The 144,179-nt window shown below is 43.6% G+C and overlaps 1 long non-coding RNA gene across 1 annotated transcript; it reads right to left on the reverse strand.

Moving 5' to 3' along the window:
• Positions 1 to 23,852: 23,852 nt before the first annotated feature.
• LOC129702235 (uncharacterized) lies at positions 23,853 to 70,537 on the reverse strand. The gene is made up of 3 exons (XR_008724347.1): positions 70,491 to 70,537; positions 31,163 to 31,226; positions 23,853 to 24,337 (listed from the first exon to the last, which is right to left on the reverse strand). It is a non-coding gene; the product is annotated as an uncharacterized LOC129702235 (long non-coding RNA).
• Between the last annotated feature and the right edge of the window lie 73,642 nt (positions 70,538 to 144,179).

Consider the following 144,179-nt stretch of genomic DNA (forward strand, 5'->3'; position numbering starts at 1 on the left):
AAAAAATAGAAAGAGAGAAGATACAGAATAATCAGGAAATACAGAATGATTAAACAAAGGGGGACGGAGGGACCAGAGAAATCTATCGTCGGGACTCCGAGTTCAGCAGTGTGATTGTGTTGTTATAGAAGCTTTTCCTCATCCTGCTGGTACGTGACCCGAGGCTCCTGTACCGCCTCCCTGATGGGAGGAGGGCAAACAGTCCATGGTTGGGGTGTGAGGGGTCCTTGATGATCTTCCCAGCCCGTCTCAGACACCGTTTTCGGTGGAGGGCATCCATGGCAGGGAGCGGGGCACCGATGATGTGCTGCGCGGTTTTCACCACCCGTTGTAGTGCTTTCCTGTCCGCAGCAGTGCAGCTACTGTACCATACCGTGAAGCAGGTGGTCAGGATACTCTCTATGGTACAGCGGTAAAAGTTGGTCAGGATCTGGGGGGACAGGTGGGCTTTCTTGAGCCTCCTAAGGAAGTAAAGGCGCTGCTGTGCCTTTTTGATCAGCTTGGAGGTGTTGAGGGACCAGGACAAGTCCTCCGAGATATGCACTCCGAGGAATTTATAGCTGGAGACGCGCTCGACCTCAGTCCCGTTGATATGGATGGCGGTATGACTGCCTCCTCTGGTCTGCCTGAAGTCGACAATAATCTCCTTCATCTTTTTGGAGTTGAGGATGAGGTTATTGTCGGCACACCAGGTGGTCAGGTGCTGGATCTCATCCCTGTAGGCTGACTCATCGTTGTCGCTGATCAGTCCTACTACCGTGGTATCGTCAGCAAACTTAATAATGGCGTTGGATCCGTACTTTGGGATGCAGTCGTGGGTGAAGAGGGAGTAGAGGAGAGGGCTGAGCACACAGCCCTGTGGCACTCCGGTGTTCAGTGTTATAGTGGAGGAGGTGAGGTTATTGACCCAAACAGACTGTGGTCTGTTAGTGAGGAAGTCCAATGTCCAGTTGCAGAGGGAGGTGGAGATGCCAAGTCCACTGAGTTTGGTGATCAAGCTGGCTGGGATGACTGTGTTAAAGGCAGAGCTGAAATCAATGAACAGCAGCCTGATGTAGGAGTTGTTGTAGTCCAGGTGGGTCAGGGCAGAGTGTAGGGCCGCCGATATGGCGTCCTCTGTAGACCTGTTGGTCCGGTAGGCAAACTGATGGGGGTCCAGTGTGGGGGGGAGGCAGGCTTTGAGGTGAGCCAAGATCAGCCGCTCAAAGCACTTTGCAATGACAGGGGTGAGTGCCACTGGGCGGAAATCGTTGAGACTCCCTGTAGCTGACTGTTTGGGCACTGGCACGATGGTTGATGTCTTGAGGCAAGTGGGGACAACACCCTGGGCCAGTGAGAGATTGAAAATGTCGGCGAGGACTAGGGATAGTTGTGCAGCACATGCCCTAAGCACCCGGCCAGGGATGCCATCGGGGCCGGCAGCTTTGCGCTCATTCACCTTGCTCAGTGCATCTTGTACAGCAGAGGTGGAGAGGCTGAGAGGTTGTTCATTCGGGGGTGGAGCAACTTTAATGGCTGGGGTTTTGTTGTCTCGGTCAAAGCGAGCATAGAAGTGGTTTAGCTCATCAGGCAGGGTGTCGTTGTCTGGGGGAGGGGTGTTAACTTTCTGATAATTGGCAAGGGATTTGATTCCTTGCCACATGCGCCTTTAGTCACCAGTCTCCCGTGTGGGACCTTATTAAAGGCTTTCTGAAAATCTAGATTCACTACATCCACTGGCTCCCCTACATCCATTTTACTTGTCACATCCTCATCCATGCCACAACATTTTTAAAACATTAATAAGTCTTTTATTTTTCATTGATGGGAAAAATCCTCTGACTCTGACAGCTGGAGGGGGACTCTGAATATGATGGCCAAAAATCACAGCTGTAAGTGGTAGCGATTATTCTAAAATCAATATACAGCGCAAACAGGAAGTGGTCAAGAATTTACTTTTAATTATATAGATTTTCAAACTTCCTTTTCAAACCGACCACATTTTCCTTTTGAAACCAACCATATTTTCCTTTTCAAAACAACCACACCTTGCTTGCTTTTCAAACCAACCACACCTTGCTTGCTTTTCAAACCAATCACATTTTACTTGCTTTTCAAACCAACCACATTTTGCTTGCTTTTCAAACCAACCACATTTTCATTTTCAAACTACATTTTCAAACCACATTTTCATTTTCAAACTTCATTTTCAAACCACATTAAGGGTACTCACAGGTCAGTAAAACCACACTCACAGTTTAGTAAACATGTGTTCAGTTTTCAGTTGATTCACAGCTCAGAGATCTGTGACCTCTCAGTCCTCAATCTTGCAGCGACTGAGGCACGTCCACATCTCCAGGTTTTATAGTCCCTCCCCCTCTCACCAAAAGGGGCATGGCCTTCATGGTGTGATTGGCAGGAGAATCTCAACATTTTTAAAACATTAATAAGTCTTTTATTTTTCATCAATGGGAAAAATCCTCTTGCCCTGACAGCTGGAGGGGTAAGATGGCCAAAAATCACAGCCGGAAATAGTAGCTTTGTTTCTAAAATCAATATAGAGTGCAAACAGGAAGTGGCTAAGTTTAAGATTTTTAGTTATATAGATAACACTCTCCCAGGGCCCTGTCATTCATTGTCAAGGTCCTTACTTGGTTTGACTTCCCAAAATGTAACACCTCGCACTTATCAGCATTAACCTCCTTTAACCATTCCTCAATCCATTTCCCCTTCTGATCAACGTACTAATCATGCCTTCTACATTCTTATCCAAATCGTTAATATAAACTACAAATAATAGTGGGCCCAACACCAATCCCTAAGGCAATCCAATAGTCACAGTTCATCAGCCCAAAAAACAATCTTCCACCATGAAGGCAATTTTACTTCGGAGTCACGTGAGTGACTTCGTGAAGAACCCCGCTACGGCGCATGCGTGTCATATCGCATACACGCATTGAACGCGTCGCACCTGGGGAGGACGTCCCCTTGAACGGGAGAATTGGAAAAGCCGAGGGACGGCAGGTAAGTGACTCTGCATTTTCACCCTGTATAGGAAATGGACAGAGCAACACGCAGGAAGGCTGTGAAGAAGCTGCAGGACGTCAGCGGCGAAGGTGCCGGGGACCCGCAGCAGCAGCCGCCGGCACAGACAGCTTGTACTGAGACAGCTGTGCCAGATTTAAACCCCGCGCCGGGAAAAACAAATTTCTAGACCGGGCGGGAAGGCAAAACGGAAAACCTATCACTGCGAAAGTGAGCTGGAAAAGTCGCTGGATAATACTTATCTATACCGCAATAATGATGACCAGCTGCAGGGTATAGAGCAGCCAGCAGCGACCACATCTGCAGAGCTCGGAAACCAGTACGAGTGGCTGCAGCATGTGGGGCCGTCATCAACATGTTCCGACGAGTACCGGGACGGCGAACAACGGCACTTGGAGCGGCCGGGAGCAACCAGAGCCGATAGGCATGGGGACCGGCTGCGACAAAAACCGCGTGCGACTAGTGCCCGAGGGCACGAAAGTCGGCAGGAGCGGTGGGATAAAAATAAACACCCGCGATCGACCAGTGCGGGAGAGCACGTAAGTCGGCTGGAGCGGTTGTGGGAGGAATTTCTCCACAGTGCCAGGCTCCAGAATATGGATAAAAGCCACACAGGCAAAGGTGTAAGTCCCTCAGCACATTGCCAGAAAAGGCTGCTGGACATTTCATCCTCCTCTGAAGAGGGTGTTCAAGGGCTGCCTGAGTCAGACTCTGAACAAGAGTCAGAGCCACGTTCCCATATGGAGGATGAGGGAACACAGTTGCTGGACATGGTGGGCAAATATTTCCAGCAAGAACAGACTGGCAAAGACCTAGAGGCCAGGATGAAAAAAAAAAAAAAAAAAAAAATAAATAGCCACAGTGGGCAAAAAATATGTCCCACAGCAGTTTCCCATAAGGGCTGCATGAAATATCAGACGCCTCTGAGGAGGGTATGGAAGGTCTGACGGGGTAAAATCTGAGCAGGTGATGGAGCCACCTTCCCCTATTGAAGGGTGGGATAAAACAACCTGCTGAACATGATGAGCCAGTACTGCCAGCAGGAACACACTGAGAATGATCTCGAGAAGGATGGCTGTGAGTATTGAATATATGTCCACCCATCAACTTCAAGCTAATACTTTTGCTGAAGTGTTGGCAAGGCATTTATACCCCGGGATATTGTGGTGCTCTTAATGTAGCCAGTGTTACAGGTGCACTTGCAGACATGTTGGGAAGGCCGTTAGGAGTCGGGATATTAAAATCCAAAATACTCTGAAAGGTCTCATGGCGGGCATAACAGCTTTGGCCCGCACGTTAGAAAAGGTGGACATAATTAGTGACCACAAGGATGCTATTGCACTATTTTTGCAATGTGCAGTTTTGAACTAAATATATTAGAAAGAGGGCCATTCAGCCAGCTCTAGACCCTAAGTTCGCTATACTATGTAAGCAAAGGGCTATTGACCCTGTTATTTGGGGGAGGCCTGTCCAAACAGGTTAAAGAATTGGATAAGGAGGCTCGACTTTGGGGCTGATTAGAGCATCCAAAGGATATCTGGGGAAGACATTAACCTTATGTGCATCCTAAGAGAGGTAGTGTTTGTAATTATACTACAAAGAATGGGGCAGAGGTACCCAGCAGCAGCGTCCTGTTTAGGGTTTTTGGCCCGGGACGACCACTGTGGAAGATGCAAAAGCCTCTATGTCAGCATCTACCCTAACCTAAACCTTTAGGCCCTCCACAACCGCGAATGAAACCAAGAAAATAACTTGGTTACCACCGATAACCATGGAGGTAGGTGAATTTGGGGCTCCAGCATTAATAGGGAGCGCGGAAGTTGGAGGGACATTGCAACTTCATGTTGAAGATTGGTGTAATATATCTATGGACAGATATACCCTTAGCAGTTTTAAGGGATATCTGATAGAGTTTCTACACAAACAAAACCCTCCAGTACAACATAAACCGGATAGATATACATGCTTACTAAAAGGGTAATGGAATAAACAAAACCTGAACAACAGGATTTGTCTCAAACATCTTTATTAGAAATAAGAAAGATGGGGGTTGCCGTATTATTATGGATTATCAACGCTTCACAATGTTGTGCAATATATTCATTTTAAAAATGGATACTTTTAGCAGTACTAAAGAGTTAGTTTTCAGCAGGCTACTTTATGGCAAGTATTAATCTTTAAGATCCTTACTATTCAATATCCAACAGGAGAAAAATTTTAAACCAGCTTTGGGACTGCTGCAACACCAAAATCATAGAGTAATGGCATAGTTGGATGATATCCTTATTGTGGGAATAACTTATGAATTGGCAGGTTAGGCAGTGGTTGCCACTAAACAATTGTTTGAACAGCTGGAATTCATTGTCCATCCACTTAAGTCAAAATTGACACCATTAACACATTTAATATGTTAATGACTTTACTAATAGGGAAAGCCACAGAGTTCAATGGGCTCAAAATTATAGAGGCCATTTATTTTGGCCAATGGAGCTAACGATAGAAGCTATAAAAGAATTACAATGTTGGGAACACAATGTTAAGTATTGCTCCAACCCAATAGTTATTCACAACCCGTCTGTGCTATTACAAACAGATGCCAGTGCAATTGGTTACGGTACAACTGATACCATCTCGAGCTATGGGGGAGATGGAATATACAAGAAGCTAACCTACTTAACACTAAGGGTATAAGTACTTAGAAATGTTAAGTGCATTTCATGGGCTAAAAATCTTATTGCTCAGGAATGAAACTGCAGCATGTTAGATGGTAGATAGATAATACCTCGGTGGTGGCATATATAAGTCATATGGGTGGAAATATATCAACATCTTGTGATGAATTGGCAAATTCAATTTGGCAATGGTGTATCCAAAGGAATATTTGGTTATGGGCTACGTATCTACCAGGGATACTTAATTCAGTGGCAGACGCCAGGTCACGAAAATTTAATGAAAATACGGAATGGATGTTAGACAGAACGATATTTGCTGAAATCACAGCAAAGTACGCAATGCCGGATATTGATCTTTTTTTGCATCCAGGTTAAATCATCAGTTACCAAGGTATATATCATGGGAACCAGATCCTGGGGCAGAAGCTACAGATGCATTCTCACTGCACTGGGGGAAATGGTTCATTTATGCATTTCCTCCTTTCTGCCTCATCAATCGGGTACTACGGAAAATTCAACTAGACTCGGCATCTGGGATTCTCATAGTACCTGATTGGCCTACCCAACCATGGTTCTCGGTGCTTCAGGATTTGGTGCTAACACCATATATTACTTTAAGACATAGTCCTCAGTTGCTGGTGCATCCGGTGACTGGGGACAGCCATCCTTGCCATAATTATCTGAATTTATTGGTTTGTAGACTCTGAAAGAACCACTTCGGCATATGGGTCTATCTGATAGAACTGTGGACATGATCACAGCAGCACAGAGAACTTCGACTCAAAAACAGTATTTATGTCATATTAAGAAATGGACTAAGTACTGCCTGGATAACAATCTAGAGCACAGAAAGATGGATGTTCCAGCTGTGCTAGAATTTCTCACAAGCCTGCACTATGAAGGACTCAGTTACAGCACGGTCAATAGTGCTAGGAGTGCCTTGTCGAGTTATTTATGGGAAGGCACAGAAAGACAGGCTGTGGGCTCACATCCTCTAGTAGTAAAACTGTTACGAGGCATCTTTAACACAAACCCAACAAGGGCTAGATATAGCCAAATCTGGGATGTGAGTGTAGTCCTAACCATGTTACGGAATTGGTCACCGGCTACAGCATTAACGCTGAACAAACTCACTATGAAAATGGTAATGCTAATGGCGCTGGTCACAGCGTAAAGGGTCCAGTCATTGCAGAAATTAAGATTGGATAACTTCACTGAGGCGACAGGAAGTTTGATTTTCGTGATCCAGGACCTTATTAAGCAAAATAGACCAGGATCAGCGGGTCAGGTCATAGAGTTCATAGCCTATCCACAGGACGAACGCCTCTGTGTAGTGAAACACATTGTGTTATATATTAACAGAACAAGGGCTATCAGAGGCAATGGAAAGGCTTTTTTGATTAGCCATAAGTAGCCGTACCATAAAGTCTCGACTCAGACCATTTCACGGTGGCTGAGATATTGCTTAATTCAGGCAGGAGTGGACACTAATGTATTCAAATCTCACTCCACCAGGGCTGCAGTTACATCAGCAGCTAATCGCCTTGAGGTACCGATGGACAAAATCCTCAGAACTGCAGGATGGTCATCAGAGAAAACGTTTCACAGATTTTACAACAAACCAGTTAGTAAAGAAGAAACGTTTTCGGGCAAAATTTTAAGTTCTATATAATTTATACCTGAAGCTTACAAGGTTTATGAATTGATTTAATAAATATTATTTACCATTTTTGTTTAAAATGTTGGTATGAATGTATTTCTTGAATACCAGTAACAATTTCTCCCAAACTACCAAGGCAGTTGTGAAGCTTGGACTTGTCCACGGCATGAGGTCACAGAGCTTTGAAATCTTCACGAAGTCACTCACGTGACTCCGAAGTAAAATAGTAAGATTAAATGAGAACTTACCAGTTTGAAGTTTGATCTTTATTTTATGAGGAGGAATGTTGAGGGAATACGTGCCCTCCGCTCCCACCCTCATATGGTCATATCTTAAACTGGTATCTCTTTAATAATCTTACTATCTTAGGTCATTATAGTGTATCTGTGACCTCACACCGCTGCTTTGAAGAATGACACGCATGCGCCGTAGCGGGGTTCTTCACGTATTCCCTCAACGTTCCTCCTCATAAAATAAAGATCAAACTTCAAACTGGTAAGTTCTCGTTTAATCTTACTGTTTTTTATCCTTTCAGCTTTAATCTTCCAGACCAACCTACCATATGGAACCTTATCAAGTTCCTCACTGAATTAATGTAGACATCATCTACTGCTTTGCCCACATTAACCTTTTTGGTTACTTCTTCAAAAAACGAATCAGCCCCAATGTACCCAATTGCATATATCTTATCCTTCAGAATTCTCTTCAGTAACTTGCTTTCCACAATGCTAGGCTCACTCACGAAGTAGTGGTGCCAGGGTTGAGCTGATGGGCATGGGAGATATAAAGAATCGTGTTAGCGCAGATGGCTAATGTGTTTCAGTACTGATGCATCTGTCTCTAAATTTCCAATATTCAGAAATTCAAAGACATTCCCAACTATAAGATTGCATTTGATAAATTCCTGGAAATTTAAATAAAACATCATTAGACGTTTCAATATACCCAATAACATTAAAAAAAACAAAAAAACCTTGATCCATTGCCGCTGCTCTCCTCCGTTGACATTTCAGAAGAGAATGCTTGGGTAAGAATAGACCTGGGTTATTCTCCTTCTCGATAAGATGTCCAACGTGGGAGCAGAGTAGGGAAATTTCCAGCAAAGAATTACCTGTTGGTTCTGGATTCCCATGTTTATTCAATTATTCAGTCAAGGTAGAAATGCTCCAATTTTTGCTCGCTCACACACTGAAATGCCAACATTTTTTCTGCAAAATACAGCTTTCCATTTTCAGTTAAGGGCCCTTCAGCTTTCATTATTTCATATTCTATCAATCCCAGTCACAACCTTCATCAATAATTGTCCAAGAAGTATGGGTGCAAACCAAAATATGAATCCAGTATTTTTTCTCAACGAGAAAGCAGTGAAATGTCAGGACATATTGAATCTTTAATGAAAAACTAGAGTTGACAATGTCAAATACCATACCTTCATTTTACATTGCTTAACTTTGAACCAAAATATGTTAGGCAACCGTCTTACCTTAATGCCTTTTCCATTCCCTTTCATTTCAGGCACATCTTTAAAGATCAAGTCATATTTTTACTACAGTCTGAATTTTGGATTTGTGTTTTTTTCATTTTTTTCTCCTAATTAACATTCTCTAAGGAAGCAGCAGCCAATTTTTATCCATTTGAAATGTATTTCTTATTGCATCATGCATAGTTAAACTACTTCAAAGTAATCTACTCATTGGAAAAATGAGAAAATTGGGAGAAGATTGCGGAAAATGTGGTATTGGCATTAGTTTATTATTATAATTAACCCAACAAACGCATGTTTTTAATGTGCTATCCAAGGTAATCATATCATACATTCTGCACACTGAGTCTGCACAGGCAGTATATAGAGCAATCCAATCATTACATTCCTTTGCTCTTTACCAGAAGCCCTGAAAATTATTTTACATTTTTAAAGCCCTGTTTCCATTATCCTAAATCATTCTGTATGGGAGGTTGCTCTCACAAATCTGTTTCCTTTGCATTTCACTTTAAATATGTGTTTCCCAGTCTTTCAAACATTAGTTAATCGGCACAGCCTCGCTTCATTGAATGCCTTCTAATGTATGTCTCCGAACAATCTCCTTCCAATCCTCCTCCCCTGTCAAACCAAGATCGGCATATTATCTGAACATGAATAATGCTTTTAATCCACCAGTTTGGAGACTGATGGAAGAAAGCTAAAGCTTTGTATGTTGCAGATTCCTTTCTGCAAGGACCAGTTTCAATCAAAATATACAATGGCATGAGTAAAATGTATCAGCTCGATTTAGTTTGTATCTCCATGTAACTGTAAGTTTAAATTATAAGGCCACCTCTCATCATGAAGTTTAGATTTGCAATCTAAACTTATTTTCCACTGCACACCATGTGTATAGTGAATTGTTGGAGGTATATTTCTCTTAATGAGGAGGAAAGCAATAGTCTCAATATAATTTGTAGAAGAGCAGAGCGTTTTCTCAATGTCCTAACCAATATTCCTGGCTCAAACAATATTAAAGCAAACTAATGGGTCAGTTTATCTAATTCAGTAGCCTCTAACTATAACTGATGTTCAAGTGATTTTGCTTATATATATAGATATATATATACACATATATACTAGACCAAGTGGGACCCACTGGGTCCCGTCCCCTCAACGAGTGGTTGCGGGGGAGGGCAGCCTGCAGCATCACACGCACACTAAACACCCTCCCTCACACACACACATTAACCACCATCCCCCCCCCCCCCCCCCACACACACACACACACACACACACACACACACACTAATCACCCCTCTTGATATTATATTAATATTATTACCCCATCCCCGTCCTATCCACTCATAACCCCAACTCGCAGGCACATCTAGAAGGAGAGAGGGGGGGGTAGAGAGAGAGGGCAGAGAGGGGGAAGAGAAAGAGAGAGAGAGTGAGGCAGAGACAGAGAGAAGGGCAGACACAGCAAGAGAGGTGGGAAGAGAGAAGGGGGGAGAGAGGGGGGAGAGAGGGGGGGAGAGAGGAGAGGGGGGGGAGAGAGGGGGGGGAGAGAGGGGGGGGAGAGGGGGGGGGAGAGAGGGGGGGAGGAGAGAGGGGGGAGAGAGGGGGGAAGAGAGAGGGAGACAGGGGGGGGGAGAGAGAGAGGGGAGGAGGGGGGGAGAGAGGGAGGGGAGGGGGGAGGGAGGGAGAGAGGGGGGGGAGAGGGGGGGGGGGGGGGGGGGGGAGAGGGGGGGAGGAGGGGGGGGAAAGTGGGGGGGAGAGGGGGGGGGAGTGAAGAAGCGAGGAGGGGGGAGAGGAAGTGGGAGTGAGGAAGAGGGGGGAGAGGAGGAGGGGGAGAGGAGGAGGGGGAGAGGAGGAGGAGGGGAGAGGAGAGGGCAGGAGAGGAGAGGGAGAGGAAGAGGGGGAGAGGGGGATGGGGGGAGGGAGAGGAGGAGGGAGGGGGACCGGAGGAGGGAGGGGGAGAGAGGAGGGAGGGATAGGTGGAGGAGGGGGGGGAGAGGAGGAGGGGGAGGAGGAGGAGGAGGAGGGGGGGGAGGGGGGGAGCGGGTTGGGTGGCAGCAGGGAGAGCAATGGGTGGAGCAGCGGGGAGAGCAGCGGATCCCAGCCGAGGCAGCCGCTCGCAGCGCGATGAAGAATGGCGCAAGGAGCAGACCCATTGTGACGTCATCAGCGAAAGACAGCGGTTTTTTTAATTCAAAGCTTTGAACATTTTCATTAATAACTTGAGAAATAAAGGATGATTTTTTAGATAAGGCATAACAATGAAGCCAATTTTCCTTTCACAATCTCAATTTCTCCAATCACATTACAATACACACTAACTGCATGTTGTCAGATTATCAGTTGCTAAACCTCTAGTCATTTTCACCCATAAATTTTTACTTCAAGATGTGATTATTTTTGGTTGCCTTATATTCTCCTTAAGCATAAAGTAATTCAAACCTCTAGTGTCCATCTCTTAACCTACACAAGTGCTGTTTACCCATCACACCTACACTGTGGCTTTGAGTAGAGTAATCACTCGATCCAAAAATTCTAATCTTTGTTTTCATATCTTAGGGCTCATATCATAGGTTTCATATATTAGACTCTCTACTATCTGAAAGCTCCTCCAGCTCCATAGTTACACAAGATATCTAAACTCAGCAAATTGAAGCCCCTAGGTTAACTTTGATTTTAATTGCTCCAACATTTAATGGCTGGGTTTTAGATGCCTTGGCCTTAAGCTCTAAAATTCACTTCTTAAAATCCTCTACAAAACCTACTTCTGTGAATCAGCTTGCTCGAATATCCTTTTTTGAATAATAATACATTTGTAGGTGTCTTGGGGTGGTTTAAAGTGGATTATTGATGCTGTGGAAATGTATTTTCCTGTTGCTTTTAAACAACAGGCCATAAGTTGGAGCGAGCAAACAGCTTCTGGAAAGCAGCAGTTACCCATAACATTTCTTGAAGTGTAAATTTTAACTAAAGGTTATTTAACGATTATCCATGAACATCAAAAACAGCGGCCTAGGTATTTTAATGCATGACATCATGTCTTATATATCACATGGTATCATTGTATCTAAAATGTGAACATTAAATATGATTGGGTGCTCTCAACATCCTTTAAGGGCCTGTCCCATTTAGGCGATTTTTTAGGCAACTTCCAGTGACCAGGCAATCGCCACACGGTCGCCGGGGTGTCGCCAGTATGGTTGTGAGTCGTCTCCTCAGTCGCACAAAGAGTCATAGCGTTTTTCTGGTCGCCGCTAGATTTTGAAATGTTCAAAACTTTTGGGTGACAGTTGGTGACTGTGGGCTTGTCGTAACTTGTCTTCTCCTGAGGTAGGTGCTGTCATAGGCGTCGCCAGGTTGTCGTCAAGAGAAGTCAAGAGAAGTCAAGTAGCGACTTTGGAAAAACACGTGATCATGTAAAAATAAAGTGCATGGAGTTCCTGAATTTTTTTGTTGGAGACCTTGAGCATTGTAAAATGGCTCCAAGGAGAAGGAAGGGACAGCACAGGGGCAAGACCAATACCCCATCCCGACCCACCAGGCAGGTGGAGGTCCTGGAGAAGGAGACCCTGGAGGAGGAGGAGGTCCAGGAGGAGACCAGGGAGGTGGCCCGAGTCTCCACCACCTACCCCAACCCGGCGGACTGGCTGCCCTGTCATGACTACAGGTACTGTTGCTCCTGCTGCCGACCCAGACTCTGCTTCAGATTATGGTCAGGACACTGATGCCTCAATTGAGGTGAAGAAGGGCAGGAAGGTACTTACCTATGAGTTCAGCAGGGAACAAGAATTTGGTTCTGGTGACGCTGCCTCGCCTGCAACGGGTTCGTTGTTTCAACTTTTCTTTTTTCTTAAGCAAGTCCAAAAGTATGTTTTAGTGTTTCTCTGTATGTCTTGTGTGGGGGGTGGTGGGGGAGCAATAGGGGGAAACCATTTTCAGGCACCTACCTCGAAGGAGCTGCAACTTTTGGACTTACAGCTGGTTTGCTGCGGCCTTTCCCGGAGTCGGGCCCAGAGCTTCAGCAGCGGCACAGTGGGGACTTTAACATCACGTGCCCAGAGCATCAGCAGCGGCGCAGCGGGGACTTTAACATCACGCGCCCAGAGCATCAGCAGCGGCTCAGCGGGGACTTTAACATCGCAGACCGCCTTGCCAGGGGTTGCCAGAGAAGCGATCCAACCGCCGGCCTGTGGCCTACAACATCTGGAAGCTACAATCTCCGGAAAGGAGGTGGTCGACTTGGGAGATCTGGGCCACGGGGTGTGCTCGACCTGTCTCGACATCGGCGTTCCGATCATCCTGACCAGAGGACTTGAACATCAGGCAGTCCATAGCGGCAACTACAGAACTACGGAGGGTCAGGGGCCCTACCACGGGTGAACAAGGGAGGAGGAGGAGGAGGAGGACTGTCTGAACTGTATTGCCTTCCAGTGAAGAATGCTGTGGTGGATGTCTGTGTTGAATTATATTGTTTATTGTGTCGTCTTTTAATTGTAACGCTGCATGATAAATTACATTTCCAGCGTGCATGTGACAAATACATTTTGAACTTGAACTTGAACTTGAAGACTGAGCTCGTTGAGTGGTATCAGGCAAACCAAGAAATTGAAACAGGAACAGTCATGTCAGGAATAGTCCTCTAGTCTGTTGTGCTATTCAAGATTATGGCCAATGCAGTAACAAATCCTTTTTCCCATCCCTCTCCCACATCAATTCCCTAAGATTACATTGTTATGCAAGAATCTAACCTTTCCTACCTTGGATATACGCCATGATAAACAACTGCCCATTTTTCTCCACAGATGTTGGCTGACCCACTGTGTTTTTTCAATACTCTGCTTTTTTTGTTCAAGTTTCCAGCATCTGCAGTCTCTTGTATCTCCATAGAAAGTCATACCAGAGAAGAGGCAGCATTGAATCTAAACTTTATGAATTTAGCAAACTAAGTTATTGAAGTGTTAGCGGGAAAACATCTTGGACATAGCGGCTAGAACACTGTTTCAAAATAGCTATGGAAAGGGATAACAAACATCTGGAAATTAGGATCTTGAACTGGGAGAAGGTCACTTTTCATATCATGGGAGCTGGCAAAAATAAGCTGGAAGCAGCTACTCCCATGCCACAAATGCAAGGGATTCAACTGTGCAATATTGAGAGTTCAGAGCAGAGTGAAATGTATGGATATCGTGTCCCAGGAAACCTTGATTTCGAGGGATACTGAGGAATAAAAAAAATTAAACACAAGACAAAAAAGGGCTGAAATACAGCTGTCTTTTGGGGAGTATAGAAAGTAACAGGTAAGCATATCAGCAAATTAGGGGAGTGGGGGGGAGGACCATTTTGTAAGTTAGAGGAGATGAGGAGGGCCAGGAAACGGGAGGGAAAAGGAGGGAGGGGGATGAGAGGGAAATTGAGAGTTGGAGGGGGGAGGGGGAGGGGGAGAGAGGGGGGGAGAGGGAGAGGAGAGGGGGGGGGAGGAGAGCGAGGGAGGGGAGAGGAGGAGAGGAGAGGGGGGGGGGAGAGGGGAGAGAGGGAGAGGGAGGAGGGGGGGGGAGAGGAGGAGGGGGAGGGGGAGAGGGGGGGAGAGGGGGGAGAGAGGGGGGAGAGAGAGGGGAGAGAGGGAGAGGAGAGAAAGTGAGAACGATGGAGAGAGGAGGATAGGGAGAGAGAGAGGAAGAGAGGAGGGAGCAGAGAGAGGAGAGAGGGAGAGGATGAGATTAGGGAGGAGAGGGGAGGGGGGGGGAGTGGGGGGCGGGAGGGGGGAGAGGCGAGGGAGAGGGGAGGAGGGGAGGGGAGGAGAGAGAGGAGGAAATCCCCAGGAGGTGGGGGAGGGGGGAAGAAGAGGTGAAAGGGAGGGGGGGAGTAGACGAGGGGAGAGGGACGAGAGGGGAGAAGAGGGGAGGAGAGGGGGGGGAGGGAGAGGGAGGAGGGGAGGAGGGGAGGAGAGGGCTGAGAGACCTCATGAGAGGGAGGCGAGAGGGGGAAGAGGGGGTAGGGAGGAGGAGGGGGGGAGAGGGGAGGAGGGCGGGGGGGGGGAGAGAGAGAGGGGGGGAGGAGAGGAGAGGGGAGGGGAAAATTAGGAGGGAGGGGGAGAGAGAGGGGAGGAGAGGGAGAGAGGAGGGGGGAGGGGGAGGGCGGGAGAGGAGAGGAGGAGAGGATTTTGGAGGAGAGGAGGGGGGAGGGAGGGGGGAGAGAGGGGGACTCGGAGGAGGAGAGAGAGGAGGGAGGGGAGAGGAGGGGAGAGAGAGAGGAGAGGGAGAGAGGGAGGAGGGAGTGCAGGGGAGAGGGGAGGGGGGGGAGAGGGAGGAGAGGGGAGAGGAGAGGGGAGAGGAATGGGGAGGGGAGGGGAGGGGATGTGAGGAGAGGAGAGCAGAGGGGAGGAGAGGAGAGGGGAGGAGAGAGGGGAGGAGAGAGGAGGAGAGGAGAGGAGAGGAGAGGGGAGGGAGGAGAAGGGAGGAGGGAGAGGCAGAGGAGAGAGAGGGAAGAGAGGGGAGGGAGGGAGAGAGAGGGGGGAGGGGGAGAGAGGAGAGGGAGGAGGAGGAGGAGACAGAGAGGAGGGGAGAGAGGGGAGGGGGGAGAGCTGAGGGAGGGAGAGGGAGGGGAAGGGGTAGGGGGGGAGAGGAGGGGGAGGGGGGGGAGGGTGAGGAGAGGATGGAGGGAAGAGGGAGAAGAGGAAGTGGAAGGGGGGACTGGGGGAGGGAGGGAGGGGAGGGGGAGGAGAGGGAGGAGGGGGAGGAGAGGGGAGGACGGGGGGGGGGAGGAGGGGGGGAGAGGAGAGAGGGGAGAGAGGAGGGAGCGGAGGGAGGCGGAGAGAGAGGGAGGGGGGAGGGGGGGGGAGGAGAAGGGAGCGATGGGAGGGGGAGAGAGGAGAGAGGGGAGTCGGAGGGAGGGAGGAGGAGAGGGGGGGGGAGAGAGGGGGAGAGAGGTGGAGGGAGGGGAGAGCGAGAGAGGGGGGGAGGGGAGAGGAGGAGAGGGGGAGAGAGGGGGAGAGAGGAGGAGGGAGGAGGGAGGGGGGAGGAGAGGGGAGGGGAGAGTGGGGAGGAGATCAGGGAGAGAGGGAGGTGGAGGGGGGAGGGGAGGAGGGGGGAGGGAGGAGGGAGGGAGGAGAGGGGGACTGGGGGGGAGAGAGGAGAGCGGGGAGAGGAGGGGAAGGAGAGGGAGAGGAGAGGAGAGGGGGGAGGGGAGAGGGAGAGAGGAGGAGGGGGAGGGGAGAGGGAGGGGGGGGAGGGAGAGAGGAGGGGGGGAGGGGGAATGGGAGAGGAGAGGGGGGGAGGGGAGGGGGGGGGAGGAAAGGAGATGAGAGGGGGGAGAGGGGAGGAAGGAGAGGAGAGGAGGGGAGAGGGGAGGAGAGGAGAGGAGTAGGGGAGGAGGGGAGGGGAGGAGGGGGAGGGGGGGGGGGGGAGGGGGAGGAGGGGGCGAGAAGGAGAGAGGAGAGGAGAGGAGAAGGGGAGGGGGGGGGGAGGGAGAGAGGGAGAGAGGGGGGGAGAGGGAGAGGAAGAGAGAGGAGAGGAGAGGGGAGAGAAAGGGAAGGGAGAGGGAGGGGAGAGAGGAGGAGGAGGTGGAGTGGAGGGGAGGGAGGGGAGAGAGGAGATAGAGATTCTGAGGGGGGGAGAGAGAGAGGAGAGGGAGGGGGGAGAGGAGAGAGAGAGAGAGAGAGGGAGGGAGGGAGGAGGAGAGGGAGGGGGAGGGGGAGGAGGGGGGGAGAGAGAGAGGAGAGGAGAGAGGGGGGAGAGAGGGAGGAGAGGGGAGGGGAGAGGAGGAGGAGAGAGAGAGAGGAGAGGAGGAGAAGAGAGAGAGGAGAGAGGGGAGAGGAGAGGAGAGAGAGGGGGGAGAGAGGAGAGGAGAGGAGGGGGGGGAGAGAGAGGGAGAGGAGAGGGGGAGGAGGAGGGAGAGGGAGAGAGAGAGAGAGGGAGAGAGAGGGAGAGGAGAGGGTTAAGTCAATCAGACCTGTTTGTATGTAGATAAATAATCCAATGTTCAGCGCAAGGAATCTTAAATGTATCAGGTAGTGCGTTTGTCTAGACTCCAGCTTCATCCCCTCTCCTCCTCTACTCCCCTCCTCCCTCCTTTCAGAGAGAGAGGGGAGAGGGGGAGAGGGGAGAGGGAGGAGGAGAGGCGGGGAGGAGAGAGGGGAGGAGAGGGGGGGAAAGGGGAGGAGGGGGAGGAGGAGAGGAGAGGAGAGGGGAGGAGAGGAGAGGAGAGGAGGACGGCAATTGGGGGAGGGCGGAGAGGAGAGGGGAGGGAGAGGAGAGGAGGGGGGAGGAGGAGAGCAGGAGGAAAGGAGAGAGGAGAGGAGGAGAGGGAGGAGAGAGGGAGGGGAGGAGGGGGAGAGGAGAGGGGGGAGGAGAGGAGAGGGGAGAGAGGGGAGAGGGGAGAGAGAGGAGTGAGGAGGGGAGAGAGGAGAGGGAGGAGGAGGGGAGGGAGGAGGGAGGGAAGGAGAGAGAGGAGGAGGGGAGGGGGGAGAGAGGGAGAGGAGAGATAAATAAATATGGGAGATAGGGGGTAGAAAATCCTTTCACTTACCAGAGGTATTTAGAATCTGGAGCAGAGAAGGTATAGCAGGGGAATAGGAGGTTTAAAGGGGATCTGAGAGAGGGGAGAGGTTCACCAAAGAGAGTATGAGAAAGGGGAAGGGGGAGACAGTCTGAGTAGGAGGGGAGCGAGGAGGGGGGAGGAGGGAGAGAGGTTTTAGGAGAGGGTTATGAGATCGCTTCCAAATGGGGGGGGAGAGGGAGAGGGGAGGACAAAGAGTGGCCAAATTACACTACCCCCCTGCCCTGGTTATGTCTCCCCTCCACTAGACATCTCCCCCTCCCCTTCCACCCCACACCCCCCTCCCCAACGTGGGGACGATTGATTGCCTCCATAAATTCCATAATTTTCCTTGTGGGGGTTAATGGGGGTGCCTGTCTCCGGGGTGAGTGCCAATGCTGCACCTACCTCATGACAGCATGACTTTGTTAGAGAGTGATCCTGTAAGATCATTTTCCGTGAGTTTTTCAAAACAACAGTGTACTGACTGAACAGCACGATCTGACAAGGTCGCACATGGAAAACTGGTCCTTTTGGAGAGCCCATGAAATCCAAGCACTTGAAATCCCATGAAATTGACATGGTAATATGAGGTAGGGGATGATGTTGATGGCTGTTTTTGTGGCTGGAAGCCTGTGAGCACAATTAGTTAATGATTTGGATGAGAGGATTGAAGGCTTTGTGGCCACATTTGCGGATAATATGAAAATAGGTGGAGAGGCATATAGTGTAGGGAAAGCAGGTACTCTGCAGAAGGGCGGACATTTTGGGAGAATGGGCAGAGAAGTGGCAGATGGAATATAGTGCAGCAAAGAGTGGAGTCGTGCATTTTGGTAGTAGGAATAAAGGCGTAGACTATTTTCTAAATCGGGAGATAAACCAGAAATCGGAAATGCAAAGGGACTTGGAAGTGCTGGTGCAGGATTCCCCAAAAGTTAATCTGCAAGTCAATCAGTGGTAAAGAAAGCAAACTCAATTAGCATTTACTCGCATTTATTTCAAGAGAGCCTGTATACAAAAAACAGGGATGTAATGCTGAGACTATAAGGTGCTGGTAAGGCCACATTTGTAATATAGTGAACAATTTTGGGCACTATATCTGAGGAAGGATGTTTTGGCTAGTTAGTCTAAAGTTTTCTGTTGGGGGAAACTTTAACTTTTCTATGTGGGGGAGGGGGGCAGTCTCTTCCTGGCGGGGACGCGACTATTTCTCCGAGTCGCGTCCTCGCCCCCCACTTCGCGGCCTACCAGCTGGATCGGAGCGGCCTTTCCTGCCGGGGACCGGGAACCGGACCGGGGCTGCTACAGCGGCGGCGCAGCGCTGGAGTCACCGCGGAGCGGGCGATGCCTACCTGGATCACCGTTTGGAGCTCCGGAACGTTGGGCCGCTGCTTCAACATCGTGGAGCTCTGGTGCGGAGAGCTTCCAATGCGGGCGGCGCTGACCGTCATCGTGGAGTCCTGGGGCGCCTTGCAGAGGGCCGCCACTTTGATTCTGCTGTGTGGGGGATGTTTTATGTCAAATTCTATAGTGTGTGTTCTTTATTTTTTTTATTGTATAGCTGTATGGGAATTTCAATTCACTGTGCCATCTGGCACATGTGACAATTAAATGCATCTTGAATCTTGAATCTTGAATCTTGGCTCCGCAGAGAGTCCAGAGGAGGTTTACAAGAATGATCCCTGGAATGAGTAGATTAACCTATGATGAGCATTTGTCGGCATTGGGCTTGTACTTGCTGGAATTTAGAAGAATGAGGGGGGGGGGGGGGGGGGTGGACCTCATTGAAACATACAAAATAGTGAAAGGCTTGGATAGAGTGGATGTGGAGGGGATGTTTCCACTAATAGGAGAGTCTAGGACTAGAGGTCATTGCCTCAGAATTAAAGGACGTTCTTTTGGAAAGGAGATTAGGAGAAATGTCTTTAATCAGAAGGGTGGTGAATCTGTGCAATTCTTGGACACCGAAGGCTGTGGAGGCCATGTCTGTGGATATTTTAAAGGCAAAGATATATAGATTCTTGATTAGTACAGGTGTCGGAGGTTATGGGGAGAAGGCCAGAGAATGGGATTAGGATGGAGAGATAGATCAGCCATGATTAAATGGCAGAGTAGATTTGATGGGCTGAATGGCCTAATTCTACTCCTATCACTATGACAAGAGGGATTGGTTTCGAGCCCTTACAGGTTATTATATATACAGTATTAATTACTTGAACACATAGAGGTTTGATCAGTAAGTTTGCAGATGACTTGAACAATCTTGCTGTAGCTGCTGTAACAGTGATGAGGATACTTTCAGGTTACTATACAAGGTTGATCTATTGGTAAAACAGATGGGATTTAATCTATGTAAATGGTTAATTATGTATTTGGGAAGGACTAATTAGGCTTGCATGCAATGAATGGTAAGGTCCTAAGGAGTATTAAGGAGCAATACTGAGAGGCTTCAGAGGGTAACTAGGACAGCGCAGAGGATCATTGGCTGCCCTCTCCCCTCCCTGATGGACATCTACACCTCCCGCTGCCTTAGCAGGGCAAAGAAGATCATCAAAGACAGCTCCCATCCTGCGTTTGGACTGTTCGACCTGCCGCCCTATAGGTGCATCAAATCCAGGACAAATAGACTCAGGAATAGTTGCTTTCCGAGAATTATAACTACTATTAATTCTAAATTCACACATGCACTGATTTCACTGCCCAACACCACGGACTTCCATCTGTATATATGTATATATGTATGTAGCGCCGCAGAAATTGTGCACCTATTCCCGTCACTTTCTATGATACCCCATACACTACCCCCCCCCCCTTCTCCCTTCTGCTTTTTTGATTTTTTTCTGTTTCTTGTTTTTTTGTGCTAAATTGTATGTATGCACTGAGTACGAGCAGCTTTCACTTTCACTGTACATGTATAGTGACAATAAATGGCATATCTATATCTATCTGCATATCAAAGGAGCCTTACTATACAAGTCCAAAGATCACTGAGAGAGGTATCATGAGTAGAAAATATAATGAAGGAAGTGTACAAGAAATTTGCCTTTATTATTTGGAGCATTGAATATAAAAGAAGGGAGGCAATGGTAACAATTTGCAAAATAATAGTCAGGCTCCACATGAAGTTTATTTCTGGTCACTGCACAACAGGCAGGCCATGATTGCACTGGATAGGCTGTAGCGGAGATTCACATGGATGAGGCTTGTGATAGTATATTTGTGTTACAACGAGAAACTGGATATGAACATTTGTTTCTCTTGGCGTGGAGCAGGCTGAGGGGATGCCTGATGGAAGAATGCAAAGTTATGAGATAAATAAATATGCTAGATAGTAGAAAATCCTTTCACTTACCAGAGGTATCTAAATCTGGAGGACAAGTTTAGCACAACAGTAGGAGGTTTAAAGGGGATCTGAGGTAGAACTGGTTCACCAAAGTGTAGTTGAAATCTGAAGTGTACAGTCTGAGTAGGAGGTAGAAGTAAATACTCTCACATATTTATGTTTCTAGGTGAGGCTTGAATCGCTAAGGCATTGGAGCCCATGGTCCAAGCAGTTATTAAATGGGAATTGTACAAATGGGTGCTTATTAGTTAGGATGGACAAGGTTGACTTGGAGCCTGTTTCTGTGCTGTACGATTCCATGATTATTTGTCACTTTCTATGATACTCATTGCTCTGATGGAATTTACACTACATAATGCACCATTTCAAAAAAGGTAATGTCTTTCCTTTAGTACAGTGGCTAAAACTGCACACAGTATACCAAATGTAGTTTCAGTCATAGGGTTTATTTAAAGCTGAAATTGATTCATTTCTGGATGCAAAATTAATCAAAGGATTGAGGGATCAGATAGTAACTTGAGGAATACTCTCAACTGTGACCCTATTGCATTGCAGTGATCCTATGTGATATGTCACGCAACCAACTCCTGTTTCATTTCTATGTACTTATGTTCATCAATGTGGAGGTCATCATTTATTTTTAAACTTATCCACTCCTCAGGCTTAATGATCTTATTTGAAACGATATAAACCTTTCAATTGACCATGATCTTTAGCTTCCTAGATATAGCTGAATCACACTTTCCACATTGTTTTAAGTTAGCAGAAGATTGTATATTTATTTTGGTTAACATCTCTCCTGTCTTAGTCCCTGTGCCTCACTGCCTCACAATCCATTTCCGTGCTTCTGCCTTCAAGCAGCAGCTCTAAGTCCCATTCATCTTATTCACACTCTCTTTTAAAGCTTAACAGCATATTTATATCGCAGCTACTCAAACATTACACAATCCTGTCCATTGTGGTTGATTTTAAAAGTTCATCAGCTTCACTTTAATTTTAATCTGTTTGAGGATTAGAAATTAATAGAATCAATCAGTCTTCCGTGTTGTTTAAAGTGGAAAAGAAATAAGCTAGTTTTAACTGAAAACATCTTAAAATATTGGATTTGTTATCCGTCACAAAATCTTCCTGGAAACATATTACTTTATTAAGCTTTTATAATTCTTCAAAATGTCTTTTTTAGCAGCATATGCTAATTTCTATGGTAACATACACAAACTAAATGAGTTTACAGAGCATTTGTAGAATTTGTGATACAATACTGAGCCCAATATCCATCATTTACAAATATACTATTAAGTCCTTCTAAAAATAGTTACCATTGACAAGATACCACATGGTCTGGAAAGTTAGATATTTCGGGATCCAGGGTAAGCAGGACAACTGAATACAAAATTGGCTTGAAAATAGGAGACAGAGGGTGGTCTGGGAGAATTGTTTTTCAGGCCGGAAGCCTATAACAAATAATGTGCCATAGGATTACTGTTAGTTCTACTAGTTGTTTGTAATTTATAGGAACTATTTGAATGTGAATGTAGATGGCATAGTTAGTAAGTTTGCAGATAACACAAAAAACTGTAGCAAAATGGACAATTAAGCATCTTATCTAAGATCACAATGCAATCTTGATCAACAAGTAATATTTTTGCCCAGGTTCCCCCTTTTTTTTTAAATGCATGTATAAAAGACTCGGCATTTTCCTTAATCCATCAAAGACACCTCATGATCCCATTTGGTTCTTCTAATTGCCCACTCGAGTTCATTCCTGATTGCTTTATATTCCATAAAGGCTCTGATTTCATCTTTCTAAAGCTTACATGTGCTTCGTTTTTCTTTTTGACCAAATTTACAATCACTTTGATTTTTTGCTTTTTTTTTTGCATGTATAAAAAAATTTTTTTTGCTTTTATAACTTTAACTGGCTAGAAATACCATTAGACCATTTGTTCTATCTACAAGTGTAAACAACAAAAATTTAGAACGTATATAAATCTGCTAATGTGGAATTTCTACCTCAGCTCCATTTTCCTGAAGTATCCCATGTCCTTTGATTTTCTTACCATACATCACTATTTTGAGATATCTCCATCAAATTAAAAATTAATCGCTATTTGTTAATCTCTATTTTGATAGAATTCAGTAACCAAGACATTGCTGCAGTGAGGTCAATTCTAAATATTCCAGACTTTCTCTGTGAAAAACCCCTGAAACCTAAATGTTCACAATCTGAGTGTTATTGACTCCTCGGCCAGGGGAATCAACAGTTTTGCATGAACACCATTGAGCCCTGCAAGAATATTATAATTTCAACAAATTTTATTCTCCACAGCTCTGAGGAACAAAGACCACCACTTAGTCTCTCCTCAGGGAGAAACCTGCATTGCCTGGAACAAATGAGATGAGTCTGCTACATTCTTTCCATGATAAGTTCTTCATGCAAGAAGATCAAAATTGTACACTGTACATCAGATAATGCCTCATCAAGGCATGATCCAATTCCTTAATTCCTGTTCAGAGTCTCAGTGGTTACTCTAATCATTAATGCCTATATCACCAGCTGTGGAGGCCATCAGCTACTGTAAGCCAAGGAAGATTTTGCAAGGGCTAAGCTCTATGGGGAACTCAGTGTCACAACAGAGGACCCCTAAGTGTCCGCAGTTCCAGAAGTAATTACTAGCAGACATTTGGTAGATTTAATCCATTGCTTGCATGATTCCCAGCTGAACAAATAGTGTCAGAAGAGAACAGAGTGAAAATAAAATTGGCTTGATTCCAAACGTTCTGGGTTTGGAATTTTGTAGAAGTGCAGAACCACATTGTCAGACAGACCAATTGACAAAGGAAAGAAAATGTTTCAGCCAACAAATTAAACTGCTGACATAATTCAAAGAATCTGCCGTGAAGCAACAAATTCCACACACTTGACTGAAATGAGTTACACAGTGAAGTAACTATATATGACAGGAGGCCATTTAGATCTTGCAGTTAATTGATAGAAGATCAACTAATTTAAAGAGTCATGTACATTCTGTTATGCAAATGAAATTATTACGATATAAAACAATTGAATGTCACATCTGTCGCATTAGTTGTGACTGCAAACATAGCAATTCCATTTAAATCATGCACAAACATCTCCCTATCATGAACTCATTATGCCATTCACAATTAATAGGTTTCATAATTGTGCAAAACCATCAATTTTATTACTTGTGTAAACTGCAGGCAATTAACAGAACCCCCGACAACTTTTTCTCAGTTACAGCAATTAATCTAATTGCTTAAACCATTGAAATAATCAAATCACTGTGATCCTAACTAGGATCCAGTGGCTTATTACTGATCCACACAAGTGAAGCCTTTTAAAAAAAAATCATTTTACTATTGCCTTGTTATCTTTTGTCATTCTAATTTGTTTGATTGAGACAATGTAGGTTGTGGTGAATATTCACAGCAGTTTTACTGGAAGTTGTAATTCAGCAGGAAATGCTTTTGTGCAAAATGCATTTTATAACAGAAGGGAAGAAATAAATGAAGTTTATTTTAAAATCATGAGCTTTGTTCCAAATAATCCAACTAAAACGTAATATACTACTTGTCAGCATACACCTGATGAAAGAAACCTGATATAATGTGACAAGAGGTGAAACATTGATTATGTTTTTAGCTCCATGAATGAATATAAACACTTGAGTTAAACACTTTTTTAAATTAGTGAAGTAAAATTGACATTCCACGGTTCATCGTACTTAATTTGGATTCTGCATAACGTTGCAAATAGTGTAACATCGAATTTCTGTTGGAGAAAAAAATATCTTAAAGCTAAATACAGACTTGTTTACATGGCACAGGAATTATGTTCCCAAGCACTCCCAAAATTAGTTCAGCTATTCTTGCAACCAAAATAATAGGGCATTTATTGGCCACCTGCTTCATAATTTTCATTTGCGGAGGGCAGTTCCTGAACCTGAAACCTTTGGTTTTAGCTCTGCCGGGAACAAGTTTCAAAGAAGCTTGTAAACACTCTATTAGCCTCCCCCCACCCCCTTGAAACAAAGGGCAGACTGCTGATGGCTGGAGGATTACCGTCAGATACAAATAGGTGAAGTATACGTTAAACTTGTGCCATTTTGGCTTTGCAGCCACCACTTAATTTGGAATACTTGGTTTCCAATAGTTTTGCCATTGACTCTTCAGGCTCGGTGTCCTCAGTTTATCGCTCCAGTTTTTGCTCTGTACTGCACCAAATTAATGCATTTCGCCTATCCTGATGGATTTATGAAATTTCACTTCTTGAAAGGTTTTCCAGAAATCCAGACCTATCGTACCCTGCAGTAGACATTCAGTAGACGAGCAGTCAGTTGTCCAATTATTGCTGGAAGGTGACCGGCCGACAGCCCAGATGGTGATGCAAGGAGCAGATCAAGGATCAAGCAGTAAATGACAAAGGCTCGTGGATAAAAGGAGAGAAAAGAGTATCAAATAAGGAAAGAAGAGACAAAGTGAAATGTCAAATCAGAGAAAGAGATATGGGTGCAAGGCGACATGAGGAGGGAAAGAGAGGGGATTAAAGGGAAATTCCAGATGGAAAATGAGCGACAGAAGAGGGTACAGAAACAGGGTGACTAGGGGTGGTGGGAGATGAGAGGAGGTATTATTTGAAATCGGAAAATTCATTGTTCATACTGTTGGTTTGTAGGCTACCCATGTGGAATGCAAGATGCTGTTCTTCCAATTTTAAGGAATACCAGGCTCCCACTCCTCCACTCTTCCCCCTGTGCCCCCAAACACCTGCATACACATTTCTCCCATTATCTCCTACCACCATAGTCACCCTGAGCTTTTCCCTTCCTCCTTCTTTCCTTATCCGGCACCCTTTTGTTTACTTTTCACATCTAGCCTTTGACACTCCACCCATCTGCCAATCACACCCCTCACCTGTAAGCAGCTATCACTTGCCCCCACACCCAGCTCTCATTTTCAGCTTTCTCTCCCCCTCTGTGTGTGCCACAATGCAGTGCATGTAGTTAACTTGGCCAAGGATATGGTGGCCTAAGGCCTTCATGTAGGAATGCATATATCCATTGCTGTACAGTAAAATTCAACTAACCGAGTAAAATCATTTAAATGCGTATGGTTTCACTTGGCTCAGAAAATTTGAAGAAGCCATCCTTTTACAATTGGTGAATTCAATAACACTTTGCACCATTTACATTTTTCAGATTAATTGGTAGAATAAAGTACCCAGTTCATCTGATCCATCTTTACGCTGATTTATGAAAACATTTAATAAAAGTTCACTTCTTTATCTCACTCAACCATTCAGAAAATAATATTAATGGCCTTGGAAATAAAGAAAAAAGAGTAGGCACGCTTTCTATTTTTTCTAATGAATGAGAAACATGTACTACTGGAGTTCTACTGCATTTCTGCATAATAATATAAAGTAAGCACATCTTAAGTCTGAGAGGCCCAGGATCGTTGGAGCGAGTGGAGGGGGTCAGGGCTGTGAGTATATAAATCGAGCGCGGGGCTTGCTTTTACAGAGGCCCGGGATCGTTGGAGCGAGTGGAGGAGGGTCAGGGCTTACAGAAATCTGTAACGTTCCACACTTCATAGGGAGGGTTCTGGTGGAAGCCGCTGATTGGTGGAAGCAGACTAGAGGAAGCAGCTGATTGGGTGCAACCTCAGGTTAGCATTTCTGCTTTCTGGTTAAAGGTACAGTGAGCTAAGGGTACAGTGAGCTAAAGGTACAGTGCTTTTTGTTTATATAATAAAGGTGCAGTTTAAAGGTCAAGAGGGAGCAGCTGTTGTGAGTCAGATACCTGCTGATTTCTCCCAGCAGTTTCTATTGTATTATACTTGTATCGGATCCAGGGTAAGGCGGGAGAATGACAGCCAGAGCAGTGTACTTTTCGGGATGTCAGATGTGGGAGGTCATGGTGTCGGATGGCCCTACAGACGTCCAGGTGCTGCGAGATGGGGCTCCTAAGGGACCGTATTAGGATCCTGGAGCAGCAGCTCGATGACCTCTGTCTGGTCAGGGAGAGTGAGGAGGTCATAGAGGGGAGTTATAGGGAGGTGGTCACTCCAAAACCACGGGAGAGAGACATGTGGGTCACACTAAGGAAGGGCAAGGGGCAGAGGCAGGGACGAGTGAGTACTCCAATGTCGGTACACCTTGCAAATAAGTACTCCTGTTTGAGTACGGATGGGGGTGACAGCCTGCCCGGGGGCAGTAACGACCGCGGACGGGCCTCCAGCACAGAGACCGGCCCTGTTGCTCCTGAAGGTAGGGACAAAAAGAAGAGGGCAATAGTAATTGGGGACTCTATTGTTAGGGGGTCAGATAGGCGATTCTGTGGATGCAGTCGGGAGACCAGGATGGTGGTCTGCCTCCCTGGTGCCAAGGTCTCGGACGTGTCTCAACGCGTCCAAGATATCCTGAAATCAGAGGGAGAGGAGCCTGAGGTCGTGGTACATATAGGTACAAATGACATAGGTAAAAAAAGGGAAGAGGTCCTGAAGGGAGGATTTAGGGAGTTGGGAGGAGAGTTAAGGAAAAGGACCAAAAAGGTAACAATCTGAGGATTACTGCCTGTGCCACACGACAATGAGAGTAGGAATGGAGCGAGGTGGAGGATAAATGCGTGGCTGAAAGACTGGTGCAGAGGGCAGGGATTCAAGTTTCTGGATCATTAGGACTTATTTTGGGGAAGGTGGGACCTGTACAGATAGGATGGGTTGCACTTGAACCCGAGGGGGACCAATATCCTGGCGGGGAAATTTGCAAAGGCTGCTGGGGAGACTTTAAACTAGAATGGTTGGGGCGAGGGACTCAAATAGAGAAAGCTAGTAGACAGAATGGGAGGCAGGAAGCAGAAAAGGGAAGCACTTGGGCACAAGAGGAGAAAGAAAAAAAAAGAAATAAACAGAGAATAAGAGGCGGGGGGTTTCTTAAATGTGCATATTTTAATGCTAGGAGCATTGTAAGAAAGGTGGATGAGCTTAGAGTCTGGATAGACACCTGGAAGTATGATGTTGTGGCGATCAGTGAAACATGGTTGCAGGAGGGCTGTGATTGCAAACTAAATATTCCAGGATTTCGATGCTTCAGGTGTGATAGAAAAGGAGGGGCAAGAGGTGGAGGTGTAGCATTACTAGTCAGGGAAGATATTACAGCAGTGCTTTGGCAGGATAGATTGGGCTCATCTAGGGAGGCTATTTAGGTGGAACTGAGAAGTGGGAAAGGGGTAGCAACACTTATAGGGGTGTATTATAGACCGCCAAATGGGGATCGAGAATTTGAAGAGCAAATATGTAAGGAGATAGCAGATATTAGTAGTAAGCACAAAGTAGTGATTGTGGGAGATTTCAACTTTCCACACATAGACTGGGAAACACATTCGGTAAATGGGATGGATGGTTTGGAGTTTGTACAATGTGTGCAGGATAGTTTTTTGCAGCAATACATAGAGGTACCTACTAGAGGAGGGGCAATGTTGGACCTCCTGTTAGGAAAAGAGACGGGACAGGTGGCAGAGGTATGCGTTGGGGAACACTTCGGGTCCAGTGATCACAATACCATTAGTTTCAATATAATTATGGAGAGGGTCAGAATTGGACCTAGGGTTGAGATTTTTGATTGGAGAAAGGCTAACTTTGATGAGATGCGAAATGATTTAAAACGAGTGAACTGGGACATTTTGTTTTATGGGAAGGATGTAGAAAAGAAATGGAGGACATTTAAAGGGGAAATTTTAAGAGCACAGAATCTTTATGTTCCTGTTCGGTTGAAAGGAAACAGTAAAAAAATGGAAGGAGCCCTGGTTTTCAAGGGAAATTGGACATCTTGTTCGGAAAAAGAGGGAGATCTACAATAATTATAGGCAGCATGAAGTAAATGAGGTGCTTGAGGAATATAAGGAATGTAAAAAGAATCTTAAGATAGAAATTAGAAAAGATAAAAGAAGACATGAGGTTGCTTTGGCAAGTAAGGTGAAAGTAAATCCAAAGGGTTTCTACAGCTATATTAATAGCAAAAGGATAATAAGGGATAAAATTGGTCCATTGGAGAGACAGAGTGGACAGCTATCTGCAGAGCCAAAAGAGATGGGGGAGATATTGAACAATTTATTTTCTTCGGTATTCACCAAGGAGAAGGATATTGAATTATGTGAGGTAAGGGAAACTAGTAGAGTAGCTATGGATGCTATGAGTTTCAAAGTAAAAGAAGTACTGACACTTTTGAAAAATATAAAAGTGGATAAGTCTCCAGGTCCTGACAGGATATTCCCTAGGACATTGAGGGAAGTTAGTGTAGAAATAGCCGGGGCTATGACAGAAATATTTCAAATGTCATTAGAAACGGGAATAGTCCCCGAGGATTGGCGTACTGCGCATGTTGTTCCATTGTTTAAAAGGGGTTCTAAGAGTAAACCTAGCAATTATAGGCCTGTTAGTTTGACTTCAGTGGTGGGCAAATTAATGGAAAAGATACTTAGAGATAATATATATAAGCATCTGGATAAACAGGGTCTGATTAGGAACAGTCAGCATGGATTTGTGCCTGGAAGGTCATGTTTGACTAATCTTCTTGAATTTTTTGAAGAGGGTACTAGGGAAATTGACGAGGGTAAAGCAGTGGATGTTGTCTATATGGACTTTAGTAAGGCCTTTGACAAGGTTCCTCATGGAAGGTTGGTTAAGAAGGTTCAACTGTTGGGTATAAATGCAGGAGTAGCAAGATGGATTCAACAGTGGCTGAATGGGAGAAGCCAGAGGATAATGGTGGATGGTTGTTTGTCGGGTTGGAGGCAGGTGATTAGTGGGGTGCCTCAGAGATCGGTGTTGGAGCCTTTGTTGTTTGTCATGTACATCAATGATCTGGATGAAGGTGTGGTAAATTGGATTAGTAAGTATGCAGATGATACCAAGATAGGGGGTGTTGTGGATAATGAAGAGGATTTCCAAAGTCTACAGAGTGATTTAGGCCATTTGGAAGAATGGGCTGAAAGATGGCAGATGGGGTTTAATGCTGATAAATGTGAGATGCTACACCTTGGCAGGACAAATCAAAATAGGACGTACATAATAAATGGTAGGGAATTGAAGAATACAGTTGAACAGAGGGATCTGGGAATAACCGTGCATAGTTCCTTGAAGGTGGAATCTCATATAGATAGGGTGGTAAAGAAAGCTTTTGGTATGCTAGCCTTTATAAATCAGAGCATTGAGTATAGAAGCTGGGATGTAATGTTAAAATTGTACAAGGCATTGGTGAGACCAAATCTGGAGTATGGTGTACAATTTTTGTCGCCCAATTATAGGAAGGATGTCAACAAAATAGAGAGAGTACAGAGGAGATTTACTAGAATGTTGCCTGGGTTTCAACAACTAAGTTACAGAGAAAGGTTGAATAAGTTAGGTCTTTATTCTCTGGAGCGCAGAAGGTTAAGGGGGGACGATAGAGGTCTTTAAAATGATGAGAGGGTTAGACAGAGTTGATGTGGATCAGCTTTTCCCTTTGAGAATAGGGAAGATTCAAACAAGAGGACATGACTTCAGAATTAAGGGACAGAAGTTTAGGGGTAACATGAGGGGGAACTTCTTTACTCAGAGAGTGGTAGCGGTGTGGAATGAGCTTCCAGTGGAAGTGGTGGAGGCAGGTTCGTTGGTATCATTTAAAAATAAGTTGGATAGGCATATGGATGAGAAGGGAATGGAGGTTTACGGTATGAGTGCGGGCAGGTGGGACGAAGGGAAAAAAAGTTGTTCGGCACGGACTTGTAGGGCCGAGATGGCCTGTTTCCGTGCTGTAATTGTTATATGGTTATATGGTTATATGGTTAAGTCAATGTTCACCTGTACCTTTATTAATGGTTCAACACTGCCATCTTCAGTTGGATACAGTGCATAACAGAATTTCCTCTTTAACCATCTGATGCCAGGAGAAGGTCACACAAATTCACATGACCACACCATATTAGACAAATATATCTGCACTGATATCTCTACACTCAATATGATCATGGGTGATCATCTAAAATCATTACCCCGTTCCTGCTTTTTCCCAATATCCCTTGATTCCTTTATCCCTAAGAGTTAAATCTAACTTTCTCTTGAAAACATCCAGTGAATTGGCCTCCACTGTCTTCTGTGGCAGAGAATTCCACAGATTTATAACTTTTGATTAAAAAAAAATCCTCATCTCAGGACTAAATGGCCTATCCCTTATTCTTAAAATGTGACCCCTGGTTCTGGATTCCCCCAACATGGAGAACAATTTTTCCTGCATCTAGCCTGTCCAATTTCTCAAGAATGTTATCTCTCCTAAGAATTCAATCGTGTTACTTCAGCCTAGAATATCTTTTGATTTTAAGAAAATCCATAAAGAAGGATGAAGGAGGGAGAGAGTCACACCAATAGGTCACAGATTTCCATCTTACCATGACTTCATCCAGACTGCGTCAAATATAACATTTTGGAGGAACTCAGCGGGTCAGGCAGCATCTGTGGAGGAAATGGACAGGTGACATTTTGGGACATTTCGGTCCTTTCATTTCAGACATTTTAAATAAGTAAATTACAAGAATGTCACCCAAACAATATTTTTTTAATCGTTATCTTGCTTGATTCTTACAACAGGAGAAAACAGAACCATCCACAAACAATATGATGGAGATAACTAGTTTGAAATACAATAAAAAAAATAGTGTAGCAAGAGACCAGCTTCATTTTTTAAAGAATGAATGATCTGTATAACATCAAAATCAGAATCAGAATCAGATTTTATATCAAAGTCACGTGAGTGACTAAGTGAAGAGCCCACCAGCCCACATGCACATCAATACGTCGACACATGGCGCGAGGTTTGGCTGGGGGGAACGTTAGTCTCCCCAGTGGTAAGTTTAAAAACCATACAGGTGAGTATAAATGTTTACAGGAAGTATTTGGAGTGAACTAATTCCGACGTTGACCTAGGTTTTTGTTATGGAGATGCCTAAGGCGAAAGGAAAATGGGCTGAGAAACCAGCAGCAGAGGACCGCGGCAGTGGGAAAAGTCAACGGCCATCCGTTTCCACTTCGGAGTCGATGGCAGCTACGATTTGCACAGCTAGTTCCGATTCGGCTCCTAGAGGGAGCAACTTGGCAACCCCGAGTCGGGGCAAAGCCAAAACTAATTCTGTGAGACAAGTCCTGTCGGACGATTCTGGACAGGAGGATTCTGTCCCAACATCTATGGCAGCTGTGATTGGCCGTTTGTCTAAACTGGAACATCTTATGGAACAAATAGTGGCACAAAATATGATTCGTTTTACGGAGGCATTCACAGGCAGTTCGAGCCATATGTCTGTGGGAACACCTGGTTCAGGGTTGCAATATTCCTCCCACTCGGATGAGGGGAGTGTCGGGGATTTGTATAGAGCTGACTCCGATTATGAGGATGTGCCTGAATCCCATGATTTAATACATGATATGCGGGAGGCGCATAAGGAAGAACTACCTGCTCTTGCCTCTAAATTTGCTGTTCCCTCTGGGACGGGCAAGCCACTACAAGAGGAAATGGCCAGCAGCATCAGCTATCTAACATCACACCAGCTGAAGGAAGAAGTTATGCTGGAAACGGCTGGGAGATATCTCAGCCCGGGAAATTGCAAAACCTTGGATGTCCCCATAGTCAATGCTACCATTTAGGAAAACATCGGGAGCAGAACGGTCCAGAGAGATGAAATTACAGCGAATCCTGAGACTATTGTCAGCAGGTAATACAGCCTTTGCTAGGTCAGTGGATGGGGCTCAGCTGTCGGAAGCACAGCAGGATGCGATGGCACTGCTGTGCAATACTCATTTTGAGATAAAATGCTTCCGTAAAGATGGCATTAGGCCAGAATTAAACCCCAAGTTTGCACATTTATGCAGGTCCAGCAATGTTCAGCCTGCTAAATACCTCTTTGGAGAAGATTTGGGTAAGCAATTCAAGGACTTGCAGGAGGAATTAAAGGCTGCTGCTGGCATGGTCAAGACACCCTATATGGGTAAGACTCGTCTATTCCGGCAATATCACCCCTATATCACAACCAGCAGGAATTGGTTCTCTGAAGCTGGTGGGAATATCAGATCTGCTCAATCTTGACCCAGTCACAGGTCTTTTTTAGGCCAAGGCCCATCCTGTCTGCCTTTGAAGATGCGGCACCCTCAGTTCCCGGCTCAAGTTATCAGAGCAAAGGGAAGGAGACCGAACAGAACTTAGGGTCTGTTGGCCCTGGTGTTAAACCGCCTATAACCTTTGAGGTAGCTGGATGTGCACCTATCAGTCACAGGGGGTGTGCGGAGGAATTACAAGTCGGTGGCAGGTTAAGTAAATTTTTGCACGAATGGCGACAGATAACCTCTGACCTGTTTATACTGCATAGTATAATGGGTTAAAAAATTGAGTTCTTAGCCAACTGATTTCCACCTAGATAAGATATGCCGAGTCCGGTGTATATTCGTTCCAAAAAGGAAGCTTTGGATATGCAAGCAGAGATAGAGGCATTGCATAAAAAAGGAGTGATTGAGTGGTCAGTCCATGAGAAAGAGGAATATATCTCTAACATATTCTCAAGGGAGAAGAAAAATGGTGGATGCCTTATCATTCTTGATTTGGCAAACGTCAACTCAAATGTGCAGTATAAACATTTAAAAAGGGAAAATCTCCACACCACTAAACAGCTAATTACTGAGCGTTGTTTTATGGCATCCATCGATCATAAGGATGCATATTATTCAGTTCCTATTCATAGGAATCACAGGAAATATCTGAAGTTTAGCTGGCTGGGGCAGTTGTGGCAAGTTAAGGTGTTACCTTATGGTTTAAGCTCAGCCCCTCAACTATTTACCAAACTGCTTAAACCAGTGCTTGCACTACTTAGAGCTGAAGGGCATATTGTTGTGGGGTATATAGATGACATTCTGATAATCGGGAGAACACTGCATCTTGCATCTGCCAAGCTTATCTTTGAGAAATTGGGATTTCTCATCCATCCAGCCAAATCAAGGCTGATACCAACCAGATCTATTTCTTATTTAGGGTTTATTATCAATTCAGCGGAGATGTCTGTGACCCTGCCTATGGAGAAAAAACTAAATTTGGTAGAGGCTTGTTCTAATCTACTGATTAATGAGAAACCATCTATCCGCCAGATTGCTAGGGTAATTGGCAAGATAGTAGCTGCCTTCCCAGCCGCATGTTACGGGCTTATGCATTATCGGAATCCGGAGAGTGAAAAGGATCAGGTATTAAGACTCCACAAAAGTCATTTCGACAGACCTATGCAGTTGTTGTCAGAGTCTAAAGCTGAATTACAATGGTGGATTGCCAATATTCATCATTGTTCAGGCGGCTTTCTGCCTAGTAAACCTACAACAACACTGCAGAGTGATGCTAGTGAACTAGGATGGGGTGCAACTAACACCGTCTATAGTTGTGGTGGTAGATGGAACAAGGAGGAGTTACGCATTGGTTGAAAATATGGCATCAATTATTTGGAAATGTTGGCAGCATTTCATGCCTTGAAAGCAAACAGTGGGAAGCTATATGGTGTGCATATTAGATTTCAATTGGATAACTCGACGGCAGTATGGCATATGTAAATCACATGGGTGGATATAGATCGTTATCCTGTGATGCTTTGGCAAAACCTATTTGGGTTTGGTGCATAGATAGGACCATTTAGATTTCAGCTGCTCATTTGCCAGGCAGATTTAATAGGGTAGCGGATGCTAGATCACGAAGGTTCAATTATTTTTTGAATTGAATTCTGTCTTTACTTTGTGTACAAGTCATGTCTCTACTATTTATTACATTCCCCTTACATGTTTTTCATCTAACTGCTAAATTTTTGTAAGGTGTCCTTGAGACTCTTGAAAGGCGCCCATAAATAAAATGCATTATTATTATTATTAAGGGCACAGAGGAGATTTACTAGAATGTTGCCTGGGTTTGATGTATTGGCCTTTATTAATCAGAGCATTGAGTATAGAAGTTGGGATGTAATGTTAAAATTGTACAAACCATTGGTGAGACCAATTCTGGAGTATGGTGTACAATTTTGGTCGTCTAATTATAGGAAAGATGTCAATAAAATAGAGAGAGTACAGAGGAGATTTACTAGAATGTTGCCTGGGTTTCAGCAACTAAGTTACAGAGAAAGGTTGAAAGGTTGGGTCTTTATTCTTTGGAGCGCAGAAGGTTAGGTGGGGACTTGATAGAGGTTTTTGGAATGATGAGAGGGATAGACAGAGTTGACGTGGACAAGCTTTTCCCATTGAGAGTGGGGAAGATTCAAGCAGGGGGACATGACCTGAGAGTTAAGGGACAGAAGTTTGGGGTTAACATGAGGGGGAACTTCTTTACTCGGAGAGTGGTGGCTGTGTGGAATGGGCTTCCAGAGGAGGTGGTGGAGGCAGGTTCGATTTTATAATTTAAAAATAAATTGGATAGGTATATGGATGGGAAAGGAATGGAGGGTTATGGTCTGAGTGCAGGTAGATGGGACTAGAAGAGAATAAGTGTTCGCACGGACTAGAAGGGCCAAGATGGCCTGTTTCCGTGCTGTCATTGTAATATGGTAATATGGTTAATTATCAAACTGAGTGGATGTTGAATCAGGTAGTATTCAACAACATAATAGCTCGTTATGGAACACCTGACATTGATTGTAGTTGGAGCCTTCATTATTTAACTGGTAGGAGTACGGCTTAGTACATTATCTGTGAATCCAGCCCTAATGATCAGAAGGCTCAAACTTTGGTCAGCAACTGGAGTTGAGTAGTCTGAATTCTGTAGCAGTGGGACCCCAGCAATTAGCTTTAATGTCTTTGGACTAGGAAGCTTTGAAAACAGGAAAAGAGAAGCAAAGACAGTCAAACCAACAAAAAGAGATTTGAAGATAACGGCAGGACCTTAATTATAATTTTGCTAGGAAGATTTACTATTGATACATCACAGTCATGGGGTGGTAGATTGTCTAGACTTCACTGTTTGACATGGGATTGAAGAAAAGTTAATCTTCAATTTATTCCCAGTCTGGTTGAACTTTTGGGGATTGACAGGGTTGGCATTTTTGAGGTATTGTATTAAACACTGAACATTACTTACAGTTATAGCTTTGAGAAAACTAATGGATCAATTAATTTAGACTAGGCAGTTATTAGCAATTTAATTTAAGTTCTTGTTCTATATTGTGCCCCTGGTTCAAAGTCAGGAATATGTGCAATTATAAATTGTGCCACTTTACTATTTTTGTGAGAAAATAATACAATTATACAATTAACCTTCCTGACGGATTTCAGAACATAGCAATTACCGTGGACAGCAAAATTCATTTGATTAGTACCCAAGAATAATTAAAAGTTACATTTTGACAACTCCGCCTTTTAAAAACGTTATGCCAAAATATAATCTGAATATTTGTGAAAAGATCATTGTAATGGTTGCATTTTTAATCACTCGATATAAATTCTAGTATATATCACTCAATGTCAACACCAAGCATTTTTCTGACAGGTTTGCTGCCACTGTCAGATTAAGAACAATGGTTGTACTAAACTGTGACAAAGAAACAAAGTAACACTTAAAAAACTTTTTTTCATTAGCATTTTAACATTACCATATTCATTTTTTTCACAGCCTCAGCCATTCTAACTTGCGTAAACAATAGACAATAGACAATAGATAATAGGTGCAGTAGTAGGCCATTCAGCCCTTCGAGCCAGTCAGCTTCGACCACATTCAATGTGATCATGGCTGATCATTCCCATTCAGTACCCCATTCCTGCCTTCTCCCCACATCCCCTGACTCCGCTATTTTTAAGAGCCCTATCTAGCTCTCTCTTGAAAGCATCCAGAGAGCCTGCCTCCACTGCCCTCTGAGGCATAGAATTCCACAGACTCACCACTCCCTGTTCAAAAAAAGTGTTTTTTCTCATCTCCTTTCTAATTCAATGGGCTTACTCCTTTATTCTTGAAACTAATGATCAGAAGGTGGCCCTGGGTTCTCTGGACTTCCCCAACATCAGGGAACATGCTTTCCTGCCTCAAAAGCATTTGAAGTAACCCAGGAACCCTTAACAATCATGGGGTGGTAGATTGTCTATACTGTTTCAATGAGATCTCAATTTATTCCCAGTCTGGTTCTAAACAGGGTTGGCAGAGTGTACAAGCCCAGCTTTGCTCCATTCTCTCAGCAGTTATATGACAGTTCTTGTTCGCCCCCATCCCGGGAATTAAACCTATTTTTGTAAACCTAATGCTGCACTAACCCTTGATGGCAAGAAATGTCCGTTCCTCAAATTAGGAATAATTAAAATCTGACATCCGCCTTTTAAAAATGTTATGCCTAATCAAGTGTAATGGTCTAATCACTATAGCTCCGTACAACTGTCAACAGAAGGACCTCTTTGCTCCTATATTCGATTCCTCTTGTTATAAAGGCCAACATGCCATTCGCTTTTTCTTCACTGCCTGCTGTACTTGCATGCTTACTTTCATAGACTGATGTACAAGGACTGTACTTTCCCTTTTTCCAACTTGACGCCATTTAGATAGTAATTTGCCTTCCTGTTTTTGCTACCAAACTGGATAACCTCACATTTATCCGCATTAAACTTCATCTGTCATGCATCTGCCCACTCCCCCAACCTGTCCAAGTCACCCTGCATTCTCATTGCATCCTCCTTACAGTTCACACTGCCACCCAACTTTGTGTCATCTGCAAATTTGCTAATGTTACTTTGAATCCCTTCATCCAAATCATTGATGTATATTGTAAATAGCTGCAGTCCCAGCACTGAGCCTTGCAGTACCCCACTAGTCACTGCCTGCATTCTGAAAGGGACCCATTAATCCCTACTCTTTGTTTCCTGTCTGCCAACCACTTCTCTATCCGTCAGCACTCTGCCCCCAATACCATGTGCCCTAATTTTGCCCACTAATCTCCTATGTGGGAGCTTAAATGCTTTCTGAAAGTCCAGGTACACTACATACACCGGCTCTTCCTTGTACATTTTCCTAGTTACATCTTCAAAAAATTCCAGAAGATTAATCAAGCATGATTGTTAATCACACGTAGCATTTATGGTCAACAAGTTAGTCAATTTGCTCAAGATTATTTTCTTTTCACGATAGACTTTAAAAAATAAGATTGCTTTAGATCTTTTGCTATTGATTGAATTTCATTTACCCTCTAGATCATGATTCAGATTTGAGTCAGCAACATAATATTTGATTATTAATGCTAAGGAGCAATGAATCCACTGAAGTAAAATAAAATGTTGTAAATGTACAGTTTATTTGAAATTAATGGTTGTACAAAATAAATTTCCAGCCCTTCAGACATCAACCTCAGTTTATTAATAGTAACATTGTCACCAGTACAATTCCCCAAGTGAATGCGGTTGTATTTGCAGATTACTAATATACTGGCACCAAACATCGATAGACATGTTCCAGAAACTAAACCTTATCCTCATTTTTATCACAGTTTGCAGGAGCCAAGCTGTTGAGCTATTTACAAAGGCTGGAATGAAAGCCTCAAGCCGCAACAAAATTCATATGGAAAGTGCACAGCTCACAGTTAGAAACTTAAGTCCTGAATTTACTCCAGTTGTGTTTCATTATAATGATATATAACACGTAATATTGTTAATACATAACGTTTCTCGGAAATAATAGGTGACTTCTGCCAGGAGTTATGTTGTACAATACTAGCACCATTCTGCCTTGGGTGGCCAATACATGTAAAACTCAGCTTTGCTCAGCCTGCATTGCAAGCAATTGCTAATTTGTGGACTTGCTCCGTTATTTCTGCTGCAGCAGTTGGACCAAAATTGTTATGCGGATGATCCCAATAGCAGGGTAATTCTTAATGAAACTAACTTTTTCCCAACTCTGGGAACCAATGAATTGACAATAAAAACTATATAGCCTCAGAAGTTTCTAATTTGTTTGAATACTGTCTAATACAACATCTCACATTTTGACAGTTCATTCTTTCTATTATTGCCACTAACAGTGCTGTCACAAGGTAAATCAGTACCTTACACCTTATGATGTGAAAATAAGTTGAGAGCATTGTAATAGTATGTCCATTGGGCATTCTCTTGCCTCTGATTCTTTTGGACAATCAAATAATCCATAGAGAGGAACCTGGTGGCAGCTGGTGAGGCAGCATCTATGGAGCGAAGGAATAGGCGATGTTTCGGGTCGAGACCCTTCTTCAGGCTGATGTCGGGGAGGGTGGAGGGGTGGGAAAAAGAAAGGAAGAGGCAGAGACAGTAGGCTGTGGGAGAGCTGAGAAGCAGAGGGGAAGGAGGAAGAAAGCAAGAACTACCTGAAATTGGAGAAGTCAATGTTCATACCGCTGGGGTGTAAACTACCCAAGTGAAAAATGAGGTGCTGTTCCTCCAATTTGCGGTGGGACTCACTCTGTCCATGGAGGAGGTCCAGGACAGAAGGTCAGATTTGGGATGGGAGGCAGAGTTAAAGTGCTGAGCCACCGGGAGATCAGGTTGATTCTTGTGAATTGAGCGGAGGTTTTGTGCGAAGCGATCGCCAAGCCTGCGCTTGGTCTCACTAATGTAGAGCAGTTGACACCTGGAACAGCGGATGCAATAGATGAGGTTGGTGGAGGTGCACGTGAACTTCTGCCTCACCTGGAAAGACTGCTTGGGTTCTTGGATGGAGTCAAGGGGGGAGGTAAAGCGACAAGTGCAGCATTTCCTGCGGTTGCAAGAAATTCTCAGAAAGGGCAAACAGACTGCAGTTCCGCAAAGAAGCAATTAGGTATTTAAGAGCACACTGAAAATCAAAATCTCCTGTCCTTCTCCTGCATCACCTAATCAGTGACAATCGATGGGAGGACTCCCTTGTTTGTGCATCTCTGCTTCCTTCCAGTCAGAAAGAGAGAACTACTCAGGCACTTAAGCAAGGTGTCATCATCACTTAAGCAAGGTGTCGTCTTCGAAAAAAGCCTTCCTCTGTAGGGTACCCAAATTTATTACGAGAGACATGTTCCCTGCAAAGCTGAAAGACAACACTGTTGTGCAAACAGGATTATTGGTTTACCCAAGATGCAGCGGGTGATTGACAAAGAAACAAGCTGCTGAACACACCGCATGAGGAACCTGTCACTTCCATCCACCGGAAAGATTAATGCTTGCTAAATGTGCTAACCCACCGTGATGCTCAGCTGGGGATTCTGCACAAGATCTCAAATCATCAGTGAACAGTGATGTGTAATCACTGTATATAATATATTGGACTCTTTAAAATACATGTCACAGTCAATAAAATACATTATATTATTATAACATTATGAAATATGAGCAGACTTTATTGTAGAAGTTGTAGTTCTTATACCTTCTCTTGTTCTGGTTCTGGCTTATGTTGCCATTTATATAAATACCATGGAGTTACCCATTGTTTGGTCTGTCCCGCAAGATCCCATTTCCCAATTGGCTTTACTGCATCATATATTAATCACGTTTTTGGCAAATTACAGCATAAAAATCAATCTTTACAGAGAGCTGAAGGAGTATTGTGTAACATTAACCATGCTGTTGTCCAAGGTCAAACTGATTATAACAGAAGCAGCCTGATGTTGCCCCATGAAATTAGATATCTGTGATTTTACGCTTTGCATAAAGTTTTCCTGTGGAGAAATAAAAACATTATACAAATATTACCCCGGATTTTTGTCTTGTGGAGTTCTTGGGAGTTCTGTATTTAGAAGGGGTAGCTACATTTAAATTTGTATTTTGCATTTTCTTTAAGAAATAGAAAGGTTAAGTGTGTGATCCTGATATGACTTTTCAAATTGATACGCAAGGGGACAAATCAAATAAATCTTAGAATTGAAGTGTTTATGTGATTTTTTTAGGCTGTATGGTACTTTGTCACACAGAACAGAAAACTCAGAACTTAATGAGTTAAAGTTGACAAGGTTCACAGTGGGGAAGGGAGCATTGCAACTTACTTTGTATTCCTGCCCATTATTTTTTGATAAGACATCCTAGACTGCAATGGTTTATATTCACAAAAATAAATGTTAAAACATCACTGCACTTGAGATTATGCAGGTTTTATGCAATCTCACAGGGAAGTATTTTCTAGCACATTTGGAGTGAATTGAATTATGTGAATTGACATCCGAGATCTTCTGTATAATTATATAAAGTTTAATGAAATTTCTAGAGATATTTATCCCCACAAAAGGCTATAGTTTACAATGGCACCAACACGCTGAGTGGTAGTGCTTATTTGGAACAACTTGTTCTCTTAGTTCATATTTCTTACAACGTACAAGGAGGACATCATTGAAACATACAGAATAGTGAAAGGCTTGAATAAAGTAAATGTGGAGAGAATGTTTCCACTAGTGGGAGAGTCTAGGACTAGAGGTCAGCCTCAGAATTAAAGGATGTTCTTTTAGGAAGGAGGAGAGGAGGAATTTCTGTAGTCAGAGGGCGGTGAATCTGTGGAATTATTTGCCACAGAAGGCTGTGGAGGCAAGGTTAGTGGGTATATTTAAGGCAGAGAGAGATAGATTCTTATTAGTATGGGTGTCAGAGGTTATAGGGAGAAGGTAGCAGAATGGGGTTAGGAGGGAGAGATAGATCAGCCATGATTAAATGGCAGAGTAGACTGGATAGGCCAATTGGCCTAATTCTACTACTATCACATGATCGTATAACATTTGGCTAATTGAGTCTCCATCAATCCTCAGAACAATCCAATCAATCCAATTCCCCACTTATTTTTCCTGTAGCCATCTCTCCGACATGCCTATTAACAACACCCCTCTCCCCACCCATACTGACCCCCTCCAATTTATCTACCATCCAACAACACAGAGAGAAGGGCAGTTTGTTGTTGCCAAATTAGCTGCCAACCAGCACATCACTGGGATGCAGATGGAAACTGGAGCAATAGGAAAACCCTCATGGCCACAGAGAGAAGGCAAGTCAAGTCAAGTTTATTGTCATATGCACAAGTACAGTGAGGTGTATGTGCAATGAAAATCTTACCTGCAGCTGTAACACGGGCTCATAAGTCATGTAGAAACCCTACAGCACAGGATGGGGTTACGAGCTATAAGACAGTTGCACTACCTGAATGAGAATAAGTAGCATGTTTCTGGTGAATAATAACAATGAGACATTGCAACCTGGGACAAGGATTGCAATTGTCCAAAAGAAAGAAGGCCTTACCTTCAACAGGAAACAACAGCCCTTCCTCTCAGAACACATAGAAACATAGAAACATAGAAAATAGGTGCAGGAGTAGGCCATTCGGCCCATCGAGCCTGCACCGCCATTCAATATGATCATGGCTGGTCATCCAACTCAGTATCCTGTACCTGCCTTCTCTGCATTCAGGGGGTATCAGGGGGATCCCTTTAGCCCAGGGCCAATCTAACTCCCTCTTAAATATAGCCAATGAACTGGCCTCAACTACCTTCTGTGGCAGAGAATTCCAGAGATTCACCACTCTCTGTGTGAAAAATGTTTTCCTCATCACGGTCCTAAAAGATTTTCCCCTTATCCTTAAACTGTGACCCCCTTGTTCTGGACTTTCCCAACATCGGGAACAATCTTCCTGCATCTAACCTGTCCAACCCTTTAAGAATTTTGTAAGTTTCTATAAGATTCCCCCTCAATCTTCAATCTTCTAAATTCTAGAATGGTGATCTGCGGTCTTTCTCCTTCTACAATTTTCCAGCAAACTCACCTACGTTTTGTAACTCCACAGGCACTATCAAATTGGTGGTCGTGATTCTACCCAGGGCTTTGTGTGACAACTAAACTCCAGATGATGGTTCCTGAGATTCAGAGACATTAAAACAGATCAAACCGTCAAATTATTAGAAATTGTTTCATAATTTAAGAAATTTACTTTGGATTTAGTAAGAAATGAAATAACAGTAAAATAAAAAAAACATTTCATTTGCAAAACATCACTTATCACTGTTCTCCGTGGATGCTGGCTGACCCAATAACTGGCTGAGTTATTCCAGCACTATCGGTCTTATTTTGTAAACTAGCATCTGCAGTCCCTTGTTTCTAACAAAAAGCAGTTACCCTCCTCTACATTTTTAGTCTAGGTGGTTGACAACATTGAAATGCGTGGGCTTATGTAAAGTCACCTATTGTAGCGGGGACTCAAAGGAGTCCAGCCAAAATCTAATCGGACACCAGTTGCATGCACTAGACATGTTTATTCTATCCAATAAAGCTCCCTACTCCTCTCCTGTCACGGGCGTTGCCCGGCCTTAAATACCAACTCGGGTACCGACCCAGACTAGCGCCTCCCACACCAAGACGCCGCCCTCTAGAGCTGATGGTTTGTTGTGCCCTTGGGTTGCTACCAGTTGCCTCCACAACAGTACAGTACAGGAATGGGACTTTTAGCCCACAACGTTTGTACCAAAAATGATGCCAGGTAAAACTGATCTAATTTGCCTGCACATGATCCATAACCCTCGATTCCCTGCACTTCCATGTTCCTATCTAAAAGCTTTTTAAGCTTCACTATTGTATCTGCCTCCACCACCCCTGGCAATGCGTTCCATGCCACTCTCGGTGTAAAATACTTCCCTCACATCTCTATTAAACAAACCCCCTCTCACCTTTAAACTATGTCCTCAAGTGATGGACATTTCCACTCTAGGAAAAAAGTTCTGACTGTCTACCCAATCTATGCTTTTCATAATTTTATATACTTCTATCGTCTCTCCTTAACCTCTGACTTGCCAGAGAAAACAGTCTATCTAGCCTCTCCCTGTTGCTGAAGCACTCTATTCCAGGCAACATCCTAGTAAACCTCCACTGCACCCTCTCCAAAGCCTCCACATCTTTCCTGTAATGTGGTGATCAGAACTGAACACAATACTCTAAATGCTGCCTAACCAAATTCCAAATGATGACTTCCTGACTCTAATATTCAATCACCCCAGCAATTAAGGCAACCACACCATAGGCCTTCTTTACCACCACACTGTATCTGCTTGTGTTGCCACCTTTAGTGAACTATGAACTTGGACTCCAAGATCCCTCTACACATCAATGGTGTTAGGGGTCTTGTCATTAACTATATACTCTCTCCTTACATTCAACCTCACAAAATGCACTACCTTACATTTGCTCGGGTTAAACCATCTGCCATTTCTCTGCCTATTTCTGCAGCTGATCTTTATTCCACTGTATCTACATTCAGAAGCATTCTAGGGCACACAATGAAGCAGCAGTAGAATTGCAGCCTTACAGCACCAGAGACCCAGTTTGATCCGTGCTGTCTGTACGGAGTTTCGGCGTCCTCCTGAGACAGCATGGGTTTTCTTTGGGTGCTCCAGTGTCCTTCCCAAACTCCAAAGATGTGCAAATTTGTCGGCAAATTGGGTTTGGGAAAATAGTAAATTGTCCCCAGTATGTGGGATTATGATAGTGTGCGGGGTGATTGCTGGTTGGTGCAGACTCGATGGGCTGAAGGGCCTGCTTCCCCGCTGTATCTCTAAAGTAAACTGAACTAAAGGTAAAGCATTCTTCACATCTGCAACACCTCCAATTTTGGTGTAGGCAGCAGACTTACTCACCAAAGCCATCTATATTTACATCAAGGTCATTTATATATATCACAAACAGTAGATGTTCTAGCACAGATCCCTGCAGAACTCCACTGGTCACAGACCTCGAACCAGAATATCTACCTTCCACCACAACCTCCATTCTTCAATGAATAAGCCAGTTCTGAATCTAGACAACCAAGTCATCATGATTCCCATATATCTTAATTGTCTCCCATGAAGGACCTTATCAAAAGCCTTCCTAAAATCCAAATATACAACATCCACCATCAATCTCCTTTGTCACCTCCTCAAAAAACTCAATCATGTTGGTGAGATGCCACTTGCCATGTACAAAGCCTTGCTGGCGTTCCTTAATTAGCACATTCTCTTCCAAATGGGATTAAATACTATCTTTAAGAATTCTGTTCAATAGTTTCCCAACCACTGACCTATGGATCACCGGCCTACAATTTCCTGGATTCTCTCTACTTTCTTTCTTAAATAAAGGAACAAATTGAGCCATTTTCCAGTCCCCCAGGACCTCACCTGTGGCTGGAGAAGAAACAGAGATCCTCGTCAAGAGATCCACGTCAATATGTAAATAAATCATATACTTGGCTTAATAAATATTTATGATCTGAATTTGCATGTGCAGGATTTAGTTTCTACATTTGCAGATGATATTGGCATGCAGAGAAACAGATTGCAGTGAGAAGTTAGGTCCATTTTGCACTACCACAGGTGGTAGTGGAAGCAGGCTTAATTGCAGTGTTCAAAAGAGAGCTGGATTAAAATCTGAAATGAAAATATTTGCAGGGCTACAGGAAAACAGGAGTGTGGAACTAATTAAATTGCTCACATAGAGCCAGCAAAGACTCAGTGGGGGAATAGCCTGCTTCCATGCTGTCACCTTCCCAAGTGTAAATACATCAATGCACAGACAATTGCATTACAATTTAGCACTTTAAATATATCTGTGCCTTCATTCTTACATTGTTATTCAAAACCTTTTACACTTCTATGTGCCCTTTCATCTCAGTCCTCAGTCATTATAATCCAATGATATTGCTTGAAAATATAATACTTAGGCCCCCATCAAAGCTTTATTCTATTAGAATCTGTTGCCCAAAACCATATAGACTGGCAAGGTTCAATATGTCAGTTCAAGCTGCTAGTTGTGGTGTGGAATGTATGGGTGGTGGAGCAAAGATAAACAAAGCAGAATTCATTTCATACTAGAATATATGGAGATTGACCCAGAGCAACATCAATAAAAGTTCATCTCTGCTGCCGTGTAAGATGATGCAGCAGGAAGGTACAATTATTTTCTCATTTAAATATTCATCAGATTCTGAAAAACAAGGTGCTAAAAATGGATGACAAATAATAGAATGTGCAATATGGTGTGAAATCATCCTCACTATCACGCAACAAAAGCTTTCACTAAATTGGCGACTAAACTGAACTGGCGGAATTGCCTTCCTCAGAGGCACAGCCTATATGTTAAATGTCAGGATACATGAGATATTTTAACTTCTCAATTCTTAATATTTTCTTTTTTTGAATAAATGTTCTTCAAATATCATGAAAGTCTGCATTGACATTAAAGGGAAGGTCGGAATAGCATCAATAAAAATACTGAGAGAGTAATCTTCCAGTCAGTGTAGGCACCAAGTGAAACCAACATTATGAATTAATCACAGTGAGAACCAGGAATATAGTTGATTAAAATATTAGTAGATTTCAGCTAATCAAAATGTTCAATATGCTTTAGGTCTAATGTGAATTAATTTTCAGGTCCATTCATTGTTACATCTGTAAATATGCAACCACCAAGTTGAGATGTAGGAAGTCCCAAGGGCGCCCATTCAATCAACAAGCTTTTCACGCAATGTTATAGCAGTAGTAGGGGACTTATGGGCAATTCAGGCCCATTACGCGCGGAAACTACGTTTAACTCCTCCCATTTTCCAAATCGAATGTGGTCCCCGGATCTGATCTCTCGCTTTTCTTATTCAATTTTCGAAAGGCCTTGGCGTGGCTAACTCCTTGGACACACCCATTTACCAATCAAGACAATATGATTTCCCGTCTATCTCCCTTGTTCTGTACAAAAAATCCTATTACTGATGATGCGATCACGTGGCCCCTCTATGGGTCCAAGTGAGAGCTTCCACAGATCATAACAAAATCCTCTAACTAACCCGAGCTTGCTCCTTCATCTTCTCCTTTTCTAAACAGAGCCTGCCCATTAAAATCTTCTGAGGCTCTGACATCATTCACTGGGGCTTCCTGCTGTGACTCTACACTTTACACCAGTGCGAAACAATGAACCATTTTATCAAGACTCGCCCTTCTTATTCGCGGTATCTTTAGCGCAAGGGCCTCAGTTCCGCTGTGCCCCTCCCGGTGGCGGGCAAACAACCTAGGCCGACATGCCGTCTTTTACGGCATTCACAACATAAGGGGGGGAAAAAAAAGGGTTCCCAGAGCATACTGTTTCAATGCGAAGGGCAAGCGTCGAGCGGAGCTGGTCATTACCACGGCCATGGAACCGCTTTGAAAAACAACAGGTTAATGGTCTTCATTCGCCCAACCAACAAAGTGGGCCAAAGCGTTTGTGGGCAGCGTAAGTTGCCAAGAGGAAAACATGCGTTCACCTCGTCCCTCGGAAGTCTACGTCACATGCTCTGACACGAGTTAGCCCAGTACAGGAGTTCCGCTCAGGAAAACAGGAAGGCGAAGGACCCCACATTGCTCAGTTTAGGACCTGCGTGCAACGTCAAAGCAAGGCTGAAGCCCATGCCGATGCCCCTGGCAACCACGCAGCAGACAAAAGGTGCGGACAACCACTATCTCCCCACAAGGAGGAAAAAAAACCCCTCAACCCAGAAAGGAGCTAGTCTCCCCAAACTAAAAACTCGTAGCGTAACTATCAAAGGGCTTCCCGCAATCAAACAAGGGTCATCCCATGCACATGGGCTAGTGGGTGGGGGGAGAAATCGGCTCAAGAAAGCGAGAGCCCAAGCCAGTATTTCACACTCGGCCACACAAACAGAAAAAATACTGACCGAACACAGAACGAGTCGGAAAAGACGGGACTTGCACGGGGAGAACAGTGGGGCGATTGTCAAAACATCCCCCAACTCGACTTGTTATGTAAAACAAAATTGTTGGGGGCATTTTTTTTTTATAATTTTTTGTAGTATGGACGAGCCCTTTGTGGTACTCTTTATGCAATTTAATTCAGTAAGGTTCAAGTTAGTTATTAAGATTTGGGACCAACGATTGAAGGGGGAAGAGGGGCAGAAGTAAGTTAATTTTAAGGTTTCTTAAGGGGGACGTTCGAAATGGTAAGTAAGATCGTTAAGGCGCGGGAGATGTGTGGATGTATATGTTAAATACCAGTGGCCCCCTTTAATCATAAAGGGCTGTGCCTTCGTTGATCGGAGAGCAGAGGTGACCTTGGAGAAGCGTCCGTGGGTCTTGGTGGGGCCAGGAACTAAAAATCATTATACTTCAATCACTAAGATGTAGCTCGGAACGCGTTTTTCTGCTTTGCTTGCTTTAGTCCACAACAGGGGGGGCCTGTAAGTGTGAGGTCTCAAAACATTACAACCATTTCCACTCGATTACATAGCCTTTCATTATTTCTGTAAAGTTTCAATACAAGGTCCCACCTCAACCTTCTAAACTCCAGCGAGTAGAGGCCCAGTGCTGTGAAACGCTCATCATATGTCTACAAATGAGATGAAACCTTTGAACGATGAAACAATGGTGGAGAGGTGGGTGACCTGGTTGATTGGGAAATCTGCATGATGAGATCCAGGAGAATGTGTCTCGGGTTTTATTTGCACGTTGATATTCAGAATCTCACCTAAAATCAATGTGAATCAACAAGCAGCCAATAGATATGGAGAGAGTGGACTTCAATAGGTAGGACGCGCGAACAGTGGCCCCAGTGCACGCCAAATGGGAAGTCATCAGAAAAGAAATTCATTTATACGCATTTAAATCAGGCAGAAAATGGAGAAGGTTGGACAACACTGGTGGATTGTTTTCCCTGGAAGCCGTAGGATAGGATGGCTTGAGGCGGAAATCTAATAGAGCAGGCATCACCGTATCTAAAAATTCAGGAAAAATTCAGAACACTTTATCCTAACATGCGAAAAATGTCCAAAATTACTAAGAGAGAGAATGAGCTATTTAAGACGTCATAGCTCTGAGAGTCTTGTAAAAAAGTAGTTTGGTGCCGGATAGGAACTTCGTAAATAGCATATACGATCGTTTCGCATAGCATAGAAAAAAGCTTTTCTGCTTAGGTATAGTGGGTGCTATAGGAAAGCTTTGCTGCATAGGGGAGGATGGTGAGTGGAAGGAGATATGATGGTGGCATTTTTTATTTAAGACGGACGCTTCTTACGCCCGCAATATATGCAGGGACGGGATATGTATGTAGTGATTACACAGAGCAAAAACATGGCATGGGCAGAAATTATTAGATCTTTATTAACCACACGGGGCCTTCCCGCCTCAGGGACATCTTTGAGCCAACCAGAGCTATGTAGCTGTGCTGTATCTGTACTGTCAGAATACCCTCGTTCTGAAGGGTCAGGCCCCACTGGCTCAGGTGGGAAGGTCTGAAAGTAGGTTCCAAAAGTGAATCTCTATGGTTCATCTAATTCTGTAGAGATACATTAAAAAATTGAAAAATGAGTCAGCTTAGATTTTCTGAGTTTCATTTTCTTGATCCCAGCATTAATTTCTGGACAAGGTTTGTTCGTTTTCTGGGCAGGTTATAGTTACCAAAAATGACAAGCATTGCAACGGACTCCATAGGCGCGTTTGTGCTATCGTTACATCATCCAATCATTTAACACGGGTGTGAAAAAATGTTTGTTTGTCGATCTCAGTTCAGCCAGCCTCCAATGACCCCAGGAGGGAACAAGGGGGGGAGACTTGAAGGGGGCTGTTGCGCCACCCAGAAAGGTTCGCCAACATTTGGGGAGTTCCTTCTTTTTTTTACAACCCCATGATTTGATTGAGTAAAACAAATGTGAAAGTTAGAAACATAAAAAGGGCATTTTCATAAAAATAGTAGGGTATCAAAAAAGTTGGGCCCATTGTGGGGAGTAAGTAATATACCTTGAGGGGGGGGACACTGAAAACTCGAATTAATGCGTTGTGTTAGCTACGACATAGGCTCTGGACAAATGAATAGAAAACACTTAATCCAGAGAACCAATGCTGCATCGAAATGCACTTTTTGATGGCAACCCCCGCTCGGTGTGGTTAACCAAGGGGGGGAACAGGGATAAACATTTTAAAATCTAAATTGTATCTACCAGAACGTTTCGGACGGGTTGACCCCCCCCCCCCCATATTTCCAGCCCGTGGACTCGATACGAGGGTAAAAAAAAAAATCATTTGGCTGAATTGAGGAATAAGGTTCTGATAAGCTGAGAGAGAGTTCTTTTACCTATCGCTGCAAAGGAAAAAGGTAGGGAATTTGAGGAGAGGCAGGGCTTGTTTTGCTGTTTGAGGAATTGATGGGCACCATTATGAGGCTGGCACATTATGAACTTAACTTCTTGGGCCCATAGAATTACTTACAGAAGCAGACGCATGTGATGACTCTTTAGCTTGATCTCTCTACTCTTAGCAGGGCTAAAATGCTCCTCACAACATGGATTCTTCAATCCTGAATCCTGACAAGTTCCAAGGTGATGCACTTTTTTGAAGGGACAAATAGTTTTGGCTACTTTTTTCCTTGTTATTTGGGGGACTCAATGGACATATAACTTGAATTGGTGGGGGGACTATGGGAATGGTGAATAAATAGAGGAGGGAGACCTGGGAGTCCCAAATCCATTAAATACTATTCCCTTAAAGTGGCATGGTTACTAACAATACAAGGGCGGAGAGGAGGGGGAAAGAGAAGGGGGAAGATTGGAGAGGAGAGGGGGGGAGAGGGAGAGAGGAGAGGAGAGGCAGAGGGGGGGGGAGGAGGGAAGGAGAGGGGGGGGAGGAGATGGGGGGAGGGGAGAGAGAAAGAGATGGAGGAGGAGAGGGGAGGAAATGAGAAGAGGGGAGGGGAGATGGAGGGGAGGGGAGAGGGAGGAGAGGAGAGGAAGAGAATAGGAGAGGAGAAGAGGGAGAGGAGAGGAGGGGGGGGGAGAGAGCGGGAGAGGGAGAGGGAGGGTGAGAGAGAGGGAGGAGAGAGGAGAGGGTCGGAAGAGAGGAGGAAGAGAGGGGAGCGGAGAGAGAGAGGGGGGAGGAGAGGGAGGGGGAGGGAAAGGAGGAGAGAAGAGGGGAAGGAGGGAGAGAGGGGGAGAGGAGAAAAAGGGGAGGAAGGGGAGGAGGGGGGAGGGGAGGGGGAGGGGGGAAGGGGAGGGGAGGGGGAGAAGGAGGAAAGAGGAGAAAGGATGGGAGGAGGGGGGAAAGGGGAGGAGAGGAGAAAAAAAGGAGAGGAGAGGGAGAGAGGGGAAGAGAGGGAAGGGAGGGGGGGGAGGAGAGAGGGGGAGGAGAGGGGGAAGGAGAGGGGGAACGAGAAGAGGGAGAGGGAGGATGGAAGGGGGGGAGGAGAGGAGGGAGGAGAGAGGAGGAGAAAAGGGGGGGAGGAGAGAGGGGGATGAGTGGGGGGGGGGAGAGGGGGAGGAGAGGGGGAAGGAGGGGGAAGGTGAGGAGGAGGGGAGAGAAAGGGGAGAAGGGGAGGTTGAAAGGGGTGAGGAAAGGAGGAAAGGGAGGAGGTGGGGAGAGAGGAAGGAGAGGAGAGAGGAGGAGGAGGGAGGAGAGGGAGGGGAGGGGGGGGGTGGGGAGTGTGGGAGGGGTGAAGTAGGGGGAGGAGGAAGGGGAGGGGGGGGAGAGGGAGAGGAGAGGGGGGAGGGAGGGAGGGGTTAGAGGGGGGAGGGGGGGAAGGGGATAGGTAGAGGGGGAGAGGGGGAGAGGGGGAGAGGGGGAGAGGGGGAGAGGGGGAGAGGGGGAGAGGGGGGGAGGAGAGGAGAAGAGAGGAGAAGAGGGGAGGAGATGGGAGAGGAGGGGGGGGGAGATGGGAGGAGATGGGAGGGGAGAGAGGGGGGGGGAGAGGGGGGGAGGGGGGGAGGGGGGGGGGGGGGGGGAGGAGAGGGGGGGGAGGGGGGGGGAGGGAGATTGGGAGAGGGAGGAGAGGAGTGAAGGAGAGAGGGGGAGGGGGGAGAGGGGGAGAGGGAGAGAGGGGGGAGAGGGGGGGTGGGGGAGAGGGGAGGAGAGGGGGGAGAGGGGGGGGGAGAGGGGAGGAGAGGGGAGAGAGGGGGAGAGGGGGATGAGAGGGAGGAGAGGGAGGGGAGAGAGTTGGGTGGGGGAGAGAGGGGAGGATAGAGGGGGGGGAGGGAGGAGAGGGGGGTGGAGGGGGATGGAGGGGGAATATGTCTTAGTGAGTATGAGGGTGTGCATGGTAATAGGTCTTGTTTTAGATAAGAAGGGGAATTGAGATGGATGCATTTAAAGATGAACTGGGAACCAGTGGTAGCATCTTCGAGCGAGGGGGGGGGATAACCAGTTTAGAGTTTCGTACTGTCAGAGTAGGGGAGGAGGGGGGGAGAGAGGGGGGGAAGGTGGGAAGAGGGAGCAGAGGGTGCAGTGAATAGGGGAGTGGGGTAGAGGAGGGAGGGGGGTGAGAGAGAGGGGAGGAGTGGGAAAGGAGGGGGTGAATGGGGAGAGTGGGGAGGGGGGAGAGGAGGGGGGGGGGGGGAGGGGGCCAGGGAGGAGTGGGGAGAGATTTGGGTGGTGGAGGTGTGTGTGGTGGAGAGGGGGGGGGAGGATGGGGGAGGATGGGGGAGGAATGGGGAAAGAAGGGGGGGGGGGGGTTGGGGGGAGTGGGGTAGAGGAGAGGGGGCAGAAGGGTAGAGGAGGGGGGGGGAGAGAGAGGAGGGGAAGGGGGAGAGGGGGGGGAGGAGGAGGTGGGAGGGGGTGGGAGAGGGGTGGGAGAGGGAGGGGGTGGGGGGGGGAAAAGGGGGGAGGGGGGAAGGGGGAGAGAGGGCAGTGGAGGGGAGAGGGGGGGAGGGAGGGGGGTGGGAAGAGAGGGGGAAGAGGTGGGAGAAGAGAGTTGCAGGTGGAGGGGGGGGGGAAGAAGAGGGAGAGGGGGGGAGAGGAGTGGGGTGGAGGGATGGCAGAGGGGTCGAGGGGATGGAGAGGGGAGTAGAGAGAGCGGGGGGGAGAGCGTGGATGGGGGAGAGATGGAAGATGGTGGGGAGAGGGGGGGGAAAGATGGGGTAGACATAGGGGAGGGAGTGGGCAAATGGGGAGAGAGAGGAGGGGGGGAGAGAGAGGGGGGAGGAGAGCAAGGGGGGAAGAGGGGGTGAAAGGAGAGGGGAGGGGGAGAGGAGGAGGGGGGAGGAGAGATAGGAGGCGGGGGGAGAGGAGAAGGGGGTTGAGGCGGGAGAGAGAAGGGGGTGAGGGGGGAGGATAGAGGAGGGGCTTTAGAGGAGGGGAAGTGAAGGGTGATGGGGGAAAGTCAGGGGGAGGAGGGTAGAGGGGGAGGGGGGTGGAGGAGGGGGGGTAGAGGAGGGGAGAGGGGAATGAAGGGGGATAGTGGGGGAGGGGTCAGTGGTGGGGGGCTGTGGGTTGAGGGGGGAAAGGGAAGGGGAGAGGAGGGGGAGATAGAGGAGGAGGAGAGAGTGGTGGGTAGAGGGGGGTTTTAGAGCGGGGTAGAGGGGAGGATTAGAGGGGGATGGAGGGAGGGAGGGGGAGAGAGAGTAGAGGGGGTAGAGAGTAGAGGGGGGTAGAGAGGAGGGGGAGGGAGAAGAGGGGAGGGAGAGGGTGGCATTCTGCTGGAACCATTCCTCAAGGTCCCCCTCCTGCTGCCTGGTGGTGTAGGGCATAACCTTCCTCCAGCCCTCCCTCACCACAAATGGGGCATCTGCCTCTTGATGTTGTGTCAGTCACAGGAGAAAGGGCTGCTTTACTGCCTTCAAATGGGGACATATACTACCACCCTGGTCTCCTCCTCCAGGGGTCTCTCATGCAGAGCTATCTCTTCCTGCACTATCACCCCCTGTGGCATCCTGCTCCTGCTACTCCTCCTCCTGGGTGGGCAACACCTGCATGGCAGGTTTTTTTTAGATTTGTGCCCTACTCCTGCACTGCTGTCTTTTTGGTGCCATCTCTAAAACACAAATCTCCTCTCCAACAAACTCTCCAGCTATGAATGAACATGCCTTGGAGTGACAGAGGTGACGTTCTGCTGTTTAAATTACCTTTTTTTTCTACTGACCTTTTTTTTCACCATGAGGCTATAACCTTCGACTGCCTCCAACCTCCAACTACCTACGACTACCTACGACTAGCATCACGACCTACCTACGACCTCGTGGCGACCGTGCTGTGAGTATGAGTCAAGGGCAAACGCGGCAGACGTCGTGAATTAGGTTGTGAAAGTGGGACAGGGGCTTAACTCAGCAGGTCAGGCTGCTGCTCTAGCAAACATGGATAGGCCCTCTTAGTTAGAGCTTTTCTGACCTCTTCCCAGTCTTTGCCCTCTTCCCTTTTCCCGATAGCACTATAGTAAAACCACTACTAGAGCTTCCATAATAAGCAATAAAGAAAAACAAACTGGAACTCAACGCCTACGCAAACATTACAGCCCCCTTCTCTCTGCAGCAAACCGGTCTGCAAAATGTTTTGATCTCAATGCAGCTGAGTCGTCAAATAATCTGCAGTTAAAATGTGCATTACCAGGATGATTCATTTTCTCAAAAAACCAGGAGCTCCTTGAAAAGTTGTGTGACATGCAGAGCAGCTGCCGGTCAAAGTTCCCATTACGCATGATGAGTGCTATTAGTTCCTGATCACGTTTTCATGACTAATTTCATTCAAAAATCAATTGCTCAGATCTGTGCTATTGAACCTCTGAAAATGCAGCATTCCTTGAAGAATCTGCTTAGATTAAGTGCATAAATCTTGTCATCTGGCTTGATGAAAGTCAGAATGAACAGGGGGAAATCTGATTTTCATATATTACTGCTGGAGATTGTCAAGGTGCTTCGTACAGCAAATAAATTAAGTTAAAAAAACGATAGGAAGGAAAATATTGACTACTGCTGCCTTTGACTGTTGTGTTCCTACAATAAAAAGTTATCTTTTCATTAAAAGGATTTTACTTGGCTATGATACACTAATAATGTTAGTGTTAATTTGTCCAAATTATGAGATTTGAATTCTGAAACATATTCTGTTTCTTTCATGAAAGTAGAGAAACATAGAAACATAGAAACATAGAAATTAGGTGCAGGAGTAGGCCATTCGGCCCTTTGAGCCTGCACAGCCATTCAATATGATCATGGCTGACCATCCAACTCAGTATCCCGTACCTGCCTTCTCTCCATACCCTCTGATCCCTTTAGCCACAAGGGTCATATCTAACTCCCTCTTAAATATAGCCAATGAACTGGCCTCAACTACCCTCTGTGGCAGAGAGTTCCAGAGATCATAAAGAGAAACTCAGCAGGTAAACAGACCCTTGGGCCCACCGTTCACTCATTGATACCACAAGAATCCCTTTTTTTTAAATCAATCCTCTCCACATTCTAATCAGCTGACTGCAGATTCTACTATTCATCCACACGTCAGGGGTGTGTCTTCTGCTGTGAGAGGAAACCAGAGTATCCTGAGGTAACCCACGCACTCACATGGAAAATGTTCAAATTTCACCAACACCCGAGGTCTGCATTAAATCAAAGCCATTAGAACTGTGAGTAGTTCGATCAGTTGTACAATTGTGCTGCCCATTTAAAAAATTAAATAGATCAAATAATTGTAAGCAACACCTTTATGCCCAATGTAACATTTACTTTGATAGCATGGTAATTCAATTCTATTTAATTAAGAGTGCTTTTAAAATCAAATGTATGTATTGGTTCTTTTCCAAGCAGGGAACTAATGCAATAGCTTCTCTTACAGAGTTACTGATACAAGCCAATGTATAGCCTTTAAAGTGACATGTTATATTGAGCCAATTTACCAGTGCAAGGCACCTTTACAACAAAAAAGATAGCCTAATTTATCACTTCAAACAATTTAAAAAAGCATATTCTGGACTCCAACTGGTCCAGAACGCAGCCGCCCAACTCATCACCCACACCAAATCCTGGCATCACATCACTCCAGTCCTCAAACAACTTCACTGGCTTCCCATCTCCCACCGGATCACCTACAAAATCCTGATCCTCACCTACAAAGTCCTCCACCATCTGCCCCCCCCATATCTCACTGACCTCCTCTCCCTCCTCTCCCTCCTCAACCCTCACGGTCCCTCAGATCCACATCAGCCGGTCTCCTCTCCATCCACGTCCAACCTCAGCAGTTTTGGGGCAGAGCCTTCTCCAGGGCAGCTCCCAGGCTCTGGAACTCCCTCCCCCAACTGATTCGCAATTCCGTGTCCCTCACCATCTTCCAGACCCACCTCAAGACCCATCTCTTCACCTCTGCCTATCCTTAGCCCCACGTCCCCCTCCCTTTTCATCTGTGCACTAATTGCCTTTTATTGTGTTTTGAATTGAATTCTGTCTTTACTTTGTGTACTAGTCATGTCTCTACTATTTATTTCATTCCCCTTACATGTTTTTCCTCTACCTGTTAAATTTTTGTAAGGTGTCCTTGAGACTCTTGAAAGGCGCCCATAAATAAAATGTATTATTATTATTATTATTATTATTATTATTATTATTATTATTATTATTATTATTATTATTATTATTATACAGTTCATTTAAAAATGCTTATAGATCACCTGTCATCTCAAATGTGAAATTCCAAAACAAATTTACCACAATACTCAGAAATTTAATTTAAATATTCTTGTAAGTAAATATTAATACCACGACAAACAAAGTACCATCCAAGAGAATATTTTCGTGAGTACCAATTAATCATACATATAGAGTCAACTGTTGATTTGTGCAAGGTTCATGGTTATATCTGGTAGTACATTGGGGAAGCAGAAAACGATATCTTCAATTTTATGTATGAGGCACAATTAAATAATAAATCAAACAGTTAGCAAACATTTCAGACCCTTGACATCATGGATGTTAAACCAATCACTGACAACAAAATAAAATAACTTAATATCAAAGATACAAACTCAGTTAACCAAAGCCTAATGGGCTTGTCCCAATTGCGAGTAAAAAAAGGTCGCCATGGAGAAAATTGATACTTCTTTTAACTCGTAGGTTTAGTCGAAGTAAGTCGCAGTAGGTCAGCATGTTATTCAAAGTAATCGAAGGTAGTCGAAAGTCGTAGATCGTCTTCAACATAGTCAAAGGGAGGTCGAAAGGAGGTCGAAGGAGATTGACGGAGGTTGTCTTCACTCTCCACTATTCAGTGTCCAATTTTCCCGAAGCTAGTCGAAGCTAGTCTTCAACATAGTCGAAGGAGGTCGAAGGAGGTTTTCTACATAGTCGAAGGAGGTCTTCAACATGTCACTTTTTCAAACTCTCCTAAACTCTTCTAAACTCGCCAATTAGGTCGCCACAATGGGACAGCCCCTTTACTACATGTATCCCTGCATTCCCTTCTTATAAAATTATGCTGGTTGTAATCAATGTTTATGTTTCATACTTCCATCATATTTTGCTAAACCAACTAAACCAATGAAAGTTTAAATCGTATCATATTATATATGGAGTAAAGAGAGTTTTAGAATTTGAATTGATTTTTCTTTCATGATTACCCTAAACCTGTTGGAGGTGGTCAAATTAATTTTGAACCTGAGAAGATGTTTCCCTAAAACTTTTTACATAGTTCATAAAGCTATCTGTATGATAGATGCTTTAATCATTATGAATGACATATGCAGTTTTGTTCTTAGCATGTTCATACAGACCAGTGGTGCTATTTTTTCAATCCTCCACCTTATGAATCTGTATCCTAAAAGAAGCAGTAAACCATAATCACAATATATCACTTATTATAAGTTACAGAAATGAGAACACACAAATTAAAGGACTTAAGGGCCTGTCCCACTTGGGCGACCTAATCTGCGAGTTCTGGCGAGTTTGCCCTCGACTCATTCTTGCAGCATGGTCGACACGAGGTCGTATAAGGTCGTAGGAGGCCTTGAGTACACAGAGTGTTCTCTGCATACTCAAGGCCCCAGCTAGGACGTGGCATGTTAGTTGTAGGTAATCAACGGTAGTTGAAGGTAGTCGTAGATAGTCTTCATCATAGTCGAAGGGAGGTTGAAGGAGGTCGTCTTATTCGGTGTCCAATTTTCCCGAAGTTAGTCATAGCTAGTCGTAGCTAGTTGAAGCTAGTCTTCAACATAGTCGAAGGAGGTCTTCAACATGTCACTTTTTCAAACTCTTCTAAACTCCCCAATTAGGTCGCCCAAGTGCGACAGACCCTTTAAGGGTTTTGAGTTTCAAAATTGGCTTTCATTCTTAGGATGCAAGTATTCATTTGTGGATGAGCACAGATTTATTTCTGTACATTTTAAACAGGCAAGTGCAGTTCTGTGTATTTTTACTAAAAAATAGTCTGTTGGTGAAGATTAAAGCAACATAAAGAAACAATTTTACCTCAAAAATGTTGTTTTTACTCTGCGTATCAAAATCTCTGATAATTACCAGTTGTTATTTGAACTAACTTTTACTTTCACTGTTCAATCTATCAAAGCAGGACATAAATCAATAGGGGATCATCACTTTTCATATTCCATTGACCCTACTGTGTGGTAAAATTAACATCTCACTACCAGCAGTGAAGGGGTGAAGTCATTCTACTAAGCAGGCGGAACCCACAAGTCAGCTCATCGTTCACTGTCAAACCTGGAATGAATGCACCAGTGATGGCTTTCAGCTTGATCTTCCATTACAAAGTGTTTGGCTGATAACAGTCAGTAGCTTGATGTGCGCAGTCACAAAACAATTAAAGATTTGAAATGTTTCATTAGGTTTAAGACAGAAAGAGGAATGTCTACCTGTAAACAGTAGATTGCCTGTGGAAAGCAACTCATTTTTCAAAGCGGATCCAAATAGGAAGACAAGAAATTGATGAGTTTCAGCTTGTTGTAACCTAATTACTTGCAAAATGATGCATTAATAAATTGATAAGATCTAGTGATAGATGCTGTCATTAAATCAATGAAGTAGGAAATACTAAACTGTGAGTTAAATCTGTCTTATTTGAATGACAGTTTTATCGTATAAAACTATGTGCCTGCCTTTCACCTGCATATGAATTCAAGTATTAGCATTTTAACACCTACAGAAAAAGGTAAAGTCAGTCAGCTGAATTGATTAAGTGCAGCTAAAAATACCATTACCAAACCTAATTCTGTCCATTCTGACGTTATCAAAGAGAAGGGCAAAGCGGATTCCAAAAGAAAACAATAGTGTGAATGGAGCAAACAGCAATGAGCCATGGATTATCTGCATAACAAATCTATTAGTCCAAACTTAAATTGCAAATGCTTACACCACCTCATCTCTGAAAAGAGATAATATAAACTAGTATTAATAAGTAGGGAACGTCCTCTGCATTGTTCAAAGGTTCAGAAAATTAATATTAGTGTAAAAATGTTTACAGGCACTGTTATTCCAGTAGATGATGCTTTCAAAGGGAACTATCAGCTATTGGCCATTAACTGAAAGATGCAGAGGTCTAAATCTATCTCTTTACACCATCATCTATTGCTGGGGCCCAGTTCTGCTTGACTTACTCTGGATTATATTAGCACTCACTTCCATAAAAAATTATATCAAACACAAACTATGGGGATGGTCATTTTGGGTCTGGATCCTTCTCCAGACTAAAGATATAGAGAGTTTGCATTAAAACTCAGTTTGCATTAAAAGACTTGCAATGATTTACCAACAAAATACAGAGTAAACCTACAATAATTGGGTAGGCCTTATCTTTCAAGTGCAAGTTGGATAATTCTTAATTATTACCATTCACCCTCTCCGACAGAAGATTTACTTTTAAAGGATGGAATCCTATCCTAGCAGACCATACACATTGTGCAAGTCCAAGGCAAATCTATCAGTAAAATGGAAAAAACATAATAGTATCCTTCCCTTTTTTATTGATGTTTTCCAATAATTTTGAGTTTTTTGTTCCTATTGGTTTATTAATGAATAGTAGTAGTTCTAAGCAGTTATCCTTATAGAATGTCACAAATCACTACTGTGAATAATTGCTCTTTACTGTTGCTCTCTGTTGAAAGTCAGCGGACAATCCATTCTGCTCAGCCTCCTCTAACCTTCCTTATTCATCTAAAATGGGCTACTTTATCAAAGACAATTTGAAAATCTAAATAAATCATATCCGATTTTGACCTCTGCAAGATGTTCAATGATGCTGGCCACAGGATATTTATCTGAAATCCATAGAATCCTTTTTAAAAATGGTAAAGATTCCATTATTTTTCTTATCACTGAATAAGAACTCAGTAATAAAGAAAATATCACTCATTTTGCGATATTTTTCTTGCTCCTGAATTCCCTCTATTCCGGTTTCTTAAATAATGTTACTACATTAATTATCTGTAAGTCTTTATGCCACTGTCTTTGTATTGAGCAAATGGTAATGCCTCTGCCATCTCTTCCATCAATTATTTCAAATTGTGAATGTGCACTCCATCCAAACTAAGGGTTTCATTATCTGTGAATTTGATTTTCTTATTGAATATATTTTTTGCTTTAAGTCCACTTATCACATTACTCATTTCATTTTGAAATGTCATGTCCACTTTTCCATAAGAGGTGAAATACTGATATAATCCGTCTGTTAAGTTCTTGCTGTTACCTGTGGTGTAACCTCATCTATTTCTTCCTAGCTTTAATATAAAGCTTCTCATCAGATAATAGGTGGATCATTATGGATAAAGCCCCTTTCACCTGTATCCACGTATTATCTGCCAGGATTTATCCTACCCCTCCTCTCTCCTTGCTTTCTCTCATGACATTGGGTATTTTTAAGGCAGAGATTAATAGGTTAATGATTAGGAAGAGCATTATAGGATATGGGGAGAAGGCAAGAGAATGGAGTTGAGAGGGAAATATAGATCAGTCATGATTTACTGGATAGGCAGAATGGCCTAATTCTGTTCCTCTGCCTATGGCCTTATGGTTAGTAATGCCAAAAAAAACACAATTTTAGGAGAAGCCATAATGGGCCTGTCCCACGGGCGACCTAATCCGCGAGTTCTGGCGAGTTTGCCCTCGACTGATACTCGCAGCATGGTCAACACGAGGTCGTAGGAGGTCTTCGTAACTCTCCTTCAACTCTCCATGTACTCCAGGCCTCAGCTAGGTAGCGGTGTTTTTTTCAATATGTTAAAAAATGCCCGGGAGTAAAAAAATGTCGCCATGGAAAAAAAATCGATACTTTTTTTAATCGTAGGTTAAATCATAGTAGGTCGTAGTAGATCGGCATGTTAGTCGTAGGTAATTGAGTGTAGTCGAAGGTAGTTGAAGGTAGTCGTAGATAGTCTTCATCATAGTCGAAGGGAAGTTGAAGGAGGTCGTCTTCACTCTCCACTATTCGGTGTCCAATTTTCCCGAAGTTAGACGTAGCTAGTCATAGCTGGCCTTCAACATAGTCAAAAGAGGTCAAAGGAGGTCTTCTACATCATGTGCGGACGTGGCACCGACGGACGAGAGGCCAAAGAACCAAATGGAAATGAGGCTGAAACGCCAATAAACCGAAAGAGTCCGAAGCCGAAATGCCTACCAACCGAAAGAATGGGACGCCTAAGTGCAAACAAACAGAAAGGGCGGGGCACCTAAAAGCCAACAAACCAAAAATCTGCGTCACCTAAAAGCAAACAAGGTGGCGTTTCCACAGAGCGGCCATTCGGTAAGTTTGCTTTTAGGCGACGCAGTACGTGTTTCGTCTTCGGACTCTTGCGTTTTATTGGTGTTTCAGCCTCGTTTCCATTTGGTTCTTTGGCTTCGATTTTGCTTTGGCTTCTTGTCTGTTGGCACCATGTCCGGGAACCCTTCTACATAGTCAAAGGAGGTTGAAGACATGTCATTTTTTCATACTCTTCTAAACTCACCAATTAGGTCACCCAAGAGGGTCAGCCCCTTAAAGAACTTGAGCAGAAAAAGGAGTTCACTGATTGAAATCAAATTCAGTAGCAACTTTCAAAAGGGAATTGGCGACAAAGTCAGCAATCTGGGATGAGCTATAAACCTGCTTGTGCTCAGTGATGCCATATCACACATTTTACTAAGTATCATTTTGCAGCATAATGACAATGGCCATATTATAGTGCTCTAAAATCTTCAACCTTTTCTACAGTACTACTTTGGTAGCTGCTCACCAAGTTACATGCCAGAAAATGCAAAGAATATTGGAAAAATAGGCTCAGACTGAATTGGATCACTCAGGCTTCCCTATCATTTAAAGTACAAAGTAGAGCTCCCTGCTAGTGAGGTGAATAGTAGTTACGGCATCATGTTTAGAGATAGCTTTCTATGATTCATTCTTCTTTAGTTTAGTTTATTGTCACGTGCACCAAGATACAGTGAGAAGCTTTTGTTGCGTGATAACCAGTCAGCGGAAAGAGAACACATGATCACAATCGAGCCTTCCACAGATACATGATAAAGGGAATAACATTTAGTGCAAGATAAAGTCTAGTATAGCTCGATCAAAGGTAGTCCGAGGGTCTCCAAAGTTGAAGACAGTAGCTCAGAACTGCTCTCTAGTTGTTCTGAGAATTTTGATAAATATATATATCTAGAATCAACAAAATGTCAGGGCCCATTGGATCCAAGGCAAGTGGGCAAATTGGATTCAAAATTGGCTTGGTATAGCAGATGGTATAGTGCTATTTTTCAATTGGGTGCCTGTGATGAGTGGTGTTACATAAGTGCCAGTGCTGGGACCCTAGCCGTTTGTTATAGATGTGAACAATTTGGCTGTGAATGTAGGGGGCATCATCAGCAAGTTCGCAGATTACATACATGTCAGTGGAGTTGTTGACAGTGTGGAGCAAGGTTAGGTAACAAAATGACATAGATGTGTTGGTGAAATGAGCAGAGAACTGGCAGATGGAGTTTAATCCATATGCAGTAAATGTGAGGTGATGCATTTTTGGAGTGTTAATGAGGAGAGGGCATACACCCTGAATTGTAAGATACTAGGAGATATTGAAGAACAGAGGAACTGTGGCACATAAGTTTAATCATTCTTGAAGGTGGCAATGCAGGTAGATAACATGGTTAAGAATGCATATGGCATACTAACCTTCACTGGGCAGGGCATTAAATGCAAGGGCAGGAAGGTTGTGCTCCAACTTTATAAAACATTGATCAGGCCTCAGCTGGAAACTGTGTGTAGTTCTAGTCACTACACTATAAGAAAGGTATGATCATGCTGGAGGTGATCTAGAGGAGACTAACTAGCATATTGTCCGAGATGAAACCTTTTAATTATGTGGAGAGATTGGAGAGTCCATGTCTGTTTTCTTTGAAGCAGAGGAGATTAAGAGGGGATTGGGTTAAGCTATGTGAAATTAGGGAGAGTGTAGATAGGTTGGACTGCAGGATTTTTTTTCACTTGTCATAGATGAATAAAAATAAGAGGGGCATAGTTTTCGGGTAAGGGTAAGAAATTCGGAGAGGATCTGAGGAGAAACCTTTTTATTCATGGAGTGGTGAGTACCTGGAATGCACTGCCAGAGAGAGTGGTGGAGGTAGAGTTGCTGGCGTAATTTAATAAATGTTTGGACAAGCAGAGTTGCTGGCGTAATTTAATAAATGTTTGGACAAGCAAGTAACCCATTTACTGTAAATATGTAAAATCTTCTTCAAAATCAACTTTCTGTTTTATCTCAGTTGCATTCATTAGGGGTTGAGGTCCCACACCTCGGGAGATGGGACCAAACACTTCCAGGTAAGATGTGTAGGAAGGAACTGCAGATGCTGGTTTATACTGAAGATAGACACAAATTGCTGGAGTGACTCAGCAGGTCAGGCAGCATCTCTGGAGAAAAAGAATGTGCCATTTCGAGTTGGAACCCTTCAGACTGTTCTACTACCAGGTAAGATTCAGTCCAGTGGGGTTTCACTTCCCTGGCATCACTCGCTTGCATGGCAATGCCAACAACCTGTGAGAAGTTCACTTCCTCAATAACCAAAATTGGTTAAAAAATATGCCACCTTCAACTTGTGCTTTTCACTCATTGTCCAAATCATTCTCCAAGTCACCAATCATATATGAAATAAAATTAATCTACTGGGATTGTGCTTGTGTGAGTGACGACTGAGCTGTTTCAGTGGCAGGTCAGTCCTGCGTGTCTGAGAGCTTGCTGTATCTTTCAGTCGCAGAGATCACTGCTTCTAATCTCTGCCTGTGTTACAAGTTATGCTTAACCAGTGGCTTGAGGGGATGCACAGGGCCAAGATGAAACCAGAGGAAGGGAGTATTGCCAGGCACATTGCAAATGTTCCACACACGCATTCGATGAACTCCCACCATTTACCCACATACCCATGGCAACCTTATGCCACCCTTCCCTGTACCTTAAGGCACTGATTTGCCTCCCAATGGTTATTGCAGATTTTATGCCACAATTGCAAGCTATGAATACCACTGACAGAGGCAAAAATGCAGCAGCTATTTGTAGTGTATATAATAATTTATATAATGGTAACTGTAACTTTAAAAATGGTGTGATTTGTGTCATGTGATATATTCAATATCTTATCAATCTCCTGAATATGCGTGAGTATTAATCCCATGTTTTCAGAAGCAAGATGTTTTTTAAACAAGCACTATTGTAAACTGCATAAATTCAATCAACAATGATATATTTAAAAGCACAATCATAAGGTATGTGCGGCTCCAAGTAAAATTTGCCAGGTGAATAGAATCAATTTTGTATTTTCAGTCAGGAAATGAGCAATACGATTTGGTGAAGCATAGCCCATGAAAACTAATGGGTTCTTCCAGTGATTGGGAAGAAGAATCATTCTTACCTTCTGTATGAAATAGATTCAAGCCAAATCCAATAAGAAAAAGAAATGCACCATCAATCAGCTGAACCACCAGACTCTTTTACCAATCAACATTCACTTTAACCATGTTAAAATCAGCCAAACTGTTTAATGCTTCACTTAAAGCAAATGCTTATTTGACTTGCAACTTGCAAGAATTTGGCTTGGGGGGTTTACTTTCCAAAAGGAAGTGATTTTAACAGAAGTAAGCATACGTCTTCAGAAGCTGGATCATCTATCAGATTCTTTAAAGTTGGGTTTTGCCAGCTCAACTGCAACAATACCACCAATGAGCTCTGCTGACATCAATAGTTTAGTTTAGTTTAGAGATGCAGCATGGAAACAGGCCCTTTGATCCAATGTGTCCATGCCAACCAGCAATTACCCATACGCTAGTTCTATCCTATACACTAGGGATAATTTACAGAAGCCAATTGACCCATAAACCTGCACTTCTGTTGCATGTGGAAGGAAACTGGAGCACCTGGAGAAAACCACATAGTCATAGGGAGAACGTACAACCTCCATATAGACAGCAGTCAAGTCATAGTCAGAATCAAACCAAGGTCTCTGGTGCTGTAAGGCAGCAACTCCACGCTGCGCCACCATGTCACCTCATTGCTGTGGGTCAGAATAAGTCCCTTTAATAGATTGCTTTCAAATAAATCTACTCAACACATCTTTACTAACATTAGTTTTAATCTAAATACCACAGCTATGATTTGAACTCATATATCTGGATTTGTAAAACAGGCTCTGAGCTACCAAGCTTCTTCTTAAATTTCCAGTAACCTTTTCCTGGTAACCTGGTAGCTTCTTGGCAACCAATAAATCCAGGATCTGGCTTCTGAGTCACTAGACTACTGAGATCCTGGTCTTTTCTCACATCTGGCTTTTCCCTCCCTCCCACCCCCACTTTCAGTCTGAGGAAGGGTCCTAACTCAAAACATCACTGATCCTTTTTCTCCAGAGATTGTGCCTGACCACTGAGTTATTCCAGCATTTAGTGTCTATTTTTTGTGTTACTAGCTAGGTAGTAACAAAAAAATAAATAAAAGTGTTTAATAACAGTCATGTTGCAGTAATTATACTGTAACATGACCATTCTTAAACACTTTAATTTTTTTGAAGAGAATGTCTAACAAATGCAAAGCTTTTAGAAGATGCCTGGGGAAAGGATGTTTCTGCATGTCACATGAACAGCTTTGGCTGTTCTGAGGTTCCAAAATCTGTTTTGAATGGAGAGCAAACAAAGTGCTGGAGGAACTCAATGTGTCAGCCATGATCACATTGAATGGCGGTGCTGGCTCGAAGGTCCGAGTGGTCTACTCCTGCACCTATCGTCTATTGTCAGGCAACATCTGTGAATGGAGTGGATCAATGATATTTCGGGTCAGGAGCCTCTTTCAAATTCTTCTTCAAATTAATGGGGGTAGAAAACTGGAAGAAAGAGGTTGGGGTACATCAAAGTCTGGTAGGTGATATGGTGGATAAGGGGAGGGGGATTTGAGGGAAAATAGAGTAGTGGGGGCCTAGAACAAATTGCCTGGGATGGTGGTGGAGGCAGATACGCTATTGGCATTTAAGAGGCTTTTAAAAAAGCATATGGAAGTGCAGAGAATAGAGGGGCGTGGATCATGTGCAGGCAGATGAGCAGTTTAACTCATCATCATGTTACAACATGTTCTCTGTTCTATAGGCAGCCAACTACAATCACTGTTTCTCAGTACGTGCAATAATAATAAACCATAATCAAATACCTCCACCCACATGTTATTTATTAATGAATAGTATTAAGATGCCTTTTAATGAATTTGGCTGATTTAGTCCTTTCTGGAAATGTATCAGTTATAAAATGCTAGAATGAAATGCAGTTTGACCAATTGGCCATGATCTGCCAGCATAACTCATTTCCATTTAAAGATACATTTAATTTAACATGAAGAGCCTCACAGGTTTATATATAATTGAGGTTTATGCTGCTCCTAAAGTTATTAAATTGTCCTGCAATTGACAGCTCTGAGGGAAAACGATGAACAGACCTAATGAAGATTAATACTTCATAGTATATCGTGGGGTTCTGTTTAAAAAGAACCATTTCAAAAGCAGTTTATTACAAACAACTACTGTGCACCAGAAATAATAAGCACTTTCAACTACTCATATACTTGATTATGTATCTGTGATTCAACGGAAATAATTATATATAATTGCAGTCATCATGATATATGTAAGCCAGTTAATCTCCAGTTCTATCAGTTGGTGATCAAAGAATAAAAGAGACAACCACCCAGGATCTTAATTATAGTGCATTGTGCTTCAAAAAGCAAAGGTATATTTTGTAAAAAGTTGCCAGATAGCACCTATGTAGTTCCCAGTTTCTGTTAACTCTTGCTTGTCTACATTCGATTTTAGAACTGCCGATGATGATCAGATTGGGAAGTGCAAACAATTCCCTCCTAATCATAAATGCAAAATTATTTTAATGTCAGTGGTTTCTTCCTCAGGTGCAATCTACCCAAACACATAAGGTTGATTACAAACATTACCCTCTCGCAATTAAAACACAAGACAAAGACCAGTAGTTTAGTTCTTAAATATTAGGGTGAATAATCCAAAGCCTTGATGTTTAAAACAATTTAGTACATGCCATGGGCTCAAGCATTTTCTGGGCATATTCAATCTATACTGGAAATATAGCAAGCAGATTGTTATATTGTGACCAGCAGCCTCTCCAAAAAAACTCCTTCAGAATTTGTGTAACTCCTCTAAAGCACAATTGAATCCGTTTAAAGGACAAATGACTTCTCAGCTGATCCTAGTTTCAATAGGCCCTAGGTTAATAGCCATGCGCGCTTACTTAAAAAGTCTACCATCTTAGTAGTCACAGATTGTTGTACAGTGAATTCCCTATACATGGGGATTGGGGTACGCAAGTCCATTGGATAACAAAATAACATAGTTAGCACTAGAATCTGAGCTCTAATCAAAGATTAGTTCATGTTCCCAATCCCTGCTCCAGCTGCACATTGACTATTGATATTGTACTAATTGCCAACACAAAACATCAAATGCAATCCATTTTATGGCAAGCAGGATTTGCTGGACATCAGAAGAAATATATATTTACCAAATCTCCCAGAAATGTATGTACCTGGAAAAGCAGATAGTCAGTCTGATGATAATGAGAACTTAGTATAAAGAGAACATCCCATCGCTCTCTACACTCCACCAGCCCCATGATTTGACAAACTCAGGAAAAGCTACATGTTAGACTTCTCTGAATTTAACAATCCAGCAACGATTCTACAGCTTAAACGTTTAAAATAATATTTGATTAAAGAAGTCTTGGCATCATAAATATTTGGCTGACCATTCTGATTGGATTTGAAATATGTAACTAGCTAGGTATTAAAGAAAAGAACCACAACAGAACAGTCCACAATGGCGAAAGGTTTTTGGTCCCAAAAAAGGAAATGTAGAAAATGCTGGAGATATTCAGCAAGACTTTCACCATCTGTCAAGACAGGAACAGCTAATGCTTCATGTCACCGATCTTTCATTGGAGCAACCGAAGTCTGTTCAAAGGCCATTAACCTGAAATCATCACGAAGCTTCTCTCTCCACAGATGCTGCATGACCGGCTAAATATTTACAGCATTTTATGTTGTGTATTGTGTTCTTTTTCTTCGTATGGCTGTAAGGTAACTCAAATCTCACTGTACCAATTGGTGCATGTGATAATAAATGTAACTTGAACTTGAATTTGAACTTGAAATTGTACTTATTTCACATTCCTGCACCTGCTGCATTAGTTTTGTGTTAATATCTAAATGTTGCCTCTACATAAACGTCAACATTATTTGCTCAAACAGGATTTTCCGGATTTGATTCCAACAAATCTGCACTTTACTTACATTTGGATCTGCAAAAATTCTTATTCATCAAATATTTCATTGATGTCACCAAAACAGCTGTTTAAAGTTGTCCCCACACTTTATCTTCAGCATTGCAAGAGAGTATGCATTTTTGGAATGACATGGTTGAAAGCCATTTAGTCCACCATGCCTATGCTGACTCTCCAAGCAATCTGAAGAAGGGTCTCAACCCAAAACATCACCTATTCCTTTTCTCCAGATATGCTGTCTGGCCCGCTGAGTTACCACAGCTTTTTGTGTCTATTTTCAATCACATTCTCACACCAATTTCATCTAACCTATTCTCTCATGTTGGCCATTAATACTCCATTGACTTTCATAAACTGGGGGCAATTTACGATAGCCAATTAACCTAGCTACCTGCACATCTTTGGAATTTAGGAAGAAAAGTGAGCAACAGGAGACAACTCATGCAGTGAAAGGGAGAAAGGGCACACTCAGAGCATCAGAAGTCAGAATGGAACTTGTTTCATCAGAGTTGTGAGTCATGTGCACCATCTACCTTTATTAAAATCAGTATGAGGAGAAACTGACCACTGAGCCATTTATACAGGAATCAATAAAGGGAACCAAACAAATTGCAAATTCCATTCTCTGGTGAAAATGTGATTTCAATTTGAAGGTGTACAGTAAAGTACAGTGTAAAGTTTTTACCTCTTTCCCTTTTCTCTTTTCTGCCTTCTGGGAGAAGATACAGAGCCTGAAAGCCTCGGACTTAAGACAATTTTCTTCCCCACCTCTATCAGACTCCTGAATTACTTCCCCACTTCTATCAGACTCCTAATCTGAGGAAATACATTCTTGCCATAGAGGGAGTACAGAGAAGGTTCACCAGACTGATCCCTGGGATGGCAGGACTTTCATATGAAGAAAGACTGGATAGACTCGGCTTGTACACGCTACGGGGGGATCTTATAGAAACTTACAAAATTCTTAAGGGGTTGGACAGGCTAGATGCAGGAAGATTGTTCCCAATGTTGGGGAAGTCCAGAACAATGGGTCACAGTTTAAGGATAAGAGGGAAGTATTTTAGGACCAAGGTAAGAAAATAATTTTTTACACAGAGAGTGGTGAATCTGTGGAATTCTCTGCCACAGAAGGTAGTTGAGGCCAGTTCATTGACTATATTTAAGAGGGAGTTAGATGTGGCCAATGGGATCAGGGGGTATGGAGAGAAGGCAGGTATGGGATACGGAGTTGGATGATCAGCCATGATCACATTGAATGGCGGTGCAGGCTCGAAGGGCCGAATGGCCTACTCCTGCACCTATTTTCTATGTTTCTATGTTTAAACACCTCTTTCACACCACATTCCCAGAAGTGCTGCCACATACTATTACTCCTAACTCATTCTCATTTGGTTATGCCATTAATGCACTTAAGTATATTTTGTATCACGTCAGTTTGCACTACGATCTTTGCACCATTCTGCTGTTTTGCATTCATCATAGTATTTATTGTTGTATTTATCATTGCCGTATGTGCTGTTTACTCTGTAAGCTTCATGTGGACAACCAGTGCATCCTGCTGTACATGACAAAAAAACTAATCTGAATCTGAATTCGATTCTTGTTAAGAAAACAAAACCATGTGTTTACTTAGATGTGCAGCTTAACCACCTTGTTAATTGCAATGTAATTATACAATGCGGCAGGTTAGATATATTTTTTCTAATATTTAATCAAATTGAATACAATGGAGTATCTCTCCAAAGGGCAAAGTCTGTCACACATTCAATTATTGGGAAATGTTGAAAAATCTGCGAAATGTGTACAATTTTCTATGCAGTGAAAAATATGTAGTTCAAAAGACGGCTGTGGAATTTTAATATTTGAAGAGTTTTAAGCTTGCCAGGCATCCACGTGACTAAATTAAGCTTCTAGCTTGTTTGCGGAAACATTATTGGAAAATCTCATAAAAATAAAGAAATGTAAGGATATTTCAGACAATTGGGAAATTCAGATGAATATAATTAAGCAACAGAGGGCTAGGAATTCATACAAACAACCCCGCAAAAACCGCTATGTTGTTTTTATAATGAGACTGGAGCTACTCCGCAAACCGCTCTGGAAGACTTCTCCCATTAGAATATAAGCTTCATCATTTATTCGTAGAATTTTTGTTTGTCTTTGCATTTTTGTTCCTGAGTGCAAAACTTCCCCAGATAACATCAACAAACGTGCAACATGCAAAATTCATTTATGGGTTTTCAGCCTTGCTGATTAAAAAATTGCCAGTCTTACTTACCCACGATAGAATTAAAGTTTACTTCCCAGTTTTCAGAGAAACAATACAACTTTAAATGTTTGCAAAAGGGTTAAAGGTTAACATTCTCTGAAAGGTTCACATTCCCTGAAAGGTTCACATTCCTCAACCTTAAATGGGGCCTGACATGTGGCTGGACTGCTTTCCCAACTGACTTCCCCCAAGACCATCATCACTTGGAGTTCCAAACCTTGGGATCCTTCCAGGATTTGGCGGCTGATCCCTGCCACACCCCAGGACATCCTGTAAGATTTGGCAATTCTTGAATTGTCTATTTGATGTGGTCAATGAAATTAGAATGATGGCACCTTGGAAGACAAATCCTTTTGGCTTCATGAATGTAAATGTCTTTAGCTAATGCTAGTTATCAAGATAATAAAAGTGTCTTGCAAGAATGGGAGCTCCATTCCAATATTGAGTAGGCTGTAGTTTAGCAAATGTAAAACTTTTTTTTCAGAAGAAGTACTGGCCGCTATTGGTATGTTAACCATCTCCAATGCATTTAAAAACCCAATTACTTTTTCACATAATTATTACTGCATTTTAACAGCTTTAACTGTCAATTAGTGTCAAATATAAATAAGACGAATGCATGCAACTCAATATCAATTATCCCTTTTTTTTTATCGTATTCAACAAAACAACATACACTGAATTCAAGTCATAGCAAAATTAACATTTTAGGCACTTGCCATTTTAGGCAACGGATGTTGCATAAAAGGTTGAAGGAGGTTCAAAAAAATTGCAGTTTGGACTGGCCCTTTAAGTAGCAGGCTAGTAAAAGCTGATGATTCTTTGAGGAATTTAAGACCGTGTTTCCATACCAATGAAGTTGAACATCACAATTGAGCTGAATTATATGTGCTTCACTGTTATTGATGTCATAGTGTGGATTTTAACATCAGGAAAAAAGGCACAAAAGCCAAAGAATAATTAAATATCTCAGTTGGCACTAAGGTTGCAAATAAATCAGCATAATACTTTGCTATTCCAATTTAATTGCACAACATCATCATCTTTAATAAAATCCAGAGGACCTTCGAGGTAGCTGTTAGGAAACAAACGTTGTTAGGAAACGTTGTTAGGAAACAAACACTTGTGGCTTATCAATGGCTGTCAACAACGTTTTCATTTGAAAAAATGCATTCATAAAATGTCCAATTATAATGTACTAACTATTCCCATTCTAAGTCATATCATTCCCATTTTTCCCTCTATGACATCAACTATCCATTTACATACATTTCCTGAGCCAAGGGATGGAGGCTTCTTGTGTTGGTAAACCAGAATACTTTGAGCAGACTGCCAAACATCCTTTAGTAATTTGATAATCTTCCAGCAGCAGTTCACATTTGTCCCAGGGAGCAACCCATATAGCACCAAGGCCTGTGTTATGCAGGATTAGATAAGCATAGAGGAGTTGTAAATTGTGAAGCCAGAGGAAGAAATATAGGTGGAAAAGGAAAAGGATGGGAGTAATGGGTATGAGTCCAGATGTGCCACAGGGAAGAGTGGAGCAGGGTGGGTTTATAAATTACCGAAAGTTGGAGAACGCAATGCTCATACCGTTGGGTTGAAAGAAAGAGATTAGTTAAAACAAATGTATGTCCCTTGCAGTCTGAAACAGGCGAGTTGATCATGGGGAACAAGGATATGGCGGACCAATTGAATAACTACTTTGGTTCCGTCTTCACTAAGGAAGACATAAATAATTTGCCGGAAATAGCAGGGGACCGCGGGTCAAAGGAGTTGGAGGAATTGAGTGAAATCCAGGTTAGCCGGGAAGTGGTGTTGGGTAAATTGAATGGATTAAAGGCCGATATATCCCCAGGGCCAGATAGGCTGCATCCCAGAGTACTTAAGGAAGTAGCTCCAGAAATAGTGGATGCATTAGTAATAATCTTTCAAAACTCTTTAGATTCTGGAGTAGTTCCTGAGGATTGGCGGGTAGCAAACGTAACCCCACTTTTTAAGAAGGGAGGGAGAGAGAAAACGGGGAATTACAGACCAGTTAGTCTAACATCGGTAGTGGGGAAACTGCTAGAGTCAGTTATTAAAGATGGGATAGCAGCACATTTGGAAAGTGGTGAAATCATTGGACAAAGTCAGCATGGATTTACGAAAGGTAAATCATGTCTGACGAATCTTATAGAATTTTTCGAGGATGTAACTAGTAGCGTGGATAGGGGAGAACCAGTGGATGTGGTATATCTGGACTTCCAGAAGGCTTTCGACAAGGTCCCACATAAGAGATTAGTATGCAAACATAAAGCACACGGCATTGGGGGTTCAGTATTGAAGTGGATAGAGAACTGGATGGAAAACAGGAAGCAAAGAGTGGGAGTAAACGGGTCCTTTTCACAATGGCAGGCAGTGACTAGTGGGATACCGCAAGGCTCAGTGCTGGGACCCCAGCTATTTACAATATATATTAATGATCTGGATGAGGGAATTGAAGGCAATATCTCCAAGTTTGCGGATCACACTAAGCTGGGGGGCAGTGTTAGCTGTGAGGAGGATGCTAGGAGACTGCAAGGTGACTTGGATAGGCTGGGTGAGTGGGCAAATGTTTGGCAGATGCAGTATAATGTGGATAAATGTGAGGTTATCCATTTTGGTGGCAAAAACAGGAAAGCAGACTATTATCTAAATGGTGGCCGACTAGGAAAAGGGGAGATGCAGCGAGACCTGGGTGTCATGGTACACCAGTCATTGAAAGTAGGCATGCAGGTGCAGCAGGCAGTGAAGAAAGCGAATGGTATGTTAGCTTTCCTAGCAAAAGGATTTGTGTATAGGAGCAGGGAGGTTCTACTGCAGTTGTACAGGGTCTTGGTGAGACCACACCTGGAGTCTTGCGTACAGTTTTGGTCTCCAAATCTGAGGAAGGACATTATTGCCATAGAGGGAGTGCAGAGAAGGTTCACCAGACTGATTCCTGGGATGTCAGGACTGTCTTATGAAGAAAGACTGGATAGACTTGGTTTATACTCTCTAGAATTTAGGAGATTGAGAGGGGATCTTATAGAAACTTACAAAATTCTTAAGGGGTTGGACAGGCTAGATGCAGGAAGATTGTTCCCGATGTTGGGGGAAGTCCAGGACAAGGGGTCACGGCTTAAGGAGAAGGGGGAAATCCTTTTAAACTGAGATGAGAAGAACTTTTTTCACACAGAGAGTGGTGAATCTCTGGAACTCTCTGCCACAGTGGGTAGTCAAGGCCAGTTCATTGGCTATATTTAAGAGGGAGTTAGATGTGGCCCTTGTGGCTAAGGGGATCAGAGGGTATGGTGAGAAGGCAGGTATGGGATACTGAGTTGGATGATCAGCCATGATCATATTGAATGGCGGTGCAGGCTCGAAGGGCCGAATGGCCTACTGCTGCACCTAATTTCTATGTTTCTATGTTGTAAAACACCCAAGCAGAATATGAGGTGCTGTCCCTGACTGTTTTCCACCGCTAAACTTATCTCACACATTTAGTATTTTCATCTCTGGCCTTAGTCCAATCATCTGCCTAGCCAAAAGCCCACTCACCTGTATCCACCTATCACGGTACAGGCTTTGCCCTGCCACCTCCTCTCTTCCAAGTTTCATCCCCCCCACCCACCATCAGTCTGAAGAATGGTTCCAATCTGAAACATCATCTAGCTATGTTCTCCAGTGATCCTGCCTGACCTGTGAGTTACTCCGACACTTTGTGTCCTTTTTTATAATCCAGCTTCTGCAGTTGCTCATTTCTACTTCCTAGTTGATGCTAAATTTCCCAAAGGAGCTTTGCATTGATATACTTGCATGTAATTTTCTGAGCACATTCATTAGCCTACATGGGTTGCTAGCTTTATCTAATGTTTTCAAGTCTTCCAGGGAAAATAGCAATTCATGCTAAAGAACAGATTAAAGCAGCGGCTGGGATTTGTGCTTCATAAACAAAGCCATAGAGAACAAAGGCAGAGAGGTTACATTAGACGTCAATAAAACACAAGCTAGGCCACAACCAGATAGGCCCATTACAAAAAGAGCAAAAACACTTAATGATAATATTTCCCATGATGAGTGGTTTCAGTTATTAGGCAAGTTGCTTTTGCTCTACTTGGACCCAAAGTTGAGAGGAGATCTAGCAGAAGTGCACATGCCATATTGAGTTCAGAGTGGGACAAGATATTGAAGGACCCGAGTAAATAGATTCAACGTGAGGGCAGAAGACACAGGGAAGATATGAGGGAAAAACCCTTGGAGCACAGAAAGTGGTTATGATCTGGAACTCATTGAAGTAAGACAGGCATAAATAAGGATATGCAGAAGGGAATAGGATAGGCATTTAAGAGAAAATAATTTAGAGGCACCAAGCAAAAGGGTAGGGTAATGGAACTTACTCGAATCAATGAGCAGCCATAAATCTAATGGGCTGAATGGCCTCCATCAGTACAATAATAATTCTAGATTTGCAGATTAATGTCATGTGCTTGCAGGATTTCAGGTTATCCAGCAGAGAAAAAAATAACATACCAAGACTTCCCTGTTCAATTTGCAAATATATGGATACATGCATTATTTCAAGTTTTCTGAATTAAAAACCAAAGATTATATTTGATTTAAAATATAAACCCAGCTTTAGATCGCCTACTATAGTTATCATTTATAGTCAGAATTTTGTTCAGCACTGAAATGTGTGGGAATGATTTAGGTGCTTCAGGTTTCAAACCTCTCTATGCTACAACCAATGTTGACCTATCATTGATTAATTATTTTTATGGACTATTTCATGTGGAATGAAACCTAATGAGTCATGAAAATAAAGGAGAAAGCTTGAAAGGTATGTAGCTGACTTTCAAAGATCTCCCAGAAAGTTAGATTCAAGTGACAGCAGCAAGGTGATACTGCAAGGCTACAAGTTTGCTACATGCAATGTAGATATGAAAAATAGTCCTTGTTGAAAGGGGCGGCATGATGGCGCAGCAGTAGAGTTGCTGCCTTAAATTCACCAGAGAAATGGGTTTGATCCTGGCTACGGGTATTGATGTATGGAGTTTGCATGCACATTCTCCCCATAACCAAAGTAGGCTTTCTCCAGGAGCTCCGGTTTCCTCTTTCCATTCGAAAGACATACAAGTTTGTAGGCAAATTGGCTTTGTAAAATTGTAAATTATCCCTAGTGTGTGTGGCATAGCACTCTTGTGCGGGGATCGCTGGTCCACACGGACTCGGTGGGCTAAAGGGCCTGTTTCCACGCTTTATCTTTAAACTAAACTAAAAGATGAGCCAAATGGCAATAATGACAATCCGATCATCGCCATCCGGGGTAAAAACACCTTGTTTAGTTGGAATCATATTAATCACCTAAACATTCATTCTTTCCATCAACAATGTAATGTTGTTTGCAATGTAGCTGCAGTGCATACAACTGACCAAAAGTACTGCAGGAGCTCTCCTAGACTGCTTCAACTGCATCTCACAAACCTCTGCCATCAAAAGGGCATGAGCTTCAAACATTTAGGAATGACTCCCCAGCCAAACTTAGCAATATATCCCCAAGTCATCAAGATTTATGTGTTTAATCTCCAGAGTTCCAAGCTGGTCAGCACGCTGTGACTATCGTTTAACACAGTGGCTAGATTACTGTAATTGTATCCAATGTCATTCAGTTCCCTTGGACACAATTCCATGCCTGTTTTGCAGGAGAAGGTTTGTAGAGCATGAGGCCTGCATTACATTAACCTTAGGCAGGAAATCACAAGCCCTTATGTCCAGCATTGTGAATCACTTTAGACAATAGACAATAGGTGCAGGAGTAGGCCATTCGGCCCTTCAAGCCAGCACTGCCATTCAATGTGATCATGGCTGATCATCCCCAATCAGTACCCCGTTCCTGCCTTCTCCCCATATCCCCTGACTCTGCTATTTTTAAGAGCCCTATCTAGCTCTCTCTTGAAAGCACCCAGAGATCTCTTGAAAGCATCCAAAGAATAAATCCTCTATAATCATAATCATAATCATAATTTAATAGCCAAGTATTTATTTTGTGTGCCATACAGTCATACCAAAAAAGCAACAAGACACACAACTACATAAAAAATTGACATAAACATCCACTACAGCAGCTCCTCCACATTCCCCACTGGGATGGAAGGCAATAAATTCTTATCTGGTCCCCCAACGCAATATTTCACCTCTCTGCCAATTCCAATATTGGTGGCCAGTGGGGGAGGGGGTGGGGGGGCTTTCTGGAGCGCTGGTATGGGTGTTGTGGGCTGAAGGGCCTCGTTCCCAGAGGGCTAGTATGGACATTGTGGGCCAAATGGATTCTTGGGGTGGCAGCTCAGTCACTCAAGCCTGATCTACTGGCAGCTCACTCACAGTAGGTGGTCTGGCAGTTGACACGGCTATTCCTTGAAATTTCATTTCAAGCAGGGTGCAAGACAACCAAATTCAAGTGCAGTTTCATACCATTTCAAGCAGGGTGCAAGGACACCAAATTCAAGTAGTTTCCGACCACTTCAAACAGGGTGCAAGGTCACCAAATTCAAGTGCAGTTTCCTACCACTTTAAGCAGGGTGCGAGGCCACCAAACTCAAGTGCAGTTTCATGCCACTTCAAGCAAGGTGCAAGGCCACCAAATGCTAGTGCTGTTTCATGCCATTTCAAGCAGGGTGCAAGGCCACCAAATTCAAGTGCTGTTTCCTACCACTTCAAGCAGGGTGCAAAGTCACCAAATTCAAGTGCAGTTTCATACCACTTCAAGCAAGGTGCAAGGCCACCAAATGCCAGTGCTGTTTCATGCCATTTCAAGCAGGGTGCAAGGCCACCAAGTGCAGTTTCCGACCACTTCAAGCAGGGTGCAAGGCCACCAAATTCAAGTGCAGTTTCATACCACTTCAAGCAGGGTGCAAGGTCACCAAATTCAAGTGCAGTTTCATGCAACTTCAAGCAAGGTGCAAGGCCACCAAATGCTAGTGCTGTTTCATGCCATTTCAAGCAGGGTGCAACACCATCAAATTTAAGTGCAGTTTCATATCACTTCAAGCAGGGTGCAAGACCACCAAATTCAAGTGCAGTTCATACCATTTCAAGCAGGGTGCAAGGCCACCAAATTCAAATGCAGTTTCATACCATTTCAAGCAGGGTAAAACCACCATAAAAACACCATAAACCACACAAAACACCACATAAACACCACACTCACAGGTCAGTGGACATTCAGTGTGTTCAGTTGATTCACAGCTCAGACAGTCGTGACCTCTCCCTCCCCCATTTTGAAGAGACTGAGCCACACACACACTTCTGGGTTTCATAATCACTCCCCCTCACACCATAAGGGGTGTGGCCTTCAATGCGTGATTGACAGGAGAGAGTTTCTCAACATTTTTTAAACATTAACAACACTTTTATTTTTCATTGATGGGAAGAGTCCTCTGCACCTGATGAGCAGAGGGGGACTGAGTAAGATGGCCAAAAATCACAGCCGTAAGTGGTAGTTTTATCTAAAATCAATATTTTATCTAAAATCAATATCAACAACAGGAAGTTGTCAAGTTTAGACTTTTAATCATTTGCCATTTTAAAAGGATCACCACCAACAACCATTTGCAATTCTTTATTTCAAACCAACCACCATTTGCAGTGCTTTATTTTAAACTAACCACCATTTGCAGTGTTTTATTTCAAACCAACCACCACCAACAACCATTCGCAGTGCTTTGTTTCAAACCAACCACCATTTGTTGTGCTTTATTCCAAACCAACCACCACCAACCACCATTTGCTGTACTTTATTTCAAACCAACCACCACCAACCACCATTTGCTGTGCTTTATTTCAAACCAACCACATTTTCATTTTCAAACCACATTAAGGGCACTCAAGGTCGGTAAAACCACACACAGTTGAGTAGACATGTGTTCAGTGTTATTCACAGCTGAGACTGAGAGACGTGATCCTCTCGCTCCCCCATCTTGCAGAGACTGACTGAGGCACTCACCACTTCCGGGTTTTATAGTCCCTCCAGAAGGGGCATGGCCTTCAGGAGAGAGAATCTCAACATTTTTTAAACACTAATAACTCTTTTTTTTTTCATCGTTGGGAAAAATCCTCTTGTCCTGCACAGCAGAGAGGGACTCTGAGTAAGATGGCCAAAAATCACAGCCGTAAGTGGCAGCATTTATTCTAAAATTAATATACAGAACAACAGGAAGTGGTCAAGATTAGACTTTAGAAATATAGATAATAATGAAAGACTATTCACATCACAAGCACACCTCCAGAGCTAATTTATGGAGTTGGATCTTCTCCCTAGGGTTAAGTTAAATCAGGGCTTGTGCTCTACAAACAATTCAACCAGGAATAGAATGGTTCCCCTGGGGAACTGAATGGCCTTGGATGTCATTGCAGTTATTTAGGTACATTTCCTTCATGTGTTTTCTCCGGTGGCTCTGGTTTCCTCTTTTTATCCCAAAGACAAGTAGGTTTGTAGGGTAAATGGCTTCTGTAAATTGGCCGTGGTGTGTAGGTTAGGGGGGAGGAACGGGAGTGAATTAATAATTGGGGTGAGGGAGGTGAGGGGGGGGGGGGGGGAATAAATTGGGATTCATGAAGGATAAGTATAAATGAGCATTTGATCATCAGCATAGTTTCAATGGGCTAAATAACCTCTTTTCAACTCAATTAATTTATTGAATCAGGGAACAGGCCCAAGGTAATGAGTGATCTAATTATGTTCCTAGATCTCAGATAGGATGGTACTGGTTTCTTGGGGTCTGGGTTGCGATTGTTCTTCTCATGATTCAACCAACATCTTCAAGGGTTTCTCTTCTTGAGTTGTGGACCCACTCAATTGATTGCACATTGTCAATTCCATTTGCTGTTTCTCAGGGCATGGAACAGTCCATGCATGCTCACAGCAGAACTTGGGAAGGGTGTGTCAACATGTTCCAGTAGCTGAGTGACCAACAAGAGAAAGTTTTCTCAGCAGTCCTTGACATTCATTGGCATTTCTATCATCAAATCATCTATTAGGATTTCTGACGAGGACTAGCTACATGAAAGGCTGGATATGTTCTGCTGAATGACTCACTGCATAAGTGTTCACTAAAATGGCTGCTAAAATGTAGAAGATAGGAGAAGGACAAAGCTTCACCAATCCTCAGGAAGATTGCCACCATCTAGCACAGTGTATTCCACATGATCAGCAGCCAACCCACCACTTTAGGTATTCACACTCTGCAGCATCACACAACATGGCTGAAGTGTGTACAGCCTGCCTCGCTAACCATCCAGCTGCTCTCCTTTCTGTGCCACATATTTCAGCGTCTACAGTCACTTTGACTTGAAAATATATTGCCATTCCTTCATAAAATGTTATGAATCTCCCCATTCATCAGCACTTTGGATGGCACGAGTGGTGCAAGTATAAACCAGTTGTCTCACATTTCTTGTGACCTGGATTAGTTCCTAACCTCTGATTCTGTTTTAGGTTTTGCATATTCTCCCTGTGACCACCTGGAATTCCCCATGGGTGCTCCAATTTCCTTCCACATCGCAGATGTGTGAGGATTAGCAGATTAAGTGGGCACTGTGCAATGCCTTTGGTGTATGGGTAAAATTGAAGGGAGTTGATCAGAAAGTAGGAAGAATAAATTGAGATTAGTGTACACGTGTGCTTGATGGTCAGCGTGGACTCAATGGGCCAAAGGACACATTTCCATGCTATGTGTCTCTGTGACTTTGATTATCTTCACTTGACTGAAATTGCTCAAGTTGGTGACTGACAAACAGCAAGAATGATGAGCAGTAAATAATGGCCTTGTCACATCAATGAATAAATTAAAAATAAACAAGTATGAGCTTGTTGAAGTGGAGCTGCAATTAGTTGTTGGGGAAAAACGATTACATTTTTTAAATCAAAGTCTATTCCATGTTAATGCAAATATATATCATTGTTTAACAAACTGACAGAACATACAAGTAATGAAACATTATATCAAAAATAAAATAACCTCCAGAGCATTGCAGACATATTAATTGAATGTTAACACCATTGCGAGTTCATAATATATAACACTTGCAAGAATGATGAAAAAAAGTTTTTACAATTTATTCCACTTATTCTATGATTCCACTAATTCTTAAACTCTAGGCATATAATTACTGAGGCCTTTTCTTGGAAAGGAAATCTAAAATAGAGAGTTATCTCGGAAGAAAGAAAGCAGCAGAAATAATATGTAGGTCGTATCAATGAGAAAGTATTAAATGAAGCAGAAAAAAAGATAAAGGGTTTCTATCGGATGCACCGGATATCTCAAGGTTATGCAGGTCCATAGACTGATTGACCATTGTAAATGACCCTTGATGTAAAACGTGATTGGTAAAATCTGGTGGAGTTGAATGGAATGTGAGAGCTTATGTATGGAATTATTTTGTAAACCAGCACAAACTATGTTCTTCTTCCGAGTCAAAAAGAAACATGAATAAATATGAATAATTAGAGACAGAATAGGGAGGAGCAAACTTTGTAAATGGAAATCAATGAGCGATTAAATGTATTATCGCAGTACACCATTAATATCATGCTACTAAATCATATTTCTGGCATATTTCTAAGATTCAGAGAACCAATGTTTGCTTAAGGATTGGCGAGGGAATTGAAAACTTTTTTCAGGTAAAATTGTCAGAGAATCATTGTGTTCTGTGCTGCAGAGGGAAAAAAATGGGTAAATTTCATCAAAAGATGAAACGAAGCATTGCTTTTCCCGCTGAGCGGATTATCTGGAAAAGGGACTTGCTGGCAGACGCTTGCCAATTCTTTATGATGCTGATGAGATGGAATCTAGCCTACATTTACACTGCAGAACATTCTAATAGACTTTGCTTCAATTTTAATGGAATTACAGTTTTCATTCATTTTGAAAATAACTGGTTTTAAGGGCCTGTCCCACTTTCACGACCTAATTCATGACCTTTTTTCTACTCGTGGACATTTTTCATCAGGCTGGAAAAATGGCCCGACCTACTTGATGCCACGAGTACCTACGACTAGCATCATGACCTACTTACGACCTACCTACGACCTCCTACGACCTCCTACGACCTCGTGACGACCATGCTGCGAGTATGAGTCAAGGGCAAACATGGCAGAGGTCGTGAATTAGGTCATGAAAGTGGGACAGGCCCTTAAGGTGCTGAGATGTCCCTGAGCCTGGTGGTTATTGGGGAATTAAATGGTAGATATCTCAGCACATGTAAAATTATCTTCAAGCATTCAAGCCCCCTCCTGCCAGCACTCATTCACAATAAGGCATTGAATTACGTATTGTACAAACAGGCCATTCAGCCCTAATATAACATGTTGGGTTCTGGTCCATACATCTTTTTCTCCTCATCTTGTCAGATTATGATTCACTCTCTTTCACTCATACTGTATGTACATATTGTCCCAAGGTTAACTGGCTAGTGTAGATTGTCCAGTTGGAATGCGGCAAAAGATTTAAATGAGGAGTTATACGTGAGAGTGAATGATTTGCAGAGCTAATGGGAAATAAGGTGGTAAATGTGATCAAAATGGGTAAGGGCTGGTATGGACCCAATGGGCCAAATGGCCTCCCGTTGACTGAAATAAGTAAGTAATAATTTGCAAGATACGTTAATTAGATCCCACAAAGATGAACTAGCAGCAAATATTTTTGCCATCCTGGTCCTTATGTGACAATAGATCCATCAATGTGTTTGAATCTTAACTTCTGCCTTGATTCAGGGATGGACAATAAACACTAGCATTGAAATTATATTTGTATCTTATGAACAGGTAAGTACATGGGAAATGCATTTTCTTTAATAAATATTTTCAAAGCCATTTCAGTAGGATTCGACACCTCAGAAATATTTGTCTTGACTTACGCAAGCTTTGTTAAATCACTGAAATCAAGAAATCTATGTTGTCTGGTCCCCAGATAGGGTCTTGTCAGCATCAACTCGTCAATTTCCAGTGTAAATTCACAATGCAAGACTCTTCTTATTTTCAATACAATTACAAATTTATGAACCACATGTGAAAAGGTGATACCTGTATATTTACATTGAATGGAAAGTGAAAATAAGTGGTAGAATTGAAACACTGTATGGTTGATGAAATGGAAGTTTTACAGATCAATGCCATACCTTTGCCTGTCACAGGGTGGCTGATATTTCTTATTATTTGGTGCAAATTTGCAACTGAACATGGAGCTTTATGGCACTGTGTGACATCCCTGCATCCAATTCACACAAGTACAGGCAAGCCTTCTGGAATTACATTAATATTTGCAGAGTTTAAACTTTGAGTTTATGAGTAAAGGTCTGATTTTGGTGAACAAGAATTACCTCTTAAACAAAGAGGTACAACAGTACGCAGAACTAAGGAAGGGGGAACCACTGCAAAGTGTGGGTTTTATCTGATTTCAAAAATGCTTTATTTGTGCTTAACAAAAATTTCTATTAGAAATGTTCATTAGGCACCCTATATTTTAGGCTTCAAGTAAGCATTTTAAAATAATTAGCTTAACCACCTGGGTTAGCAAAATGTAATTAAACGCTAAGGCATGGAATTTCCCTCACTAAATTTAATATTCCTCTCTAACAGGTGAATTAATTGGGCTTCAAGTATATATGTATGGAGCATACTTCTGGAAATCAATTTAGGTTCCCCTGGATAATCTTGACACACAATTGTAAATTATACCACTTTACTTATTGACCACGCATAATTAGTTAAGCAACACTATGGACCTCAACCATGGAAACAAGTCTTAGCCATAGATTAATACCAGGTCCAAATGTACTTAAAGGGCCCATCCCTAACTGGGAATGCTGCTGGATTTCAATATTCCTCAAGGTACGTTTCTTTTTTATCTTAGTATATATAATGATAATTCCTCCTTTCACACCCAGCCCTGCCAATGATCTCATGATCACTCGGATCTCTATCCTAAGGACCATTGATCTTCAGCACAATTTCCGAGATCTGCTACCAGACAATTTTGCCTCCTCCCTGACTTCTTCAAACACTCCTTCTATCTCCCTCATTCAAATTCATCTTAATTTCCCTGATGTAGTTTTTACTAGCCATCCCAGGTGTAGATATAAATAACAGCAGCACTTTTATTGGGGGTTCAGTATTGATGTGGATAGAGAACTGGCTGGCAGACAGGAAGCAAAGAGTAGGAGTGAACGGGTTCTTTTCAGAATGGCAGGCAGTGACTAGTGGGATACCGCAAGGCTCAGTGCTGGGACCCCAGCTATTTACAATATATGTTAATGATTTGGATGAGCGAATTGAATGCAACATCTCCAAGTTAGTGGATGACACGAAGCTGGGGCGCAGTGTTGGCTGTGAGGAGGATGCTAGGAGACTGCAAGGTGACTTGGATAGGCTGGGTGAGTGGGCAAATGCATGACAGATGCAGTATAATGTGGATAAATGTGAGGTTATCCACTTTGGTGGCAAAAACAGGAAAGTAGACTATTATCTGAATAGTGGTCGATTAGGAAAAGGGGAGATGCAACGAGACCTGGGTGTCATGGTACACGAGTCATTGAAAGTAGGCATGCAGGTGCAGAAGGCAGTGAAGAAAGTGAATGGTATGTTAGCATTCATAGCAAAAGGATTTGAGTATAGGAGCAGGGAGGTTCTACTGCAGTTGTACAGGGTGGTGGTGAGACCACACCTGGAGTATTGCGTAAAGTTTTGGTCTCCTAATCTGAGGAAGGACATTTTAGCCATAGAGGGAGTACAGAGAAGGTTCACCAGATTGATTCCTGGGATGTCAGGACTTTCATATGAAGAAAGACTGGATAGACTCGGCTTGTACTCGCTAGAATTTAGAAGATTGAGGGGGGATCTTATGGAAACTTACAAAATTCTTAAGGGGTTGGACAGGCTAGATGCAGGAAGATTGTTCCCGATGTTGGGAAATTCCAGAACAAGGGGTCACAGTTTAAGGATAAAGGGGAAATCTTTTAGGTCCGAGATGAGAAAAATATTTTTCACACAGAGAGTGGTGAATCTCTGGAATTCTCTGCCACAGAATGTAGTTGAGGCCAGTTCATTGGCTATAGTTAAAAGGGAGTTAGATGTGGCCCTTGTGGCTAAAGGGATCAGGGGATATGGAGAGAAGGCAGGTACAGGATACTGAGTTGGATGACCAGCCATGATCATATTGAATGGCGGTGCAGGCTCGAAGTGCCGAATGGCCAACTCCTGCACCTATTTTCTATGTTTCTACGTTTTGACCCCTTACACATTCTGATCTTCTCCCCCATACCATACAACCTTGATATTCCCCCAATCATATCAACCACAGCTCCAATCAGCCATCCACTATTGCTTGCACTAGGCTATGTTCTATCACACGTAATGCTTTGGGTATTATGTAGAGAAGAAAACTAAAGTTCTAGAGATCACTGGAATGTCAGATCTCTTTGTTTTATGGAACATTAAAGCAACATTTCTTTGATAAATGAAAACACATGTTGAGGAATGTCTAGCCCTTTGGTGCTACATGTTTCTGGGTCATAATAGGTTAACATGCCAACATCACAGAGAGTCCATGCCAACCCTCAAGCACCTACTTACCCTAGTCATGTTTTGTTCACCCCATATTCCCCCACTACCCACATTCTACCACTCATCTACACACTGAGAACAATTTATAGTGGCCAAGTAGCCTACTAATCTGCACATCTGTGGGGCAATGGAGGAAACAAGAGTACCCAAACTAAATCCATGTAGTTAACCATATAACAATTACAGCACGGAAACAGGCCATCTCGGTCCTACAAGTCCATGCCGAACAAATTTTTTTTCCCCTTAGTCCCACCTGCCTGCACTCGTACCTTAACCCTCCATTCCCTTCTCATCCATATGCCTATCCAATTTATTTTTAAATGATACCAATGAACCTGCCTCCACCACTTCCACTGGGAGCTCATTCCACACCGCTACCACTCTCTGAGTAAAGAAGTTCCCCCTCATATTACCCCTAAACTTCTGTCCCTTAATTCTGAAGTCATGTCCTCTTGTTTGAATCTTCCCTATTCTCAAAGGGAAAAGCTTGTCCACATCAACTCTGTCTATCCCTCTCATCATTTTAAAGACCTCTATCAGGTCCCCCCTTAACCTTCTGCGCTCCAAAGAATAAAGCCCTAACTTGTTCAACCTTTCTCTGTAACTTAGTTGCTGAAACCCAGGCAACATTCTAGTAAATCTCCTCTGTACTCTCTCTATTTTGTTGACATCCTTCCTATAATTTGGCGACCAAAATTGTACACCATACTCCAGATTTGGCCTCACCAATGCCTTGTACAATTTTAACATTACATCCCAGCTTCTATACTCAATGCTCTGATTTATAAAAGCTAGCATACCAAAAGCTTTCTTTACCACCCTATCTATATGAGATTCCACCTTCAAAGAACTATGCACGGTTATACCCAGATCCCTCTGTTCAACTGTATTCTTCAATTCCCTACCATTTACCATGTACGTCCTATTTTGATTTGTCCTGCCAAGGTGTAGCACCTCACATTTATCAGCATTAAACTCCATCTGCCATCTTTCAGCCCATTTTTCCAAATGGCCTAAATCACTCTGTAGACTTTGGAAATCCTCTTCATTATCCACAACACCCCCTATCTTGGTATCATCTGCATTCTTACTAATCCAATTTACCACACCTTCATCCAGATCATTGATGTACATGACAAACAACAAAGGACCCAACACAGATCCCTGAGGCACCCCACTAGTCACCTGCCTCCAACCCGATAAACAACCATCCACCATTACCCTCTGGCTTCTCCCATTCAGCCACTGTTGAATCCATCTTGCTATTCCTGCATTTATACCCAACAGTTGAACCTTCTTAACCAACCTTCCATGAGGAACCTTGTCAAAGGCCTTACTAAAGTCCATATAGACAACATTCACTGCTTTACCCTCGTCAATTTCCCTAGTAACCTCTTCAAAAAATTCAAGAAGATTAGTCAAACATGACCTTCCAGGCACAAATCCATGTTGACTGTTCCTAATCAGACCCTGTTTATCTAGATGCTTATATATATTGTCTCTAAGTATCTTTTCCATTAATTTGCCCACCACTGACGTCAAACTAACAGGTCTATAATTGCTAGGTTTACTCTTAGAACCCTTTTTAAACAATGGAACAACATGCGCAGTACGCCAATCCTCGGGGACTATTCCCGTTTCTAATGACATTTGAAATATTTCTGTCATAGCCCCGGCTATTTCTACACTAACTTCCCTCAATGTCCTAGGGAATATCCTGTCACGACCTGGAGACTTATCCACTTTTATATTTTTCAAAAGTGTCAGTACTTCTTTTACTTTGAACCTCATAGTATCCATAGCTACTCTACTAGTTTCCCTTACCTCACATAATTCAATATCCTTCTCCTTGGTGAATACCGAAGAAAAAAAATTGTTCAATATCTCCCCCATCTCTTTTGGCTCTGCAGATAGCTGTCCACTCTGTCTCTCCAATGGACCAATTTTATCCCTCCTTATCCTTTTGCTATTAATATTGCTGTAGAAACCCTTTGGATTGACTTTCACCTTACTTGCCAAAGCAACCTCATATCTTCTTTTAGCTTTTCTAATTTCTTTCTTAAGATTCTTTTTACATTCCTTATACTCCTCAAGCACCTCATTTACTTCATGCTGCCTATAATGATTGTAGATCTCCCTATTTTTCCGAACAAGATGTCCAATTTCCCTTGAAAACCAGGGCTCTTTCCAATTTTTACTGTTTCCTTTCAACCGAACAGGAACATAAAGATTCTGTACTCTTAAAATTTCCCCTTTAAATGTCCTCCATTTCTCTTCTACATCTTTCCCATAAAACAAAATGTCCCAGTTCACTCCTTTTAAATCATCTCGCATCGCATCAAAGTTAGCCTTTCTCCAATCAAAAATCTCAACCCTAGGTCCAGTTCTGACCCTCTCCATAGTTATATTGAAACTAATGGTATTGTGATCACTGGTCCCGAAGTGCTCCCCAACGCATACCTCCGCCACCTGTCACGTCTCATTTCCTAACAGGAGGTCCAGCACTGCCCCTCCTCTAGTAGGTACCTCTATGTATTGCTGCAAAAAACTATCCTGCACACATTTTACAAACTCCAACCCATCCAGCCCATTTACAGAATGTGTTTCCCAGTCTATGTGTGGAAAGTTGAAATCTCCCACAATCACTACCTTGTGCTTACTACTAATCTCTGCTATCTCCTTACATATTTGCTCTTCCAGTTCTCGTTCCCCGTTTGGCGGTCTATAATACACCCCTATAAGTGTTGCTACACCTTTCCCACTTCTCAATTCCACCCAAATAGCCTCCCTAGATGAGCCCTCCAATCTATCCTGCCAAAGCACTGCTGTAATATCTTCCCTGACTAGCAATGCAACACCTCCACCTCTTGCCCCTCCAATTCTATCACACCTGAAGCAACAAAATCCTGGAATATTTAGTTTCCAATCACAGCCCTCCTGCAACCACGTTTCACTGATCGCCACAACATCATACTTCCAGGTGTCTATCCAGACTCTAAGCTCATCCACCTTTCTTACAATGCTCCTAGCATTAAAATATGCACATTTAAGAAAACCCCCGTCCCTTATTCTCTGTTTATTTCCTTTTTTTCCTTTCTCCTCTTGCGTCCGAGTGCTTCCCATTTCTGCTTCCTGCCTCCCATTCTGTCTACTACCTTTCGCTATTTGAGTCCCTCGCCCCAACCATTCTAGTTTAAAGTCTCCCCAGCTGCCTTTGCAAATTTCCCCGCTAGGATATTGGTCCCCCTCGGGTTCAAGTGCAACCCATCCTTTCTGTACAGGTCCCACCTTCCCCAAAAGAAGTCCCAATGATCCAGGAACTTGAATCCCTGCCCTCTGCACCAGTCTTTCAGCCACGCATTTATCCTCCACCTCGCTCCATTCCTACTCTCACTGTCGCGTGGCACAGGCAGTAATCCTGAGATTGTTACCTTTTTGGTCCTTTTTCTTAACTCTCCTCCCAACTCCCTAAATCCTCCCTTCAGGACCTCTTCCCTTTTTTTTCCTATGTCATTGGTACCTATATGTACCACGACCTCAGGCTCCTCTCCCTCTGATTTAAGGATATCTTCGATGCGTTGAGACACGTCCGAGACCTTGGCACCAGGGAGGCAGACCACCATCCTGGTCTCCCGACTGCGTCCACAGAATCGCCTATCCGACCCCCTAACAATAGAGTCCCCAATTACTATTGCCCTCTTTTTTTCCCTAGCTTTTGGAGCAACAGGGCCGGTCTCTGTGCTGGAGGCCCGTCCGCTGTCACTACCCCCGGGTAGGCTGTCACCCCCATCCGTACTCAAACAGGAGTACTTATTTGCGAGGTGTACCGACATTGGAGTACTCACTCGTTCCTGCCTCTGCCTCTTGCCTTTCCTTAACGTGACCCACATGTCTCTCTCCCGTGGCTTTGGAGTGACCACCTCTCTATAACTCTCCTCTATGACCTCCTCACTCTCCCTGATCAGAGCGAGGTCATCGAGCTGCTGCTCCAGGATCCTAATACGGTCCCTTAGGAGCCCCATCTCGCTGCACCTGGTGCAGATGTGGATGTCTGGAGGGCCATCCGACACCATGACCTCCCACATCTGACATCCAGAACAGTATACTGCTCTGACTGTCATTCTCCCGCCTTACCCTGGATCTGACACCAGTATAATACAAAAACACTGCACCTTTACTAAAACACTGCACCTTTAACCCACTGTAGTTACAGGGAGAACTTCACACACACACGGCACCAAGGTCAGGATTGAACTGAGACGATGAACATGTCCATGGCACTGTGTTACATATCAATGGAGCTGTTTCTAATGTCCTAGCCACTATTTAACTCTTTCAAAAATTACAATGATTTGACCATGTCATTGCTACTTGCGGAAGTTGTAATGCAAAATTGGTCTTTTGTGTTTTTTACATTGCATGAGTGATCAAACCTGGTAAAAATAAGAGCTGTAAAATTCATTGGAGAACATATTTCCTTGGTCTGAGAACACTGATGCAATTATTAAGATAGCACATCAGTGCCTCTACTTCCTGAGAAGATTACGGAGAGTCGGTTTGTCAAGGAGAACTCTCTTTAACTTCTAGAGATGCACAGTAGAGAGCATGCTGACTGGTTGCATCGTGGCTTGGTTCGGCAACTTGAGCGCCCTGGAGCGGAAAAGACTACAAAAAGTAGTAAACACCGCCCATTCAATCATCGGCTCTGAATTCCCTTCCATCGAGGGGATCTATCACAGTCGCTGCCTCAAAAAGGCTGGCAGTATCATCAAGGACCCACAGCATCCTGGCCACACACTCATCTCCCCGCTACCTTCAGGTAGAAAGCACAGGAGCCTGAAGACTGCAATGACCAGTTTCAGGAAAAACTGCTTCCCCACTGCCATCAGGCTATTAAACTTGGCTCGGACAAAACTCTGAACATTAATAGCCCATTATCTGTTTATTTGCACTTTATCAGTTTATTTATTCATGTGTGTATATATTTATATAATGGTATATGGATACACTGATCTGTTCTGTAGTCATGCCTGTTCTGTTGTGCTTAAGCAAAGCAAGAATTTCATTGTCCTATCAGGGACACATGACAATAAATTCTCTTGAATCTTGAATCTTGAATATTTTTCTTCAAATATTTAAGGTTTTGAGTAAGAATGGTGATAGATTTTTCTGAAATGTTGTAACATGGCCTGCATTTATTTAGATTTTCATTAAAAACGCATTATGTTGAGGCAATGCAAATTCATCTCAGCCGTGATCAGGAAATAGTTATTTGACACACTTTGAACAGTGGCACTATACTATCCATGCCATTCATCAAAATGGTTTCAGGTTAAAATCACTCCCAAAATTACTAAAGAGGAGTTGATACTCCACTGCTGCACTGAGAGATTGCTGCTCTGTTAAAGATGCTGCATCGGCTGAGCCCATAAAACACTGCCATGGTTGATGCCTTCCCCATTAATAATCTCATACAGTTCTTGCAGCCACTTGTTTCAAAATGTTTTCACCTTAAATCCAACAACACATAAAGTTTACAGTTTATCATGGAGTTATCATGATGCTTCAGCCAATCGGACAATTGTCAATATTGCAAGCCTTTGACCTATTGATCTCAAAAAAGTATATTTTAATAATCAATTTTGTGCACCATTATTTTATTTGATTTACAAAGGGCACCGGCTCCATTGCAAGTCTATACAAATATTTCAGGCAAAGAGGGACTTATGTTTAATAATGTGACCAAAGAAGACTGGGTGTGGAGAACTGTGGTGAGTGGGAACAAAGGGGGACCAGGCACGGGATATTTTTAAAATTTGTCTTTATGTGGAGACTCTTTGCATACCTTGGATGTGCAAACCAAAAAATATTACTTTGTCCCACATGATTCATTAATTCATCAAATTACACAGTAAATGAGTAAGCTTATGGTTTTCTAAAATTGCACAAAATCTGTTTGTATTATATCACATTACCATAATTCATTCTTGGTATCTCTTTTGAGAACAAAATAAAAATCAAACCTCTTAAATATGCCAGGCAGTTATCATGAAATATAGCTTGCCAAGGCAAGATAACTTGCAAGAGAAGAATGTCAATATTTTAATTTTCAATTCAAATTGTTGATTTAAGGAATACATATTCTCCAGAGAGCAAATGGTGAATTTGTATGACAGCATCACATTGAAAATTATTTTAAAGTTAAATTTAAAAGGGTACATTCCACTTATACTGAAGTTAGACCATGTTTTAGTTTTACAAGCTTTCATTGTCCAATGATTTTAACAAAAAGGATTGTCCATTCACAATCCCAGGTTGAGCTGAGATAATCCAGAACTGAAGAATTACTATTGAAATGCAGGCTGTTGCAATGTACAAAAATATGGCAGTCAGTTTGCACATAGCAGTACACAATGAGCAATAACTTAAATGAAAAATTGATCTGTAAGTGAATCATGTTGATTGAGGGGTATCATTGGCCAGCACATTGTACACTAGTTTGCCCCAAAGTTTGCCTTTGCATGGTTTTAGTCCATCTAATATGTAACATAATGATCAACTGTAGCAACTCCTATTGGTGATGACACCTTAGACAACACACTATCCCCTCCCAACCCCTACCCCTAAGTCTGCAAACATTGATTTCAAGATGAATGGCATTCTTTTAATATTTAGCATCTGGTAAGGCTGATCGGCTGGTCCTTTGCCTTGAAGAAGCTATCCGTTTCTGGAAATAAGGATATAAAAAGCAACAACCAAATTTGTGAAAGTTCTTGGTACTCCTTATGCTCCTGGAACAAGAGATATCTGAATCAGGAAGTAGAGTAGTACCTGGCATTTGTGTTGGTAGTTAAAATAGGACTACCAGCTCCACTCCCTCTAGTTGAGTTCCCATCTCCTGTTTCCCTGATTGAACAGCAATCTACAAGGATAGCTTGAAGAAAGCTGCTGTCAACCATGTTTATGTTTTTTTCTTGCCACTATCCATGAAAGTTCCTCAAACCCTAATCAATCTACATGTTGCTTCTCAGTTGTACAAAATTATACTTCCTTGTGCACATCTGAGGCAAAATCATACTTGCACATGAGGTGATCTTGGTTCAGTCAATGGCCCAAGATAGGGAGCCCCAGAGCATTTCAGCTTGTATAAGGCTATTTCTAATACAATGGTGGGCTATTTCTGTCCAATATGTGATCAGGTGGAATCAAGAACATTAATCTTAGGACTACAAAGCGCAACACCATGAAGAGTTCATGACAAGAGTATTCACCTATAACTATCCCTTTTCTGTATTTGTCAACCAACATTCTATTTATGCCTCATTATTTTTTTGTAAACTTTTTGCAATCACCTTTGATGGAGCACCCTATCAGAAATCCAAATATAGTATAGTTACCCATTCGACGTATGCACACCACATTATTTTTTCAAAGCCTCTGATATTACTTCCTGCTGTTCATCACTGCATGCTCAATGTGATTTGTCCAGCTTTACAACTTGTGAATGCCAGAGAATTGACAGGAATAAGAAAATTCTGGAAAGGCACAGCACCTCATGCAGCAACAACAATGTGGTTCATTTTACAAGCAGAGACACCATAGACGTGTTTCACTCTGGACGTTCACTATTTTGGTTCTTTGCTTATGTTCCAGCATGCAAGAATTTTACAACAGACAAAAATACACACATCACATACATACATACTTACATACACTCAGTACGTAGGTTTGGTATGCCATGTTATCACATTTTGATTTTAAGCCTATTATATTTCATCTTCTAAGGACACTGGCAATTTTATTGAGCATGCCCATTATGTCAGAGGTGGCAACTTCATGTTTTCATTGTGCTCAGCAGTAAATCTGTATAATCAATCAAATGTAAAGGCAAATCTAGAGTTAACACCATCATGCCCAAACAATGACAAATTTTATCCACAAGCTTAGTTATTCGATCCTGCTAACAAAGCAACACAAGGCACCTGGTACTATTTCAATTGGTTGGCATGAGATTAAAAAATATTGAAATAAATGAAATTGATGTATTTCCCATGAAATTACAGGTAGAGCAGGTTTGTCAAACAGGAAAGATGATTCCATTGTTATCTGTGTGAAGAACCACCTGAAGGCATGATTGCTCAATTCAATAAAGCTCCTACTTGCATGAGAAACAATGTAACTGAAAAAATAAGAAGTGAAACTTGAGAAATATTGCTCAATACAATGAAAGATATCTGCAGCTATCGTGCGGAATGAGGCCACGAAATTGTTTATTTAATTTTGTTTTTCAGAACTATTGTTGTTGCACAGAAACAAATTAGCCCAAGATTTTTGAAAAAGATTATTCAGTTATTGATTCACAAATGTGTCATCATTAATTAGAATATGAATGAAAAGAAAAGATGTACAGAAATATTCATGGCTAATTGAGGCTTGGTCCAATGATCACAGTAAACAAGATTCAATCATCATCAACCTATGTAAGCCAAACAGGATTTTGTTTACCCTATTTTGCACTGATTATCACCACAAAGCAAGCTGTAGATTTTTAAACAGTACGAGAGATCATTTGAAACGATTTGACAACTTCAGTATTCAAACAGAGGCTTTTTCCACCCAAAACACTGAACAATTAAGTGACATCGCCTCCAAGTAGGTTAAATTCCCTACTAAACTACTTTCAATCTGTATTAGTTTACTAGACTAAGTGGGACCCGTTGGGTCCCATTCTCAAATGAGTGGCCTGGTCCCCCAACGCAATATTCCACCACTGACCCATAGTCCTCAACTACGCAGGCTCGGCTGACTCATGGCTTTCTGGACTCACTCACTGACTCATGGCTTTCTGGACACTAACTCACTGACTCACAGCTTTCTGGACACTAACTCACTGACTCACGGCTTTCTGGACACTCTCTCACTGATACGGCTTTCTGGACACTCACACAATGACTCACGGCTTTCTGGACACTCACTCACCTATGGTGTTCTGAACTCACTCATGGTTTTCTGGACTCACTCTTGGTTTTCTGAACTCACTCACGGCTTTCTGGACTCACTCACGGATTTCTGGACTCATCCCGGCCTCCGGGGCTTTATTCTCCTCGTCCCGGTGATTGACAGTGGGTGCTGGAAGGGGAGTTGCCGTCCTGGCGAGTGACAGGAGAGAAGACCAATCTGCTGATCTTATGATTTTTAAACTTTCATAACTTTTATATAATTCCACCGATCGGAACATAACTCAATGCGCTTGGAGTGCAGGTGAACGGTGAGTAAAGTGGCAAAAAATCGTAGCGCTATCCAGTACCGTTTTTGCGCAAATTTAAAAACATCACAAACCGGAAGAGGACAAAATGAGAGTTTTAGTTAAGTAATAGATAGATGTTATCTTCTTCAGACCAAAGATAGATGTACCTGATGGATTTGGATTTTTCACCGGAATTCTCAATACATTGGAAAACCAGATTTGAGTAAATTTTGCAGAGATCATAGCTACATGGTCAGCATCAAAGCTTCCTGCAGTTTATCTTCAATAAACTACTTCCACAAATGTGTTGTAAAAATAAAACTTAAAATCGTAGAATATGAACAAATATGAGTAGATCAATCCTAAATTAAAGTTTCCAGCACGTTAATGCACTTTGATTACATAACACTGGTAATCAAATTGATAATCAAGGCATTGGTAGCCATCTGGTTAAAAGTTAAGGTGCTGAATGAGTGGATGGAAGATTGAGGAGTTGGGGTATGTTTTTGATTAGTTTTTGATTAGCCTAGGGATGGTCAGTGGTGAAGGGAGAAGCATGGTGCCATTGCTTTGAAGTGAAGAGGTGTGCTGCTGTTGTGCAGCATTGTTTAGAGGGAGGGTTGTCTTGTGGGAGAAGGGTGGTGGTGGGGGGTCAGGCAGCACTCTCTGGAGAACATGGATTGGTGACATTGCTGGTTGGGACCCTTCTTCAGACCAAAGATGAAGTCTTCAAGTCTGAAGAAGGATCCTGAACCAAAACAGGGGCACCTGGATGATTGCTGGTTACCTGGTGGGCTGGTTACAGCACTGTTCAAAAAAAGACAGGAGACATATTAGTCAGTGGTGATGGAAGGTTATTCTAACCCTTAATAAAATGCTGGAAAGGTGCAAGGTGGTGTTTTGTGTTTAATTCATTTCAGGAAGAATACCCTAGGGGAGGGTGTTACTGAAATAATACCAGGGGTCAGGTGTGTGGAACGTCTGTAGAAAATTAGATGTTTTCATCAATTGAAGACATTTAATTTTTAAAATTATGAATGAGTAAAGAAGAATGATCTGTTTCCAGTGACAGAAAGAGAAACAACTGGGGATCATGATTTAAGTTTAGATTTAACTAAACAAGAGATAATATGCTGAACAAGAATTATATGGTGTGAAAGGAAAAAAGTGCGTTTCAATTAAAACTTGCAAAAAATAGGATAAATAATGTAAACCACGCAGACAAAGGATAATCTAATGGTTCCACCCTAGCAAGGTATTAACCAAAGTTGGGTCCATACACTAGCTTTTAGTATTTGTATATTGGCTGTTATATCCCCTAGTTCGTCCTCAGATCTTCGTCTAATTCCAAGATGACGTACTTATTTATCTTTCTAAGATACAATGGAATAAATTTAGAACAAGACGTTTTTTTAATAATTATTTTAAAATGTATTGGTTAGAAAAGTTGACATATTTGGTTTGTCATGCTGGACAAACCATGCAAGGACAGCAGATCACGTCTCCTGAAGGAATGATAGAATTGCTGCGTTATAGCGCCAGAGATACGGCTTTGATCCTGACCTTATCTGTATTGAGTTTGTATGTTCTCTCGTGACCTGTGTGAGGTTTCTCCAGGATCTCCAGTTTCCTCCCACACTACAAAGACGTACAGGTTTGTAGATTAATTGGCATAATTGCAAATTGTTCGTAGGTGTGTAGGATAGTGTTAATGTGCAGGGATCACTGGTTGGCATGGATTTGGTGGGCCGAAGGGCCTGTTTCCATGCCGTATCTCTAAACCAAACTAAACTAAACTAATATCTAGGCCTTTCTGCCTTTTAAACTTAAAGCTCCTTTCCTGGCCATACAATAAATTAAACTCAATGGGAAGATAGAGAATGGCTGGGGTGATAATGGTCCAAAGGCCCTGATATGGGATGATTTTGAAATTCCTGTTCCATTACTGGTCTGGGCTGCTTGCTGAGCTGCCAGCCTGGTAAAGAGTCAAGAGTGTTTCATTGTCATATGTCCCAGAGAGAACAATGAAACTCATACTTGCTGCAGCACAACAGAATATATATTTATATATATATATATTAGACTAAGTTGGACCCATTGGTTCCCATGTTCACACAGGGGGACTGGTCCCTCAAAGCAATAATCCACCTCTCCACCAATTCCAATATTAGTGGCCAGTGGGGTGGGGAGGCTTTCTGGAGTGCTAGTATGGGTGTTGTGGGCCGAAGGGACTGGTTTCCTAGGGCTTGTATGAACATTGTGGCTCCGCAAAGAGTAGGAGTAAACGGGTCCTTTTCACAATGGCAGGCAGTGATTAGTGGGGTACCCCAAGGCTCAGTACTGGGACCCCAGCTATGTACAATATATATTAATGATCTGGATGAGGGAATTGAAGGCAATATCTCCAAGTTTGCAGATGACACTAAGCTGGGGGGCAGTGTTAGCTGTGAGGAGGATGCTAGGAGACTGCAGGGTGACTTGGATAGGCTGGGTGAGTGGGCAAATGTTTGGCAGATGCAGTATAATGTGGGTAAATGTGAGGTTATCCATTTTGGTGGCAAAAACAGGAAAGCAGACTATTATCTAAATGGTGGCCGATTGGGAAAGGGGGAGATGCAGCGAGACCTGGGTGTCATGGTACACCAGTCATTGAAGGTAGGCATGCAGGTGCAGCAGGCAGTAAAGAAAGCGAATGGCATGTTAGCTTTCATTGCAAAAGGATTTGAGTATAGGAGCAGAGAGGTTCTACTGCAGTTGTACAGGGTCTTGGTGAGACCACACCTGGAGTATTGCGTACAGTTTTGGTCTCCAAATCTGAGGAAGGACATTATTGCCATAGAGGGAGTGCAGAGACGGTTCACCAGACTGATTCCTGGGATGTCAGGACTGTCTTATGAAGAAAGACTGGATAGACTTGGTTTATACTCTCTAGAATTTAGAAGATTGAGAGGGGATCTTATAGAAACATACAAAATTCTTGGGGGGTTGGACAGGCTAGATGCAGGAAGATTGTTCCCGATGTTAGGGAAGTCCAGGACAAGGGGTCACAGTTTAAGGATAAAGGGGAAATCCTTTAAAACCGAGATGAGAAGAACTTTTTTCACGCAGAGAGTGGTGAATCTCTGGAACTCTCTGCCACAGAGGGTAGTTGAGGCCAGTTCATTGGCTATATTTAAGAGGGAGTTAGATGTGGCCCTTGTGGCTAAGGGGATCAGGGGGTATGGAGAGAAGGCAGGTACGGGATACTGAGTTGGATGATCAGCCATGATCATATTGAATGGCAGTGCAGGCTCGAAGGGCCGAATGGCCTACTCCTGCACCTAATTTCTATGTTTCTATGTTTCTATGAATGGATTATTGGGCTGGCAGCTCAATCACTCAGGGCTGGTGGGCTGGCAGATCACTCAAGGCTATTCCTTGAAATTCCATTTCAGGCAGAGTGCAGGCTACCAAACTCTGGCACTGTGTCCTCCCAGCCCGTCGGGATGGGCAAGTAAGCAAAGTTGTATTACTTACCTGCGTTCTTTCGGGCTTGTAGCTTTTTGTAGTTTCGGGGCCCAGATGTCGAGGAGACGGTCTGCGGGGAAGTCGGCTGCCGAAGACCGCAGCATTTCCAGAAGCGGGAGACGGTCTTGTTCCCGACATTAGCGCCGGCAGTACCGGCAGGAGATTCGGGCAGGAGGAGGAGCTCCGTTGGTGGTCCCGGGGGATGTAATCCATCTGCAAGTCTGACAAACCCGTTGACTCAGATGAGTCAGGGGAAGAGGGATACCGTCCCTCAACGGAGAGCGTCTGAGGATGACTCTCCCACATGGGGCGACTTTTGGAGAAGTTGCTCAACAATGACCTGCTCCAAAGGAGGCAGCCCAATGTCTTCCCCATTGGAGGGGGAAGTACATATGGAAGAAACCACTCTCACATATTCAGAATTCAAAAGCAGGGGGGTGGGGAGGGGGGGGGGGGGTGGGGGGAACCTTCCCAGGGACAAACAGAAGAAAGGAAGTAACAGAAGAACGGACCCACCTGGACTACAACAACTCCTACATCAGGCTGCTGTTCATTGATTTCAGCTCTGCCTTTAACACCGTCATCCCCGCCAGCTTGATCACCAAACTCAGCGGACTTGGCATCTCCACCTCCCTCTGCGACTGGATACTGGACTTCCTCACTAACAGACCACAGTCTGTTAGGGTCAATAACCTCACCTCCTCCACTATAACACTGAACACCGGAGTGCCACAGGGCTGTGTGCTCAGCCCTCTCCTCAACTCCCTCTTCACCCACGACTGCATCCCAAAGTACGGATCCAACGCCATTATTAAGTTTGCTGACGAAACCACGGTAGTAGGACTGATCAGCGACAACGATGAGTCAGCCTACAGGGAGGAGATCCAGCACCTGACAGCCTGGTGTGCCAACAATAACCTCGTCCTCAACTCCAAGAAGACGAAGGAGATTATTGTTGACTTCAGGCAGACCAGAGGAGGCAGTCATACCCCATCCATATAAACGGGACTGAGGTGGAGCGCGTCTCCAGCTATAAATTCCTCAGAGTACATATCTCGGAGGATTTGTCCTGGTCCCTCAACACCTCCAAGCTGATCAAAAAGGCACAGCAGCGCCTTTACTTCCTGAGGAGGCCCAAGAAAGCCCACCTGTCCCCCCAGATCCTGACCAACTTTTACCGCTGTACCATAGAGAGTATCCTGACCACCTGCTTCATGGTATGGTACAGCAGCTGCACTGCTGCAGACAGGAAGGCACTACAACGGGTGGTGAAAACCGCGCAGCACATCATCGGTGCCCCGCTCCCCGCCATGGATGCCCTCCATTGAAAACGGTGTCTGAGATGGGCTGGGAAGATCATCAAAGACCCCTCACACCCCAACCATGGACTGTTTGCCCTCCTCCCATCAGGGAGGCGGTACAGGAGCCTCAGGTCACGTACTAGTAGGATGAGGAACAGCTTCTACAATAATACAATCACATTGCTGAACTCGGAGTCCCGCCGATAGATTTCTCCGGTCCCTCCGTCCCCATTGTTTAATTATTCTGTATTTTTTGATTATTCTGTATCTTCTCTCTTTCTATTTTTATTTTATTTTTTTTAATTTCTTTATGCACAACTACTACGGACCGATGCAAAACTGCATTTTGTTGTACTCATACTTGTATTTGTGCGATGACATTAAAGTTGAATTGAATTGAATTGAATTGAATTGAAAAGTAAGTAAGTTTTACTTATATAGCACTGTTTAAGTTAACTCGCATTGACACCAAAGTGCTTTACATAACATGAATAATAAGCTCCCATACAAACAAAACAGAAGAAGTACTTCTGCAATCATCCAGGTTCCACTGGGTGCTTCCCTAGATGGAGATCTCGCAAATGTCTTCTGCTCTGAGGAGAGAAGCATTCACGTTCAGTTTCAGTCTGGCCCAAAGCAAGAATCTCATTTAGGTCCGCTGGAGGGGCCATGTCAGCGCAGGTAGCCTGAGGGGCCTGTGGCAGCACCGGTATTCAGGGCTGCCTACAAATTTTACTCTCAGTGGAGGGTAGTGTGAGTGATCAGTAGGTAACTGATCTCGATTTTAAAGTATGAACATACTGGAGCACATGCATATGGCCTCAAGAGCCAGCAGCTGCCAGAATATCCGCACGCTACAAATGCCAGCCAGGGAACAGCGCTATCAGGGTGACTTTGGAGAAACCAGCCGCCGAATCCTCTCTTCAGGTAAGACCAGAAGAAGGAAGCAAAAGCTGTCGGAACGATCAAGGTACCAACGACAAGCAAAACTTCATCAGTAAGCGACAACACATCCCACACCTCCATAGGGGGTAAGTGGTTCACTGAAGCCGGTGGTAGCTTGAAAGCTGGGTGCGGAAATATGATCAGTCATCTTTCAAGGCAGACTCAGAATTATGGCCAGAATTGTCCTACAAGGCAGGCTCAGTATGATGAGGTTTTCAGACCAACATGCAATCCACACTCCCTACCAATCCTACTCCCAATCAAGGAGAGAAAAGGAACCCGCATCAGGGGCCTTTGGGTTTACCACAAGACCACCGGTAGCCATGGAGGTAGGTGGGCCTGGGTTTACTGAAACAAGGGATTGTGGACCAGTTACATGTTGGAAATTCTACTCTTGTGTTTTTGTTCAAAATGACAATAACATGAATTTCAGATCTGTTTTTAAAAGACTGATAATGACATATGATTATGTTTACTGCACACCATACATAGGTTCCAAGCAGACTTGGAACTCGGAGCGGAGTTGTCTTCAAGGCAGGCCCAGTATGGGCAGGATTGCCTTTCAGGACAGGTGACAGATGGAGGATGTCACTTCATCCAGGCTTAACTCATTTGTGCAGCACAGACTTTCAGAACAGCAAATTTTGTTACGGTCTAACTGTTTTATGGGAGCTTCCTACAAAATGGTCACATGGCATGCATCGACCTCAAAAATGCATACTATTCGGTGTCTATTCACTAAGAACAGGAGATATTTGAAGCTTAACTGGATGGCATGGCTCTGCCAAATGGGTTGACCAGCTCCTAGACTATTGACAAAACTACGGAAACCAATTCTGGGTCTACAAAGGTCTCAGAACCACATAGTAATAGCATATTTGGAGGACATTTTTCATTTTGGAGTCACCAAGAATTGGCAGAAACATTAGTCAAAGCAAACCAAAACCCTGTGCTTGAAAGACTTGGTTACCTCATCCATCCAGTTAAATCAAAATTGACACCTACATGGGTAATTGATTACCTAGAATTTACTATCAAAAACAGTAAATATGTTGGGGACTTTGCCTAGGGGCAAACAACAATATTTAATTAAGCCTGCTATGACCTGATAGTCAAATACTAGCCATCTGTCAGTCAAACAGCGAGTGTAATTGGCAAATAGTAGCTGCATTTCCAGCAGTAAGTCACGGGCCTTTGCATTACCAGAATTTACGGCGAGCAAAGGAACAAACACTCATATTCCATGCAGGCCAAATTGGCAACACTATGGATTGCCAGCAGAGGCCATTGTTGAATAACTATGGTGGATAACGAACGTGAGACAGCTCAAGAGAAATTTTGCTCGCAAGCTATCAAGGGTTCTTCAGACCTATGCATGCGGCTAAGGATGGGGAGCCACAAACACAGTCTAGAGCTGTGGGGGCAGATGGAATGAGCAGCAGTCTGTAATTCCCCAACACATGGAATCAATTACCCAGAATTGTTGGGGGCACAATATGGACTCAAGTTTTTTGAGCAATATATAACCAGTGCTTGTTCAAATTCAGATTGATAACACCACTGCGGTGGCATATATCCATTAACAAGGGTAGTGGAAAATCTGTATCTTACGACAGATTGTCGAACCTCATTTGGCACTGGTGTATCGAGAGGAATATTTAGGTAACAGCGGTCTATCTACGAGGTAGATATAACACGGTGACTGATGCTGGATCACGAAGGTTTAATAACAACACAGAATGGATGTTGAATCAGGCAGTATTTAACAAAATAACTACACGATTTGGCATACCAGATATTGATCTGTTTGCATCTAGACGAAACCATCAGTTACCCAGATATGTGTCCTGCGAGCTAGATCCAGGAGCAAAGGCAGTGGATGCTTTCTCCCTCAAATGGGGAAGAATGTTTATGTATGCTTTCCACCAATTTGTCTCACAAACCGATACTTGACCAAAATCAAGCAAGACTAAGCCACAGGCATATTGGTAGTGCCACATTGGCCTACTCAAGCCTGGTTCCCAAAACATTTTGGGAACTATAGTCCAGCCAGTTATGGCTGTACCCAAGAGCAGGGACCTCCTAGTGAACCCAGTTACAGGGGGTAATCATCCACTACATGAACGTATTAACTTGTTGGTCTGCAGATTCTGAGGAGGCCATTTCAAGGCATAGGACTGTCCGAACAAATACAACACAGTTTGGATAACGGATGTCTTTGAGTTCCTATCAACTCTGTACTATAACTATAAACAAAGTTATAGTGCAATCTATAGTGCCAGAGGCGCACTCTCCTCCTATCTGCTACTGCAAGCAGGGCACGGGTCAATAGGAACACACCCCTTTACAACAAAATTCATGAAGGGAATTTACAATTTAATGCCTCCAAGGCCAAGGTACATGGACACATGGGATGTGAGCGTGGTACTAACCCTACTTTGACAGTGGGGACCGCCTATAACTAACCTTGAAGGTGGTATGCTGACAAAGAGTCCAGACACTGCAAAAGCTACGGTTGGACTACATGACCACCAATATGAACAACATAACATTCGTAATCAGGAACCTGATAAAATAGAGCAGGCCGGGAATGCCAGGGATGGAGATCCAGTTCGTGGCATATCCAGAGGCATATCCATGGTTGTGTGTGTGGTGACATACTAACACCACTATCTGAGAGTTACGGAGAACCTCAGAGGCTCAGAACAATCGCTCCTCATCAGCCATAAAAAAAACTACACCAGGTGTCAACTAAAACCATCTCCAGACGGTCAAAGGAGGTAATGGCGGTAGCAGGAGTAAACATTTATATGGTTAAATCTCACTCCACCAGGGCTGCATCTATGTCGGGAGCAAGAGCTATGGATGTGCCCCTTGATGACATCCTAGTGGCTGCAGGATGGACGAATTAAATAACGGTCCATCGGTTTTATAACAAACCCATAACCGGACTGGGGGTATTTGCACATACCATTTTAAGTTCTGTCCCTTAGTTTCCCCTCAAGGTTGGGAGGGGTAACTATTTTTTTTAAACTTTTCTTTCATTTAAAGCATCAGTGTCTTTACTTAACTATGTAATGTCTGAATGCTTTTAATGATTGCACGCATCCATGGTCAATCCATTCAGTGTGTGACGCCTGGATTCGGAACCGGCGTAAAATCACAGAGCTTTGAAATCTTCACGTAGTCACTCACGTGACTCCGAAGTAAAATAGTAAGATTAAACGAGAACTTACCAGTTTGAAGTTTGATCTTGATTTTATGAGGAGTTACGATGAGCGATTACCTGCCCACCGCTCCCACCCTCATACTATCAAGGTCATATGGAAGTTCTAGTTTCTTCACAATCTTACTATTCTCAGGTCTTTTTATCTGTGATTTTACCCCGCTGCTTTGAAGATTGACGCTCACGCAGACGGACGGCACTTCTTCATGTAATCGCTCATCATAACTCCTCATAAAATCAAGATCAAACTTCAAACTGATAAGTTCTCGTTTAATCTTACTATTTCATAGCATTTCAGGCAGAGTGCAATCCACCAAACTATTTCATAGCAATTCAGGCAGAGTGCAGGCCGCCAAATTGCCAAACAACTCATTGCATTGTCATTAAGGGCTAATCATTTATTGCAAGTACATTGCCAACTCACAGTTCAGTTGATTCACAGCTTAGATTCACAGTTGTGGACTCTCCCTCGCGATATTCCAGACTGACTGACTGTCTATTGTAGCTCAGAGCTTATTTGAGGTTGTAGTGTTTAATCGCCTGATGACTGAAGGGAAGAAACTGTTCCTGAACCTGGACATTACAGTTTTCAGGCTCCTGTACATTCTTCCCGTTGGCAGTAGTGAAATGAGTGTGTGGCCAGGATAGTGTGGCTCTCTGATGAAGCTGGCTGCCTTTTTGAGGCGGCGACTCCGATAAATTGATGGTGGGGAGGTCACAGCCGGTGATAGACTGGGCAGTGTTCACACTTTTCGCAGTCTTTTCTGCTCCTGGACGTTCAAGTTGCCGAACCAGGCCATGATGCAACCAGTCAATATGCTCTCTACTATGCACTTGTAGAGGTTTAAGAGTATCCTCTCTGACATACTGAATCTCCTTAAACTTATCAGGAAGTAGAGGCGTTGATGTGCTTTATTTATAATTACATCAGTGTGCTGGGTCCAGGAAAGATCTTCGGAAATATGCACACCCAGGAATTTGACTGTCTCCAACATGATATAAACAGGATTGTGGGTCCTCATCTTCCTCTTCCAGGTTGTTGTGCTGGCACCATTTGTTCAATCGGTCAATCAGACTCATAGATGGCCAGCTTGGCCAGGCCCAGGAATAACCCTACCAGAACATCCTCGGCCCTACCCTCTTGCCTACGCACAAGGTGTCCAAAGATGAGGATGGTAGGTGAGAAGTGCAGCCAGAAGGCAAGGAGCAGCCCCATGGTAACCAGTTTATTTTTAATTAATCAAAAATATTTATTCAAATATTAAAATAATATTTACAAAACAATAAAATAAACAGCACCCACCACGATATAAGACAAACAATAAACTATTATACATCTATCTTACAATCCTTGTCAATGATGCATTCAACCCCCCGTGGTGTCCAGCGGTCCTGAAAATCCCCCAGGGCAACTGTGGACAGCGCCTAGAATCTCTCTAACACCATCTGGCACATGGTTATCCCCGGAATAGGGGCAGGCGGCCGGCTCAGGCAGAGCAATCTTCCGCCTGGCACCGTTACTCACAGATGGCCAGCTTGGCCAGGCCCAGGAACAACCCAACCAGGACATCCTCAACCCCACACTCTCCCCCACGCACAGGGTGTCCAAAATTGAGGATGTTGGGTGCGAATTGCAGCCAGAAGGCAAGGAGGCAGCCCCATGGTAACCAGCTTTGAGGGGATGATGGTATGGAACGCCGAGCTGTAGTCTATAAACAACAGCCTGACATACAGGAAGTGTTTTTATTGACCAAGTGGTCCAGTATGGAGTGGAGAGCCAGTGAGATTGCATCCTCCGTTGACCTGTTGTGACAGTAGGCAAACCATTGTGGGTCGAGGTTCTTGTTGAGGTAGGAGTTGATATCCACCATAACCAACCTCTCAAAGCACTTCCTCAGCACAGACATTAGCACAAATGATTCTAGATTGGCTTTACTGACCTGGAACCCCAGTCAGTAACACTAAGTTGCGTTAAAATCTGTCCTCAAAATTAATTCCAATGATTCAATGAACTGAATTTTGGAAATGGAGCAGTAGATTCTGCCCCTACAATGTTGCATTGTTAGTGCTGCCAACTGAGGATGAATTTCAATGTTGTAGAGCTATGCTGCTTAAAGACTACTGTTACCAGAGTGGAATTGGAAGTTAAGTCACCATGAAATTGCCTTTTTTTTGGTAAAACACTGTAAACATGCACCATCTAAAATTAAACGACCACTCACACGTTAATTTTGCGTGTGTGCGTGCGTTTAATAGAATGTCATATTTACACGTCCAGCCTCTACTGTTTTCGACAACCTGAATTATAATCTATTGCATCCCTTTACTTGAAACACACGATGATTGGCTAAGCAAGCAGAGCTCTACAGTGGTTATATCCATATTACTTCTTCATTCACACCATCTAATAGAGCTGATTATTTATATTTATTGGCTAGAAAATCTCTTAAATGTAAAATATTAGGGTAAGCAACTCGGGTAAAACAGAAATTAAACATTAAAGCCAAACAAAAGGTAACCCAGATCTGAAACAGTAGTGGAGCACTTGATTAATTGCTCAGTTTATGCCAAGCAAAGAATTAGATAAATCATCGTAAGTAACTTGATCAATTTTATGCAAAAGCTTGACAGAATTGTCAGTTATGTGAAGGAAAGTGTCATGGCTTCTAGCAACTGATTGATGTAGCTCAGTAAACAGAGTCTGTAAATGTACCAACTAAAGCAAATTTGACAGAGCAGATTTATTTTGTTTATGTGGATGCCCAATAAGGACAAATAGTGAGTCCTAAAGCACCAATGAAGTAAACATGAAGATGGCCAATGGAAAAGTGGTCATTTGGACCTTACTGACTCAATTGGCAGCAAATGTTAAGCTCCTAAAAGAACATTGCACCCAGGAATCAGGTAACAATGACCACCAGTAAGCAAAAGTTATACACACTGGTTAGAAAGAGGTGGGGCAGGATACTCAGAATTGGAGAATTCAATGTTTATGCCATTGGGTTGTAGACTTCCAAACTGGGTTAGGTATAATCCCAGGCTCAGTAGGCAGATTTTCCAAACCTTAAACCCCTGTCTCACGGTGCTAGTCAACCCACGAGTGACCCTGAGTTTAAAACAAATTAAACTTGTGGTAATCATGTACAATTAATGTAGTGGGAACATTGGAACTCGTGGACACAACTTATCGACTCGTGGCGCTAACGGCAGGTACCCGGGAAACTTGTTGACTCTTGAAAAACTTTAAACATGATTAAAGATTTCCACGAGTCAAATTTACTCTTGAAGTTAAAATTTGAAACATTTAAACTCGTTGTAAGAACGTAGTACCCCGTGAGTTTACCGTAGTTATTCGTGAGTCTACCGTGGGCATTATTTAACTCAGCGGGCAGGCAGCATCTCTGGAGAGAAGTAATGGGTGACGGGATGACATTTCCAAATTTCTGCTTCGTCTTTGTGTTACTCCAGCACCGTGTGTTCACTGTTTGTCAACCAGAATCTGCCCTTTTTTGTGTATGACATTATTTGTATCCGTGGCAGTTGATTGTCACTCCCATCAGTTTCCCAGGGAGTCTGGACGGGACTGGAGTTGGGAGGGAAGGGTGGGGACGGTGGGTGGAAGGATGGGGAAGGAGAGAGGGGGAGGGGAGTGGAGGGGAGTGGAGGGGACGGGGGGTTTGGGGTGACTTAGTACGGGAGACAACTGTACTGACAGTGTGGGCAGACACTTTGGTAGTGATTGCTCATGGGGTTCACTGTCGAGGACTTCATAAGCAGAGAGCATTATAAACAGTGGAGCAATTAACTCTGGAAAGGGGGGAGACTTCTCTTTGAGTTGGACCTAGGAAACTGATGCAGGAATTTTCTTGAGGTTATTAACGACAGATAAATGGATGGGAAGGGTTTAGAGGGCTATGGGCCACATGCAGGCAAATAGGACTACCCCAAGACGCCAACTAGGATGGCATGGCCAAGCTGGGCCAAAGGACCTGTTTCCGTGTTGTACAGCACAATGACTAAGGCCGATCCAGTGGGATTGACATGTTTTGTATTTTTCCTTTCTAAAGATGCAGTGTATTTTGGTGACTATTGGACACTGCAGACCAGAAGCGCCTTCAATACCCAGAGAGAAGGGATGGGTGAGCAGGAGAATGGGGTTGTTTGCAGTTGCAGAGGGAGGGGGTAAGGGCGGTACAGTTCCCAGTCTCAGCTCCTGTTCTACCGAGCGTGTGGATGTGGACGTGGATGGGTGGCTTGGTTGGTGGCGGCCCATGTTGTGGCAGAGCCGGCGTGCCCGCTGACTCCCCCCCCCCCCCCCCCCCCCCCCCCCCCCCCCCCCCCCCCCCAGTCGGGGCCATGCAGGGAGAGAGCCCCCGAGCACCTGCCCCGGGGCGACTGGCACAGACCTGCTGGCGTCGCTGACGTGAAGACGGTGAGAAGCCCCCGCGCCCGGTGCAATGGGCGGGGAGGGAAGGGGTCACACACATAACCGGGAGGCAGAGGAGTGGGGGTGGTGACAGACAGCGCCAACAATGAGATGGAGAAAGACAGAAACACCGACGTGCAAAGGAGACCTACAATAGTGCATGATCTCTCTCGCGTTATGACGGGTGATTGTCGCCTGCCCGCTGATTCTGACGTTAAAGCCTTGGGATCATTGCTCTTCATGTTGGCGTGGAGGCGGAGGGGGCTTTTGTGCTGTTTGATCGCCCCCTGCTATCACAGGGACAGGGAGACATAGCGGCTTTTGAGACTGGTGGACAATCACTACCAAAGTGTCTGCCCACACAGTCAGTACACCTTTCCTACACTTGTTTCCCGTACTGAGTCATCCCCGTACTAAGTTCTGAAATTGAATAACTTTCAATACTGAATCAGGCTATACTTACTGTATGAGATGCTGTCCAGCTCATCTATTTGATACTAAAAACAGGCCTTCATTCACGGTTGGCTCAAGAGTAACTCGGGAGAGGAACTTGGTACATCGACGAATGAGAAGTAAACGGCAAACTTAGACATACATGTAGGAACTCGTTTAAACTCATGAACATAAACTTGTAATCTCGTAGACAACCACGAGTGTGATTTTTTCTTTCACGCGGGATCACTCGTGGGTGGACTCACACTGTGAGACAGGGCCATAACAGATGGGAAGCCTGGAGATCCCAGACACAGCTGAGGAATAGGCTGCAGCCCAAGCTACAAGGTGGAGGATGCTGCTATGGGCTTAAACTTACACCAGCACTAGGCACCAGGGCTTCCATGGGGAAACAAAATGTCATCAGCATGGGTATTGGAACAGACGTTTAAAGTCTTTAATCAATGATCGGTTGTTAATATCCAGCGTTCATAATTCAGTTTAGTAGAGATCTGATCCAAAATTTTCCTCATTTGTATATCAGTGTCAGATTAATTACTCATCAAATGGAATACTCCCTGTACATTGTTATGGGCTCAAAATCAAATGTTGGTTAACCGTGCTCCTGTCTCCATCACACTAACACACTGATAATGTAAAGCAGTCATACTCTGGTGAAGTCTGTTATGGAAACAAATCTCCATAACTGCATTGCTCGAGTCAGATGAAGGGAAAGTAGATTAAATATTTTCTCTTTAAATACAGAGTTTACATAACCCCCCCTAATGCAGCGATTAACAGAAAATTAAGATGTGAAAGAGATCAACAAAGGCAGTTTGGAAGGAGGCTTGGAGTGGCCATGATCCTGAACTACCTGGAAAACAGATTAAAAGTACCTATCAGGATGAATCCAAGATTGCAGATGGTTGCACTTTAAATGACATAGCCTTTGTAAAACTGGGTTACAGGGTATTTACCAAGTGAATAATAACAGCTGTCGTTTCTCAGCTTAGATAGTGACAATCATGTTGGGGACAACATGTTTTCTGAAGCATGGTTAATGTTACTTGATGGGTGGGGTGGGGGGGGGGGGGAGGTTTAAACCAAAACAATTGTATTGTACTTTGGGATAATAAAGTCCTGCAGAAAAATTAAGACTTCAAATTGACCGACAGGAGCTAAGAAGAACGGATGCAATATTATTCTGTATAGAGGAACGACACGGAAACAACCCCGTCGACCCACCAAGTCCACACCCACCATCGATCCCCCATGCTCCAAGTTAAGCAGACTTCCAACTGCCTTGTGTGGAATAATCTCTCAGACAATGCTTGCAGAATGCAACTGAGGGGGATCACCATCAAAGTCTCAAGAAGAGTCTTAACCTGAACCACCAAGGGAAATATTTCTTGTGCACTGTAGCTTCAACTAGATAGAATCCTAATCAAAATATATATTGTGTATTATATTTTGGTCAGACCCCTTGTTCAGACCCTTTTCCCTACACTGATGATGTCTGAGTCAATGGGTTCCTCTAATAGTTTGGTTTTCGCCCAGGACTACAGCACCTGCAGTCTCATGTACAATGTGTATTACTGTGTATTTATTGGGAAACTGCAAACGATACAGGAATTCAGGATAAACAGTCAACTACAGGCCAGAAAGCCCAGCATTTGTTCTTGGGGAAATTATAATTTCATTGTCAAGGATGTGGAAACAGGACACTTAGAAAACCAAAAACATGGTCAGGCAGAGTTAAGGCAGATATATGAAAAGAAAATATTGTTTGACCTATCTTTGAGGATGTAATTAGAGGGAGGGCAATGGTTTTCCAAAAGGTAACACATAGAAAGTAATCCACAAAGTAATTGTTTTTGGTATTGAAGTAATATGTTAACATGGATAGGGGATATCAGGACCCTTCCTCAGGCCAAATTAATGTTTCCACTTTGTTTTGTTTCACTTTAAAACTAGGCGTCAATGCCACTGGTCTTCACCAACGAGCACTTCTTCACCTGTTCACATGGCTGTTGTTGCGGCTCACGTTGTAGCCCCCGAAAGGACACAATTTCTTCAAACAACTACAAACAACAGGACATGTTTACTCACCATGGTGCTCCCTCCCCTCGCATCTGCTGTCGCTTCCAAGGTGGAGTATGTTGGCGACTCTGGGAGAGAAAGAGGAGGTGGTGGTGGTGGGGCAGAAGAGGCCAACTGGATAGAGTGACGGGAGAAGCAGGTGGCAGGATTCGAGCGAGGAGTGGACAAAGCCACTTCCGACAATAAGAAACAGCAGCAGGTGAGAGGGGAGGGACACCCACAGTAACTGAGTGCATCCAATCATTGGCATCAACCTGAAGAAAGCACTGGCTCCAGGGACTATAACATGAGCCACAACAACAGCCATGTCACCGGACCATGCAGTGGGTGAAGAAGGGTTCGCTGGATCACCAAGCGAGTTGGGAGTGGGGTTGAAAGCCAGGGAGACAGTGGGAACCGTGGATGAATCGGCAGGTCATTCCATTCACATTCAGTTTACATTTTATATTTGTTTTATTTACATTTTTGGCAATGCACGGTGCTTTAGAGACATGGGAGAAGTGTCATTAGTGGACCAGGGGTGCATTGTCATTTCATTATTACGTGACCGCTGTTAGTCTGGAAAACGGATAATCAAGAAAGGCTCTGGAACCGAGGATGCCGGAAAAATGGTGTTCAACCTGTATTAATTATCTTAAAATATATGTTTAGTGGATGCAAGTGGATGTAATTTTGTATAATGTTACAAAGATTGTAGACCAATCATCTTCAGATTTAATTAACTTTGCTCAATTGACTGAGCTGTACATATTGTATCAGAATCCTTCAATTAGGCAATAACTTGATTGTGAAGAAGAGTCCCAAACTGAAACATCGCCCATTCTTTATCTTCAGAGCTGCTGCTTCATCCAGAACTTTGCATCCATTCTTAAATGCTGTAATGGTCCAAATCACAATAAGCTTGGGAGAGAGTAAAATGATTCCTATATTGTCTCATTTTCTTCAGAGCAATCTGCTTCAATTGAGCCATTCACTCATAATATCCTGTAAAATAATATCATTCACTTTTTTCATGAATTGTAACAGTTTTTGATTACAGGATCCATTTCAGTGCAAGCTGTAAATACTGCCATCTGATGGGTGTATGGAATTTGACAATGAAATGCGCATTTAATGGGCAGGATAGTATTATAGTTTATGCTTGTTGTCTCTGTAGTGGGTTATTAGTAAAGGGGATTGAAAGCAACCTTGTCTTACCCCGTGACAATGTCAAAGAATTCTGTGTTTCCTGAATCAACCTTGACGCAACAACTGGATCCCTCGTAAAGGTTCTTGAAGATATTGATGAAAGCCTCTGGAATGCCATAGACTTTAAGAATTTGCCACAGGGTGCCTCTATGAATGAATGAATACGTTTATTGGCCAAGTATTCACACACAAGGAATTAGCTTGTACACTATGTACAATATTTGTACATAGAGAAAGCCTTTTTGAAATCAACAAAGTTTATTAGTATTGGTTTCTGAAATTCCAGGCATTGTTCTACCACATTTCTTAACACAGTCCGCTGCAGGATCTTGCCATTCAGAATCTTGCTTGTGCATCATGGAGTTTCATATCCAGAGCTGCTCTAAGACGATGTAGCAGTACAGAACAAAGCACTATTTCTGGGACTGAGAGCAACATGATCACTCTCCAGTTTCCACAGTCACTAAGATCTCCTTTCTTTGGCAATTTCACTATCACTCCTTTCCTCCAATCTTCAGGTACACATTTTTCTTCTCGCTGTCGCAAGAGAGCAAGCAATATCATCAAAGACACCACCCACCCAGCACACAAACTGTTCACCCTCCTACCTTCCGGTAAGTGCTACCGCAGCATGCGGAGCAAAACCACCAGATTCAAAAACAGCTTTTTTCCTCAGGCCATCAGACTACTCAACACACTTAAGAAAATGCCATGAACAGTACCCAAACAAAGACAACAAACTGTGAAAATAACTTTGTCTCAATGTCTCCAGTACGGAATTTGCACTTTTTCTATATTGCACCTTTCATTGTTGCACCCTGTTTAAAATACCTCAAAGGTTTTGCTACATTTTGGCATACTGTGAATATTTTAATATTTTAAATAACGTATGTCTATTATTGTCTATTTTTATTGATATGTTGTCTGTCTGTGTTTTTAATATTACTTGCACATTTGGAGTATGGGGAAACGTAATTTCGATCCTATGTGTAACTACTGTTGCATAATTGAATTGACAATAAAGTTACTTTGACTTTGACTTTGACTTTGACTTCTTCCCAACATGCATTACATAGCTTTGTGAGTTTCCCTCTCAACGTTTCCCCTCTGCTCTTTAGTAGTTCTGCTGGAATCTGGTCGAAGCCTGCTGCTTTGTTATTTTTCAGATTCTTAATTGCATTTGCAACTTTCATTTCTGTGATTGGTCCAACCTCCACCTTCGTTCTGGAGTGTCTTCCTCCTCAGGGAAGACAAACAGTTCAGATGGTTCAGGTTGATTCAATATCTCTTTAAAGTGTTCAACCCATTGCGTGTTTTGCTCTTTTTCTGTCAGAAGTACTCTCCCGCTCTTGTCTTTTATGGGGGCACCAGATCTACTACCAGAATCTCCCAGATCTCTGGCTATGCGGTAGAGTGTATGGGTGTAATTTCTGTCCCTGGCTTCTTGTGCTTCTGCGCATTTGCTTTCTATCCAAGCTTTTTTAAAATCTTTTCTGCATCTCCTCTTCACTAGTTTGTGTACTTGTCCATAATTTTCTGCCATTTCTTTCCTTTCTTCAGTGTCTTTGCTTCTACTTTATGTCTCTTCTTCTGTCAATCATCTCCCATGTGTCTGATCTTATCCAACTTTCTTTTCTGGTCTCAAGTCTTCGGCCAATGGTGGTATCTGCAGCTTCCCGAACTGCATCCTGGAAAGTTTGCCACTGTTGTTCAATATCATCTCCTTCCAGCTGGAACCTATTTATTACTTCAAGTTTTAATTTCTTTGACATCTCTTCATCTTTCAGCTTTGCAATGTCATATGATTTTACAACTTTCTGAAATTTAATCTTTTTCAGTTTCAATTGTAATGTTCCTCTAACAAGGTAGAACAGGGTTTGAAAGTGGAATAGGACCATTTGGGTCAGCCAGGAAGACAAATGACAATGGAGAATGATTTTTATCATTTTGTAATGTGAATGGAATGTGTGTGGGAAACACATTATTTAGGCATAAATACACACACAAGAAATGTTGGTGATCACCAGATAGAAACACATGGAATGAGATTGACTACATCTGCATCTGCAAGGAATGGCGCAGTGTGCGATGGAAGATGTGTGGAGTTACAGAGGGGCAGACATTGGTGACCACAAAGTTAATTAAATCAAATAAAAATGCATAATGTGGGTTGCAGACATCCGAAAGAAAATTACTTTAAAATAAAATGAATAACTTGGAAAATTAAAAGGAAAAAAATCTTCTGGCATCTATCATCAAGGATCCTCACCATCTGGGCCTTGCTGTGTTCTTGCTGCTACCAAAGTAGGAAGTACCTAAGTCCCACACCATCAGGTTCAGGAACGCTTTGTAATGATTATCAGTTTCTTGAACCATCCTGAACAACCCTAATCCTATCTTGGCCATGGAACACCTCTTGGCCATGGAACACCTCTTTCATTTGATTAAGAAAGAACTGCAGCTGCTGGAACAATCGAAGGTAGACAAAAAATGCTGGAGAAACTCAGCGGGTAAGGCAGTATCTATGGAGGGAAGGAATAGGAATCTATTCTGGTATAGTATTCTGCTAAGAGAGTATAGAGTATAGTATTGCGAGATGGCAATTCCTTCTCTCCATAGATACTGCCTCACCCGCTGAGTTTCTCCAGCATTTTTGTCTACCACTTTCATTTTCCTGGATGGAAGGAGTGAAATGAGAATGTGACCATGGTGCTGTGTGTGGCTCTGATGATATTGGCTGCTGTTTTGAGGCAGTGACTCTTATAGATCCCTTTTATGGTGGGGAGGTCTGTACTCGTGGTGGACTGGGCAGTGTTCACCCCTTTTTGCAATCTTTCACATTCCAGAGCAATCGAATTACCTAACTAGGCCTAAGTGCAACCAGTCAATATGCTCTCTACTGTACACCTAGGTCCAAAAGAGTATTTGTTGACATACCAAAGCTCTGTTGACATACTGAAACATCTAAGGAATTAGAGGCGTTGATAGGCTTTCTTTATGATTGCATCAATGTGCTGGGTCCAGGACAGATCTTCATAGAAATGCACACCCATGAATTTTAATATTATGACTCTCTCAACAAACATCCCATCATTAAAGACGAATTTATGAATTCTCAACTTTCCTCTTCCAAAATCAACAATCATTTCCTTGGTTTACTGATGTTGAGAGCAAGGTTGTTGTTCAGGCACCATTTGGTCAGTTGATTTGTCTCCCTCCTATACTCTGACTTATAATCATCTTTAATTCGTCCAATCGTGGTGTCATCGGCGAATTTGAAGATGGAGTTGGTACTGTGTTCGGCGGTGGGGCCTCAGCGGCAATGGGAGCCTCGCGGTAACGTGGGCCTTGGGGGGCAATAGGAGCCTCGGTGGCGGTGGGGCCTCGTGGTTGATGAGTGTGAGGGGAGCAAAGACAATGGGGACCCGGTGTGGGGGGGGGTCGCCGTGAAGAACAATGGAGGACCAGATGCCTTGAAGGACGGTGGGAGAACAAAGGGAGACCCGGTGTATGGGAGGCAGGGGGGCACTCGAGTTTAGAATATTCTGCCCAAAGGGATGAGTCTGTGTTTGTTTGAAAGGTTGTTCATCTGTTCCGGTGAAGGCTTTGTGCACACGGCAGCCAGCCAACAGTCGCTTGTCTTTTTCTTTTTGTTTTCACTTTTAATTTCAAGTTTTTGTGTACCTTGTGTGTTGTGATTGTCGGCAGACCAATTTCCTTCTGGGGATGAATAAAGTTTTATCGTATCGTATTGTGTAGGGCTACACTGTCATGAGTATAGAGTTAGTAGAGCAGGTGGCTGAGTACACAACCTTGAGGTGCTCCTGTTCTGATGGTTATCAAGAAGGAAGTGTTCTGCCAATTTGTACTGATTGGGGTCTGTTGATGAGAAAGTAAAGGATCCAGTTGCAGATGCAGAGACCCAATTCTGTGAGCTTGGTAACCAGTTTGTATGGGATAATTGTATGTGACGTATATACATTTTTATTCTCCAAGTAGTCCAGTGCAGTGGAGAACCAGTGTGATCACATCCTCCATTAACCTGTTCGGTTGTAGGCAAATTGTAATGGGTCCAGGTTCTTGTTGAGGTAGGAATTGATATACACCATAACCAACCTCTCAAAGTATTTCTTCAACATTAGTGCTGCCGGTCGGTGGTCATTGAGGCATGTCACCTTACTCTTCTTGGACACCGGTATTACTGATGCCCTTTTAAAGCAGGTATATATAGTCTTGGCAAATTACCGTAAAGTTACATTTTATTTCTGTGTTCCTCAGCAGGAGGTTTGATTATATTTGAACTTCATAAGTATATTCCGAGAAAAATCATCAATTTGTTTGGTATCACTATTTTCAATTAAGATCAAATTGATGCCTTTTCTGCACATGCAAAACTTTGACAATATGCTGTTGTTGGAATTCCAGTTATTTCTATTAATTGGAAAGTAAGACCAGAAACAGAATAAAGGCAGGGATAGAGACAAGAACAGCAAGATCTGCTTCAGCGATATACAGAAAGTGGAAGTTAAACCTTTGAATTATTTTTGAAGTTTAATTTAGCTATATTGCAAATTAATCATAATGCACATTTTGTTTTACTATCTAATGAGAGTTCCAAGATGTGTGACCTTATTTTATTGTTAACAGATTTGTAGAATTTGTCAACTGTGCACATTCCATCAGAACTGATACGCCAATATTACTTTCTCAGGAGAAGAACAAAAGTGTTTCTTTCAAAGGAATTTAAAATGATGCCAGAAAGCACATCCTTTGTTTGAAATGAAAGAGCTTTGTTTTCACTTTATCTTTTGGAAACTTAATTTAAGAAATTTAGAACCTTATTAACGTTATCATGGAATGTGTAAATCCTCTCATAGACCAAGAACATTGCAAGTGAAAGTGGGTCAGCTGAAATCAAACCCAACATTACTGCAGTTTGGGGGAATATACTCCTCTGAGCAGAGCAGAGAAAGTAAAAAAATACATAGATGCTGAACATTGGGAATAAATACAGAAAGTGTGAGAAATATGGTGCAGATTAGGCAGCTTCTCAGTGGAGAGAGAACACTTAATGTTTCAAATCAATTATTTTATATCACAACTTAGGATATAACGAAAAATCTGACCTTAGATCTTTACCTAAGAAATTCCACAGAAAACATGATTATGACAGTTCTTCACCTTTCAATGGTGAGGTGGGGTGTGTCTGTGATAGACCAGGCTGTGTCCATCACTCTCTGCAGTCTCTTGCATTTTTGTGCATTGAAATTGTCATATCAGTTCTCGATGCAACCAGTCAGGATACTTTCTACAGTGCACCTGTAGAAGTTTGTTAGCATAATCGGCGATATGCCAAAGTTCTTTGAAGTTTTAAGTAAACAGCGATGCCGGTGGGTCTTCTTTGTGATAGCATCCATGTGCTGGGTTCAGGACCAAGAGGATATCGCTCAGGAATTTGAGGCTGCAGATTCTCTCTATCACCAACACATCAATGATAGCTAGCACGTGGACTTCCGACTTCCCACTTTCCCCTTCACCCTTCCCCCTTTCTGAAGTCAACGATTAGTTTGCTGTTTTTAGGGATCATTAAGGGTAATGAGCATGGTGTTGTACGAGTGAGATTATTTCTAACAAATCTGAGGATTTTGAAGATGTAACCACATAGGCCGATGAGGGCAGAGCCATAGACATTATTTTCTGAATTTAAGCAAGGCATTTGAAAAGGTTCCGCATGATAGGTGCTCTGGAAGGATAGATCACATGGGATCCAGGGAGAGTTAGCGGACTGGATAGAAAATTGGCTTCATGGAAATTAAGCAGAGGGTGATGGAGGAAGGTTGTTTTTCACGCACACCACCTATGACCAGTGGTGTGCCTCAAGGGTCGGTGCTGGGCTCATTGCTGTTTTATTTTATTAAAAGCAATGTAATCTTAATCATAATATGCAACATATTACATTTCTTGTACAACTTCTTTTTTTTTATTTTTTAAACTTTATGCTATAACCTACGAAAAGCAAAAAGAGAAAGGAGAAAAGAGTGAGGATAGTACTGGAGTGTAGTCCGCAGTAGTTGCCATTAAGTGAATGATAGTAGTTAAGTAGACTGTGTGCTTGAAAATGTGAAAAGAAAAGAAGAAGAAAAAATAAAAAGGCCCCACAGAAAAGGGGGGCCTTAAGAAAAGAAAAAGAAAATAAGTAAGGAATCTAAAAAAGGTAAGGCTAAGCAAGAAGGAAAAGGAATGTGCCTAATTCCTGACAATTCACACCCATCACCTAGTTCTAAAATAATTCTCATTGCTGTTTGTGGTTTGTATTAATGATATGGATGAGAATGTAGAAGGCATGATTCGTACATTTGCAGATTACAATAAAGTGAGTAATATTTGTAGATAGCAAAGATGATTTTCAAAATTTACAGGAGGAACTTAATCAGTTGGGCAAGTGGGCTGAGGAATGTTTAATGAAGTTTAATGCAGATAAGTGCAAGATGTGCATTTTGGGAAGTCAGAGAGGATAGGGCCTTCACAGTAAAAGGCAGTGATCTGGGGAGTGTAGTAGACCAGGCTGATCTTGGAGTGGATGTATATAGTTCCTCGAAAGTGTCATCACAGATAGACAGGGTGGTCAGTCAGGATTCTGGGTGTTGAAGTTGGGATGTTATGGTACAGTTCTACAAGACATTGGTCAGGTCACATTTGGCGTACTGTATTCAATTTTGGTCACCCTGTTATAGGAATGTTGTTAAGATGTTGCGCAGATTGATGAATTGCCAGCTTTCTTTTACAATAGAATAAAGTTAGAGGTGATCAGAAAAAAAGTAATAGATTCAGCAAAGTGTGTGTGAAGAAAATAATTTGACTTAGAGAATTCAAAAATGGGGCAAGCAAATCAAGATTGTATTCAATGAAGTGGAATTTCCTTTCTTGGAGAATAACTATATAAGTTTACCTGCTACTGTTGGAAATGGTTGAACAAAATTGTTTGATGCTTTCAGTGGACGTTACGAGAGAAAGTTTAAGATTTGCATCTACTCTATCAGATAGATTGAAAGGAGTCTCATAGCTTATGAACTGGCTGTAATAAGTTTCAGAATGGCCTCCTATTGCATTCACCATAGTCATAGAGTCATACAGTGTGGAAACAGGCCCTTTGGCACAACTTGCCCATGCCGACCAGCATGCCCCATCTACACTTGTCCCACCTGCCTGCATTTGACCCATATCCTTTGAAATCTAACATATTCATGTACCTGTCCAAATTATCTTTTGAACATTATGATAGTACCTCCTGTGGCAGCTAGTTTCATACACCCATCAACCTTTGTGTAAAAATAGTTGCCCTTCAGGTTCCTATTAAACCTTTCCCCTCTTGCTTTAAACATTTCCTCTGGTTCTTGATTCCTCTACTTTGGGTTAAAAAAAACTCTGCATCTACTCTATCTAATTCCCTCATGATCTGACATACCTAAAATCCTAGCTTGTTCAACCTCTCCCTATAGCTCAGGCCAATGAGTCCTGACAACATCCTCGTAAATCTTCTCTGTACCCGTTCCAGTTTAACAACATCTTTCTTAAAACAGGGTGACCAAACCTGAACACAATTCAACAAATGCGGTCTCACCAATGTCTTGTACAACTGTAGCATAATGTCCCAACTTACTCATCCGAGTATTTAATCAATATCCTGACCAATGAAAGCCAATGTGCTGATAGCTTTCTTAACCTCCGATGATAAAATTTCTTAACCTCCGATGATAACTTCCAGTGGCTCTAATGGTGGAGTAGAGGCATGCGCTAGCTAGCTCCAAGCTAAAACCTGACAAAAATGTGAGAAAAATAACGGACTGATCTGCAGAGATCAATGTCGATGCAACATAGGGACAGGCAAGGAAACCCGGTAGGGTCAAACCACCGGTGGAAGAAGCAGGCCCGACTGAAGCCTCGGGCTCAGTTTCAACGTCGTCCCAGGGGGATGTTTCAAAGGGCCAGAAGACAAAGACTAAAAAAACCGAAATGGAGGAAATTTGTATTTTTATCTCAAAAGAAATTGCAAGTATAAGAGAAGAACTGAAAAAGAAATGAACTTTAAAGAACTGGAAAATTTTTAAAGAAGAAATTAAAGAAGAATTTTCATGTTTTAAAGAAAAAATCATTACTTTTGTCCATGAAGAACTGGCTACCATGAAGGATGAAATGTCTGTAAATTTTGATCTACAAATCGAAGAAGTAAATGAGAAAATTAATTTGATGGAATCCAACTTTAATGCTAGGTTGGAGCCCGTCTTCGCTGCAGTAAATCAACAAACTGAAACCATAACTCAATTAGAGTTAATTGCAGGAACAAGCGCTGAAACTACAAAAAGACTTCTCTCCGAGAGCATGCGTTTATTTGACTTACTGCATAAAGTAACTGAAAAATGTATTGACTTGGAGGGACGTCAGAGATGCCAGAATTTAAGAAATGTTGGTGTTCGAGAAGGTAAAGAAGGAAATAAAGATCTCCGTGACTATGCTGCAGACTTATTAAATAAAGTATTGAATGTAGATCAAAAGCCTTTATTAGGCCGGGCACACAGAGACGTCGTCTAATTGCGAGCGCCCGCCCCCCAAGGCAACTGATAGTGAAGGTGCAATATGATCACGTTTTGGATGATATTATGAAAACAATTGCAGGCACCAGAAATCTCCAGTTTGCAGGAGACAAGATTAGTATATTTAGAGATTATCCTGCAGAGGTTGCCAAGAGGAGAGCGCTTTTTACCGAGACAAGAGGGATTCTTAAGAAGATAAAAGACCTGAGATATGGATTGATGTACCCTGCAATATTGAGAGTTACCTATAAGAAGAAGGAACATATCTTCACCGATCACAAGGAAGCATTGGAGTTCGCACAGAACATCGAGAATTCGAGTGATGATTGAACAATATTCATATGATATCATCATCTTGCTGAGAATAAACGGAACTTTACATTGATATACTCAAGGACTAATGAAAGCTGATAATGATAGCTGAGCAAGTTTTCTTGCTATTGACATATAATGTTTCTATTTTAGTACTAATTACCACTAATAATTACTAATTATTATTAATTAGAATAACTAGTTAAAAATATGAATTGTAAATAAGGTTTAATTTAGGTACCTTACTAATAAAAATGTGGGGTTTTTTTTAATACATTTGACTAATATTTGATTAATATTCATTCAGGAGAATAATAATTTCTCATTACTTGATTACTAATCCTTTGGACCTAAAACAGTTTTTTTACCCTCCCCATAAATTGTTTTTGTTGAAATTTTCTTTTTTGCTAAAGTGTGGAGCTAGTAATAATTGTTTCTAAGGCTACGGAAGTCCTTAGATGGTTAGCCACGCTAGTGTGGCTATCACTTACTACACTGATTGTAGATGTAGTTTCTTTCTTTTCTTTTCACTTTACTAATCATTTATATTTTACTCTCTTTATTTTTTACTTAATTATAATTGAATTGAATTATAAGTATTATTTAAGGAGATATATCCGGGAGGAAGATCTATTAGATTTAAAATTCATCTTTCTTGTATTCGGGTGGAATGTCGGTTTTAGTGTGCTGAGCCATCTGCTCTTTTATAGACTACCCTACCCATAAGATGCAAGATGTTAATAGGAAAATTGGGGGTCAAGGAATTACTTTCTGTAGTTGGAACATTAAGGGAATTAATGAACCAATCATTAGTGAAACCACTTTTAAGGAACCTCTGGACTAAGTGGGACCCGTTGGGTCTCAGTCACACGGGATGTCTGGTCCCCCAATGCAACCCATTACACAACGCAATATTCCATCACTCACCAATAGCCCCTAACTGCAGGCACATCTCATTTCCCCTCATCTCCAGCACTCCCTCCCGCTCCTCTTCAGGGGAGGGGAGGAGTGGAGGGGAGGGGGGAGGAAACCAGGGAGGCAAGGGGGGTGTGGGGTGGGAGGGGCAGGGAGGGGAGGGAGGTTGTGTGTGGGCGGGGGAATGTCGGAGGGGGCAGAGGGTGGTGTGGGTGAAGGGGGTGAGCCGGGGTGGGGGTGTGTGTGTGGGGGAGGATGTGCTGTTGGGGGAGGTCTTGTGGGGGAGGGATTGTGGGGGAGGAGGATGAAGGCGGGGGATTGAGGGGTGGAGGGGTGTCTGGGTGGGGGCTGGTTGTGGGGACAAAGAGGGCAGTGGAGGGGAAGAAAGTGCGGGTGGGGGGACGGTTGGATGGGTGGCGGGGGTTTTGGGGGGACAGTGAGCATTATGGAGCTGGAGAGGGGGGGGCAGAGAGGGAGGGTTGTGTGGTCAGTGGAGGGATGTGTGGGTGGGGGGGGGGGTGTGGGAGCTGTGGATTGTGGAGGAGAGGGGGGCAGGGGGAGTGTGTGGGAGGGGGGGGGGGGAAGGGGGGATGTGTGGGAGGAGGGGGTGGAGGGGGTGTGTGGGGAGGGGGGGGGTTGTGTGGACGGTGGAAGAACGTGTGAATGGGGTGTTTGTGGGGGGGGGGGGGTGAGCGTGGGGGTTGTGGGGTGGAGGTGGGGGTAAGGGGGGTTGTGGGAGGAGGGATGTGTGGGGGGTGGTTGGTGTGGGGGCAAGGGGGGGGGCTTTGTTTGCAGGGGGTGTGGTGTGAGAGCGGGGTTGTTGTTGTGGGGGGAGGGAGGTGGGTGGGGAGTTTGTGGGGGGTGGAGGGGTGTGTGGGTGGGTAGGGGGGTGTGGGAGAGGTGGGCTGTGTTGACGCGGGAAGGGGTGTGTGGGCAGGGGGTGTGCATGGGCGGGGGTGGTGGTTGTGGGGGGTAGGGGTGTGTGGGTGAGCGGGGGGGTTGTGGGGCATGGGGGGGGGTTGTGGGGGGGGTGGGGGGGAAGGGTGTGTGAGCAGGGGGGGTGTGGGGAGAGAGCTCAGAGAAAAGATGGGAGTTGTGGGGGTGAGGAGGGTATCACAGGGGAGGGGGGCAGGAGCCAGCAAGGAGAACCAGAGGTAAAGGGGCTGCAGGACTCACAGCGGGCGATGTGGACTCACAGCGGGCACTGGTCGCTGGACGTTCTCCTCCGCCAGGATCAGAGTCTCCGTTTTCCCTTTGGCGACATCGGTGACATCTCTGATTCCACACCAGGCCGGATTGGGGTGCTTCCGGTCCCTCCAAAAATTGTGTCTGGTTGGAGACCTCCTCAGGCCATCCAGAGCCTCCATCAGCTCCAGTAAATACGCGACGGTGCAGGAAGAGGCAGACATGTCGCGAAATGACAGAAGAAAAGATCCATCCATGCATCTCCGACTGGCAGGAGAGTAGATCGATCTGCGCACGCGTGATTTTTAAACCTCGCTAACTTTTACATTAGACCACCAATCAGAACAAATCTTGGTACAAAAACAGCAGTGGAGAACGGTGAGTACGCTGACAAAAAATCGTAGTGCCGTTATGGCACAAATAGAATGACCGTGCAAACCGGAAGATAACAAGATCAGAGTTTTAGTTATGTACTAGACCAAGTGCAGACCCATTGGGTCTGTTCCGCCAATGGGCAGTTGAGAGGGGGGGGGGGGTGGGAAATGGGCATCACACACATTAACCACCCCCACACACACACTAACTACTACCCCCCCCCCCCCCCGCACACACGGTAACTACCCCCCTTGTTAATATATTAATATTATTAATTTGATCCTTTTACCCCATAATCGCCCTACCACCAGGCATGGACTGGAGGGGGGCCACGAGCGGGAATAGACCTGAGGATGCCGAGCGAGGCAGTGGGCGGGCGGTGGTCGAACCGGGCTTTGCCCGCGACGGCAGTCTCCGGAGAGGGAGAGGGAGAGGGAGAGACAGAGACAGAGCCAGAGACAGTGCGGGCAGAGACAGAGAGAGGGGGGAGACAGCTGGCGGTCGTGAGGTGGCTTCTTTCGGCTGCTGTTAAATGGCGTCTTTGAGGCGAGAGGCGGGTTCCAGCAGCCGTTATGGTCGCTGGCCAGCAGGAGGCGACAAAATGAGTGAATGGGGGGGTATGATAATTGAGAATCATTAAAAAAAATATGTAAATAAACACGACAAAATTTAATCAGGAGTGGATACTTGGAATGAAAAGTGAAATCTCTACCGAAATGGAAAAAATATCAGCGTTTCTGCGTGAGGTGTTGGCGTATCAACGAATCAAATGCTGGCACCCACAAGACAGGCAGAAACACACACACACACACACACACAGTTTTAAATATAGATAGATAGATAGATAGACGTACCTGTGCTCCTAGATGCCTCTGGTTTACAACACTCCCAATGCCCTTCAATGCATTGTGAAGGTCCTGCCCTGGTTTGACCTCCCTAAATGCAATACCTCGCACTTATCGGTATTAATCTCCAATAACATTTAAAAAATTTAATCTTGTCCAGCAAGTAGAAACTTGATAGAAACTTATTTCATAAATACTATAAAGATAAATCTGTTATCATAAAATTCACATTACTTTGGGTTATTTTTTAAAGGATGCAGCTCACCGAATTATTGAAAGGGATGTAGAGTGTTTTTTATCAATCTCCCACTGAGCCTCGTTATGTTCTGCCTTCTTACCAAAGATCTGTTTTGGAAACTGTCAATGCATTTGTGGAATTTGTATACACTTATGAAAATAATGGTTGTGTGGGAATGTTTGCTCCATCATTATAATATAGTGGTGTTCTTGTGTATATTGTGATTAATATTCTCGCCTGTATTATTTGGATAGCGTGAGAGAATACATTGTCATCAATAACAGTTGAAACATGATAATTGAGAATCATAAAAAAAAATACTTTAGAGTATGTCACCATGTTTTAACGTGTGGTTACTGAGAGTGTTAGTTTGCAGCTGGTGTCAGGATCTGGTAGGAAACAGGATTGTTGCTGGGTTTGCATGAATTAAACAGAAAAGGTGGTTGATTCTTACGTACTCAAATGCAATTTTCATTTGGGATAATATTGCATGGTTGAACAAATGTGCAGCCATTGTCATTGAAATGGAAGAGCAATGAGATAAACATTTCACATTTGGATGGTTGTAAAATATTTTTCCTTAAAATCCAGTTATAGGAGAAGCTGATTGGATAGAATTCCCCATTCGGCCGGCATTGTGATAGGGCCAGATTATAGGGAACATTTTGCTTCAGAGAATACCAGTTATCTAGTTTTGTACAGTCAGTATGGAATACTCATCAAATGAATTATCCTCAAGAACTGCTCTGCAAGCTAAAAATTAAAGAGTAAACACACAAGAGGTTGTATTCCTGTAATTGCAATTTGGAAGCAAAAACTGACTTCAAAGCAGCCTGGAAATGTGTAACAATGTTAATCATTCCCAACCCATGTGGAAATGTTTCTCAAGGGGTGTGGTGGATAATGAAGAGGGTTTCCAAAGTCTACAGAGTGATTTAGGCCATTTGGAAAAATGGGCTGAAAGATGGCAGATGGAGTTTCATGCTGATAAATATGAGGTGCTACACCTTGGCAGGACAAATCAAAATAGGACGTACATGGTAAATGGTAGGGAATTGAAGAATACAGTTGAACAGAGGGATCTGGGTATAACCGTGCCTAGTTCCTTGTATGCTAGCCTTTACTAGAATGTTGCCTTGAAGGTGGAATCTCATATAGATAGGGTGGTAAAGAAAGCTTTTGGTATGCTAGCCTTTATAAATCAGAGCATTGAGTATAGAAGCTGGGATGTAATGTTAAAATTGTACAAGGCATTGGTGAGACCAAATCTGGAGTATGGTGTACAATTTTGGTCGCCCAATTATAGGAATGATGTCAACAAAATAGAGAGAGTACAGGGGAGATTTACTAGAATGTTGCCTGGGTTTCAACAACTAAGTTACAGAGATAGGTTGAATAAGTTAGGTCTTTATTCTCTGGAGCGCAGAAGGTTAAGGGGGGACTTGATAGAGGTCTTTAAAATGATGAGAGGGATAGACAGAGTTGATGTGGACAAGCTTTTCCCTTTGAGAATAGGGAAGATTCAAACAAGAGGACATGACTTCAGAATTAAGGGACAGAAGTTTAGGGGTAATATGAGGGGGAACATCTTTACTCAGAGAGTGGTAGCGGTGTGGAATGAGCTTCCAGTGGAAGTGGTGGAGGTAGGTTCATTGGTATCATTTAAAAATAAATTGGATAGGCATATGGATGAGAAGGGAATGGAGGGTTATGGTATGAGTGCAGGCAGGTGGGACTAAGGGGAAAAAAAGTTGTTCGGCACGGACTTGTAGGGCCGAGATGGCCTGTTTCCTTGCTGTAAATGTTAGATGGTTATATGGTTATATAGGACACAAGGCTCATGTTAACATAATCTCATATACAATGCATCCTCTCACCAATTGACTTGTATATAAAGCTATATACAAATATCCTTTGCTGCATCCCTCTAAGATGAAAGCATGTGATAACACTTTTCAGAGTTGCTATAAAACATTGCTATAGATTCAGCCTGCTCTCTAACCTGTGCAATTGATTTAGCCTCATCAAAACCTGTCTGTGTCTCCAACACTAGTTGTTCCTGTTACTGAGGAGCTTGCACCCTTTTGACATGGTGCACTGCTGCTTCGTGGGTCCTGGACAAATGATTCCATGCTTTGATGTCAGCAACAGGGTTCTATTTTTTCAGTGTCTATAGCCATGTTGCTTGCTGATTATCGGATGTGCGTGGATATTTCTGTTTCAATTTTGTCTCTCCAATCTTCTGCTAATTTAGAAATGTCAGCATCAAATGAGTTCAAAGACTATGATTCATCAATACCTCTGAACTAATAGGTGTGAAGCCATGCGATTATTTGAGGATATTAGCCACAGGGTAATTTATTGTGAAGCTCTCGGGTTTCTTGCAACACGTGGACAGATCTCCATGGTGACACGGATAAATTAATAAATTATTTGATCCTGTGACATCCATAAAATTCCCAAATAAATATGAATTGAGTTGTTGATCATCATCAGACACTAATTCAGCTTGTATTCCATCTACAACAAGAATGTATCTGATCTCTCCAGTGTTACATTCTGCTGTCATCAAATACATTTATGTTTGACTTCAATCCATTTTCAGTGCGCATTGGTAAACACAAGAACTTTGACTGAAATCAGTATGCTACCTTTGGAATAACTGAAGTAGCTATGTCCACTGCGAAAATTGTATTTTTGGTGAAGGACACTGTGAATCACCGCCTCCTCCTAAAAAAGATCTTGGAGAATACCAAAGACCTGGCACTCACGGACCTCATCGGAGCCCTCCTGAAAGATAGGCGCTTCTATGTTGTCCTTAACAACAAGCTGCTGGCGACGACAACGGAATGGCTTGCCTCAAGGTAGTGTGCTGGCTCCACTACTATATAACATCTACACCAATGATCAGCCAATGGACCAGAACACTGAGCGGTTCATCTACGCCGACGACCTCTGTGTAACATCCCAAGAGAGTACGTTTGAAGCTGTAGAAGCGAATCTCACCTCAGCCCTAGATGAGCTACACCTCTACTACGAGCGCAACCACCTACACGCAAACCCTGCGAAGACCCAAGCCTGCTCGTTCCATCTCAGGAACCGGGAAGCAAGCAGACCCCTTAACATCACATGGTCTGGAACACCTCTTGAGCACTGCACCAACCCTGTCTACCTCGGTGTAACACTGGATCGCACTCTCTCCTATAAGGAACACGTCAAAAACACCAAACTGAAAGTTAACTCCCGAAATAACATCCTCCGGAAGCTGACCAACTCCAAATGGGGAGCCACAGCACACACATTAAGATCTACTGCTCTGGCCCTGTGCTACTCCTCTGCGGAGTATGCATGTCCTGTTTGGGAGAGATCATCCCATGCCAAGAAATTAGACCCAGCGTTGAATAACACCTGCCGCTCAATCACTGGCTGCTTGAAGCCCACCAACATAAACCTGCACCTCCTCGCTGGCATTGCCCCTGCCGATGTGAGACGGGAAGTCGCCAGCCGAGTAGAGATGACTAAGGCCACTAGTGATGAACGCCACGCCTCCTCTACAGACGTGTACCCCCGGCCCAACGGCTGAAGTCCAGGAGAAGCTTTCTCAGCCCTGTCCAGCCCCTAATAGCATCACGGGAAGAAACCAGACTCCAACTATGGACAAAAAGGCTTGAGGATGACCCCCCTCCTACTGACATGGGTATCCCTCCTTCTGAAGCCCTCCCTCTGAGCTCAGAAGCACCATGGGTCCAGTGGAAGACGCTCAACCGCCTGAGAACAGGATGAGGGCGATCAAAAGCTGCCATGGCCAGATGGGGCTATGAAACTGGCCAAACCACCTGTGAATGTGGAGAAGAGGACCATACAATGCAGCACTGCCTTGTCTGCCCCCTACTACCCAACCAATGCAGCCCAAAGGACCTTGCAGTGTTCAATAAAAATGCAAAGGACTGGGTAAAGGAATGGGAAACTGTCATATAACCAACCAGCTTCAAAGACACGAAAAGAAGAAGAAGTTAACAAATAACTCAATTTAAATTAAAAGCTTCTTTACATTGTACTATCCTCATGTTATTTGGGGATTAGAAGGATAAGGGCCAAATGCAAACAAATGAGTCTTAGTTGGATTAGACGAGTCGGGCCAAAAAGCTATTTCCCTGCCTTATAACTCTATCACTCTACATTGTTCTACATTGTTGACAACTTGTCTACAAAATCATAATTTCCTCCAAGTTTTTAATCACTGCTCAGTCAATACTCAAAATTGCTGACAATGGTTTTTCATATTGATCGCTCTAGTGCATTCAGACGTGGTTTATCTCATATCTTTTTTCAGAGTACACTCTGAATGATTTCTTGATGTGCTGTTTTCAATATTCTTGCTCGGTTGATAATTCAAACTTGTGATTAAAGATCAGCTGTAAAGCTTCATTTGGACACATGCATTCCAGTACATCGAAGTCTGTTCATAATCAGCAAATCTCATCTAAAAGCTGCTGTGAGAAAATTAAACCTTCATTATGAATATCAAATTATTCTTGCAGTAATCTGACTGAAACATCCAGTTGATCAGAAAGTACTTTGACCCAATCAATTATTGGTCTTTTATAACCAATCTTAACCTATTTTTGTTGGTGTCCAAATACAGTCTACTGCATCAATGCCTCTGGCAGCACACCATGTATTGTGTCTGTCCTAAGACTTCTTAAAAATTCTTCCTACAAAAATGCACAAAGGCACATTTAGTTTTTTAGATATAAACTGAACTTTTTTGTTTATTATGGTGTTTACAGAGGACTATGTTGTGCTGCTGCAAGTAAGAATTTCATTAATCCATTTCAGGACAGATGACAATAAAACACTCTCTTGACTTGAATCTTGATAATTATTTGTTCATTCTTCAGTTTAGTTTATTGTCACGTGTACTGCGGTACAATGAAAAGATTTTGTTACGTGCTGTTCAGTCGACAGAAAGACAATACATGATTACAATCGAGCCATTTACAGGAATAACGTTTAGTGCAAGTTAAAGCCAGCAAAGTCCGATCAAGGATATACTGAGGGTCATTAAAGATGTAGATTGTACTGCTCTCTGGTTGTGGTAGGATGATTCAGTTGCCTGGTAACAGTTGGGAAGCTTATTAATGTAATTTAACATTTCTTCAGTTTTCTATTACCCACAAATTTAAAAATTGTGTTGATTCGCATCAGAGATTTTTATCCTTATAGAACTCATATTTACATTCATTTTTCTATTTAAAATACTTACCTCATTACTCTCTCTCCATCCATTGATAGGTCTACCCATTTTATCTCCGATAAATAACAAGATAATATAATGACTTAATGTTTCTGTTGTGATGTTTTCCTACCTTTTTCACCCATTTCCATCCCAACTATTTTTATTGTTATCTCTGATGAATATATATTATCTTATTTTATGATTATTGATGATGGCATTGCACATTTTCTCTTTGCCTTCCTAATTGATTTTTCAATTTCACTCTTAATATCTTATTATGGATTCCTCTGCTATGTATTTAATGAACCTCTCTCTCTCTCTCTCTCTCTCTCTATGTTATCGTTTAACTTTATCGGCCTTATAACCATATAACCATATAACAATTACAGCACGGAAACAGGCCATCTCGGCCCTACAAGTCCATGCCGAACAACTTTTTTGCCCTTAGTCCCACCTGCCTGCACTCATACCCATTTTATCTCCGATAAATAACAAGGTAATATAATGACTTAATGTTTCTGTTGTGATGTTTTCCTACCTTTTTCACCCATTTCCATCCCAACTATTTTTATTGTTGTCTCTGGTGAATATTTTATTATCTTATTTTATGATAATTGATGATGGAATTGCACATTTTGACATTGCACATTGCACATTGACTATATCAATTATAGTTATCAATCTGCACCATTACTTCAAATTGTCCTCTCTCCACACATTGTCAGATCTGCTGGCATTTCAATATTTTCCTTTTGGCTTGAGGTCTCAGCAACAACTCTGACTGCATTTCACAGTTTTACATATCCCAGAGTTTGTTTTCTCTCCAACTGCCTTCATTAATTTATCACCATAATGGCTTAATAAACAACATAAACCATGGTATCATCCCTTCACAAAGAGCACCACTCGAGAGCGTAGGTGGGCTTCTGTTTAACATCTCACCTGAAAGGCATTGCTTCCATCGGTACAGCCCTATCTCAATATTTAAACTAAGTATCAGCCTGTTTCTTGCCTCCAGAGTAAGCCTTGAATCCACAAACCCCTGACAATAAGACAGTGTGCTAGCAACAAAACTACCACTGTTGCAGTATATGCATTCTCACAGGTCATGTGCATTAAATAAATATCTTATAGTAACTAGAAAAACACAATAGTAAGATTAAATGAGAACTTACCAGTTTGAAGTTTGATCTTTATTTTATGAGGAATTATGTTGAGGGATTATGTGAAGACCACGCCAGCACGTATGTGCGACATACTTCAAAGCAGCGGTGTGGAATCACAGAAACAACACAATAATTGAAATAAACATAGTAAAGATAAGGAGAACTAAGCTACCAGTTGACCTTTATAATTGAGGGTGGGAGCGGAGGGCACGTAATCCCTCATCGTAACTCCTCATAAAATAAAGATCAAACTTCAAACTGGTAAGTTCTCATTTAATCTTACTATTTTACTTTGGAGTCACGTGAGTGACTACGTGAAGATTTTAAAGCTCTGTGATTTCAAACCGTGTAACAGTCCATGTTTCACTCACTGCCGAGTCATTCAAGGGAGGAAGTATGCTATCGTAATCAATCATGAATCTGTTTATAAAACAATATTGATATTTATTTGAAACAATAACAAAGAAAATAACACTCCCCCGGGCTTAAATTATATATTTGCAGAGTCTAAAATCCTCTCTGCAAATGAAACAGGTTTTACAATTGGCTTATTGTAGAACGTTTGGAAAGTTCTTTCCGTGGACCACCCAGCTGTTGCCAGGATGTGGTCTAATGGCACACCGATGTAGATGCTGCCCTGGTGGAGTGAGATGTGTAAATATCAGTATCCACCCCAGCAGCTCCTAATACCTGTTTGAGCCATCTAGAGATGGTTTGACACGACACCCGACCATGTGGCTTTTTGTAGTTGACCCATAGTGCCTTTTCTCACCATCGGGGATCTTTGGTTGTGTTGATGTATTGTAGTAGGTGTGTCATGACACATAAGCGGCGGTCAGGTGGGTACGCCCGGAATTCCATAATGAATCCTGAAGTTCCTGGTCTGCTCTGTTTTACCAGCTCCTGAATAGTGAACGTTATTTGGTCTGATGTTATGAGCATATTGTCCAGTCTGAGTAGGTAAAGGGACTGGACCCTTTGTGCTGAGACTAACGCCATCAGCATAGCCATTTTCAGGGTAAGCTGTTCCAGAGTGAGGGATCTGACTGGTGGCCATCCCCTTAGGTATGTCAGAACAACACTGGCATCCCAGATCTTGGTGTACCTAGGTCTAGGGGGGTTCGTATTAAAGATCTCTCTCATTAATTTGGCCACCAGCGGATGAGACCCTATGGCCTGTTGTCCTGGTGCCTGCACCAGATAGGCTGGCAGTGCTATAGCTCAGACCTTCATCGTGGTGAAAGCTGGACAGGAACTCCAGTACGTTAGTTATGGTTGTTGTTCTGTATGTTGTCCCTGTTCTTGAGCAGTATGTTTCCCATTTTCTGATGCTGGAGAGATATTGTTTCTTGGTGGATAGTCGGTGAGATGCTGTCATCATGTCCATGGTCCTATTAGACAATCCCAGGTCCAGTAAAGGTCTTTTTAGAGTCTGCAACCCAACAGGTTTATTCTGTCATGGCATGGGTGACTTTCGCCTGAGACAGGGTGGATCAGTAGATCTGGTCTGCTGGGAATGGTCATGGGTGGTTCAATGACCCTGTCAAGGACCACTGGGAACCATGGCTATGTAGGCCAGTGTGTACTACCAAAATACCTGAAGCAGAGTCCATCTGTATTAATATAGGCCACCACTGTGGTATTGTCAATCTGTAAGCGGACATGCAAATGGTGCATAGTTGAACAATAAGCTTTTAACCCATAGAACGCACCCAACATTTCCAAATAGTTTATACCCAGTGTCTGTAGTAGTGATGATTCTAGATTATTCCATCTACCACCTGTACTGGATATAGTATTAATTGCTCCCCAGCCTTGAGCACTAGTATCTGTTTGTATTGTTAATGTTGGGGTTATTGATCATGATGGGACTGAAACTATGCCAAATGTTTTCTTTCCACCATTGGAACTCTGATATTGCTTTAATTGGTAATTTCATGGTTCAGTCAAAGAGACCTGCATGTTGTTTTAAAGCTTGCACCTTTGCTCTTTGTAAGTTTTGATAATGCAAAGGTCCAAACTGGGTAGCTCGAAATGCTGCTGCTAATTTCCCAATTACTCTTGCCACTTGTCGATTGGTTGGTTGATTGTTAACCATTAATTCTGCTGCTTTTACTTTTGGCAACATTACAGACACGTGGACTGAGTTAATTGTGAATCCCAGATAGTCCATAGTTGTGGATGGCGTCAACTTAGATTTATCTGGATGTATGACAAACCCCAAGGTTTCAAATAAATGTTTAGTAGCTAATACTGCTGAATTAGCTAATTCCATGGTTTTGCCTATTATGAAAATATCATCAAGATATGCCATGACAATATGTTTTTGTTTCCTTAGTATTGCCAGGGCTGGTTTTAATATCTTGGTAAACAGATGTTAGCCCATTAGGCAATGATTTGTACTGTCATAGTTGCCCTATCCAGTTAAATTTTAGGTGTGTACGATGATCCTTTTGAATGGGCACTAAATAGTATGCATCTTTTAAGTCGATGCTTGCCATAAAGTATCCTTTGGAAATCAATTGATTGGCAGTTACAAATGTTTCCATTTTAAAGTGTATATACCTAACAAAAGTATTCAACATGGTTAAGTCAATGATCATGCGACATCCACCATTTGGTTTTAGTAAATATATTTGATACGAATTCCAAAGATTCATGTTTAGATTTCTCAATGATTCCCTTTGTATGTAACCTCACCAGTTCTGCTTGTCCCTCTCGTTTTTCTTTTAGTGAGAGGGTAAATCCCCTTTGGGGTGCATGCTGAACTGGTGGCATACTTTCTTGAATGAATTATTTATATCCTTGAATACTTTTTAGTATATAATTGTGAAGTGTGATAGTCCTCCATGCTTCCAAAAACAGGTGTAACCTCCCCCCTGTTAGCAAAGGCCCCCCACCTTTTATGTACTGCTAGGAACCAGACCCATCTACCTCCATTGTTATTGGTAGAATGTTCACTTCTTGGGCTTCTGGTTCTTTGTCTGTCAGGGTGGTGCTGTGTGGGGGTAGCGCATCTTCCATGGGGTCCGCTCTGGGCCCTGTCCTAAAAAAGACTTCCGGGGATGATATGTGTGCCCCATTCTTTCACCAGTACCATGAAGTAGACGCTTACTGGTGGATGCGTAGGGGTACTGCTGTCTGGGTTTTGTGGTTTTGCTCAATCCGGGGCCTGCTCTCATGAGTCCAAATGCCTTGGACTCTTCATCCAGATCTTTCACTTGCTTTGGTAGGTCTTTGCCAAATAGCAGGATCTGTGGCTGTGAGGTCGGCGTTTTATACAGTCCTGCGAATTTGGTGTTGAGGGCAGGTCTTATGGCCTCCTTCCGGAAGTTGTTGATCTCATACTGTGTGTTGCACAGCAGAGCCAGGGTGTCCTGTTGATTGTTTGTCATGTGAACCCCGTCCACGGAACGAGCATATGAAGTTATAGCCAACGTCAGGAGCTTCAGTATTTTTTGTAATTTAAGTTCTTGGGTTCGGATACCCTGCCCAATGTACCCCCAGATTTGACTGTTAACGGCTGGTACAATGAACGATATGCAATTTTTGGGGAGGCGTGTGTAGATCCATCACCTCATTGACTACCTGTTCTTGGAGTGGATTAAAGGACAGGTAGTCAATACTGGCCGCCAATATGGGCTGTAATGGCCGTCCCGCTTGCGGTGTTGCCGCATAGCGGTTCACCACTCCCAGCAGTTCTTCCTGATCCTGTACCCCCAGCACACTGCCGTGTTCTTCAGCCAGTGACCCCTGTTCTTGACCAGCCCAGTCCTGGTCGCCAACGCTCCCCTCTGCTGAGGGTGATGCGATGGCCAGTGCTTGGTAATGCACTGAAGCAGGAGTGCTTGTGCTCCCTTGGCAAGCTTGCCCCATCTCCCGGAGCAAGTCTCGCTGGAGCATTTGCTCCATGAGCCTTTCCATGCTGCCCCAACGGTCACCTCTGCTGCTCTCGGGCAGTGAGTCTTCCGTTCCGGACTCGTCCGAGTAAACCGGCCGTTCCGATTTCCGTTTAGCCTTGCCTCCAGCCCGCTGCGGTTGTTCGAGCAGTGGTGCTAGCGGCGCTGGGCTTGGCTGTACAGAAATATTGTCGGTGACTAAGGACCGCAGCGTGTGCGGTCCAGGTGCCGCCGGTCGCCCCCACCCCATTGCTGGGACCCTCCTTGTCCATCGCAGTCGGACGGGGTACGACCTTCTTTGGTTGTCTTCCCTTGTTCATTGCGCTGTAACGAGAAGCAGAACAAGGATTTCCAAAATACGACCTCTGAGTAGTTTACTTACCTGGAGGTCCCGTTTTTAAACTTGCTGCGGGAGAGCTCGTTCTCCTGCCCGTCGCTGTGCACTGCATGAGACGCAATGTCGCGCATGCATGCTGGCGGGGTCTTCACGTAGTCACTTACGTGACTCCGAAGTAAAATTGCATCATTTTATCACCAATATTACACAAACAACATAATACAACAACACAATACAATTTATTTGTCACTTGAACCTCATAGAGGCTCAAATGAAATGTTGTTTCTACAGTCATACACACAAGAAAAAAAAACCCAAGACACAGCACAATTTACACAGACATCCATCACAGCGCATCTCCTCCTCGCTGTGATGGAAGGCAAAAAAACTTATCTCATTGTCATTGTCAACTTTGTCATCTTGATCAAACCACTCTCAGGTGCAACCATGTGAGTTACAGTGAGCAATAAAATTACATCTGAGAAGTGCATAAAAGTAAATCAGATCAATAGGTAAATAATATTATATTCATTTTGGGTTGCAATGGATTGATCGACCCACTGCAGGTCAAACTCTCTAACTGTTAATTTGAGAGGAGCAATTTCTTTGTACACTGAAACTGAATAATTTCCACCCACACAAAGACTATGAATTATGGCTTATTTGGATGAGTAAAGCAGCCAAGAATGACAGTTTCATTCACAGATAATTATCATTATAAGTGTAACAGAATTTAACAGTTTATTGAAGAAAAATGGGTTTGACCTTAATTAAAGGTGACATTTAACAAAGGCACTACAAATATAACTCTTAACTGGTTTTCCAATAGTTTGATAGCATTAAATGTTAGTTATTCATCTTCATTATCTAGATCGTGCCTGTGGAAGTTTCTCGCAGATGTTTCCTCATACTTTATTCTGCGGCAGGGATCACAATCACTCGAAAAAAAATTGAAATTTTCTCTGGCTCTGCACCCCAGTTCAATATATTTCCATGTGCCTATCAGCCACTCTACCTACAATTTGATATCTCTTGATTTTTTTTCACTCATTTTTATGATACACTATGTTGGGCCCTGACACAAACACTCTCTCTCTCCCTCTCCTCCTCCCCCTCTCCCTCTCTCTCCCTGCCGCTCTCGCTCTCTCTTTTTTCTTTCAATAACTTTATTCAACGCAATCGTATGATACATCACATCAAAACACAATCAGTAGTTACAATGTATCAAATAATCATAATAGTACAATAATGCATTAATTATTTACAATACTCTCAACCTCACGCAGTGAACTGCGCCCACGGAAAGCCTCCAGAGTCCCCGTGAACACTGCGTGTTCCCTCTCCAGAGACACGCACGGATGTAGGCCCGAAAGAGGGGCAGGCAGCCGGCTCTAGCATGACCATCGACCGCCCGCTGCCTGGACCCGTGAATGGCCATCTTGGTTAGGCACAGGAATAAACCGACAGGGAGGTCCCACCCTCCCGATCGGCTCGCCCCACTCCCTGCCTTATGTCCAAACACTAGAATCGTGGGACTAAAAAGCAACTAGAACTTGAGGAACAACCCCTTCAGATATTGGTACAGGGACAGTAACCTCTCACACTCCATATACGCATGGAACACGGTCTCCTCCTCACCGCAGAAAATACATGCGGCGGTCGAGCCCGTGAAATGACTCAAACGTTTATTACACGCCAATGCTCTGTGCAGCACTCTCCAACCCAGGTTCCCAATGTAAAGGGGGACGACTCCCTTGTAGAGTGACCCCCACTGGGGACCTCCCCCGCCTTCGGGTGGTAACACCGTGTGTCAGGTCGGGAGACGAAGGCAAGGAGGTGCAGAATGCGAAGGAGCATTCTATACAGTGTGCGTCTCTTCGCATCACGAAATGGCATGCTGGCCATCTCAGAAAGGTGGCTCAGGTTGTGTGGAGCCGGTGCCCGAGAAATATCCCAGAGCCTAAACCCGATGTGCAAACCTGACGGAGCGGGGATAAGCTCAGTCAGAACCACTCTAGGCACGCGCCTCTCCTCGACACCCGCCATGACAGGGTGAGGACTGGCCACTCCTGCAGCCGCAACATCCCCCTCCCCTCGTGGAGCAACATGCTGGCTGAAAACAGCCAAATTCCTCACTCTTTGCACATCTAGAAACTAGGCAAGCTCCTTAGGGCGGGTCGACTGATGCCCACCACCAGAAGCCGTGAGACCCCCCCCTTAGGCAATGACCCCGATGGAAAAAATGCATGGCCAGAGCGTGCCATCTGGGGGGGGTTCTCTACATACATATACCTCTGCAGAGTCCTGAGACGGAGAGCTGCCACCTGGGTAAGCACACATACCAAGGACTGGCTGCCCTCCTCTAACGAGAGACCCAGGGCCACTGCGGAGACCCAGTGCTTCCTATTTCCCCAAAAGAAATCCACCAGCTTCTTCTGTAAAGCAGTTACAAATATAAAAGGTGGGACAAGAGTAGCCAGCCGGTACCATAACATGGAGGCCACCAGCTGGTTTATGACCAGCACCCTCCCCTGAAAGGAATGAACTCCAGGCAGGCCTGACCAGCGCCCCAGCCTGGCAACCACTTTCATCTCCAACTCCTGCCAGTTTGCCGGAAAGCATCCTCAGCTAAACCCCCAAATAGAGGAGGTGTGTGGTGCTCCACTCATACATTGTCATCCCCTCCGGCAGGGAGTCTACCTGCCACTGAACCACTAAAAGTCCAGAGCACTTACTCCAGTTAATCCTGGCAGAAGATGCAGCCGAGAAAATCTTCTGGCAGTCACGCATTCGCCGCAGGTCACCAGGGTCAGTAAACATAAGGAGTACATCATAGGCATACGCCGAAAGAACCACCTCCACCTCCGAGCCAGGTAGGGCCAGGCCTGTCAACCTCCTCCGAAGAAGACACAGGAACGGCTCCACACAGACCGAGAACAACTGACGCAACATGGGGCACCCCTGACGGACCCCCCTCCCAAAATCAAAGGGAGCCAACAACACACCATTAACCTTCACAAGACACTCCACTGCAGCCACCCGAAACAGCCCCAACCTCCACAGCACCCAGAGTACCCTCTCCACTTGCGCCACCCAGAGGATCTCCACTTGCTTTTGGACTCTCCCCTGCTAACTCAGCCGGTGAGGCACCTCACCCCCCAGCACCTCCACTGGCTCTGATATGGAGCACAGACTGTAGCAATGTTACAAAATTTTGAGATTTAAAAAATCAAGCCTGCAATTTATCCCATCAGATAAAGCATAACAATAAGTTTAATTTGACACCTAATTCACTTTCATATCTCAAGTAATAAAAAAGTTATGGCCATTTTCATACTCGGAAATTAGCATCTTGTTCCCTATTGATTTTCTATGGACATAACAAAAAAGCAGTGATCGTGGACAGTCAAAAGCACATAACCTTCTTAAAAATTAAGAGAACTGAATGAAATTTTCAGTTATCATAGATTGAACCATTCTGAAACAAATATAAAATAATCTAACTTGGATGACCTGAAATTAAAGCATATAATTAGTTAGTTACCCAATTGTAGCTAATTTCAAACTTCAATTTACTAGATCTAAACATCTATCCATTTCTTAATAAATGATTAACATTTTTAAATAGCCCAAGTGTCCAAATAATATTCACAAATAATTCACAATAAAACATGATTTTTAAATCTCATTTACATCAATTTATAGGCCAAATGGAAGGAATTTAGTGTTCAATTGCTGTAAATTAAAGTCAATTTAAATCGGCTTTCTAGTGGGTTCCTGTGAACGCGCTGGTTTAGAACGTTCACATTGCGCTGGATTTGTGTCCTCAAATGCCCAGAAAAATACTGCGGGATATAAAGAGCCCAAAATGAGCTACTCGCTATAGAAAACTTTAATAACAGGGTTATATACATGCCCCATTTAATGTAAAAATAAGGTACATACCTTTAATTGTTTGCTTTATAAAACCCTGGGGCTGCGAGCGGTTGTGAGTTTAGAGAGTGATTTTTAAACTACTCTAACTATTTTACAAGGCCATAAAAACTAATAATCCCTTTACGACGGGGTCTTTCAGCGATTTTCCGTTAATGATTTACTAGGCTAAACATTTTCTATTGCAACAGCCTAGTTAAAATCGTGTTTTAAACCCGCCCCCTCTAAACAGCGCCAAAATCACACACAAGGGGTGGGGCAGATGCTCAGCCACGATTCAGGTAGGTTTTGTAACATACCTACAGACTGGAACAAAAATGTCCCCTTTCCTCCCCCTTTGGGCTGACTCTGCTCACCCCCCGCCTCAGGGGACACACTACCAAGGGAGCTAACCCCATCACCTGGCATTCCAGCACCCTCAGAAGGCCTCTGAAACGAGGGAACCTCCTCCGACCCAGAGGACACACACCCAGGGGAGTTAACCTCAACACCCGATGAGATAACTCCCTCGGAGGGCCCCTGAGATGAAGCAACATCCACCTGCCCAGAGGACACAACTCCAGAGGAGTCAGCCCCAGTACCCGGTCTGGTATTACCCGCAGAAGATCCCTGATACAGAGGCCCAACCTCCAGCCCGGAAGACACTAGTTTGTGACCACCAACCACATCAGGGGTGGAAGGTCTCGAAATAGGCATCCCTCTAGCTTTGGACCCACAACCTTGCTCTTCCTTGCCAGACGCATGCCTCCTTTTTATCCCGCTAACATGCGGTGGTACGGTGACCTCCATAAAGGAAGGGTCTTCCGCCTCCACACTACCCACTGCCACTTTACCACCCTCACATTTTACCTTCCCTGCCCCCGTCTGAACCACCTCAGCTCCTTACTGGGCCACGACAGGTGCATTCTGGACCTCATTGGAGCTCATAGGCACCCCTTGGGTGGTCTCAGATCTAGGCATGTGCCCACCCGCTTGCATTTGACTCGCTTGGGTGGGCTTTTTCTTCTTCTTCCCCTTCTTCTTCAGCTTCTCCCAATCCCCCTCCCCCTCTTCACCCTCCCCCTGTGCCTCGCCATCAGAAGGTTCAGGACATAGGGGGCGGGGGCCATCGCTGCCCCGGGTCCCCAAGGCGGAACTTGCAGTACCAGATGGGCTATCACTGCCGCCCCGGATCACCGAGGCGGAGCTGGCAGCCCTAGCCGGATCAGCAGTACCACCCTGCACCACCAAGGCATGACGGGCCAACCCGGATGGGCCAGCAGTGCATTCATGGGCCGCTGCACTAGAAATTCTAGCAGCGACCCCGCGATTATGACACTCCCTATGGAGATGTCCAAACTCATTGCACGCATGACACCATGCCTTTCCCCAACTCCAATACACGGTTCTGAGGAGACCCTTACACTCCACCTTGATGCTCCCCTCAGCGCCTTCCCCCTTGCCCACCTTTATGAACACCCTCCTCCTTAAGCTCAAGACCTCGTTTTCATCTGGGTCATTCCCGGGGTGCATAAGCCTAAAGCACTTAGACCGCACCGCCCCAAACTTAGACAAGTGTGGAAGAAGTGTTGCATCCTGAATACACGTGGGGCAACTCTGCAGAAGAAACCGGTCTCACCCTGGATACCCTCACATCCACCTGTATGTGCCCCCCCACTGAGATCCCCCTCTCGAACACCAAGGCCACATCCTCCCGGGACTTTAGTATCATCTCAACCTTTCCTCTTTCGAGCTCGGAAGAAACAACAGCACCCCTCTTGAGAAGGTCATTCATGCCCTTTGTAATTGCTCCCCTGGTCCACAGGGGCCCAGTTTGGACCAAGGTACCGAATCTTTCCCAATCCAAGTCAACATGAGGCTCATCCTCAAATGGCCTCGTGCCAGCCGCTGATACCACCGCTGCGTGACTCTGGTCCTTCGGCCACGACCCAGCCATCCTGACAGTGGCACCAACCAGCTCCAGGCACCCCAGCAGCTCATCTCCAAGTGAAGTCCCAGAAACAGTGACAGTCTAAGACAAGAAGAAAGCAGATTCCTCCAGCTGAAGCAGAGAAGTCCCCAAGTTCGTCCACAGCCGAGAGCAGCTTTTGAGAAGCTCTTTTACAGTCTTGCCTGAAGCAAAAGTACCTTCTTCACATTAAGCCAGGCAGCAGCACTGTGCAAAATGATTTTAGGGCAGAGAATCGGTGCTAAAAACGACAAAGACACAGAAATCTTTCCTACCCTTGATCTCCAGGCACTCTTGGCAATCCGCCAACAACAATCACACCCACGGCGATGCAGAGAAAACTCAGGAATTTCACACTAGTGCACGAATCCTTAAGCAAAGGAAAGTTTCAGCAGTCCAACGATAAGTCAATCCATGAAGCTCCTCTGCCTCTGTTCCTTCTCCATCGACAAAAACCTTGAAAGGCACTCTCTCTCTCTCTCTCCCTCGTCTTTCACTCTCTCTCTCTCCACTCTGTACTCCTCTCTCTTTCCTTCTCTCCCCTCTCTCTCTATCCCTCCTTCTCTCTCTCTCTCTCTCTCCCCCCCTCTCTCTCTCTCTCTCTCTCTCTCTCTCTCTCTCTCTCTCTCTCTCTCTCTCTCTCCTCTCTCTCTCCCTCTCTTCCTCTTTCCCTCTCTCTGGCTGATGACCGGAAAAATGTGAGTAAGATTCTGTCAAAATTTCAGCAGTGCTCTGGCGAAGATACACACACACACACACACACACACACAAGATGAGTGTTTTATAAGTATATAGATAATCAATACAAAAAAAGAGAATGATGTGTTTTATAATTACCAACGACTGAAGATGTTGCCGTATTATTTCATATAGATGCACAGAATATGTCAATGACCCGAGCAAAAAAGAAATGAATCCTTATCTTGTGTATTTTACTAATTGTAAAATTATAATAAACACAGATAAAACTGGATGAACACAATCCTTGTAAACATTTATAAAACGTTGATTGTATCCTGTTTCCAAAACTGGTTTGCCAAAAATGCATTTAAAATATCTTGTGCACAAAATATTAATGTATCCACTTGCATTTTGAAGCTTTTACCTTTAAATTCAATCTTATTCTTGACATGCATTTTCTTGACCAATCAATGTATCTTAGGCCCTAGGTTTCCATAGGGTGTTATTCTCTATATGGAGGACATCTGTGTTTGACTTAGTTTAACATGAGGAGACTGGTGCACAGACAGCCACCCCACGGTCCTTGACAGATTTGGGTCAGGATCCAGTGACTTGGAGTCCAAGACGATCGGAGACCGTTTTCTGCTGCAGCCTTCATCCGCCTTCCCAGCGTTGTGGCGCTCTACTAAGGTCAGCCATCATCCTCCGCCTGTTCCACCGTTGAGGTCTTGGTTGGATAGTTCTTTGCCAGAGACCTCCCCCCTCGACCTTACTGCCACGGGCGGCCCTACCAGGAGCATAGCTCCAGATGGCATCGCTCTCAGGATCTCAGGTCCACACAAGGTTCTCCACCACGACAAGGTGACAATTCATGGAGAAGAATCAATGTACAGTGGCTTGCAATAGTATTCATACCCCTTTAACTTTTCCACATTTTGTCACGTTACAATCACAAACGTAAATGTATTTTATTGGGATTTTATGTGACAGACCAACACAAAGTGGTGCATAATTGTGAAGTGGAAGGAAAATGATACATGGTTGTCAAATGTTTTTACAAATAAAAAACTGAAAAGTGCAGTGTGCAAAAGTATTCAGCCCCCCTGAGTCAATGCTTTGTAGAACACCTTTCGCTGCAATTACAGCTGCAAGTCTTTTGGGGTATGGCTCTAGCAGCTTTGCACATCTAGAGACTGAAATATTTGCCCATTCTTCTTTGCAAAATAGCTCAAGCTCAGTCAGATTGGATGGAGAGCGTCTGTGAACAGCAATTTTCAAGTATTGCCAGAGATTCTCAATTGGATTTAGGTCTGGACTTTGACTGGGCCATTCTAACACATGAATATGCTTTGATCTAAACCATTCCATTGTAGCTCTGGCTGTATGTTTAGGGTCGTTGTCCTGCTGGAAGGTGAACCTCCGCCCCAGTCTCAATACAATACAATACAATACAATACGGTTTATTTGTCACATTGCACATAAGTGCAAGTGAAATTAATATGTCAGCAGCGGTACAATTATAAAGAACACACAGAAAGACACAATAAAAATTTAACATAAACATCCACCACAGCATTCATCACTGTGGTGGAAGGCACACAATTTGGCCAGTCCTCCTCCATTTTCCCCCGTGGTCGTGACCTCAACCCTCCGCAGCCGTTGCTGCAGGCGTCCAGATGGTAAAAGGACAAGGTACAAGTCCAGGTAAGTCCAGAGTCGACTCTTCCCCACCGGAGACCGCGGCTTTAAGTTGGTGTAGGCCGCAGGCCGGTGGTCGAAGAAAGTTCCCTCCGCGCCGCAGCCAGAAGCACTGCAGACCGCAGGGCCGGCGGTCGAAGCTCCCCTCCAGGGGTGATGGTAAGTCGCCACAGCGCCCACGGTAGAAGTTGGCCGCGGGCCGGCAGTGATGGCTTCTTCTTCCCCCGGGCCCCCCACGAGGGATCCCGGGCTGTAGACGCCGCGCCAGCTGGAGCTGTGCAGACCGCGGCTTCAGGCTGCCGGCTGCCCCGGACCAGCGAAACGGAGCGCTCTCCTCCAGGCCGAGAGTCCACGCTGAAGCCCCGGGTGCGTCTCCGGAAAAGGCCGCGCCGATCCTTGTTGTTAGGCCACGGGGAGGCGACCTGGAAAAAGTCGCCTCTCCATGGAGGAGGCGGCCAAAACGGTTTCCTCCTCACCCCCCCACACCACCCCCACACAAAACACACAAAGAAACATTAAAAACATACTTTAAAACATACTAAAAAAATTTAAAAAGTTGAAAAAACTAACACGCTGCTGACAGGGCTGCTGCCATTGCAGCGCCCCCACCGACTCAAGTCTTTTGAAGACTCTAACAGGTTTTCTTCCAAGATTACCCTGTATTTGGCTCCATCCATCTTCCCATCAACTCTGACCAGCTTCCCTGTCCCTGCAGAAGAAAAGCATCCCCACAGAATGATGCTGCCACCACCATGTTTCACAGTGGGGATGGTGTGTTCAGGGTGATGTGCAGTGTTAGTTTTCCGCCACACATAGTGTTTTGCATTTACGCCAAAAACTTTGGTTTAACTGATCAGAGCACCTTCCTCCACATGTTTGCTGCGTCCCACACATGGCTTGTGGCAAACTGCAAACGGGACTTCTTATGGGTTTGTTTCAACAATGGCTTTCTTCTTGCCACTCTTCCATAAAGGCCCAATTTGTGGAGTGCACGACTAATAGTTGTCCTGTGGACAGATTCTCCCACCTGAGCTGTGGATCTCTGCAGCTCCTCCAGAGTTACCATGGGCCTCTTGGCTGCTTCTCTGATCAATGGTCTCCTTGCCCGGCCTGTCAGTTTAGGTGGACGGCCATATCTTGGTAGGTTTGCAGTTGTGCCATACTCTTTCCATTTTCGGATGATGGATTGAACAGTGCTCCGTGAGATGTTCAAAGCTTGGGATTTTTTTTATAACCTTACCCTGCTTTAAACTTCTCCACAACTTTATCCCTGATCTCTGGTGTGTTCCTTGGGCTTCATGATGCTCTTTGTTCACTAATGTTCTCTAACAAACCTCTGAGGCCTTC

Source organism: Leucoraja erinacea, chromosome 12, assembly GCF_028641065.1.
Source record: "Leucoraja erinacea ecotype New England chromosome 12, Leri_hhj_1, whole genome shotgun sequence".
NCBI lineage: Eukaryota > Metazoa > Chordata > Chondrichthyes > Rajiformes > Rajidae > Leucoraja > Leucoraja erinaceus.